Source organism: Rhinoderma darwinii, chromosome 7 (genome assembly GCF_050947455.1).
Source record: "Rhinoderma darwinii isolate aRhiDar2 chromosome 7, aRhiDar2.hap1, whole genome shotgun sequence".
Taxonomy (NCBI): Eukaryota; Metazoa; Chordata; class Amphibia; order Anura; family Rhinodermatidae; genus Rhinoderma; species Rhinoderma darwinii.
Window position 1 is genome coordinate 18,217,591 of NC_134693.1, and position 144,179 is coordinate 18,361,769.

The 144,179-nt window shown below is 42.7% G+C and overlaps 1 protein-coding gene across 1 annotated transcript; it reads right to left on the reverse strand.

The window, feature by feature from the left end:
- Positions 1-16,490: 16,490 nt before the first annotated feature.
- Positions 16,491-115,708, reverse strand: LOC142657049 (vitellogenin-1-like). The gene is made up of 34 exons (XM_075832099.1): positions 115,663-115,708; positions 115,489-115,509; positions 110,804-110,955; positions 106,500-106,751; positions 94,864-95,025; positions 94,617-94,765; positions 91,321-91,474; positions 89,020-89,177; positions 85,353-85,512; positions 83,813-83,938; positions 76,507-76,725; positions 73,606-73,823; positions 72,555-72,652; positions 70,604-70,728; positions 70,415-70,522; positions 67,370-67,489; positions 66,271-66,454; positions 65,545-65,635; positions 64,021-64,206; positions 63,321-63,468; positions 57,462-57,681; positions 53,604-53,800; positions 51,631-53,088; positions 49,738-49,797; positions 48,787-48,987; positions 46,488-46,630; positions 46,268-46,406; positions 38,397-38,529; positions 31,791-31,980; positions 27,346-27,443; positions 26,102-26,196; positions 25,583-25,742; positions 23,598-23,756; positions 16,491-16,896 (listed from the first exon to the last, which is right to left on the reverse strand). Exons 1-34 carry the CDS (start codon positions 115,706-115,708, stop codon positions 16,778-16,780), a joined length of 6,249 nt encoding a protein of 2,082 aa, XP_075688214.1. The 3' UTR covers positions 16,491-16,777.
- Between the last annotated feature and the right edge of the window lie 28,471 nt (positions 115,709-144,179).

A 144,179-nucleotide genomic window follows, 5' to 3' on the forward strand; every position in this document is an offset into this window, starting at 1 on the left:
TACGTGCGGAGTTCACTCATCCTAATTCTAGACCCTGTGGGTTTTTTTTATGAGCTGAATTAATTAGGTGAATAACGTCCCTCACATGCACTAACTGCCTTACCAATGTGCTGAAACTTTATGTAACCAAGTATTAAAAGGCACTCTAACCTCAAAAAGCTATTGGTTTAAAGGGAGACTCCGATCAATGCACAATTGTACATTGATGAAATGTGTTTTTATTTATCCTGCCATGGCCCCTTGTGTAAGAATTTTTTTTTTTGGGAACTGTAATATTGATGACTTATCCTTAAGATAGGCCATTAATATCCGATCTGTTGGGGGTCCAGATCCCGGCACCCGCACTGAACAGTTGTATAAAGGATCCAAACTGCTATAGACTACAGTATCAAGCACAAGCAAATGTGCGACAATGTGCCTGAGTAAACAATGAAGGGGAGCCCCGCAGCCCCTTTATTCAGCTGATCAGAAGGGGTGTCAGGAGACGGACCCTCACCGATCATTCATTGATGGTGTATCCCAATGATAGCTCATCAATATTACAGACTTGGAAGACCCCTTTAAAGGAACTCTCTGAGCAAAACATACATACTGTGTTATGTCTGGTGCCGGGACTGAGGGGGTGGGGCATGACAAAAGGATTTTTGTAAGGGCCTGTTGACATCAGCGTTGACTTTCCGTTGAGGGGTTCCGTCTGAGCTTTCCGTCGGGGGAACCCCTCAACGGAAAGCTAAACGGAAACCTTAGCTTACCTGATCTCAATGGTGATGGAAACGCTGCTAATGGTTTCCGTTTGTCACCGTTGTGACAGGGTTTCGTTGTTTTGACTGAATTAATAGCACAGTCGACTGCGCTATTGATTCCGTCAAAAACAACAGAAAAATATAGCAACGTTTCCGTTTCCAGAAATGACCACTTCAGGGCACATTTGCATAAACCCATTCCCTTTGAGGTTTTTGCAGAACAATCCCACCCAGCTTTCCCAAGACTCTGCAACATCACATAATTAGCCGAGATTTCCCGTTGCTCATTTGGTTGCATTTCTGGTCAGATTTCTAAGCATAAGGGCCAATTCGCACGAACGTGAATTGCGTCCGTGCAGACCGCGTGGTTTTCACGCGGCTCGCATGGACTAATAGAAGTATATGGGGCAGTACAGACAGTCCGTGCTTTTTGCGCAGCGTCTGTCCGCTGCGTAAAAAGCGCGTCATGTTCAATATTTCGGCGTTTTTCGCGCATCACGCACCCATTGAAGTCAATGGGTGCGTGAAAACCACGCATGCCGCACGGAAGCACTTCCGTGCGAACTGCCTGAATTGCGCAACAGCTGTCAAAATGATGAATGTAAACAGAAAAGCACCACGTGCTTTTCTGTTTACAAACATCCAAATGGCGTGTCATAATGATGGCGGCTGCGCGAAAAGCACGCAGCCGCGCATCATACAGGGCTGACACACGGAGCTGTCAAGTGGCTTTTGCGCAGGCAAAACGCAGCGTGTTTTGCATGCCCAAAAACGCCACATTCGTCTGAATCAGGCCTAACTATGCGGTGTAACAGGATCTTGGGAAAGCTGGGTGATGACCCCTATATTTACTATCATTCTGCTTTTACAGAAATGGATGGAAAATATAAAAAATAAGACAACTGGAGCCGCTACGTGTAGAAGTAATATTTTCTATTTTTTTGGGGTGCAATGCACTTTATATGTCATTAAATATGTTGTGAATTAACGGATTAATCTGAAAAGTTATGTAAAATCTGAAATGACTGTAAATCCCCCACACCTGTAATTCTGTATCTAGTGGAGGTAAAGTTATAGAAGTGACTGATGTTGTGTGGAGCAAATGCTTAGATTGAGCAATGGCGTCCTCTAGTGGTGTATTTCTTCTGTACATCACGACGTATAAATTGTAATAAGATTTTTTTGTTTTTCAAGTTATACAAACTCTATTATTATTATTATTATTATTATTATTATTATTATTATTATTATTATTATTATTATTATTATTATTCAACTATGAAGAATATTTATTGCATTTACAAAATCGATACAAAACTAATTGTTTCTAATTCCTGTCCATGTTTCCTCCACCTTCATGACCTGCCTATGTAGAGTCGTGCATTAACCTTAGATCATACTATCCCCCCACCCCCATTTAGTAAAGACACATGACACCGAGGTTGGATGTGAAATGGCCACAGCAGCCGTTTATTAATTTCACAGTTTTATAAAAACAATTTAAATCCGAAACATTCGGATAACTAGTTAGGAATCCGCCATAGAATTCCTCCTAATAATTCACATGACCCAACATGGGTCAGAATCGTAAATAACAATTTAACGTTAACATTAACCCGAGCAGAGGAAGTCCTTGAAGCCCCTTCAGATGTTCCTTTTTAAGAACACACCGAATTAGCCATCTGCAAACCACCAATTACCTCCAGCCGTAAACCAGCTCGGAAGCACCGTTCACCTCTGCAGATGGCTCCAACCACTAGAAGTCCACTTCAAGGGGATAACACCCGATGAAGCCCTCAAGTGATATACCGACCACTAGAAGTCCACTTCAAAGGGATAACACCCGATGAAGCCTTCAAGTGATATACCTTCCACCAGAAGACCACTTCAAAGGGATAACACCCGATGAAGTCTTCAACCATGTACCTTTTTTGGGGGACGCATACCCCCGATGCGACCCCCCCACCATTTTGTACTGACTGGCCTCAAGGACTCCCCCCGCACAGCGAAACAGGCCTTGACCACCTTAAGCCTGTGAGTTCCTCCACACCACCACCGCCCTTTCTATGCCTTCTGCTATCGCCAAGCTCCAAAGATCAATGCCAACCTCGGTCAGATGAACCCCGTCACTCCTCCAGAAATTCCCCACTCCTGACTCCAAATCCCTATGCCTCACGCAAATTCCCCCGTTTCTTGCCACAAAACGGGACACCGCCCGGTTAACTTTAATGCGAGCCTTATTGACTCTCTCCACAGATCTAGCTAACCGCCAATGCTTTCTTGGGACTATGTCCGACCACACTATCACCAACTTGGGATAAGATACCCACAAACACAACATATCATGTTTGATATCCCGCACCAACTCACGAAAGGGGCGGACTCCTAAGTCATTCCCACCCACGTGCAACACTAAGACCTCCGGAACCCTATCAAGCCGCGCATATGTCTGGAATTCCGCCAACACCCTGCTCCATGACATACCTCTAAAACCCAGCCAATGCACAACCGCGTCCTGTCGCGGAATGCGCAACTGGCGACCATCCGGGCGGACGTCCGCCCTCAAAGCCCCCCAGTGCACGTACGAATGACCCATCAACCACACCAAACACGGAGGCGAATCTGAAACGGAAAACACAGTTAGGCACCACCATACAACATTTGTAAAGCGTAAACAACAACATTATAACATATGGGGGCGGACATAGGACTTAAACCTTTTAGACTCCCAACGACCAATACGCCTCACCCCCTCATCATCCAACCCCCAGCGCCCAGCTTCCGTTGCTGCGCCAATCCTGAAGGAATGAGATGAATATGAGCCTGCCGCAACACCAACCGCCGTCAAACATTTTTTAAATACAGCTCCAAACTGAAACCTGGACAAAAACGACCCGTCCACATGACGTAACAAAGGCAAATCTGGAGACCCCCTGTTTTTCGTAAAACCCCGCATGCACTCTACTGGGCACATGACCGACCCCGGGAGGGCGAACAAAACTATCAGTTTACCCTTCCCTACTTGGTCAGTTTTAGATCGACGCAACCATACCTCCAGCCGGTCTGCGAATAGGCTCACCTCCCCAGATCTCAGCCCCCCTGCCTGTTTGGTACTTGGCGACACCAACTCACCTATTCTAAATGCTCCAAAGAACGCTAACGAAAAAGCCAACCGAAACAAATCCATTTCGTCTGAAGAACGACAGACCGATGCTAATGAACCGCCCAACGAGCTAAGCAAAGCAAGCGACACCGGCCTTCTACTATCCGCCTCCACCCTACCTCGGCGCAACCCCTTCAAAGCCTGCGATACCAGAAATTCCTTCGATACATCCTGAAAGCCCCACAACTTAAACCCAAACGCCACCGCAGATATGAACCGGTTCACCTTCGCTACTGAAAACCCCGCCTCCCAGGCGTCCCCTAACCAGTACAAAAGTGCCACCAACCTGTCTCTATCCGTATTGACGTCACCCAACTCTCTTACCCACTCCTCCCACTGCCTCCAACAAGCAGCATAAGCACTCCACGTCGTGCGCGCCAAAGACCTTTGTAACAGCTGTTCTATGGGACCGATACCAGATCCCAAAGATGCTCCGGACAAGCCAAACCGAGACGTTCCGCTCCCGGTGCCAATTGCCGAAACCGGTCCCACTGCGAGCGAGAAAGAGCATCAGCGATACAATTCCGTACACCCGGGACATGCACCGCCACCACCCACGCGTTCAACGACAAACACACCAACACTAAATGTCGCAACAATTGAACTACCGGAGGAGAGGACGCCGTGATGTTATTAATGGCAAGCACCACCCCCATGTTGTCGCAGTAAAAACGGACCTTCTTATCCCTGAGCCTGTCCCCCCAAATGGTAGCCGCCACCACGATGGGAAACAGCTCGAGCAGGGCCAGATTCCGCGTGAGTCCACTGGACACCCAGCTAGCCGGCCATTGACCTGCGCACCACGGACCTCCCCCGTAAGCTCCAAAACCACCCGCCCCAGCCGCATCCGTGAAAATATTCAAATCACTCGTATCCTGCGCTGGGGCCATCCATAGCGAGCGACCATTGTACTGGCCCAAGAAGTCATCCCAAACCTGAAGATCAGCTCGGTGCTCCTCCTTGAGCCGCACAAAATGATGCGGCGCACGCACTCCCGCCGTTGCCGCCGCCAACCTCCTACCAAACACCCTCCCCATCGGCATAATCCGGCAGGCGAAATTCAACTTCCCCAGCAGCGACTGAAGCTCCCTCAGCGTCATTTTCTTCATTCTACAAGCCCGTCGAACCTCCAGCCTCAAAGCACCCAACTTATCCGCCGGGAGACGACACTCCATTGCCACCGAGTCTATTTCGATTCCCAAAAAACAAATCGTCGCTACCGGGCCCTCCGTTTTTTCAGGCGCCAAAGGAATCCCAAAATCCCTCGCCACCTTCTGTAGAGCATGAAGCAAATTACCGCAAACCGGCGAACCCCCCCGGGCCAACGCACAAAAAATCATCTAAGTAATGGATCAACGAGTCGACCCCGGATACTCCCCTCGTTACCCACTCCACGAAGCTACTAAACGCCTCGAAGTATGCACAAGAAAGGGAACACCCCATCGGAAGGCACCGATCCACGTAAAAAGCCCCATTCCAAAAACAACCCAACAGCCGTTGGCTTTCTGGATGGACCGGCAACAACCTGAACGCCGCCTCGATGTCAGTTTTTGCCAGCAGCGCCCCAGGACCCGCAGCCCGCACTAACCCCACCGCCTTATCGAATGAGGTATAAACTACGGAGCACAACTCGTGATCAATCCCGTCATTTACCGACGAACCCTTGGGATACGATAAATGTTGAATCAAACAAAATTTTCCGGGCTCGCGTTTAGGGACAATACCCAAAGGGGACACAGCTAAATCTTTTACCGGCGACTCAACAAACGGCCCCGACATGCGGCCCAACGAAACTTCTTTTAACAACTTTTCCGACACGACTTTTGCATGCAAGTAAGCCGATTTTAAATTCCTCCGCGTAACCGGAACCTCATAAGGAGGCGGAGGAATAACAAAACCAACACGAAACCCTTCATAAAGCAACTTAGCCGCCGCCCTATCCGGATACTCATTTAGATAAGGGGCCATCTTTTCCACCCTCACCGGCGACACCCCCTTGACCAGCCGCGTGCTGGTTACCTGACCTCTTTTTTCGCAGACATTTTGCCGCCCCGTGTGATGCACCATTACACTCGGAACACACGTGCTTGAACTTGCACGTGGCCCCGAACTTGCACTGACCTTCATTAAATTGCCAGCAAAACCCCGCCTTTCCCCCGCCGCTTTGTCCAACCTGACTAGACTGGCCTCCCTGGCCGGCGCTCCCGGGAAAGGACTGCCTAACCGGAGCCGTAACCCGTAACCAGAGAGCAATATCCTTCTGGTCCCACCGAATCGCCGGCCGAACCGCCTTCCGCTGACGGAATTGCTCATCGTATCGCAGCCACGCTTGACCCCCATACGCCCTATGAGCCTCCCCAATGGCATCAAAATAACAAAACAACGCCGAACAATTTTCCGGCGCCTTTTCCCCTATCACACTAGCCAATATGGCGAACGCCTGCGACCAATTAACGAACGTCTGCGGGATAAGCCTATACCGCCGCCGTTCCTCCTCGTCCTTTTTACTCTCATCCCGCTTGCTCTTATCCAAATTAAATTTAGCGAGCGGCAAGAGAGAAAAAATTTCAACATACTCGTACTTCCAGATCCGCTCGCGCACCTCCTCCTTTAAATGCGCCCCCAACGGACCTTCAAAACAAACGTACACCTCCCCCCGAGCACGATCATCAATACGCACTCGATCGCCGTCCTTCTGCGCCTCGGTCTGTACCGACACCGCGACCGCCTCTCTAACCGCCGCCACCGGACGCGCCTGTAACGATCCCACGTCCCTGGGGCCTTCCCAAACTACCGCAGGGGACACTTCCGTTACTACCGGCGCCGCGGCCCTGTCCAGGCGCCCCACCAGCTCCCGTAAGCAACCCACTAAGTCTGCCAAACCCGCTCCGTCGCGTCCGCCCGCGCCACTACCGGCCCCCGATGCAATGCTAGCAGCCCCCCCGCCGACACCCGACATATAAATCGCTGGATAAGACAATGATGGAGTTATACACTCACCGGGCTGCACAGGCGCTGTGTTCCCGTCAGCCGGACCATCCTGACCTCGACGATACACGTCCAGTTCACCTTCCTCCAATTCTTCTCTCGCCGACGACTGTCCATCCCAACGACATCTTCGGAACGGGGATGAGGACGCGCTGACCGATGGGCCGGCAACCTGCCGCCCGACCGCCGGGACCCAGACTTCCGACCGGACCTGTTGCCTCGACGTCGCTGCAGATCTAGGCGTCCGTCTAGACGATCCTGACGAAGCCTGCCCCCTGGCCGGAACATCACCATGCGGGGCGGCCGTACCTTGTACTCCACATCTTCCATCTGATGGGGGAGGGGTGACAGGGAGCCCAGCCTGCGACTCCCTGCTTACCGCCGGACCCCGTCGCGGCCTGGGATTCCTGCCAGGACGCAGGGCCTGGGAAGGGGCGGTCCTCCCAGCTGCCTGGCCTGCAGCGTCCGAGATCGGGCTCCCTCTGCGACGCCGTGTCCGCGGGACTGCCTCCGGGCTGAGGCGCTCTGGAGGTCGGGAACGCCGAGAGGGACGGGTCGACCCGGCCTGCGTCGCCGTCACCCCTGGCAACGCTCTCTGCCCGCCCAGCGCAGGAGCGGTTGTTGCCGACTCCCCCCCCGCCGCCATAGCCATGCTCGTGAGGGGGCCGGGGGAGGGGAGCCTGTCCTTTGCAACAGACCCCGAACGCCGTGCCCGACGTGGCGAAACGGCGTCCGGGATCCTCGTTATGGCAGCCACGGTCTCCTCTAGCCATCCGGGACCGTGGTGCACAGCAGCGGCACGCAGCCGCTCTAACATTAAGGCTTCTGCCATCCCTAAAAGCACGGGCAACGGGGGAGCTTACTGTTCTTGTGTTACTCCTCCCGCTGCTTCCGGCTCAATGCCGAGAAACAGCGGGAAGCGCAGAACGGCCCCCCCGTCCCCCTTAACTCCTCCCCGTCCCTCCTCCAGCTCCTACCAACTCTCCCTCACCTAATTAACCCTTTCCCTACCAGGACGGTCATGTCGGCTTCCCTTAATCCCTGCGGGCTGCGTCCAGCCTCTTCTTTATTGAAAGTAAAGTATTGCGCTCGTCTCCATCAAGCAGCTGACCAGGGGCGTAACTAGGAAAGACTGGGCCCCATAGCAAACTTTTGACTGGGGCCCACCCTCCCCTGGGTGTCACACAACCCCCCCTTGTAGATAGAGCCTTTTTTACAGCCCCCCTGTAGATAACGCCATACAGCCCCCCTGTAGATAACGCCATACAGCCCCCTCTGTAGATAACGCCATACAGAGTCCCCCCCTGTAGGTAACGCCATACAGAATCCCCCCTGTAGGTAACGCCGTACAGAGTCCCCCCCCCCTGTATGTATCGGCATGCAGAGACCCCCTGTAGGTAACGCCATACAGTGTCGTCCCCCCTGTAGGTAACACCATACAGAGTCCCCCCCTGAGGGTAACGCCATGCAGAGTCCCCCCCTGTAGGTAACGCCATACAGAGTCCCCCCCCTGTAGGTAACGCCATGTAGAGTGCCCCCCCTGTAGGTAATGCCATACAGCGTCCCCCCCTGTAGGTAACGCCATGCAGATTCCCCCCTGTAGGTAACGCCATGCAGAGTTCCCCCCCTGTAGATAACGGCATGCAGAGTCCCCCCCCTGCAGGTAACGGCATGCAGAGTCCCCCCCTGTAGGTAACGCCATGCAGAGTTCCCCCCCTGTAGGTAACGCCATGCAGAGTCCCCCCCCCTGTAGGTAACGCCATGCAGAGTCCCCCCCTGTAGGTAACGCCATGCAGAGTCCCCCCCCTGTAGGTAACGGCATGCAGAGTCCCCCCCCTGTAGGTAACGCCATGCAGAGTCCCCCCCTGTAGGTAACGCCATGCAGAGTCCCCCCCTGTAGGTAACGCCATGCAGAGTCCCTCCCAGTAGGTAACGCCATGCAGAGTCCCCCCCTGTAGGTAACGCCATGCAGAGTCCCTCCCTGTAGGTAACGCTATGCAGAGTCCCCCCCTATAGGTAACGCCATGCAGAGTCCCCCCCTGTAGGTAACGCCATGCAGAGTCCCCACCTGTAGGTAACGCCATGCAGAGTCCCTCCCTGTAGGTAACGCCATGCAGAGTCCCCCCCTGTAGGTAACGCCATGCATCCCCTATCCACAAAGTCCCCCGAAGTTCTCCATGACTAACCTCTGACTTCCGGCGTCTGTGCAGCTCAATAAAAATGAAAGGCGCGCTGGTCACGCATGCGCACAAGCGCGACCGGCGCTCCATTCATTTATACAGAGCTGCCGACACAGACCCCGGAAGTCCGAGGTTTGTGATGGAGAACTTCAGGGGACTTTCAGTCCCCCGTTCTCTCCATCAATGCCAGCGATCACACATGTATCCCCTGTCCTGTGGAGATCCTGTGGATAGGGGATACATGTCTTTTGTTTAATGGCAGAGTGGGGAGATACCTCCCTGCTCTGCCGTAGTGTTCAGTGGTGTCACGCTGTATCAGCCATAGCGGCTGCTAGCGGAGCCTCCGGCCATGGTGGGGGCCCGTGCCGGCGGGCGACACAGGCCCCCTCATTCCGCGGGCCCCGTAGCAGCCGCTACTGCTGCTACGACGGTAGTTACGCCACTGAAGCTGACTATATACATGTTCCCATCACGTTGTTTGTCTCCGTCTAAAATATACGCCAGGAAAAGCTCCAGACATATACATTAAACATAGGCTGTGACGGATACATAGTGGCTTTCGTCACCCTTAGACTATAATGGTGTCCGTTTAACGAATACGTTGTGAGCGCTCATGACCCTTTCCATGACCTATCCATTAAACAGAAACCATTATAGCCGGTGGGTGACGGATGCCACTGTTAGGCATTGGTTTAGAGCATTTGTTACCCAAAGGCTATAATGGCATCCTTATAACAAGTACGTAATGAAGAGCCATTGAAAAGTTCATGACGTTTAACGGATTCCTGCGACGGATGCCGTACAGTGATTACATTACATTACCCGTAGGCTACCATGTTAAGAAAACAAATACATTTAACATATACATTATTTTACTGGACGCTGTGGGATGGTATATCACAGTCTACTATAGTATTCCATATTTTTATTTTGCGGTATATCAATGTATAACGGCCAGACGAAGGACAAAAGGACACTCTATATGACAATGGAGCCCCATTGACACGTTTAGCGTGTACGCCGGGAGCTAGACGTGTGTTATTACATAGCCCGTTCCTGTGTTTAGGGGTCCGTTTGACGTATATGCTTGGGAAGATCTCCCGACGTATACGTTAAGCGAAGGGCTGTGACAGATACCTAACAGTGGCAGCCGTCACCCATACACTATAAGGCTCAATTCACACGTTGCGTAAATACTGAGTTTTTTCCGCAACAGAAATTGATATGGAAAATCCGCAGCAAATACAGTAGCAGCAAAGTGGATGAGATAAAACAAATCTCATCCACACGCTGCGTAAATACCAAACGGAAAAAACGCTCAGAAATTTACCTGCGGTGCAGCATGTGAATTGTATTTGCGTGAACGCTGCTTATTTGTTGCGTCTTCTCCATTGAATTCAATGTGGAGGTAAATCACGCAACAAATAGCAGTTGTAATAGCGGGTTCGCTGCGATTAATACTTACCCAGAAGTCTGTGTTCCTACCTCCAGCGCGGCTTCCTGCGATGACGTTTCATCCCATGTGATTGCTGCAGCCAATCACAGGCTGCAGCGGCGGTCACATGGGATAAAACATCATTCCAGGAGACCGGCCTAGATGACGTCAGAGGGCCAGACTCCTGGAATGACGCTTTCATCCCATGTGACTGCTGCTGCAGCCAATCACAGGCCGCAGTGGTCTCCTGGGATGAAACGTCATGCTAGCAGGATACGCAGGATCGAGCAGTTACATCTAAGTTCGTAACTTACAGTAGATGTGATCGATAACAGGTGGATGCTGTGTGCCAGAGACACGCAGGACCCGCTGACACTGAACCCGTAAGTGCTGCTGAACTGACGGATTCAGGTCTCAGCGCAATATACAGCTGCTCTGTATACAGAATACAAAGCAGCTGTATCTCTCTCAAAAAGTAAAAATAATTTTTAATAAAAAGTAATTAGAAAGTTGCATCAATCACACTGATACACATTTTTATAAAAAACAACAAAAACAAAATCGATTTTAAAGGTTTACATAGGGGAATTTGGGCTGTGGAGTTAGGGTTCGGCTGTAGGAGAAAGTGACGTTAAACCCTGTTGCCTGTTACATGTAAGAAAACAATCGTGATGATCCATCCCAAAGCTAAAGCAATGTGGTGATGATATTCTGACTGGGACAACTGGAAACAATAGGCAAAATGCCCCGCTGCTACATTAAAACTGCCTGCAACTCAAAATCTTGGACAATCTTGGATTTCCCAGAGTATCTTGCTAATGGTTGCACATATATAAGATCATGCAGATAGCAGTGTAGGGGGGCAACATGATAGCATTGAGGAGTGAAGTGTATTATGTGTTACAGAGGGGTTTCCACGGGCCCATTGACTTCTATGATCAAGTCCGTACCAATTTTGCGGGCCGTAATAAGACATGTCCTGAGTTTCTGCGACTCATATTTGCGCTCCTGGAAGGAACCGTGAAAACCACGGTCGTGTGCTTGGTGCCATAGCAATGAATGGGTCCGCAATTCACCTGCAGATTTGCGGGTGAATTGTGGATGCAAAAACACGTTCGTGTGCATGAGGCCTAAAAGGGGTATTCCCATCCTATAAAGTGATGGCAAATTGCCTGGATATGCAATCACTCTATGATCAGTGGGGGTCCGACCTTTGCCGGCCCCTACGAATAAAGGCGTTGCGTCTCCTTCTCAGGCTGTACAGTTCCCTGCATGGGGCGCCGATGTGCAAGGAAAAACAGTGACAGAGACGCAGCGCTAAAGAAGAGGTTGGACCTCCACCGATCATAAAGTGATGGCATTTCCTAGTGATTCCCCATTACTTTATAAGATGGGAAAACCCATTTAAAAGTGAAGTATTAGGCACAAATGAACCAACGAAATCACCCTCATGGGCCAAAAAGGGGTCAAGAAGACGTAGGTTATTTCTGTTCTTAAGGAATCAGAGTGGCAGGGAAGGATGACACGTGATGTCTTTGGTTGGGAGAGCTCACAGGGCGACTTAGGAGTGGGGGAAGGGGATCGAGAGAAGGAGCAAGCTATTTCCACCCCCCTGACTGCCACGTTTGGATGCTGTTTACTTGCAATTTAGAGAAACCACATCATGGCCAAACAGTGCCAATATTTTTCTTTCCATTACCTACATTTTTTTACTTGTACATAACTCTTGAAACTAAAAGGACATTATTGTCAAAGTAACATATAGTATTCTTTATGAAAATCTGAATTTCTACCACCTGCAGCTATATATTGTGAGTTGTTGGTGATTTTTAAGCATAGTGAAGGGATGAAAGCAGCTCTGCTATATGACAGCCAAATGTATATAATGTTAATAAAATAGCAAAACTGTTTGAACTTTTCTTAATGTATTCTAAGCTGGATATAGATTGATTGGCATGAAATCCATTCACTTTCCTGTATTATACCAACTGTTCTGCTTTTCTGTTATTATGTGTGCGTGTTGCCAAAAAACATTGGTCCCAACTCCCAAGCTTAAAAAAAAAAAAAAAAAATATTAAAAAAATTGTGAATACCTCAAAAATTAGCCCGGTTAGAGTTTGGGCTTTGCAAAGGTTTTTATTTATAGAATATATTTATAAATGGCAGGAGATGAATATTTCCAATACGCAAGATTGAAGGATACGGTCAAAACTGATTATACGCCTCTTGTGGTAAAGGGCAAAGACACAAAAACGTATATACTCACATCAGCAAATTACCTGGTGGAACAGAGTAGAAAAGTGGATGAGAAATGTTCCCGTAATATTCTGGCAGAGATACAATGAGCCGATGGGGGTTGTAACATCTAATACCCAATATTATTATTTAACGTCTACATTCTGATAAAATGTGGATGCATAATCACTCTCCTCCAGAAACAAAGAGTATTGTCTCTCTAGTGACTACCCTGTAAGTCAATGTTCAAGCCTTTTTAGAGCCTTGAAAAAGGACTAGGATTAAGACACCCTTCTATAGACAGCACTGTTTCAGCATTGTTTCTCCTCATCAGCACAGAGTAGGGTTCTGGTTGGCTGAATGAGATTCCTTTGACGCTGCTCTCGGAAGCTACTGGTTCTCAGCACCTTCCAAGAGATAAAATATTGCAAGAGCATCCAGAGTAGGTGCAGATACTGTATAATGGAGGGTGGGCACAAAGGGCCTACGGTAGGAGAATCAGCGGTTAGTTATTGAGTCAGACAGAAAGGGGATGAGCAGAGCAAACAGTATAGCTGGATAAGGATCAGAGTCATAACTTGAAGCTCCCCAATGCAAAAAAACTAACGGGGTCCCCCAACTATCTTTCATCATTCATAGTATTGGTCTCCTTGTATTTGGACGAGGGACCTCCTAAAGCATAAGGATCCAGGTAGGATCATAACTTCTTCTTCACCTTTAGTTACGCCCCTGATCAGGAGTACGAGGTCATGTGGGACTGAATGTATGAAGGGGAAGATCGGTAAGAAGATCGCGTGGTAGGTAGGTTCTTTTAGGAAGATTTCTGTTGGCAAAGCAAAGATGAAGGGTTTATCTTACATATTTGGGCTCAGATTAAGATGGTACCCTTTAAATTAATAGTGGCCCCTAATTTGAGGTTGACGTGATATGTTTCTCTCTAAGCTAAGATGTTGGCAAAATAATAATTTTTTTTTGTACTGGGCAGGTATAGTGGTCTCCACGTTGATGGCATGTGTCATATCCTTCTTCCCTTTGTCGATCCCATATGATCAGGAAGTTCATGTTTATTTCTGTTTTGTTGCATTTTTTCTATTATTTGTATTCAGCACATGTCTGCGTCCTGTCGATCATGAGGAAGGGGTTATGCTGTGACCCCGCAAGTAGCTTTTACTTCTAAATATGATAGAAATTTGATGTAAATGCTCGGTAACACATTTTAACAACCAGATCGGTAGAACTTCTCTCCCGCCCCTCCCTGAGTCATGCATCACCCTCAGACCTGAATTAGACTAGTATCAATTTTGCCTGGAGTGTTCCTATAAATGGGTTTTCTAGTTTATAACATGAATATGCATATACAGTATATTGGGAAAGCGATCAGATAATATATAACTTTATCATATAGCGAATACACAGATAAACTACACTCATGTATAAATTGCAGCTATGCCGTAAAGTAATGTCCTATGGCCTAAATCAGGGGTAGGCAAACTTTTTTGTACGGTGTGCCGATAATAATAAAAAAAAAAAAAAAAAAAAGTACTAAGCTTGTCATGCAAACATGGACGTCATATAAAACAAACTGTTACCGCATATGTGACGTAAATTAATTAATCAGTTAGTTAAACTTACATTTCAGTGTGACTGTTGTCCCTGACTTTTTTTGCAAGGATGATCCATCTGTGGTACATACGAGGCTACTAATCACCAGTTTGGGGTGCACATAGGAGAGACCAAGGCTACTAAACATCAGCTTGGGGTGCATATAGGAGAGACCATGGCTACTGAACTTCAGCTTGGGGGGTGCACATAAGAGAGACTGCGGCTACTGAACTCCAGCTTGGGGGTTGCACATAAGAGAGACCGAGGCTTCTAAACATCAGCTTGGGGGGGTTGCACATAAGAGAGACCGCGGCTACTGAACACCAGATTGGGGTGCACATAAGAGAGACCGTGGTTACCGAACATCAGCTTGGGATGGTGCACATAAGAGAGACCGCGGCTACTGAACACCAGCTTGGGGGTGCACATAGAAGAGACCTTGGCTACCGAACATCAGATTGGGGGTGCTGCAGATGGAAGAGACTGTGGCTACTGAAAACAAGCTAGGGGGAACTGCACGCAGGAGAGACCATAGCTTCTGAATACCAGCTTGTGGGTGCTGCACACTAGAGAGACAGAGCGATTACTGAATACCAGCTTGGGGGGTGCACATAGGAGGGACCCCGGCTACTAAACACCAGATTTAAGGGGTGCACATCGGAGAGACCGCGGCTACTGAACACCAGCTTGGGGGTATGATGCACATAGGAGAAAACACTGCTAACTTTTTATTTTACAGAGAGGTTACTAAACTCCGTCCTTGCGATGTTGATCTCCAGGAGAGAGCAGCGCTTCATTATTTGTTTGCCAATTCTGAACACCAGGAGAGAGAGCAGCGCTGCATTGTGTGCTTGCCATGTTTTCAGCAGCGACAAACACAATGACCGCTCTCTCACTCCTGGTGATCAGTGCCGCCAAGCACACAACAGAGCTGGACACCAGAAGAGGGAAGTGTGCCAGCAAATCATGCCCCAAGTGCCGTCTGTGGCACCGGTGCCACAGGTTGCAGACCTCTGGCCTTAACTAAAACATAGAAGCAATGAGGCTTATGTATCAATCTGCAAACAATGTACAAATGTATCCACAATTCACAGACATGTTTGATACATGATCAATGTTTCCTTATAAATACTGATCCCAGCACTTATTCTAAGTCGGTTCACATTTGCACCATTTATAACGGAATCCACGTCGCAGATCCGGATCCACAGTACGACGGATACTACCAGCACCCGACAGACCCCAATTGACTTATCTGATCTGACAGAACCTACAAAGGAGACTCTGAATGCAGATGTGAACAGAGCCTAACCAATACATTATTTTAAAGAATTTTTATTTTATATTTCAAAATTAAATTTTTCTTCTCTTCTCTTTTGCATTTAGAGAAAACCCATTTAGATCCCACAAACCCCATCTAAAAGAGAATATCTTCGAAGACTGCTAAATAATTTATCTGCCCTCTGGTATAAGAAAAACAAATATGTATACAGACACTCCACACGACTCTTAACACATTCGTCTATCTGGGAAAATAAAAACATATTGCACTTTTTATCTCGGTAACAAGGGATAAAAATTGTCAAACCTATGATCCGAATGTAAAGACATGTAAGAAATATAACACATAATGCATATGGAGGCTACAGGCTCGGCTAAGCCTTAGGATCGCTACCCCCTCCCCTGCCCACCTCCCCTCCCCCCGTCCATGTAATGCATCTGTAATTCTGTATATTCTTGAGATATGACAGCGGTATAATCCGTACCCCCCGCTGCGTAGAACCAGCCGGGCTGCAATGTTCTGCCTCCGAGATATACAGACACATTACACTTGTCACTGCTACGAGAATCATTTGCAAACTGCCAGTTGTACGAATTGAACTGTAACCAAACTGTGAGCCTGCTGTGAGCTACAGATGTGTGAAAATAAAAGAAGTCTTGCATCGGAGGCATTCTCCCGGTAACGCTAATGTTCCGTAACAAACTTGATGTACCGGGTGACAGCAGGCGATGGATCGCGGCGCACAAACTTGTAACATATTACATCATTTGAATTTTGTTCCACTTGCAATGAGAGACCCGGTAGTAAATGTTAAGTAATCACGGAGGCGCTACATGTTTTCAATTACCAACCTTCTGTCAGGTTACCTGATGTTTATTGAACTCACAGCACAAACCAGGAAAAATACAAACCTAGCGGTAGAGATTGGCAAAGACCTGATTTTTCATGAATTAATTGTCTTGGAATTTTTGAATTTGGATACTTTTGAATTTTAATGTAGCAGAGATGTATTTGTCATTGGACGCAAGTCAATGTAACATCACAATGTTTTTTTTTTATTTCTGGTGATAAACCTGTTATATTATCTTTTGTTAGTTATTCCCAAAGGGTTAAATGATGAATTCAGCTCTGCTACATCCGTGAAGCGTGTTATATTTTGGCACATTCTTCTGTACACACACAGCTGGTATGAGCCTCCACTTCTTTAATCAGGTCTTCCGATGACACTTTGGGGTTAGCTTGCCAGTCCTCCAGTGCCACTGCTGATTCTAAGAAAGAAAAATGTAGGTCAAAATGTAATACAATAGTCGTTTTATCTCCAAATCAATTCATTTATGTGGAAAAAATAAAGGTTGCGTTTTTGTAGAACCTCAGATGCTATTTACCATCTATAGCTGGGAAGTTTTAGCTTATAATTAGTGTATTGGATGGATTTATGATAGTGCCAGTTTCTTGTTTATCCAATTAACTAGTGAAGGTGCCAAAGTAGCAGCTTTAGGGGTTTCTATAGGGTCCACGGTGGAGGGGCAACATCTTAGTTTTACCTCAACTTTTCTCCTCCTACATGTGACCCTGCTCCATCTCTCCACACTCCTCTAGATGTGACCTTGCTCCATCTCTCCACACTACTGTAGATAAGACCTTGCTCCATCTCTCCACACTACTGTAGATAAGACCTTGCTCCATCTCTCCACACTCCTCTAGATGCGACCTTGCTCCATCTCTCCTCACTCCTCTAGATGTGACCTTGCTCCATCTCTCCACACTCTTCCAGATGTGATCCTGCTCCATCTCTCCACACTCCTCTAGATGTGACCTTGCTCCATCTCTCCACACTACTGTAGATAAGACCTTGCTCCATCTCTCCACACTCCTCTAGATGTGACCTTGCTCCATCTCTCCACACTACTGTAGATAAGACCTTGCTCCATCTCTCCACACTCCTCTACATGTGACCTTGCTCCATCTCTCCACACTCCTCTAGATGTGACCTTGCTCCATCTCTCCACACTCCTCTAGATGTGTTCTTGCTCCATCTCTCTACACTACTGTAGACGCGACCTTGCTCCATCTCTCCACACTCCTCTGAATGTGACCTTGCTCCATCTCTCCACACTCCTCTAGATGTGACTCTACTCTATCTCTCCACACTCCTCTAGATGTGTTCTTGCTCCATCTCTCTACACTACTGTAGACGCGACCTTGCTCCATCTCTCCACACTCCTCTGAATGTGACCTTGCTCCATCTCTCCACACTCCTCTAGATGTGACTCTACTCTATCTCTCCACACTCCTCTAGATGTGTTCTTGCTCCATCTCTCTACACTACTGTAGACGCGACCTTGCTCCATCTCTCCACACTCCTCTGAATGTGACCTTGCTCCATCTCTCCACACTCCTCTAGATGCGACCTTGCTCCATCTCTCCACACTCCTCTAGATGTGACCTTGCTCCATCTCTCCACACTCCTCTAGATGTGACCTTGCTCCATCTCTCCACACTCCTCTAGATGCGACCTTGCTCCATCTCTCCACACTCATCTAGATGCGACCTTGCTCCATCTCTCCACAATCCTCTAGATGTGACCTTGCTCCATCTCTCCACACTCCTCTGAATGTGACCTTGCTCCATCTCTCCACACTCCTCTAGATGTGACTCTACTCTATCTCTCCACACTCCTCTAGATGTGTTCTTGCTCCATCTCTCTACACTACTGTAGACGCGACCTTGCTCCATCTCTCCACACTCCTCTGAATGTGACCTTGCTCCATCTCTCCACACTCCTCTAGATGCGACCTTGCTCCATCTCTCCACACTCCTCTAGATGTGACCTTGCTCCATCTCTCCACACTCCTCTAGATGTGACCTTGCTCCATCTCTCCACACTCCTCTAGATGCGACCTTGCTCCATCTCTCCACACTCATCTAGATGCGACCTTGCTCCATCTCTCCACAATCCTCTAGATGTGACCTTGCTCCATCTCTCCACACTCCTCTGAATGTGACCGTGCTCCATCTCTCAACACTCCTCTAGATGCGACCTTGCTCCATTTCTCCACACTCCTCTAGATGTGACCTTGCTCCATCTCTCCACACTCCTCTAGATGTGACCTTGCCCCATCTCTCCACACTCCTCTAGATACGACCTTGCTCCATCTCTCCACACTCCTCTAGATGTGACCTTGCTCCATCTCTCCACACGCCTATAGATGTGACCTTGCTCCATCTCTCTACACTACTGTAGACGCGACCTTGCTCCATCTCTCAACACTCCTCTGAATGTGACCTTGCTTCATCTTTCCACAGTCCTCCAGATGTGACCTTGCTCCATCTCTCCACACTCCTATAGATGTGACCTTGCTCCATCTCTCCACACTCCTCCAGATGTGACCTTGCTCCATCTCTCCACACTCCTATAGATGCGACCCTGCTCCATTGCTCCACAGACTATAAAAAGGGGAGTGCGGGTTTAAAGGGAACCTGTCACCAGCATTTTAGCTATAAAGCCAGCAATACCTGGTAAAAGTGGGTGAAAAATCATTGTCATCTAAGCTATAAATATGTTCTAAGTCAGTTCTGTAACTTTAGTATTCCGTTTTTCAGTGGTCCCACGCCGTATGCAAATGAGCAGAAAAGAGTCAAATCTTCATCTGAAAAGAGTCAGATTTTCATTCCTTCAGCGTCTCAGAGTGGACTCCACCTCCTTCTTTTCGATTGACAGCTCCTTAGCCAGTCAGGGCCGGACAGGTGCCGGTGGTGGGCGGGGTTAAGAAGCTGCGTCCCAGAGGGAAAACGAATTACCATAAAAGGCGGGAAGAGTTTAAACGACTACATTTACCGACAGAGGAGGACTTCAGGAAAGAAGAGCGACAGGAACGAACTCTGGACAGCTGCGGCCATTGAGGGGTCAGGCTAGTTTGACAGGTAAGATGTTGATGACAGGATCCCTTTAAACTGGGAATAGAGAAACAATTCTCTTCTCTTGGACAAGTGGCATTGGTTGTGAATTTGTATCACACTTTTATGTCCCAGTATAGTATGGTTGAATAAATAAGCACCAGGATTGGGCCCACATACACTTTCTCCCTACATGAACTCCTCAGGGGAGGGACAAAACTACATTAATGGATTTCTTTTCTAATTCCTTTCAGGCTCACTATGGGGCAGATACCTTTCTATCCCCCTGCATACTATTACTACACAACAATGATTCACTGCTTCACTACCTATAGAATTGTAGAATTGTGTTAACGCTTCTATTCGACAGCTGTTCATACATAGCAGGGGAGGACACAAACAATTGAGGGCCCCTGTATAAAAAACAGTATGTGGGCCCCCTGCCGCCAACATACCTGCAAGTTACATCTTCTCTTCTTTAAAATAATGACTGTAAACTTAGTTTTTGCTCTGATTTCTCTAGGAAATGGCCAGATAGTGCTAAAGGGGTTGTATAGGATTAGAAAAACATGGCTGCTTTCTTCCAGAAACAGCTCCACACCTGTCCACAGGTAATGTGTGGTATTGCAGCTTAAGCCATTTCCTTTCAAAGAAGCTAAGCTGCAATACCAGACGCAACTTACTTAATTTTGTTAATTTTTTGTGACAAAGATGTGCCAAGAAATAATATTTTATGCCATGTCATTTAGTTTAGTGAAAGTTTTGTTTCATTTTACAGCATTCATCTATTTTATGTTTGTTCTTTTACTATAAAATTGACTGTTTATTCCTCAGTGGAGATTACAGTCTGATATCCTTACAGAGGCATGTATGCACACTTCTCTATATCCATACACAAACTTTTCATAAGAAGCAAACTATACTGTAGGTGAGATATGTGAAGTGTTGGAGGAAACCGGAATACCCTGCAACCAACATAAACTTAGGATAATTGAAAAACTCTATGCAGATTTCGCCTTTGCTTAGACGCATAAACACGGCATCCAATGCTAGTCCTTTGCTTTTGCAAAATGTACAGGACCAAGTTATTCTCATATATTAATCATGGCCAAAATAGCACAATTATTACTAATCTATAGTTGTGGTCAATGTAGAGCGATCAGAGGGATCAATAATCCTCTGTGACGGCTGACCTTATTCAGTTCGCTCAGAAGAGGCTTAAAGGGAATACATTTATTATATGAGGGTTAGTGAGACAAATCGCTACTGGAACCGTCCACATTGTCGGCGCTATTTAATCAAAAGTTCTAGGAGACCAAGGGCTCAGCTGGTGACACCCATCATTGTAACTCTAATCATGTTGAAATGCACTTTATACTTTATTTATATCATGCATAAAAAAAAAGCATAAAGTCAAATTTCATGTGACTTTCCCTTTAAAATATGCAAATATGATATCACAAAAGCCAGCAGCGGGCTATGTAAATGTTAGTTACAGCAATGAATCATCCCGCGCGCTGCGGCTTCTTCGCTTGTGTCCCAGTTTTTACACTTGAATACCCTTGTACATCTATTCATGTCCTGTATCTCCATTCCCTTATGTAGGGGAATAACGAAAACACCTAGATATAGAGTTTAAGTCCTCAACCTATAGTATGTGTACCCCCAGGGGGTACGCACCATGTGTCTACGGGGTACTCGCATTGTCCTCATGCCGTGCTTTTAAATGTAGGGGCTATGTGTCTTAGAAAAACGAAGAAACTTTGATATAGAGGTGTACAAAGTGCTCTTACTTGGCAATAGTTCTGCTTTTTACAGGATTGTCCCATGAAGCAGACCACATTGGAGCGTGGTCTATGAAAATTTTGGACTAAAAGGGGCAATGGTGCAGTTTAGGGGCCTTATCTGTGCGTGGCTTTAAATGTCACTAGGTATCAAACTAGGTATCCTCCACAGTAAAAGATTGCTAGGTCACTATGGTTTGCACTGTGGAAGTACTGTGGTTAGCTGCGTTATGGGGGTACTGTGACCAGCGTTGACACAGGATGCTGTGAATGGCTGCGTTTTGGGGCTCTGAATGGCACTATTGGGGAGTATTGTGGCTGGATCTTTAATGGGCGCTGTGGCTAGATATATTATAGAAGCCATGCGGCTGCCTCTGTTGTGGGGCTCTCTGGCTGGCAGTATTGTGAGGGCACTGTGGCTTGGTCTGTTTTTTTGGCCTTTGTGGCTATTACTATTACACGGCATGGTGACTGGCTGTGTTACATGGTTACAACTTGTATTAAAGCACAGAGCTACAGACCGACTGGTTCTTATTGGAAACAGTCAACAAGCCTGTTAGCAGATATACCCATAACAGCTTAGTTGAGATTTGATTTAGCAGTGGGCCTCATTCACATATCACAGTTTTGACCCAGGCTTTAATGCATTTCCTTTATACTCCTCAGTTCAAGCGTTTAGCTACAGAACACAAATAAAATAAAATAAAAATCGCACCACTACTGCACTGTGTGAATGAGGCCTTTTTCCTACATTAGTGTGACTGGAGACAGGCAAAGCTAGGCAGAGGGAAACATGACAGGGGATAAGGGAAATACAGGCAGGTAGGGGTTAACAGGTTGCGAGGGAATGGTTATTTACAGCCCGGATGGGCAAGAAGTGGGAGGTTCCAGGAAGAGGCGGTAAATCCAATGGGCACTCCTCCCAATTTTTACATCCCCATTCGCAGGACACTTTAAGCTCCGCCCTAATCGGCCTGGGATTACCCACAAAACATCCCGAAAATTTACACTGCAAATGTCCATAAATCCCACCCATTTAGTGACCGTTAAACAATCCCACAAAAATGGGGACAGTTGGGCTTTTTCCATTGGGAAGTCTATGGAGATATGGCTCCCGGTCTTAGGGTTTAGGCCCAAATGTTGCAGAAGTGGAATGGCGACATGTTACTGCCGGTGTTGGCGGCTGAGGGTAAAATGGTGGCGTGCAGGTGTTAATGTAATGGTTGATTTATCACTGTGACCCCCTTTCTCTGTCTCTTTTATAGCAATTGTTGATCATAATAGTTTATATTTTGTGAAAACTTTTATTTGAAGGATTATTGTTATTTATGTTTTATAATAAAACAGCTCGTGGCCTTTTATTCAAAGTAACCCCCAGTAACCCCCCATAGTGAACCTTATTATACAGAGCCTGGTATAATTCCAAGAATACAGATCACAAAAGCAAGCTCTTTGTAGACATCGAGGCAGCAAGGAATGCTGGGAGATTTCAGCTCTGAAACCTGCAAAATTGTGAATGCAGTTCTGGACCATTACTTACCTCATAGATCCCTGTCATTCCAGCGCCGCCGCTCCGTTCCTCCCCGCCACAGTGTATTGACATGACGTGCCCGTACACCCATGTGGTCGCTGCAGCCAAGCACTGGCGTCAGCAATCCTGTACCGTATACCCACTGAGACCAGTGATTGGCTACAGTGATCGTGTGGATATACAAGCACATCATCACTGCAGCTATCTCAATATACAGCGGCGGAGAGAAACAGAAGCGGCGGCGCTGGAACAACGAGGATCTTTGTGTTCAGCAATAGCTCTTTTTTTTTTTTTGTATCCCTCCTACCGTGGCCAATTTTTTTAAATAACTCGGAAAACCCCTTTAAATGTTTGGCCAAGGTTCGTTTGGCAGATGTATGAAAAAAGTGTCGGGGCTTGTTGAATTTCAACATGGCCGATCCTTTGTTCTCAAGGAAGATAAGCCATTGGGAATGTATGCATGGTTGGCCGAACCGAGCCTGCATGTGTATGGGCAGGTTGGAAAGAGTAGCTGTCAGACAAATTCGTTATTCGGCCGACAGCTACTGGAGGAGTATGGCCACCTTTAGAATTTCCATCATATTTGAGTCCAGGAGGAAATTATGCCCAAGCCAGGAGATCACATCACTGTTCAAGGCAAATTAATTATGAGCTTATTCCCCTGTGGTCCGCACAGACTACGTTAGTAGTTGGTTATTATGGCCATTCTCCTGTAGGTTATACATTAAAGTTAATGGCCACATGCAGCAAACTGTACCTTTAGGAAGGCAGTGAAACGCGACAGTAATTGGGACCGCTGTTGCTGGATGACATCCTTTCACACATTTTAATACCGGCTCCGCTGAAAAACAGGTTGACTGACGTTCCCCAATAAACTCATTTTCTAACATGATGTATTGCCGGCCCAGTGCACAACCTACGAGACAATAAAAAATGAATGTGCTGAAGGGATAAATATAAAATGTTATCTAAGTTTTATGTATGGGCTCAAGGTTGACATTTTGGTTATTTCCACTCTTATGAATTATTATTTTTGGTGGACCCAGCTTACACATATCATTCATAAAGAGGCTTAGTGTATCCCGGCAGAACATTTACAAGGTGAATTTGCTCACACACAGAAGATAAATATTCCTATGCGTGCATTTGCCGTTTTTCCTCATTGTAGTGAATGGGACAAAAGGGTCACAAAAACGCTTGGCATAAAACATGATGGACCCCTTAGAGTCATAATATGAAAATTTAATGACAAATTCCATTGGACATGTCCATGATGCCAGTTGTGTACAGAAAAAGAGGGAGCCCCATAACAAAGATCAAAATGGGCTCCTCATTATGGTGCTAGTTTATGCCACCTAAAACAGATGGGTCTGGTGTTTGTTTGTCCCCCCACACCCATGCCAGGACCTTGGGCCTATTCCCCACCCCTTGTTAGCTAGCAATGCAGTTCCTCTTTAGATGGGAGTCCTGTGGTTTTCCCATCCTAGTAGTAAAGGGAAATGGGACCAACCAGGGTTGGGCCCTCTCTCTCCAATGACCTCATAGCAGTCACATTATCTGCCTCTATGGTAGGTGTGCCCTTGCAGAATGCTCATATGATCACCTATAGGCTTTTTTACATGCTGTTGAAAGTAACCAACTAACGCCAAACCTCTAACTGTCTAAAAGAAGTTGTCCCAAAACCGACATTTACCACCTATCCACCGGGTAGGTGATAATTGTCTGACTACTGGGGGACCCTTCGCTGGGACCCACACCGATTACTTGAATGGGGGTTCCGAGCACCTAGTTCGCATGGGGTGGTGGTTGACCATGCACGCTACCGCTACATTCAAAGTCTATGGGACTGGTGGAGCTAGCTCATCTACACTGTGTGAGTACACTCTAAAAGAAACCGGTGCGGTGCCAAAGGGGTTTGAGCTCTACAGAGACCTTTCATTCTAGTAATCAGTGGTGGTCCAAGATCACGGACCAATGTAAATTTTACTTGAATCTATGAAATGTTAGGATATTATTTGGTTTGGATTCCCCCTTTAAAGTGTAAAAAAAAATCTGAAAACTGGGGCTCTTCATCCCCACTGAAGTTTGACTTATATGAAAGCTCCCCTCTGTCCTCTCTGTTGGTGAAGCCAATGATGGTCCATGACATTGTTATGGACCACCCGAGAGTCTGCACAGGAACTACTTAATCTACTTCAAGGCAATGTGCAGGTGTCCGCTGTGGGGTAGAAGTGGATGATGAGGATCTTTGGAATGGCAGCTTCAAGAAAGTCAAATTTTATATTTTGTAGTATTTGGACTCCCCGTGCTCTGGAATATGCTGGAACCCGTTTTATTTGGAAAACTGGAGTCCCAGCAAAGGTTTACATAGGGGCAAATGTTAACTCTATCATGAATCTGTATTTCCAGTTAAACACATTAACATTTGGTTTTGTACGAGTTATTGTTCTATACCACGGGTCAGTAACCTTCGACACCCCAGCTGTTGTAAAACTACAATTTCCAGCATGCCCTAACATCATTTGGCTGGAATAATAAAGCCTTTGTCTGTCAGTGCATGCTGGGAGTTGTAGTTTTACAACAGCTGGAGTGCCGAAGGTTGCTGACCCCTGTTCTATGCTATCAGTCATATCAGACATTGGGGGGGCGAGACTGGTTGTTTGTGTGATATAATGGTGCAGTATAAAGAATGTCTGACAATAATCGTCTTATCTGATAATAATCATCAATAGTCAATCTTACTTGATCCACATGAATTATCTGGCACTGTCCATGAGTGAACCAGGGCGACACAACTCCTCGCAGTTTCATGGTTCGGCTTTAGGAAATCATTTTTTGGACAATGATCGGCATTCCCGCAAAGCCCACAAGTTTTCCCACGCATCAGTGGAGTAAGTTGTACCTGAAATATGATTATCATATAGACTTAATTGGGGAACTGGTTTGATTTGCATAAATTATATATGATATTTGCATATACTGTATTAAAAAGGAATGAATTACAACAGAATTCGTCAGCATTGTGCTGATGCAGATGCTTAAATTAAAGCTCCATCTAACACTGCAATTGGCATCAGCTAATATAACACCTAGCATCTTTGTAATAACTCTTTAGGATCTTTTCTATTATTATTCATTGATGTTCACTTTTTACTCGGAGCATTGTACACAAATATCTGCCATTGCTGCATAGAAACTGTCAACAAGCTGCTGTTGGCAGATCTTATACACTTAGATTTTGGTAATTTTAGCATTGCTTACCTCGGCTGATTGACCATTGAATGAAACCTGCTCAACACCGTTCTTTGGCGCCTTTACTGTCACTGTCGTTGCATTTCTATGAATTCTGATACAATCTACAGTAAAGTACAAAACATACACAGTGCGGGTTTATCATGGTATGAGACTATGAGTCCAGTTCACACGTGTATAATACGGCCACATTTTAGCATCCATATTATAGTTGCATTACCCTGACCCTCTCTCGTCCCATGTGGTCCTCCTGAACGGATCTTAGACCACCATAGAACCCTATGGCGGTCTAATTTCGGCTCAGTAGATTGGTCAGAGGAGTCCGGGTTTTACTGCTGTAATATAGACGCTAACATTTTTCCGTATTACAGCTGTGTGTAACTGGCCTAAGACTGATTTCATATCTACTAGCAGTCTGCACTGACTTTCTAGATAAAATTTTATAAACATAAAAGGCTACAAAAACAAAGTATTCAATTGGAAGGAAGCTGCATCCTCTTACCAAAGCCGACAAGTATTCTAAAAATATTCACAAAAAAAAAAATCAAAAAATAAGCCTCATGTGTTATAATAAACCAAGTACAATTCAGCCATATAACCTAATTGGTCTACCTTCTCACACATATTTTTGGGTTTGGGGGTGGTCCGCCATCAGGCAAAAAGTGTTTACCCTAAAGTACTCAGGAGGTTATAGACCTCTATATAGAGCAGATGTCTGGCACATTACAAATGACACATCCAGGGTTCCTGCTATGGTAGCGGGGATGTAACATTATATCATGTGCCATTTACAGGTACACAACATTTACTATATGCCAGACATCTGCAAACCATAAAGGTCAATAACCTGAAACCGCGTGTTTGAGGCCCATTGAGTTTGAACCCGTGTCCCAAATACAGGACGCAACCGGGGGTCGGCAACTTTTACTGCACGCTCAATGCCATTGTGCACATAGCCTTATACAGTATCGGCGGTCATGGAAGTTGGAAATTTTACAGCGGTATGTTCACTTCCTCGGTATTCAGCTACTATTTCTTTTCTTTTTCTAGAACTCACAAAGAAGGAAAGTTAACACTGTGAAATACAATGAATGTTTCATGAGATAAAATGGTCGTGTCAATTTGATGGTCTTCCATTCGTCACACTTTTATCGCAATATTACTTCTCAGTGATTCAATCTACTACCTTTTATCTGTGCCGCCGCCTGCGCTAAGCTTTGTGTTCTGTTATTGTGACCCTTGTATTACTGTACCTTTTTCATTTGTATATGTGTCATTCTTTAATAGCAGCCACATTCCATTCAACAGAACATGAAATTCCTCTGAAGCGTCGGTGTAGATAATAATATCACTAAGAAATAATACAGGAGTCAAAAAATTAGATGGAGAAATAAAATATTCATTATCTATACGGGAACAAAGAGACATTAAAGGAGAACAAGCCCTCGTCAATTATTACCTAATGAGGGACTCTTGGGAACTCTTTAATAGTTAAGTCCAGAGAAGCCATGACACAGTCCTGATCCCGTAGTCTACAGCTGGCCATAGACGGGACAATTGTCCCAATCTAACCAGGATTCTGATATCAATGGTCAAGACGATGGTCTTTAAAGGGCCAAACCCTACAAGATATCTCCAAAGATGGGAATGAGTTTCCATGTGAGAAATTGTTCCTGTTTTTCCTCAAGACCAATATCTTTTCCATCAGTGGATCACATCTCCATTGGCCTGGACGGCATCCCATTGATGTAATGATAATCATTCATGATCGTCTTTTCTGGTGATTAACTACTATTAATACGTCTATGTTCAGCTTAAGATTTGGTGCAACTTTTGGTTGAGGATGTGGCTTTTTTAAGAGATACAAATGGATTGCACAATTGATTATACAATTGAAGGTAATTCACTGAGTGTGACTAAAGAGTAAAATTTTTTCGATTCTTTATTAACATCTCGCTAAAATTAGGGGTACAGTCACCACCGTGACAAAAGCCCAACGTGCTCAAATTAAATTACAAAATAGTAGCTCATTCATTGATCCAATTGTGTACCCTATTGGATGAATGTACTCATATGATACATGGGGATAAAGCGTTTAACCATTGGTGTTACAGCGAATCGCTCCCAGCAGCACTGGAGCAATCAGGAAACCTTCCTGAGCATACCAGTGCCATGATAAAAGATATCGGTAACGCTGTCACCTGCGCTAAATTCCCCTTCTCACAATTGACCCTATGCGTTTCTATATAACTTTCATCAGGGGTCTGTTCACTATTAAGCTGGCTACTATACCAGCGGTATTGTAATGTGTAAATACGTTTGATTCTAAACACACACAGAAACGTGCTCGCATTGATATCAGCGGCACGCTTCCATAAGGACTTGGAGTATATATAACTTAAACTCCGCCCCCCTTGGCTGAGGCCAAGCCTTCTTACCGGCCAATCAAAGACGCGAGCGTCGTCGGTGACGTACGGTCGTGTGATGCCGAGCGCGTCATGTGACAAGTTCAGCAATCCACATACGCTGAGCAGACCAGAGGATCGCGTCCACTCCAGCCTCCAGCCCTTCCCATCTAGGGGAAGGAGTAACCCATCACTATGGGAATAGGAGACGCTGCCCAGCTCCAATACTACATGCATACTGATCCATCATTGTAAAGGGTGTAATAAGAAAAGCATTTTATTCAGCGATAGTACTGAGTAACCAAAGTAGTTAGACACTACTGGAAGCCTAGTGCTAATAGGGGAAAATAACAGATAGTCTAAATATTTAAAACAGGCGGCATATATGGACCTGTATAGGCATGGATTTAAATAAAACATGTATAATTCATTTGTTCATTTAGCCCATCCGGTTGCATACATGCCATCCTATAGATCCACTGGGCTTCCTTTCTCAGGATCAAATTGTCCCAATCCCCCCCTCTTTCAATCGCCTGGAAATGTAGACATTCTACTCTCCCTTGATGATTCTCATGTATGTGTTTAGATACACGGGGGGGGGGGGGGGTGTCCATTTCATTCATCATGTCCCTACATGCTCCCTAATACGGCGACGAAATTGCTGAATGGTCTCACCCACATAATTGAAGGGTAACTAAACTTTTAAAAAACTTCTGACATGTCATAAGTTTTGATCAAGGGGGGGTCAGAGCACTGAGATTCCCACGATTGCTAAAACGAAATGTCAGAAGCGCTCGTGTGAGCGCCCTGCTGCTTCGTTTCTGATTTATAGAATCCTATAGATTCTTAGCCTTTCTATTGAGTCCGTACACCGCTCACTCAGCTTTTCGAGGAAAGCCGATCAGAAATATAGTGGCACAGCACCCACCCGAGCATTTCTCAATCTGTTTATCCAATATGTAGTAAAACAATTTTCCCTGCATACAATTGAAACCTCAAGTGCCAGTGTGCACAGAGCCTATACAGCGGCACACTACGGGTCTGTACTGCAGAGTAGGGATGTCACGATACCTGAATTTGGACTTCGATACCGATACTTTGTGTAGTATTGCGATTTCGATACCGAAACGATACTTTGCCAACAGTAATACAAAAAAAAAAGTTCTTCCATTTTCTGATATGAGGCACGTGGTGTGATGAATTTTGAATGTGCCTCACATTTATAGTAATTAACCCCATCTTGTTTCCCAGTCATAATGGGTTAATGTGTGAGGTATATGATGGGGTTAATTACTATTAATGTGAGGCACATGGAGGTTAAATTCATCACACCTCTTAAATGAAAGAAAGGAGTTATTTTATTTTTTTACAGCGTACACATCATAAATGACGCAAAAAAATTGTTGCGCAGGTTATTACGGCCGCGCCAATACTGAACATGTGTATATTTTATGTATTGAGACTTATTTTAATGTTTATTGTAAAAAAGGTGTATGTGTATTTTTTTAAATTTAACATTACTTTGTTTTTAAAGTTTAATGTACTGGCGTATATCAGATATATGCCAATACATTAGCATGTGTACGTATAGCACACAGGCAGTTGTTAGGACATACCTAAGTGTGCCAAACAGGAGATATGGTACGACTGCCCTGGGGTCCGTCAATAGACCCTGGGCTGTCTGCCCATATATGGTATGTCCCTCAATCGCGTCACAGGAATTCCCTGTGACGCGATGCAGGGGCATCCCCCCTTCTCATTTTCCCCTTAATGCTGCGGTCAGCTTTGATCGCAGCATTCAGGGGAATAACGGCGGAGATGAGAGTTTTCTTTGATCTCCGCCGTTATAGAGCGTGGCTGCGGCTGTGTAATAGAGCCATTGCCCCGCCCCTGACAACAAGTGCGCGCGCGGTCAGCATGAGGAGATGCGGCCGGCACTGCACTAATGAGCGGTGGCGCAGGCACTGAATACAGAACATGGGGGTGTTTTATAGTGCGCCCGCCATGTTCGGTCTTCAGTGCCGCCGCTCATTAGTGTAGCGCCGGCCGCATCACATCATCCTGACGGCGCACTTGTCAGGACTCGGAAGCGGGGCAGTGGCTTTATCACGCAGCCGCAGCCCCGCTCTCATGCATTCATGTATTACTATACTGAGCTGTGCCGCCGCACAGCTTAGTTTTGAAATACATGAAATAACGGTATTGAACCCGTTTGGGGATGCACAGTATCGAAACAGTATAGAAGTTTCGATGCATTGTGCATCCCTACTGCAGAGAAGTAGGCACTATGTATGGCACCTTATAGCAATGCTTCTAGAGGAGGATACCTTCGTAATGCAGCATCCAATGCCATCATTTTGAAATTAGAGGCATACAGACGTACGATATGACTCCATAGACTTCTATGGTGCGGCATTACCTCTCCGTAACTCAAAGCTTGTAATAAACCATAATACCTGCCCCTAACCCGATATAGACCGTCATGCTATGTTGATCCATAGGGTTGCTTAAGGGAATATAAACGTAATAGCCACAGTCATCTGTTTTGGGGGAAAAGGGGGTTATTGGCAAAGGTGGGTCACTGTGATTAGCGGGGAGCACGGGGCACAATATACAATACGCTGTATCTGTATCTATAGATGTTTATAATCTATTGGAGAACCTGGTGTCTTCCAAGAAAAGCCAAATTGGAACGAAAGGTGCACGTGCTTGGAAAAGAGCACCACAACCCCCTCTTTTTAGCGAATAAGGAAGGTCTCATTAGTTAGACCCCCACCAAGAATACAATTCTGGCATATTCTATATTGAGTTGTTAGAATCCTATTCTGAAATTTTTTCATCTAATATGGTGGCCATTACGACGCCTTTACGTTTTTTCACTCTCCCTGGCTCTTGTACCACGGCACAAGACGACAGATTTGCTTTAACAATTATTTATATTGAATATAATTTTTAAGAAAAGCCTGAATGTAATTAAACCTATTTATAGTGAATTACCACTTTTAACCCTTTTTTGTGTATTACGGACCCTTTAATATTATTTTTACCAATACTACACAAAGCTGCTATTCAGTATATATCTGCCCGTTAAATTGCATGTAAGACTTTAAATTCCTCAGAGCTCGGTACTTTATATCACGGAACTGTGTGATACTATCTGCACAGTATCTCTATTACAATGACAGACCCCGTAATAATGAAGGGGCCAGCGTGTGTTACAAAGCTCTGTTCGACTGAATGGATTGTCAGAATAACTTTTCAAGCAGTTCTAGTTCATTAGTAGGTGCACTTACGAGGATCCCAGCTTGACATTCATTTCAAAGGTTGAAAATCCATGACCCATTTTTTTCATAGCGATCAAGAATCTTAATTGATTGGTACAGTCTTGAGCGATCACGGTGTTGCAATTTGTAGAGGAAAGAGAGCAGCCCAGTTCTCTTCCGTCAAATGTTACAATTTTCTCAAGGTCTACTTTACATACAGCTGCAAAACGAATACAACGACATAAATACACACAAATCTGGAAATACTGAATACAGGCAACGTGGTCATAAGTATGTGGACACCAGAATATGGCAATCAATCACTCCTTGTGATTCTAATACCATGAGCATTATTATAGAGTTGCTCCTCCTTGGTGGCCTCCATTCTTCTGGAAAGACTTTCCACCAGACTTTGGCACGTCTACTGGGATTTGTATCATTAAGCCAAACAGCCCTCCTCCAGAAGGAAGAAAATTGTCTCTCTAGTACCACCTATAGGAGAGAGGAGACTACCCCGTAGGGCAATGACCGACACTTTATAGAGCCTTAAAACATGATTCGACTTAATAGCCAAACCAAAGACACTCATCTGTAGACAGCACTGCTTCAGAGTGGCTGCTCCTCATCAGTACAGAGTAGTGTTCGTGTTGGCTAAATGAGGTGTCTTGTGTAGATGCAGATGGTTGGGGGTCTTAAAAGCAATGCTCCCTGAGAAAAATTATGCAAAGTAGTTGTCCTCCAAAAAGCAGGAAAACTATCTCACTAGTGCCAGCTAGATGTGAATACCCTGTGAGTCAATGTTCAACCCTTTACACCACTCTAGCCGACACTTGGCATTGTGCCTGGTTATCTCAGGCTTGTGTGGCTGCTCGTCCATCGAAACCCAATCCTTGAAGCACTCAACAAGCAATTCTTGTGCAGGGGCGGACATACCATATGTGTAAGCTGTGCAGCTACACAGAGGCCTTGCCGGTAAGGAGGCCCACTGTTATCGAATCCCATTCCCAAGCATGTCTTATAATTACCGGTGGATTGGCACACCAGTCTGAAGCACCATGAATAAGGTGGTCTATGACTGGCACCCCACTATCTGTTGGAAAACAAGGGATCCATATACTGTTCTTGCACCGGAGCCCTATGTTGTTGGTGTCTGCCCCTATTCTCGGGGCAGTTTGGTACTCTGCAATGGTTAATGGGTGTGAGGAAGAATAACAAGTACAAAAAATATCCAACCAATTCAATATCACGTAAGATGGAAAATAAGATAAAATACCATTCCTCTCACTAAGGGACGTCCCCAAATGACTTGTAGAGAGGTGCGGATGGGGCCTTACTGGCAAGGACAGTAAGTGCAGACAAGTCTGGGGAGTCATTTATTTTATAGAGCTGCTACTATCGTGGGGACTGGCATAATGGACATTGGGCCACAGTTATGAAAACCATCTTAAACATGTATGATCTGATATTTTTGAGACAATTCTCTGCACTTTTTATTGTTATATTTTATGCTTACACGATTTCATAACGATATCATATATTACAAAACGTAGAGTAAACCTAAAGAAACCTATAAACATATTCTAGCATGACATTAGGTGGCAGTAGAAGCAAGCGGAGAAAATCCCTCAGACTTTAGTATTATAAAATGCTTTTTTTGTCATCGCTCGCTCACTAAGTTTCTAATAAAACAATGCCCTCCAGTTCTCAGCTGGTGATACATGGACAGACTTATATTTAACCCAGTGCTTAAGTAATAGCGTTGGACTGTTTACTTGGACCTGGCCGTGCAGACCTTCAGGGTTGTTGCAAGCTCCACGGTAGAAACTGTGTATATTCGGGTGGTGACCGTATATACAGTCTGATATGGGCTATTAGTTCTCACCTATAATCCCCTGTTCCCATCGCGCACCGTCAGTTCACTGTTACACCAATATATTATGTGGAGTAAAAGTGAGAAATGCCAGAAATCGTAGAACGTCTATGAGCCCGGCCCAGCCTAACAAGGAGCGCAGATCACAGCCACAGGTCCAGAGCGCTCCTGTACCTTCATTTCAACAACAGTGGAGGTCTCAACACCCGAACCCCCACCGATAAAAACTTCTGATATGTCGCTATGACAACAAAAGTTTTCCTAAAGTACAGTTACTCTTTAAGTACCATATGAAAGTATTATGTGCTCCCTGTATAATGCCAATTAACCCTTTAAGGACACGGCCATTTTTTGGTTTTTGATTTTTGTTTTTCACTCCTCGCCTTCCAAGAGCCATAACGTTCTTATTTTTCTGTCAATGGAGCGGTGTGAGGGCTTATATTTTGCTTGGAGGAGTTGTAGTTTTTATTGATACCATTTAAAGCACCATATAATGTACTGGGAAACTGAAAAAATATTCTTTGCGGGCTGAAATTGGAAAAAACTGTGATTCCTGATTGTTTTTTGGGTTTAGTTTTAGCGGTTTTCACCGTGCGGTAAAAACGACAACTTTACTTTTTTCTGTAGCTCAATACGATTACGGTGATACCAAATTTATTTATATTTTACTACTTTTAAAAATCAACAATAAAAATGATGTTTCACCACATTCTGAGAGTTATAACTTTTTTTATTTTTCCGTGGATTGAGTGGTGTGGTGGCTTATTTTTTGCGGGACAACCTGCAGTTTTTATTGGTACCATTTTTTGGGCTCACACTATTTTTTGATCACTTTTTATTACATTTTATTTGAGAGCTAAGTTGACCAAAAAACAGCGATTTTGGCGTTTTAAATGTTTTCTTTTTTACGGCGTTCACCATGCACTTTAAATAATGCTATATTGTAAGGGTATGTACACGCAGAGTCAAAAACGTCTCAAAATACGGAGCTGTTTTCAAGAGAAAACAGCTCCTGATTTTCAGACTTTTTTATGCCACGCGCGATTTTCGTGGCGTGTTTCACAGCGTTTTTTTTACGGCTGTTTTTGGAGCTTTTTTTACTATAGTCTATGGAAAAAGGCTCCAAAAACGTCCCAAGAAGTGACCTGCACGCGTAAAAAAACGCAGCAAAAAACGCTCCATCGGAACAGAACGCCGTTTTCCCATTGAAATCAATGGGCAGATGTTTGGAGGCGTTTGCGTCCGATTTATTTTTTGCCCATTTTTCGGGCGTTTACGGCCCGAAAATAGGTCGTGTGAACATACCCTAATAGTTCAGACTCTTAGGCTGGATTCACACAAGCATGTTACGTCCGTAAAGGACGGAACGTATTTCGGCCGCAAGTCCCGGACTGAACACACTGCAGGGAGCCGGGCTCCTAGCATCATAGTTATGTACGAAACTAGGAGTCCCTGCCTCTCCGTGGAACTACTGTCCCGTACTGTAATCATGTTTTCAGTACGGGACAGTAGTTCCACGGAGAGGCAGGGACTCCTAGCATCGTACATAACTATGATGCTAGGAGCCCGGCTCCCTGCACTGTGTTCGGTCCGGGACCTGCGGCCGAAATACGTTCCGTCCTTTACAGACCGAACATGCTCGTGTGAATCCAGCCTCACGGACGCAGCGATACCAATTCCCTCTAGGAGCGGAATCCCCGGCCTATGCTCTGGCTGGGGATTCCGCTCCTAGAGGGAGTCCCAAAGGTGATATCTACAGGGATGGGTTGCACTATCTTCAAGGGGTGTGTGGCACAGGACACTGAGGCACTATATAGGGGCACTAGCTATAGGGGACACTGTGGCGCTATGTACATGGGCACTGTCACTATCTACAAGGGCACTGGCACTAGGAGCAGCTAACGAGGCATTATACTGTATGAGGGCAGCTATGGGGGCATTATGCTGTATGAAGGAATTTGTTTGGGCATTATACTGCATGGGGGCATCTGTATGGACATTATACTGCATGGGGGCATCTGTATGGACATTATACTGTATGGGGCATCTGTGTTGGCTTTATACTGTATGGGTGCATCTATGGGGAAACATACTGTATGATGTCAGCTATGGGGGCATTATACTGTATGGTGGCAGCTAGAGGGCGTTATACTGTGTGCGGGCAGCTATTTGGTATTATAATGTGTGGGAGGCACTATGAGAGCATGCTACTGTGTGGGCTGAATCGGGTGTGCATGGGCGAGGATTGGGTGGAATTAGAGGCGTGGCTTAAAAGAAAAAAAATTGTCGTGACGCGCTGCGCGTGCCGCATCGGGTGTCTATCTTTGTGATACTTGAAAGTTGGGAGGTATGCCTTAGTTACAGGGACAGTTAGAGCCAGGTGGGGGAGGGTCACGGAAGTAAGCGTGAATTGTATTTTATATGTGTATTTAGGTATGTGGTGGGTACTAGGATAGGACTGTAATAGGATTATACAAGTACTGTTAATGTGTTGTTATATTGTACCACATATAGTGTTAGGCCTCATGCACACAGCCGTAGCCATGTGCACGGTCCGTGACTACAGCACGGACGACCTGAGGAGTGTCAGCCACGGGCAGTTCACAATCACGGACCATGCACATAAAAGATGTGCATTTATTTAAATGGGGCCGGACTGAGTTTTCGCAGTCCACCATTGCGGCCCCCACACGGTTCGTGTAAAACACGGTCATGTGTATGGGCCCATAGAAATGAATTGGTACGCAATTCATCTGCATTTTTGAGGATGAATTGCGGACGCAAATACACTTTCGTGTGCATGAGGCCTTAGTATATTCATTACATATTGATAGTTATCACATATATTGAAGTATACTGATACTATACAGGGATATTTTGTGTATATTGTGTTTTATAATTGAGTGTGATTTTGTGTTAGTAATAAACGTCTATTTACTATACACTTTACTTGTGTCGTGAATTACCGCGCGCACACTTAGTAATAAGGCAAATGGAAAGCGTAATACAAGGAAGAATCCCTTATAAAAGGAGGTAGTAATAGCGGGGGATACTAGCCCAGTGAACCCCATTAAATACCAGCCCTTTAACAATGTGTCACAGTTACAGTGGCATTATTATAAATACTAGGATTACAAAATGTATGTCTACACATTACCAAAGTTGGCTTGTAATGTTATTTCTCTGCTTGCTGACATTTATTTTTCCTATATCTGTTCTGTATCAATTCCTCACGGTTTTCAAAACCCCTGCTTGCTGTCATTCAGTAGGAACCTTTAGGGTATGTTCACACGGCCTATTTACGGACGTAATTCGGGCGTTTTGGCCCCGAATTACGTCTGAAAATAGCGCCTCAATAGCGCTGACAAACATCTGCCCATTGAAAGCAATGGGCAGACGTTTGTCTGTTCACACGAGGCGTATATTTACGCGCCGCTGTCAAATGACGGCGCGTAACTAGACGCCCGCGTCAAAGAAGTGACCTGTCACTTCTTTGGCCGTAATTGGAGCCGCTATTCATTGACTCCAATGAATAGCAGCGCTAATTACGGCCGTAATTGACGCGGCGTTCAAGCGCCTGCACATGCCGGTACGGCTGAAATTACGGGGATGTTTTCAGGCTGAAACATCCCCGTAATTTCAGCCGTTACGGACCCCCGCCGTGTGAACATACCCTTAGGGTATGTTCACACGGCCTATTTACGGACGTAATTCGGGCGTTTTTGCCCCGAATTACGTCTGAAAATAGCGCCTCAATAGCGCTGACAAACATCTGCCCATTGAAAGCAATGGGCAGACGTTTGTCTGTTCACACGAGGCGTATATTTACGCGCCGCTGTCAAATGACGGCGCGTAAATAGACGCCCGCGTAGAAGAAGTGACCTGTCACTTCTTTGGCCGTAATTGGAGCCGCTATTCATTGACTCCAATGAATAGCAGCGCTAATTACGGCCGTAATTGACGCGGCGTTCATGCGCCTGCACATGCCGGTACGGCTGAAATTACGGGGATGTTTTCAGGCTGAAACATCCCCGTAATTTCAGCCGTTACGGACCCCCGCCGTGTGAACATACCCTTATTGTATACCTCCAGTGGATACAATTCTTTCTTGGTCATGTGATGGACACACAGGTGCTCAGCTTATTACAAGACACAACTCTGATAACTTTGCTAGAATTGTATCAAGCCGTGCACCTGTGTGTCCATCACATGACCAAGACAGAATTGTATTAACTGGAAGCAAAGAATGAAGATTCCTACAGAGTCACAGCAAACAGAGATTTTGAAAAAAGGGAGTTGATACAAAAAGTATATAGGAAAATTGTATAACTTTTTAATATACTAAGAATAACATTTGCTGGAACCATCATACCCTTGAAGTCGAGTGACTGGTGTCTGTGTTGTTTTAGTTACAGTTTTTAAAGGTTATTAGTTTTTATTTTTTCCCAAAAAAATTCAGATAGAAAAAGTCTGCAAATATTTCCCATGTTCCCCACAAAAGATGACAAAATGGGCTCCTCCGACGCGAGTATGAAAACTCTAACATTAAACGATATATTTTTCCTTTCTGGTTCATATCTGGAAATCTCACTCTTACGATTAAATGTCCTTTATTTTAGTCGTTGTCTTCATTTGGCAATAAATTCCTGAGAACACAACAGTTTTCTGACACCCCGACTGGTAATCGCAGTATATGAGTTTCCACGAGCCTTTTATGATTTAATATTGTTTTAGGAAAAAGCATAAAAATAAGATGTGTGCCCTACCTTCATGGGCACCTCTGACCATCCATGATACTTTTGGAAGATTTGTGAGTTCAATTAGTTGAAGGTGTCTGAGCCAGTGTGTGCCAACCGAAAGATCCCCAGGGATGGGCACAGCCTGTTTATAAAATGTCAGCTGAAAAAAAGGAAGAACATTTCTTGTTAGGTTATAAGTCTAAAACATATTTCGCTGTTTCAGAGCTTCCTGTCCCTGGTACTGTCAATGCTCTGTAAGTCTCAGGCTCCGTTCACATCTGCATCATGGCTCCGTTCATGGGTTCCATCGGAGCTTTCAATCAGGGGAACCCATGAACGGAATCCAAACTGAAACAAACGTAAACCGTTTCCATCACCATTGATTTAAATATCTATCTATCTATCTATCTATCTATCTATCTATCTATCTATCTATCTATCTATCTATCTATCTATCTATCTATCTATCTATCTATCTATCTATCTATCTATCCTTCTATCTATCTATCTATCTATCTATCTATCTATCTATCTATCTATCTATCTATCTATCTATCTATCTATCTATCTATCTATCTATCTATCTATCTACCTACCTACCTATCTATCTATCTATCTATCTATCTATCTATCTATCTATCTATCTATCTATCTATCTATCTATCTATCTATCTATCTATCTACGGATTATCATTAGGGCGGTTCAGGCGCACGGGCCCCCTCATGCCCGGTGGTGTCGCTAGCACCGAAGGGGGCCCCGGTGGTGTCGCTAGCGGCAGCCACATTCATTTGTATCTGAGTCCTCAGGACTTAGATACAAATGAATACTATAGGCTGCAGCCCGCCACGTTCGGCTTGCAGCCTATAAGGCGCTGGGAAGACTCCCTGCGCAGGCCGGTGTGATGAGGTACTGCATCACGCCGGTCTGCACATGCGTCTAGTCCGGAGGATTCACACGCGTCCAGCTGGAGCGGCCGCCACTGTGTAAGGTAATTAAACTTTATATCTTTTTTTTCAGGTGGGAACTATCGCTGTGTATATATATATATATTCAAGGAGGGGGGATTGCTCCATTACACTATATACAAGGGGGAGTGCTGGGTGGCCCTATATACAAGGGGGAGGGTAGCGCTGTGTGGACCTGTATATAAAGGGGGGAGTGCTCTGTGACACTATATACAAGGGTGTGAGTGCTGTGTGGCACTATATACAAAGGGAGAGCGCTGAGTACACTATATACAAGGGGGAGCGCTATGTGGCCCTATATGCAAGGGGAGAGCGCTGTGTGGCCCTATATACAAAGGGGGAGCGCTGTGTGACTGTTAGGGATCTGCCAGGTACTACGTCTAGGTATACTCCTGGGATTAATCAATCCACACCTGAGGCCAGACCTGTTCGACTGACACCCTCTCCCACCAACCAGGGTGGCAGGCTCAGGAGTGGGAGAGCCTATCGCGGCCTGGTCAGTCGGAGTTAGCTCCGCCCCCTGTCCTTTATTACCTGCTGTGTTCTCCTCCTCAGTGCTTGTAATTCTTTTGGATTCCTGGCCCCACTGCTGCTTGCTCCAGCCTGCTTCTGCCGTGCTTCTGCCTTGCTGCTGTTCTGCTTAACCTGCTTTGCTTTGCCTCCGGCTTGCTTCCTCATCCGTGCTCACTTGGGTATACTCCACCTTATCCTGGTCCTGACTACTCATTCTCCGCTCCGTTTCCTTGCGGCGTTCCGTGGGCTACTGCCCCTTCCCTTGCGTGTTCCCTGTTTGTTTTCCCGTGCACTTAGACAGCGTAGGGACCGCCGCCCAGTTGTACCCCGTCGCCTAGGGCGGGTCGTTGCAAGTAGGCAGGGACAGGGCGGTGGGTAGATTAGGGCTCACTTTCCCTTCACCTCCTTCCTGCCATTACATAATTACAAGCCTCTTACCTAGTCTATCATTTCCCCTACGCTGACGCTATCATGGACCCCCTTGAGACCCTGACCCAGCAGATGCAGGGCCTCTCCCTACAGGTCCAGGCCCTGGCCCAGAGGGTCAACCAGGGTGACGCTGCCGTAGTAGTTCCCCTCACCTCACCTCTAGAACCCGACCTCAAGTTACCTGACCGGTTCTCAGGGGACCGTAAGACGTTTCTCTCCTTCCGAAAGAGTTGCAGACTGTATTTCCGCCTTAAACCCCACTCCTCAGGTTCCGAGAACCAGCGGGTGGGTATCATCATATCCCGACTCCAGGAAGGGCCCCAAGAGTGGGCCTTCTCCTTGGCTCCTGACGCCCCTGAACTTTCCTCTGTTGATCGCTTTTTCTCTGCCCTCGGACTCATTTACGACGAGACTGACAGGACTGCTTTAGCCGAGAGTCAGCTGGTGACCTTACGTCAGGGTAGGAGACCGGTTGAGGAGTACTGTTCTGATTTTAGAAAGTGGTGCGTAGCTTCTCGGTGGAACGATCCGGCCCTAAGGTGCCAGTTTAGGTTAGGATTATCTGACGCCCTGAAGGATCTGCTGGTTAGCTACCCCTCTTCTGACTCCCTTGACCAGGTTATGGCCCTAGCAGTACGACTTGACCGACGTCTCAGGGAACGTCAGCTTGAACGCTTCAATGTGCTCCCCTCTGATTTTTCTGCGATCCCCCCCGAGGTCCCGTCTCCTCGCCCCTCCACGGAGGACTCGGAGGTACCTATGCAACTCGGGGCCTTCATGTCCCCTCGACAACGTAGGGAGTTTCGCAGAATGAAGGGTCTCTGCTTCTACTGTGGGGACGACAAGCATCTTCTGAACACCTGTCCCAGGCGCAAGAATAAAAAGCCGGAAAACTTCCGCGCCTAAGTGATCATCGGGGAGGTCACTTGGGCGCACAGGTATTTCCCGTTAATGTGAAACGCAATAAAATTTTGCTTCCTTTTCAGGTCTCGTTTGCTGGCCGGTCTGCCACTGGCAGTGCCTTCGTGGATTCTGGCTCATCTGCTAATATCATGTCTGTGGAATTTGCTATGTCTCTAAAAATGCCTTTTATTGATTTACCTTATCCTATCCCTGTAGTAGGTATCGACTCAACTCCCCTTGCTAATGGTTATTTTACTCAGCATACTCCTGTTTTTGAACTCCTGGTTGGCTCCATGCATTTGGAGCAGTGCTCTGTACTGGTGATGCAGGGATTATCGTCTGATCTGGTATTAGGTCTTCCCTGGTTGCAGTTGCATAATCCCACGTTTGATTGGAATACTGGGGATCTCACCAAATGGGGTAATGAATGTCTTATGTCATGTCTTTCTGTTAACTCTATTTCTCCCCGGGAGGAGGTAAACACGCTTCCTGAGTTTGTTCAGGACTTCGCCAATGTGTTTTCTAAGGAGGCCTCCGAGGTGTTGCCCCCCCCATAGAGATTACGATTGTGCCATCGATTTGGTGCCTGGTGCCAAGCTTCCTAAGGGTAGGATATTTAATCTTTCATGTCCTGAACGTGAAGCTATGAGGGTGTATATCCAAGAATGCCTGGCCAAGGGTTTCATTCGCCCCTCGACTTCTCCTGTAGGTGCTGGCTTCTTCTTTGTGGGGAAGAAGGATGGTGGTCTTAGGCCGTGCATTGATTATCGTAACCTGAATAAGGTCACCGCAAGGAACCAGTACCCACTTCCTTTGATTCCGGATCTTTTTAATCAGTTTCAGGGAGCCCAATGGTTTTCTAAGTTCGATCTACGGGGGGCATATAACCTTATCCGCATCAAAGAGGGGGATAGGTGGAAAACTGCGTTCAACACACCCGAGGGTCATTTCGAATACCTGGTCATGCCCTTTGGGTTGTGTAATGCCCCTGCTGTCTTCCAGAATTTTATTAATGAAATCCTGAGAGATTACCTGGGTAATTTTCTTGTTGTGTACCTTGATGACATACTGGTGTTTTCCAAGGACTGGTGCTCCCACGTGGAGCATGTCAGGAAGGTGCTCCAGGTCCTTCGGGAGAATAATCTGTTTGCTAAGACTGAAAAATGTGTCTTTGGGGTACAGGAGATACCATTTTTAGGGCAAATCCTCACTCCTCATGAATTCCGCATGGACCCTGCCAAGGTTCAGGCTGTGGCGGAATGGGTCCAACCTGCCTCCCTTAAGGCGTTACAGTGTTTTTTAGGGTTCGCCAACTATTACAGGATATTTATTGCCAACTTCTCGGTCGTCGCTAAGCCTCTTACGGACCTTACTCGCAAGGGTGCTGATGTCCTCCATTGGCCCCCCGAGGCCGTCCAGGCCTTTGAGACCCTCAAGAAGTGCTTTATCTCGGCCCCCGTGCTGATTCAGCCCAACCAAGAGGAGCCATTTATTGTGGAGGTTGACGCATCCGAGGTGGGAGTGGGGGCCGTCTTGTCCCAGGGTACCAGCTCCCTCACCCATCTCCGCCCCTGTGCTTACTTCTCTAGGAAGTTTTCGCCCACGGAGAGTAACTATGATATTGGCAACCGCGAACTTCTAGCCATTAAATGGGCTTTTGAAGAGTGGCGGCACTTCCTGGAGGGGGCCAGACACCAGGTAACGGTCCTTACGGATCACAAGAATCTGGTTTTCCTAGAATCGGCCCGGAGGCTTAATCCTAGACAAGCTCGGTGGGCACTATTCTTTACCAGATTTAATTTCTTGGTTACCTATAGGGCTGGGTCCAAGAATATTAAGGCTGATGCCCTGTCACGTAGTTTCATGGCCAATCCTCCTTCCGAGATAAATCCTGCTTGTATTTTACCCCCTGGTATAATCATTTCTGCCACGGATTCTGATTTAGCTTCTGATATCGCGGCTGATCAGGGTGCAGCTCCCGGGAACGTCCCTGGGGACAAACTGTTTGTTCCCCTGCAATACCGGCTAAGGGTACTCAGGGAAAACCATGACTCCGCTCTATCTGGTCATCCTGGCATCTTGGGCACCAAACACCTCATTACCAGAAACTATTGGTGGCCTGGGTTGCCTAAAGACGTTAGGGCTTACGTCGCCGCTTGTGAGGTTTGCGCTAGGTCCAAAACCCCTAGGTCCCGACCTGCAGGCCTACTACGTTCCTTGCCCATTCCCCAGAGACCTTGGACCCATATCTCCATGGATTTTATCACCGATTTGCCTCCATCTCAGGGCAAGTCGGTGGTGTGGGTGGTAGTAGACCGCTTCAGCAAGATGTGCCACTTTGTGCCCCTTAAGAAGCTACCTAACGCCAAGACGTTAGCTTCTTTGTTTGTGAAACACATCCTGCGTCTCCATGGGGCCCCAGTCAATATCGTTTCTGACAGAGGGGTACAATTTGTTTCCTTATTTTGGAGAGCCTTTTGTAAAAAGTTGGAGATTGATCTGTCCTTCTCCTCCGCCTTCCATCCCGAAACTAATGGCCAAACGGAGAGGACTAACCAGTCCCTGGAACAATATTTAAGGTGTTTCATCTCTGACTGTCAATTCGATTGGGTCTCATTCCTTCCCCTTGCTGAATTTTCCCTGAATAACCGGGTCAGTAACTCGTCAGGGGTCTCCCCGTTTTTCTGTAATTTCGGGTTTAACCCAAGGTTCTCCTCCATTTCCCCTGGTTGTTCCAATAATCCTGAGGTAGAGGATGTTCATCGGGAACTGTGCACTGTCTGGGCCCAGGTTCAGAAGAACCTAGAGGCGTCCCAGAGCGCACAAAAGATTCAGGCGGATAGTAGACGTTCTGCTAACCCCCGGTTTGTCGTCGGGGATTTGGTCTGGTTGTCGTCCAGGAACTTGCGCCTTAAGGTCCCGTCCAGGAAGTTTGCTCCCCGATTTATTGGGCCTTATAAGATCATTGAAGTCCTCAACCCTGTATCCTTCCGTCTGGAGCTGCCCCCATCCTTTCGCATACATGACGTCTTCCATGCCTCCCTCCTTAAACGCTGCTCCTCGTCCTGGTCCCCCTCGAGGAAACCTCCTGTTCCCGTTCTCACCCCTGAGGGGGTGGAATTCGAGGTGGCCAAGATTATGGACAGTAGGATGGTCCAGGGCTCCCTCCAGTACCTGGTCCATTGGAGAGGGTACGGGCCGGAGGAGAGGACTTGGGTACCTGCCCGTGATGTTCATGCTGGGGTATTGATCAGGAGGTTCCACCTTCTCTTCCCTACTAAACCGGGTCCTCTTAGTAAGGGTCCGGTGGCCCCTCATAAAAGGGGGAGTACTGTTAGGGATCTGCCAGGTACTACGTCTAGGTATACTCCTGGGATTAATCAATCCACACCTGAGGCCAGACCTGTTCGACTGACACCGTCTCCGACCAACCAGGGTGGCAGGCTCAGGAGTGGGAGAGCCTATCGCGGCCTGGTCAGTCGGAGTTAGCTCCGCCCCCTGTCCTTTATTACCTGCTGTGTTCTCCTCCTCAGAGCTTGTAATTCTTTTGGATTCCTGGCCCCACTGCTGCTTGCTCCAGCCTGCTTCTGCCGTGCTTCTGCCTTGCTGCTGTTCTGCTTAACCTGCTTTGCTTTGCCTCCGGCTTGCTTCCTCATCCGTGCTCACTTGGGTATACTCCACCTTATCCTGGTCCTGACTACTCATTCTCCGCTCCGTTTCCTCGCGGCGTTCCGTGGGCTACTGCCCCTTCCCTTGCGTGTTCCCTGTTTGTTTTCCCGTGCACTTAGACAGCGTAGGGACCGCCGCCCAGTTGTACCCCGTCGCCTAGGGCGGGTCGTTGCAAGTAGGCAGGGACAGGGCGGTGGGTAGATTAGGGCTCACTTTCCCTCCTCCTCCTTCCTGCCATTACAGTGACACTATATACAAAGGAGGAGCGCTGTGTGACACTATATACAAAGGGGGGAGCGCTGTGTGACACTATATACAAAGGGGGGAGCGCTGTCTGACACTATATTTAAAGGGGGAGGGCTGTGTAGCACTATATAGAAGGGGGGCTGTGTAGCGCTATCCACAGCGGTATGTGTGTGGCGCTCTTTATAGGGGGGCCTTTTGGCGCTATTTACAAGAGGGTGAGGACTGTGTGACGCTCTCTACTGGGGGGCTGTATGGCACTATCTATAGGGGCTGTGTGTAACGCTCTCTACGGGGGGATGTGGGATATCCACAGGGGGCTGTGTGTGGTGCTATCTATGGGGGTGTGTAATATCTACAGGGGCTGTGTGTGGCACTACGTACAGTGTATGCAGTATTTTACAGTGTGTCGTATTATATTCAGGCGCGCAGTGTTTGGTGCTATTATATTTAGGGGCACAGTATGTGGCACCATGATAACTTTATTTTTGTTTATAGGTTTGGAAATGTTGGAAGAGTGAGGATCCGAAGATATCTGAGTGGCAAATGCTGCAGAAATGAGTCATGGCCGGGAGAAGTCGTCATGAGCTCTGGACCGGATGAAGAAGAAAAGAGGAAAAAAAACTACTAGAATCTGAGACGTTGTCACCTGTGAGTCACTGGATTTATAGAGAATCTGTCACCTCTCCTGACATGTTTATTATAGGAAATCCTTGTATTTCACAAAAAGTCTTTCTGTAGTCCTGGATTTATAGACAATTCCCCTTGTCAGGAGGTTGTGTCCCTGCACAGTGTGATACTGTCAGTATATAGGGACACAGCCCTTGTAACAGCCATTTGTTAATGCTTGCCCAAAAAGGTAGTGTTAAAAATAGTTACGGCGCGGCAGGGCGGCGGTGCGGAAGGGGGGCCCAAGTTTGGGTAACAGCCCAGGGCCCATGGTCTACTTAATCCGCCACTCTATCTATCTATCTATCTATCTATCTATCTATCTATCTATCTATCTCTCTCATATCTATCTATCTATCTATCTATCTATCTATCTATCTATCTATCTATCTATCTATCTATCTATCTATCTATCTATCTATCTATCTATCTATCTATCTATCTATCTATCTATCTACCCTTATATTCTGCATAAGCAATAATTATTTCCCCGGTAAAACCCTCACCTGTGGTGTCTTCAGGATGGTATCATATACGTCTGGAGAGGTGGCTGCCACTCTTACAGTGACCTGGTGAGGTGAATTTGAATGGTGTATTTCTGAAAATCCCATTATGTATGCTACACCTGGTGCAAATGTCATGAGACTGTAAGAATACAAAAATATCTGCAATTAGTTTTATGACCATGTAGATACGTACTGCGGAGCAATAACAGAGACCCATTACCTGCCAGCGGCACTTTTCAGCCAGGTTGGTAGCCTCTTCCACTGCCATGAGAGTTGCACTGCTGGAGATCCCGCTAGATTCCCTGTGGAGAGTTTCCCTACGACTCTATAGTCTTCGCAATTTTCACCCCATCTCAACATTGCCTAGAAGATTCATCAGAAAAAAAATCACTTGGAGATTTACCTATTATATTAGTGCGGGACTATGAGTATACAATTATATAAATATATTTTCCTGTTATTTCTACTAAATAACGAAAAAAAACTCCACCACGTATGAACATACCTTCAGGGTATGTTCACACGCAAGATCAAAAACGGCTGAAAATTGCTCCGCCGTTTTTGAAGCTGAAAATTTTTTTTGAGGCATTTTTTCTAGACGTTTTTGGAGCTACTTTTCTCTTGACACAATGAAAAACAGCTCCAAAAACAGCTCAAGAAGTGACATGCTCCTACTTACGGGGCATTTTTTAAGCGCCGTTTTTTAAAACGGCTATGTAAAAAAATGCCCCGTCTGAACGAAACACCGTTTTTACCATTGAATTCAATGGGCAGATATTTGTAGGCGCTTTGCTACCGTTTTTCAGGCGTCTTTCGAGGTGTTTACGCCCCAAAATACACCTGAAAACACAGCATGTGAGCACACCCTTAGAAGGAGAGAGGCAGCTGTATGCCAAAAAGTTTGTCATTTTATTATTTTACTAACGGAACTGTAAACACTGTCATTGTTAAGAAAGCGAGAAGATTTATATTGTTTTTCGCCTTACCACATTCATAGCCATTCCAGCCATTAGTTTATTATTTTTACATCAACATAGTTGTATAAGGTCTTGTTTTTCGTCAGACGAGCTGTAGTTTAATTAGACGCCATTGTCCCATATACATATACAAGCATTTAATTTATATTAACTTTTAATATGGGTAATTGCAATTGCAAAAAATAAAAATAAAATAGTTTCTCGTTTCTTGTAATTGTTTTTGCGCTGATATTTTTTATTAACTTTGCTGAACACAAATGTAACTTTTACTCTTCACCTTTTTTTTTTAACTCTGATGTTCTGTATGCAGAGATATATCTGTTTATACCAGTACATTATACCTGTGAACAAGAATACTTTTGAGGTATTTAGGCAGAGAAAATCCTCTCATAGACAACAGTGCAGCCTGTGGCTCCCTTTTAGTGTTCTCCCTCCTATACGGCAAATACAGAGGCTTCCTCGATGCACTGCCAAAACCCAAGGAAGGCCCAACATCCAGTGTAGGAGGAGAATCTACATGGGAGGTGAGAGAGCACTGTCCAGGGTGAGAGAAACTATACAGGGTGCAGCGCAGAGAAGCGATAGGCCCCGGCATCCGTCCGACCTTGCTGGTTGCTGACCCCAGCCCTGCCTATATACCCATACTGTCCACGTGTCCATCCTCTGATTTTCTAATGGCGACACAGACACGGTGACGTGCAACAAATTATTGGTAATATTTGTGACTTTTCCCGTGGCTTGCCATATTTGAAAAGTGCCTAAAAAGGTGGCTGTGGTTTTCAAGGGGACATAGTTTGTGCCCCATTCATTTAAAAATAGGTGAAAATGACACAAATCTACACCTGCTCATAGGCATAGATTTTTATTTTCTGTCAGACTGTTCAAAAAGCGACAATTCTATAAGGAGCCGTGCGCCTTTTAATAAATTGGGCGCAAATAACTCCAACCTTCTCTTGTCTTAGATTGGCGTAAGATATTTTCTTCTCACAAATGCCATATGGGTCTGCACAAATAAAAAATAGTGGCATGCCACATCAAATACCATATTACGGAGGTATTCTCACTAAGAAACATTGCCTCTAGGGAAGAATATGGTGCCTCAAAGGGGCACCATATGATAGCAAAAGGAGTGGCTACAGATCTGTAATGCGGTCCCGTAGCCCTTCTATACAGGGTCTATTTACCTGGCGTTGCCTTGTGCAGGAGATCTAAGATTAGGTTCACATCACATTTGCGGTCAACTTTCTGTGTATACATCGGGAATTCTCCTGACATATATGTCTAGCGTGCCTATAGGCTATCATTGCCTAGATATTTGGCCGCAATATATATGTATAGCGGTATACCGTTGCCTAGTGGACATATGAAATTGAATAGGCAAACAGATGCATACATCTGGGACTACATTTGTCGGACTGTTTCCAATGCTCTCAGTGAATGTGATGTGAACCTAGACTTAGGCACAGCTGACCCTAAATTTCTTATCGATAGGATTTGTTGACTGAAGGTTCCCATTAGGGGTTGTCCATATAAGTTTCTTACTGAGGCTTTGTGGAATCCAGGAGCAGAGGCCTCAAAACATGTTTTCCAGGAACTTTTGTGAGCGAGAGAAACTGTGTCGACCCGTGCTCGGAACTTAATCGTATCAATGTAAGCCGTGGTTTGGAATCCTTGGTGCTGGCCATTACTCATAATAGATTTCACCAGAAGAAATACATTTGGGGGATTTCTACTGGATAAGTTCTGCAGGAAGATAAAAACAACATTAAATGGGTTTCCAAATATGAGTTATATTTAAAACAGCTAGCAAAAATGTAAATTGATCAATTTTGAGAAGTTCTGATGCGAGTTGTGGTCCATTAAAGAAAATGTATGAATTATGAAGGGATACCACCCTAAACACAGTGTACTATGGCATGACTTGGTCAATTAATATGATTACAGTTTCACAAAAATGTTTATTGCTGCTCTGTCCCTTCCCCATGCTTTGGACTGCAGCTCTGATTTTTCAGATTGGCTACTGTGAACAAGCATAAGCCCACCACAAGCTCAACATAACATTAGTGCTGATTTACACTGATTAGCAATTAATATATAAAACGCAGATTATCAATTAAGTGCCACTCTGCCACACATATAGTTTGGCAGTGTCAATATGGGAGATGGTGAAGTATAGTGATATACTATGTGTATGGTATGATTACAAGTGTAGGGGGAAGGTAAAGGGGGCCGGGAGCATTAATAACAGGTGTGGGCTGAATGTTTTAAAAGAACTCAGAATAAATGACTTGACCCTGTAGACAATTGTTCTAGTACTGGGGGGGGGGGGGGGGGTGACCCTTTTCCCCCCACCACCCCCAGTGGCATGGAAGCATGAGCAGTAATTTTAAAGAAACAAAAAATAAAAGACTTATAAAGTACACAGGAAGTTTCTGTACAGTATATACAATCTCCAGCAAATTATGGTTAGGGTTAGTCCAATGTATACCAAACCTCATATGGAAAGGCGTTCATCGCACTACTACTGCTGCTGCTTCCTTTTGTCTGTAACTTCTATAAAACAACAGAAACAAAAACGGAGTTAGAAACATCAGCTCATATACGCAGCTCTCTCTATTGAGGGCAACGGGATAGAAAAAGCCAAACACGCTTGAATACCAGGGTAAGCAGGGGACCTCCTATCTCCCGATAGGTGGGGTCTCTATGGATATGTCATTCATTTCTAAGATGGGTAAACCACTATCATTTTCATTTTGACAATACATCAATGCTCTGCCCTGCTGAAGACCTCGATCCCTCTATGAACGTTATTTCATCTGGCAATCTTCAACCCACCCCCCATACTGTCACCAGATACCTATAGCTCAACCTAAAACACACACTAAACCATTTAACCTGTCACGTGTCACATGGTGTCCGATCTATAGGCAATATGTTCAAGGGTTGAGCAGATTGATATATAACTTGGTGGGATAACTTTTTTTTTTTTATATACATCCCTGTTGACTTTTGGGTTAAGAGTGCAGTGGGCGGTCCTACTCAGTGGAAAAAGTTAGAGGTCTAGCACAAGATATGATGTGAAAAAATACAAAACTGTTTATTCAAGTCAAAATTAAAACAAGAAATTAAAAAATCCAGGGAGAGAACGCCTACGCGTTTCAAACTTTTAAGTTCTTAATCATAGGTTAAGGCTATGATTGTGTGCTGGACCTCTAACTTTTTTCCTTGGATTTCTACCTACTCCCGACGTAGCTCTCTTGCCCGTGCACCGAATAATCATGGAATGTAACGTCTTTACTTCGAATGAGTGGTGAGCGGACCAATTTTTCTTGTATATTTTTTACTTGCTGTTGCGGTCCTACTCAGTGATTGACAACTATGTCTGTTTGCACACTCATACAGAGAAGGCTGTCAATCAATGGTTGAGACCGCCCACTGGACTCTTAAGCCCAGAGTTAGCAGAGGCTTATATCAATAAATTCAAAGCTAGATATCAATCTGCTCAGCTCCTCCTGCTCTATAACATAAGGCCTACAGATTGGACAGCATGTACCACGTGACAGGTTCCCTTTAAGGTTGGATGGAGTGAACTGCTGCCAGACACCCATGAAACCACTTGAGTAAGTCGAGAAACCTATGGGTGGCTATGAAAAACAAACATGGTCAATTTAGTTTCCTCCGGAGAATCTATGCCTTAGGGTGTCCTGCAGCCTCTATACTCGCTAGATCTTCATAACCCACCACATATAAATATGATACCGACACTGGTCTCTATACAGATGTGCAAAATAGGCTTTTTGAGCTCCACATGACTCTCCATATTATTTCTGCATGTCTAGTGGTTGATTATGGATTATTCCTTGCCATAGGGAGTAGGGTTTTATCATGGGAAGGTGGAGCTGCCTTCATACACACTAACATAACTCCAAATAGAAGCTGATCTCCAAGGGGGCCGGTTTATGCAAATACACAACACAGTGGGCGTATCCGGAAGGTTTTGGGGTGAGGCTTAATAACGACGCGTGAATGGGGTTTCAAATGTTGGGCGGTTTGCAAAAGATTATTGTTAGATCCTATGGGCATCAACTAGATCTACCGAAAATGATGTCATGTTTATGAATATCATAGGTTACCCACACATTATATGAGACTGTTACTGGGGAGTTGCCCTCGCCACATTTTTTAACACTTTTAAATAACTGTATCCACCTGACCTATAATTTACCATTTGCGTTTATCAGGTCTTCCAAATTATTACAAATGACATTATGTACATGAAACGTAGATGTGGATGTAAACTTAGCAGTGTGACTGCCAAAACATAGAAATACGAAAATGTCCAAAAAATACTACCACTAATACGAATAAAAAAATCATTATAATTACCATGTAGTCTGACGAGTAGGTGTCATACTGGGATTCCTGAGACATGCGGCTGTTCTCCCCACATTCTGTACAGTTCTTAATATCTGTAAGTTTAGTCCTGTTACTTTTTCTTATACCATTCCACTGTCCTTTATGAGTGTTTTTTTGGCCATTTTTCTGTTTTTGACCTGCAGCCGGGCTCTTACCTTCTGAGTGTTTCTTAGGACTTTTCACATGCTTATTGTCATGCTTCTTTTTACTTAAGCTACTACTTTCACTACTGCTTTTCCACTGTCTTCTACGATCCTTCTTGGATCTGCCCTTTGGTATGCTTTGACTGCTCTCACTACTACTACTACTACTACTACTACTACTACTACTACTACTGCTGCTACTACTACTACTACTGCTGCTGCTACTACTACTGCTGCTACTACTACTGCTGCTATGTTTTTTTGCACGATCTCTTCTGCTGCTCTTCTTAGACTTTTGTACATTTTCACTGCTTTTAAATTTGCATGGCTCCTCATCACCGTTCTTGCCGGCTTCTTCAGGACATTCGGAGGCATGGTGGCCTTTATCAGCGGTTTGGTCTTCATGACTATGTTGCCTTTTGTTATGGTCTGCTTTAGGTCTACGCCAGCAAGTGCAATGCCGTTTTCCAACCTTTGGTTCTTGATGACCCTCGGCGTGAGGAGGATGTTTTTCAGTCTCATGATGGTCTTTGTGGTGATGGTCCTCCTGCGAATTGTCCTTTTCTCTTTCGTTTTGACCTTTATGTTGACGTTTTACATTGTCACTCTCAGGCTTATCTTTCTGATGATGGTCCTTAGGTTCTTCTTTTCCATGTTGGGGTTTATGTTGATGCTTATGGTCCTCTGCCTTGTCTTTTTTCTTCTCCCCTTCTTTCTGTTTTTTTTGGTGATGTTGATGTTGTTCTTCCTCCTGCCAGCTCTTCTGATCATGAATGTGTTCTTCATGGTGACCTGCATGATGTTTGTCTTCCTCCTTATGAGGATTCTTGTGTTCAGCCGTTTCATGCTTGCTTTTATGATGACCCTCGGGTGCTCTTGCTTTATGTTCTTCATGTTCATTGCGCTTGTGATGTTTGTCATGTTCCACTTGCCCACGTTGCTTCTTGTTATCACTTTGTTTTTTTTCTGGCCAACATTTGCAATGGATTTCCATTTCCTTTTCCTTATTAGAATGACCTTTGCGTTCATTTCTCTCTTCAGCTTCATGATGTCCTCTTGAATTTTGCTGAGATTTATCCTGGTCCTTGTGCTGGTCCTTGTGCTGGTGTTTGTTTTGATGCGTTTCAGGTTGTCGATCCTTTTTATGTGGCCTATGCTTCTTTTCTTGGTCAGATCCATTGCCAAATTTGTCGCCTGATGAAGAATCTATTGAAAACTCGGACGTATTTCCAAAATTAGATGAACTATCATTAGATGATGAAATTGTACTGTTCTTCAATTTCCTCTAGTAGAAAAACATAAAGACAATACAATATAAAAAATAAACATTGTCGTTATTTGCCTTGGTGTTTTATTTTCAGAATGTTTTTTGTTGATAAAATACTGTTGCAGTTTGGAATCAATGTGTTCCATAGACCAATCATGATCTATTTTGCTGACAAAAATCTATCTATCTATCTATCTATCTATCTATCTATCTATCTATCTATCTATCTATCTATCTATCTATCTATCTATCTATCTATCTATCTATCTATCTATCTATCTATCTATCATCTGTCTATCTATCTATCTATCTATCTATCTATCTATCTATCTATCTATCTATCTATCTATCTATCTATCTATCTATCTGTCTGTCTGTCTGTCTGTCTGTCTGTCTGTCTGTCTGTCTATCTATCTATCTATCTATCTATCTATCTATCTATCTATCTATCTATCTATCTATCTATCTATCTATCTATCATCTCTCTTCTGTTTGTTTATTTATTTATCTATCTACGCAATACTATTCCATACCTCTTTCAACATTTCAACATCGCTGCTACTGAGAATTTTCTTCAGCTTTGAAAGAGCCATGTGGTCCATTGGGTTTTCCATCTCGCGCGTTTCACCACCAGTTCTACGTACATTTACTGAACGCACCATTTTCATAGCTGCCCCGGGCCCTGCTTGAAATTCTATTTGTATTTTCTCAACTGAGGCATCCGTGTGCACTAAAAAAAAAAAAGAGCACTTACCAGTTTAATTATTGAAGAGTCTGAAATTCAATACACCTTTGTACGAGTCTGTTTGGCATAAAAGCAAATCTCTTGAAAATTAGGTATTTTGGTTCTAACTCGCTGCTCCACTTTCTTACTTTAAACTTTGCCATAATTACTTTGCAACTCATTCTCTTGCATTAAATTGCAGTGTATTCAGCAAATGGATTTATTACTAATTTTGTTAGGAAAACTCAGTTTCTTTCAGTGCTGCTTTAACGCCAATGCTTAAAAAAAATAACTTAGGTAACCTACAGTATATCCATAGTGGTTTATATATAAAAATGTCTGGTCTCCAAGCCTTGCTTTAGTTATAACTTGTATAAGAATCTGATATCTGTTATAACAGACAGATTATTTGTGGTTTTACATAGGACTGAACATAAATCTACTGAGTATTCAATCAAAAGCGTTTTCTTTATACCTCCACTTGGTTGGCTTAGTTTTCCTTTGGCGCACTTTTGAACATTTTGGCCACACCCATTTCCTGCTAAGCCACACCCTTTTTCTAGAGACTTTTAATTTTGTGTCTTGAGAGTTGCAAACGTGTTCCTAAATTAGTCTTAAATTAAATGACCAAAACGCGCAAGATTGTGCCAAAAACTGGCACATTTTTCGACACATACTAGAGGTAAATCTACATCACTGTGTTATGCCCGAGGGTAAAGGGGCGGAGCATGACACAATGATTCTCTCTTTGATGTTTTTTGAACTTCTGTGTCATGCCCCGCCCCTCAGAGCTAACACGGTGTATCAGTTTTGACGGGAGTGTTACTTTAAAGCAGCGGTAGACAACCTTGGTGAGGCAGAGATCTATACAGAAGGTTCTAAAGATTTACAGAAAAAAAGCAAGCCTGTCTAGGCTATACACTGTAGAAGAGACACACAATATTTTTATCGACATGCGTTCGCAGTGTACATCAGAGCTATAAGTCGGGAGAACTTCCTAATTAATACCAAAGACATAAGCGTTCAATGCGTACCACTGTATAGGCATACAGAGACAGATGACGCCCTTAGGCTTTCATTGGAAAAAAAACGTATACTGCGTTTGTATGCATTTTTTTCATTGAACGTTTTTGTATTGACTAACGTAGTCGACTGCACTATTTCATACAGTTGAAAAATAAGGTAGACCGACGTTTTCTGGCTCGACGGATTCCAGATTGACACTTTTTTGGCATCCGCTGGTAAATGGGGACCTAAGGATACGGAAACTGCAAACTCTGTTCACACTGCAGTGCTAATAAAACCTAATTCATTTGAGTAGTGGAAGGAAGAGCGTGACAGTCAGTATGGTATAACAAAGAAAGCCTGGGGTTACCTGTGGACTATGGTAAGGCCAGGATCACACAAACAGTTTGGATGCAGTTTTTGTGACCATTTTTGGCTCTGTCTTTTGTGCCAAACACAGTAGTGGACGCAAGAAAAGGAGACGCATCAGTGTTTTCTTTATACTTTTCCCTTCTTTTGGATCTACTTCTGGCATTGGCTCAAAAAAACGTAGCCAAAAATTGCGTGTGTGATCCTGGCCTTATAATTGTCACTGTTGCTTTAGTCCAAAACTTGTGGACTGAGGTATCAGTGATCCACTCAGAACCTGTCAAAGATCTATCGGTAGATATCAATCTGCCGGTTGCCCGCCTAGGCTTTAAAGACACTGCCCACACTTGTAATAATAATGAATGTGAGGTTCTTGGTTGATTGACCAGCTGTCACCGGTTACTAGTGGACAGGGAAGCAATTCACTTCACTGACTGCTTTGTGGCTAGGTAAACGTCTGGGGCTCAGAGGGGCCTGTGGGACTCCTTAGCAGCTTGTTCGACACCTCCTGAATAAATGAGTAAGGCCTCATTTACACGAGCGTGTGCGTTTTGCGCTCGCCCAAAAACGCAGCGTTTGGCGTGCGCAAAAGGCACTTGACAGCTCCGTGTGTCATCAGTGTATGATGCACGGCTGCGTGATTTTCGCGCAGCCGCCATCATAGAGATGAGGCTAGTCGACGTCAGTCACTGTCCAGGGTGCTGAAAGAGTTAACTGATCGGCAGTAACTCTTTCAGCACCCTCGACAGTGAATTCCGATCACCATATCGAGTAACCTGTTTAAAAAAAAAGAGGTTCGTACTTACCGAGAACTTCCCGGCCGTTGCCTTGGTGACGCGTCCTTGGTGACGCGCCTCTCTTGACATCTGGCCTCACCTCCCTGGATGACGCGGCAGTCCATGTGACCGCTGCAGCCTGTGCTTGGCTTGTGATTGGCTGCAGCTGTCACTTGGACTGAATTGTCATCCCGGGAGGTCAGACTGGAGGAAGAACCCGGGAGTCATCGGTAAGTCAGAACTTTTTTTTTTTACACGTTCACGTATATTGGGATCGGAAGTCACTGTCCAGGGTGCTGAACCAGTTTAACTCTTTCAGCACCCTGGACAGTGACTGTCTCCTGCCGGGTTCGTCCTAACCCGGTGAAGTTCGGTTCGCTCATCTCTAAGACACTCCGTTCGGATGTTTGTAAACAGAAAAGCACGTGGTGCTTTTCTGTTTACATTCAGTTTGACAGCTCTTGCGCGAATCACGCAGTTCGCACGGAAGTGCTTCCGTGCGACCTTCGTGGTTTTCACGCACCCATTGACTTCAATGGGTGCGTGATGCGCGAAAAACGCAGAATTTTAGAACATGTCGTGAGTTTTTTTCAGCGCACTCACGCTGAGCAAAACTCACAGACTGTCTGCATGCCCCCATAGACTTGTATAGGTCCGTGCGACCCGCGTGAAAAGCACGCGAGTCGCACGGACGTATATCATGTTCGTGTAAATGAGGCCTAAAACGAATTCATTTAGGGCCTGCACTGGGCATAGCCCAGCGGATACATTTTACCCAGAATATTCCTTTAGGTATGGACTGTCACCTCTCCTGACATTATTTTAGTAAATACTCGTATCCTCCTTAAAATAACAATTCTGGAACATATTTTCTAACGGCTCATGCACACGTTGAGTATTTACGGTCAGTAAATACTGCACAGATGGGCCGCGGACTGTCACCCGTGCAGGCCGTGCTCACATTAAAAAGTATAGGAGCACGGTCCGTAAATGCAAAAGATATGGCATGTCCTATTTTTTGTGCGTCATTTCTACTCCCCGGATGCACACCCATAAATATTCAGGAAGGTGTCCGTAGCCGATAGAAATGAATATATCAGTATTTTATCCGCAATTGCGTATCCGTAATTGTGGATAAAAATTACAGTCATGTACATGAGGCCTTTGAACTTTGCATTGTGCCATTCCTCTGTTATGCCTCCTAGAAATTTAGGAATAAATTAACAAGTGGGTGTTACCATTCCCCATTGTCATAGGGGTGTGTCCTTACACAGTCCCACTCTGTCAGCAATGATTGGACATTGTCAGTCTGTGTAGGGACACACCCTCAACTGGTAAAACCCAGTTATCAATTTATTCATACATTTCTAGGAGGAATAACAGAGGAACAGCACAACGTAAAGTTCTAAGAAAAGTTGCTCTAGATGTATTATTTCATGGGGAATATAATTGTTTACTACAACAGACATGTCAGGAGAGGTGACAAGTCCTGTTTAATATATTTTTTAATAAATTACCTGGTTTTAATAGGAGCTTCAAAGAATGTTCCCCAATCATATGATAAAGGGGGCAGTTTCGGGCAAAACCAGCGGTCATGCTTTTCTTCTCCACGCAAACCTGGAAGCCAAAATGACTTGTCCCAGCACACATGGCATAATCCCGGGAGTACGCGCGCCTGTGCGGCTGATCGGACCAATATGCGTTCTCTTTGCTCAGAACTTCTGCTGAAAACTTTCCCTGTGGAGAGATGGAATAAATGTCATTATTTGAAGGTATCAATATGGCATTAAATGTGTTTTGAATGTAACCTGGTACTTTTTAAATGAATTCCCTCTTAAAATACGCACAGGATCCCCCACCGATACTTTGTGTTTTTGAGTTGGTGAGATCTACGTTTTTTGTTAAATGCTTTTCAGTCTCTAGTTCCTCACAAGTCTATCATTATTCTCTGGAGAAAACTGAAGGTTTTATTCATGGAGATTGATTGAAAATATGTTCTAAAAAACTTTTCTTACAGCTACACACGGCCTAAACCCGTATTAAATCACCACCTGCTGCTTCCTAACTGAGTTCTCAAAGTCTGTAATACATTTCCCCAAACATTCTCCCAAACCACATATCATGTGTAATAAAATGAAATTCAGATATTGCCTTCAAAATAAATCAGCTAAGCAAGCTACTCGACCAAGCTTCTTAGGTTTGATGGTAGAGATTTGCAAATTTGGGCCATTTGTTTGATATAAAATAAGATTTACATTTTTGTTTTTCACATTTTTTTTTCAAATTTTTTCTTTCTTCACATTTTTTCTTTTTCCACATTTTATTCTTTTGTCACATTTTGAATTCTTTTATCTTATTTGTTTTCTTTTTTTATCATTATTATTTTATTATTTTTCTTGAATAAGGCATGTTTATTGGTGATGTAAGGGTATGTTCACACGAAGAGTCAAAAATGTCTCAAAATACGCACCTGATTTTCAGACGTTTTTTGTGTCACTCGCGATTTTCGTGGCGTTTTTCGCTGCGTTTTTTAAGGCCGTTTTTGGACCTTTTTTTACCAGAGTCTATGGGAAAACGGCTCCAAAAACCTCCCAAGAATTGTCCTGCACTTCTTTTTCGCTGCGTTTTTTTTTACGCATGAAAAAACGCAGCGAAAAACGCTCCATCGGATGGACATCAATGGGCAGATGTTTGGAGGCGATTTTTTTAGCCGTTTTTCGTGCATTTACATCCCGAAAAAGTCTGTAAATAGTCCGTGTGAACATACCCTAACAGAACCCAGCTGGAGAGTGCACATAGGAGAGACTGTGGCTACTGAACACCTGCTAGGGAAGGTGCACATTGAAGAGACCGCAGCTACTGAATAACAGCTTGGGGTCACTGCACACAAGAGAGAGCGACTACTGAATACAAGCTTGGGGGTGCACATTGGAGAGACTTGGCTACTAAAACACCAGATTTTAAAGGTGAACATAGGAGAGACCGTGGCTACTGAACACCAGCTGAGGGGGGGGGGGGTGCACATAGGAGAGAGAGCTGCCAACTTTTGCTAACTTTTTCTTTCACAGAGTGGTTACTGAACTCCATCCTTGTGGCGTTGATCTCCAGGAGAGAGCGGCGCTTCATTATGAGCTTGGCGACGCTGAACACCAGAAGAGAGCAGTGCTGCATTGTGTGCTTGCCAAGTGTTTGCAGCGTTAAACACAATGAAGCACTGCTCTCTTTCCTCGTGATCAACACTGCTAAGCATATCATAAAGCGCCGCTCTCTCTCCCTGTGCTCAGTGCCGCCAAGCACACAATGGCGCTGGACACCAGGACAGGGTAGTGTGCCGGCAAACCATGCCCCAACTGCCGGCTGTGGCACTGGTGCCACAGTTTACAGACCCTTGGCCTACGTCTTTCTTTACTTCTATGGAGTGCAACTATTGCCAAAGTCTCAGTTAACACAGATTATACAAGTTGAAATGTTATCTTCTAGCCCTGGGCCAATGCAGTAGAGACGCCATAAATATTGTAATAATTATACTACTACAGGCATCATTATGTCATTTGTACTTCCTTTTATATAACAATTATTAAACATATAATTAGTTTTGGAATTTTGCCCATTTGCCCATTACCAGTCCTCTGGAGAAACATAACTTTTTTAGGATTAATAAAAAGTTGAAGGTATTAGACCTTTGTCCTTTTTAATAACGAAATGTCTCTGGTGTCCCTGAGAACCTTCTTAATATTTTATTAGTACAGGTGTATAATTATAATAATGTTTTATAGAATGGAAGGCTTATTATATAATCACTGCTCAGTTTTCTCTGTGTTTTGGAGATTATTTTCAAGCTCCTAATGGCCTCATCCAAATGGCCGTACTTTAGCGCTGTAAAAACTCTGAGTTGTATGGTTGCTGTAATATGGCAGACTTTGTGTGCCACCGTGTGCCAGTGAGACGGTAAGGTTCCATGCGTGCTCCTCTACCACATGCAGGAGGCCTTGGAAACTGCAACAAAAAACGTAATACATACAAGGCCTCGTTATTTTAATAACTCTAGATACAGTATTTGTTCCCCATGTGCACTTGAAGCAGAACCCATCTTGCTTTTAGCAAAAATCTCAAGCCACATTTTTTTTCTTAAATTAAAAGTGTTGTCCATTTTGGGCAATCCTTTTTTGATAGAAGAGTCCCTTGACGATAAGCTGATTGCAGGATGTATCAGTGATCAGCTGTAATATATACAGAAATCTGGGAGCAAGTGTTCAATTTCCCTGCAGCACCACCACAGGTAAAATGAAGCATTACACAGTTTCTATTAAAATCAATGGGTTGTCCGTGTAATGCAGAGGGAAAGATGTTCTTTGTAGCTGTTCCCCACTCCGGTTGATATATAGAGGTCCTGATTCTTTATAGGCTGTTAGAAAATAGATTTTCTACACCAGACAACTCATTTAACCCCTTAGCGCCATCTGACATACATGTACGGTGGATGTGGGCTCTGTCAATATAGCGTGGGCTCAGGAGCTCAGCCATCACCATACAAAGCAGGTACCTGTATTATCCAGCTGATAACCGCCTACAAGAACCGCTTAACTGCTCAGATGCTGCGGTCAATGGCTACTGTGGCATCTCAGCGGTTAAAAGTGGTAGGGGTCTCCCTCTGTCCCCCGAACACTTCCTCCCCACAACGAAAGTGCTGATCTGTTGTCATGGCGGCCGGAAACCTAATAAAGCAGTATTGCAGTGTATTGCATGAGCAATGATCACATGGAAAAGTCCCATAGGTGGACTAAAAATAAAAAATGTTTAACCCCTTAACGACATGTCACGTACCAGTACGTGAAAGCCGTTGAGGGGAAGTATGAAGCGGGCTCACGGGCCGTAATACAGCTGACACCTCACTGCAATGGGCTGAATCAAAGATCACTTTGATTCTGCCCGTTTAACACCTTAAATGCCATGGTCAATCGCGACCGCAACATTTAAATTGTTAGATTCAAGGGGGCGTCCCCTCCAACAAAACATTGCGCCTCCCCGTGACGCGATCGGCTGGTGACAACGGTTGTCATGGCAGCCTGGGGACTAATGATGGCCCCGAGGTCTGCCATCTTTGTACTACTTTGAGGCTGGGTTCACACGACCATGTTACGTCCGTAATGTACGGAACGTATTTCGGCCGGAAGACCCGGACCGAACTCAGTGCATGGAGCCGGGCTCCTAGCATCATAGTGATGTACGACGCTAGGAGTCCCTGCCTCTGCGTGGAACTACTGTCCCGTACTGTAATCATGATTACAGTACGGGACAGTTGTCCTGCAGCGAGGCAGGGACTCCTAGCGTCGTACATCACTATGATGCTAGGAGCCCGGCTCCCTGCACTGTCTTCGGTCCGGGTCTTCCGGCTGAAATACGTTCCGTACATTACGGACGTAACATGGTCGTGTGAACCCAGCCTAAAGCCGTGCCCCCGGCAGAGCTTCAAAGGAAACTGTCAGAATCACAATATACTGCAATACACTAGTATTGAAGTATATCGTGCAAGCGATCCAACTGCTTGAAGTCCCCTTGGGGGACTAATAAAAAAAGTAAAAAACAGTTAACTAAAGTTTTTTTTATGTTCCAAAATAAAAAAAATATTAAAAGTTAAAAAAAAAAAAGCTTTTCCCAATTTTTCCCCTAAAGCAATGTTAAAAAAATTAAAAGTTAACATAACTGGTATTGCCGCATAGGTAAAAGTCCGAACTATCACAATATTGCGTTGTTTAACCCGCTCGGTAAAAAAAATTAAATATATAAAACATGCAAATTGCAGTCGACTGCGCTATTGATTCCGCCAAAAAAACGGAAACCTGGCGGAATGGTGACAAACGGAAACCATTAGCAATGTTTCTGTCACCATTGATATCAATTGTGATACAAACGTAGGCTAAGGTTTCCGTTTGCCTTTCCGTTGCGGGCTTCTCCTGATGGAACCTCTCAACGGAAAGCCAATGCTGATGTGAACAGGCCCTAAGAGGTACAGTAGTAGCTTTTCCTTTTCCATGGCGCGGTCAATTGCTACCCAAACTTATTTAGATACTGCAGAGCAATACAGGAAGGACTTTGAGGGTATGTACACACGGCCTATTTTCAGACGTAATTTGGTGTTTTACGCCTCGAATTACGCCTGAAAAAACGCCCCTAATACGCCTACAAACATCTGCCCATTGCCTGCAATGGGTTTTACGGTGTTCTGTTCCCACGAGCCTTAATTTTACGTGTCACTGTCAAAATACGGCGCGTAAAATGACGGCTCGTCAAAAGAAGTGCAGGACACTTTTTTGGGATGTTTTTGGAGGCGTTTTTCATTGACTCCATTGAAAAACAGCTCCAAAAACGGCCGTAAAAAATGCAGCGAAAAACGCGAGTTGCTACAAAAAACAGCTCCTGATTTTCAGACATTTTTGGTCACTATGTGTGAACATACTCTTATAGTTTAAGGGTATGTTCACCAAGTCTTTTTTCTCTTGAAAATAGCTCCGTATTTTGAGACGTTTTTTGAGTTTGCGTGTGAACATACCCTTAATGGGAAAAAAATTTCTATTGTCTTCACCAGAGTTCCTCTTTAGGGTATGTTCACACGGCAGCCTCCGTTACGGCTGAAATTACGGAGCTGTTTTCAGGAGAAAACAGCTCCGGAATTTCAGACGTAATGGCATGTGCAGGCGTCTTTCGCTGCGTCCATTACGGACGTAATTGGAGCTGTTTTTCTATGGAGTCAATGGAAAACGGCTCCATTTACATCTCAAGAAGTGACAGGCACTTCTTTGACGCGGGCGTCTTTTTTACGCGCCGTCTTTTGACAGCCGCGCGTAAAAAAAATGACCGTCGGCACAGAACATCGTAAAACCCATTCAAATGAATGGGCAGATGTTTGCCGACGCTTTGGAGCCGTGTTTTCGCACGTAATTCGAGGCTAAAACGCCCGAATTACGTCCGTAAATAGTGTGTGTGAACCCAGCCTTAAGATTGAAGTGATTTCCGATCAGTTCTATCGAACCAATTCTGGGTAAACCAAGTGCAAAATTGAATAAATTGAAGCCCCTGAGACAATGGCACCATTGCAAATCACGAACGATTGCTCACTGCTGTATTCCATCACCACTTGCAGGGCAGTTCATCTCGAGCGTTGGCATGTTCTATATCACCCTGATATGTTGAAACACAATGTAAAAATGTTTGCTTTGCTTCTCATAGTCCTGGCTGCCTCCATCCCAGGCTTAGCAATATACATATGATTAACTGCAGGCAAGCTCAAAAAAGCGGGAGTCTATATTTTTCGATGAGACAGAGCGAATCCCAACGGTGAAAAGTATATTTCTGGGATGATAGTGAATTGTCTTTACCTCGGTCCTTGGCGTGTCCCCCGCTGACAAGTCTCTTGGATTAAAGGTCTGTTTCAGTACATTTGGTTCTGTTCCAGCCGCTACAACCGGAGTCATTTTAGATGCAGCTAAATCCTCTACGTTTCTTGTTACAGCAAATGCCTTTGACCTGAACATAAAACATTGCATATCTTAAAGAACTATTTGTAAGAGTTTTGTTTCTCTCTCTTTTGATGGTATTTTTTCTTAACTTTTTGAAGGTGAATGTACTTTTGCGTTTGAGAAGCAAACATTGTATTACGATATTGGTCTTTGTATATCTAAAATAGCATAAAATTTACCAATATACAGGCTGCGTTATAGACTTGCTATATGAATGTGCATCCAGATACATTGATACAGAATGATCCCAAAGATACTGGATCCCAGTCCAAATTGCTAGCAAATTTCAGGACTTTCCATGCTGAACACTTTTGCAAGTGCCAACGCTTCTTTCATTACTTCAATGCATCTAAAAATGAAGCAACTTTGCAAATAATCTTAATTACAAATCCTCTACCATTTTGTGTATACAGCTCCTATGCAGACCTATGTGTCTGGCCATGTAGTCTGACCCGGCAGTCATGTGTTACTCCACTCTCTCCTCTTCTTGCTAAACTATAGACTTATTTTGATTCAGTTGCTTTGATAGCTTACGCATTCAATATAACTAGTTGCCTACCTTAGAGACACAATCTCGTTGTCTTGTTGAATTGGAATATAATCGATTTTGAAATGATTTTGATCCACATTAAAAGCAGCTTCCACATTTCCAGGTAGATTAAAGTTGATTTGTGTTCGGAGTTCTATTCCAGCCTGGATGAGATCGGTATTCACCCCAATCATAAATACAATATCCTTCGTCATGCTAAGAATGGGGACAAAAAATGGTTAATTATATTATCATTTCCTTTTTTCAGTTTTAGCAGAAGTGTTGGGTGCTCCTGCCACTTTTGTTATTCCTACCACTACCGGTTCCCCCCATTTCCGCAACTTTGGTTTGGGTCTTGGTACTCTGCTGGCCCCAGGATCTTGGTGCGTAGTGGTCATCTTGTAATTGATACTCTGGGTAACGCTGGTGGAACTCAGGCAGAAAAAATTTTGTACAAAAATATTGGTTGCCGATAACAATGGGAATGTAGTAATCATCTAGCCAGTTCAAGAGCATACAACAAAGAAAATGAAGTCACAAATTAGCTGGGGTTGGAAGGGTGCCGTACGAAAGACAAAAAACAATACAAGGGTCAAAAGTAGCCAATGTCAGGAAATGGACATGGTCAGCAAACCAGATGAGGGCGGTCAGAACCAAAAAGTGTAGTCAAACGGTAAGGGTCAAATATGTAATAAACGATGAGCAGGCACAAACAGGATATCAGAAAGCTATCGAGTATCAACCACTATAACTGGCACATATGTAGAGGTTCAGATAGCACCAGTTCAGGATGGTGCATGGATAGGGGCCCAACCCAAATCCGAATCAGTAAAAAGTATCCGACACACAAATTGGAGTTGAGATTTTTATTTAATCTTATTGCCAGTGGCTGAGTGCAAGTGCAACGTTTTGGTCTTGTTGACCTTCTTGAGGCACTGAGCCATGCTGGGGACTGTTGTGTGAGTGCTAGGCCTCGTAAAAGTGACTGGCCGCTGAATATGGCGCCATATTCAGCGGCCAGCCGCTTTTACTAGGCCTAGCGCTCACACAACAGTCCCCAGCACGGCTCAGTGCATGAAGAAGGTCAACAAGACCGAAACGTTGCACTTGCACTCAGCCACTGGAAATAAGATAAACAAAAGTCTCAACTCCAATTTGTGTGTCGGATACTTTTTACTGACTATAACTGGCACAGTCAGAGGCCACTTGGAATCTTAATTATAACCTGCTTTTCTCTGACGGGCCAGGAGGATGTGCACACTCTACATGCACTAACTGGCATCCCGGCCGGCCCCTCTACAAAGAAAAATTCTGCGTCCATGACCCTAAGTTAATTTCTCACATTTCCCCCCTCCCCAAATTTGAGAATTCCCTGCTCTATGTAAAAATAATATTAATATTAAGCTCAAATATATTATGAAATATGCTATTTTTGTTTGAGTGTCCATTTCCCAATTAAAAGTTACATATTTTTACCCATTACAGTGTTCTGCATTTAGCATTACACACGGTAATATAGTTAATACATTTAACAGAATGTTATGCGGTAGGTACCTTAGAGTAAATTTGGATTTCAGGTTTATGTTGGATTGAAGTAACTGGGCAAAACTTGGGTCTTTAGTATCAGGAGTGATGAGAGCTTGAGCTGTTGATTAGAACGAATCTTTAGAAATACATTTAACATATTAACTTTCATATTTTAGTTTAATATTTGCCTTCCAAAAAGCGCATACCGTACTTAGAAAAGTATTCCGATGATTGACACCTCAGAGCCCACCACTTATCAGGTGATGGGGGCCCCATTGTGCTGCATCTTTTTTTGATAGTTAGAGGTCCCAGAGGGGGGACCCCCACCTATCAGACATTTATGGCATATCCGATGGATTTGCCATACATGTCAATTGTTAGAATACCCCTTTAAAGGGGACCTTGAGAAAAAATGACATTGATACATATAAGAAGATCCCATTGGTGATGATCTTGGACCACCACAAATTTCCAGAAAGAATAGACTGTTAGGATAAATGGATGTAAACAGGGTATATTTCCCGTTTAGAACCATCCCTCTATTAGCCACAGTGGTAAGCTAGTCTGGGAGACCCGGTTCATCTGTGAATCCAGAGATGGCCCATTAATTTCAACGGGTACCATGTAATGCTTCATTTCTCCTGTAGTGTCATTGCATGAGACTTAAACAGATGCCGGCTTGTACCTCTGCCAATAACAGCTGATTATTAGGGGTCCCACCATCATTATCACTGGCATCGCCACTGTTTGTACCTTGCAGTTGCGCCCTTGTGACTGATGAGTAATGTAAGCTGGTTTCCAGGGGTAGACCCACACAGGTTGGTACAATAAGACGATTTTCACTTGATAATAACGGTTTTGACCAACTGATATCCACACCATTCTGAAGAGCGTTTACAGCTGATCGTAATGTACTGTACTTGCTGCTGGGAAGAAACTGTGCAACAGAAGCAAAAGTAATCTATATTAGTTACAAGTATAATATAGTATATATATATATATATATATATATATATATATATATATATATATACATACTGTATGAACTTAGGCACTTGGCAGACAATCAGAAGACAGTTGCAACCATTTTTTTGTGAACCTACACTGATGTATTATGAAATATGATGGCGTATGTACAATACAGGCCTAAGCTAATGTGCCTGCTATGGGGCACCTGGATAGATGGGGCCAAGCCCTGGTTGGGTGCTGCCCTTATTTTAATATGTGAGGGGTTCCCTTCTTTACGGACTCTAAAATGTTATCAAAAACGGGAGTAGGAATTAACACAAAGCTGGAGATGAGGGGGAGCATTCAAGCTCCAAGTCCTCCTGTCCTAGTTGGTAAAGGGTGTGGTGGTGGTGTTAACAAGCACCAGAAGGGGCCCCATTTTAATTTATGCTACGGGGTCCTTTCACCCCTATGTAAGCCCCAATGGAATGGTATAAACATATCACTTGGACACTGGTTTTTATGCATTGTGAAATCAAATGGATGAGCCAGGTTATTTCAGAAGCAGAGCTGTTCTATGCACCGGCTCTTCGATCTGGCTAACAGGAAAGCGTACCGTGCAGGGAACCCCATTTTATTACAGCCTTGAGCACTAATAGGGTATATGAATAGGGGTTGTTCAAAGGAGATAACCCATCTAGCAATCCAAGACAATTAATTCAAATGGAGTGTCCAGGATTAGAAAGAAGGGTATTTTTTTTTCCTACAAACAGCGCCACTCTTGTCCATAGGCTGAGTCTGGTATTGCAGCTCAAGCCCATTCACTTATGGACAGGGTTCTGCTAGGCCTCTCCCCATATTAGCTCAGCATGCCCCGACAAGGCTTTACAATTATTAAGCTCACCTTAAAAATACTCTCAAGCGAGTTCTTGTTTAACTCATGATAGAAAATCTCTTGTTGAAACAACTTCAGGTGAACAGATGCAAGGGGGTCGTTGGAAGAAAGTGGCTTCCAGTCGTGTAGCTGTAAAAAAGTAACATAAATCTATTAAAAACAATTTGTTTCTAGGGTTCCATATGCTCTGAGAGTAGATTTTTTTTCCCCCCAGAGGTTCCCTAGGGTAATATCACTGGGAACCACTGCTTTAAGGGCTTAGAGATGAGAGGGTTATCACCTATAGGTGGCACTGTAGAGACAGTTTTCTTTCTTCTGGAGGAGAGCTATTTTGCATAATTTTCCCAGAGAGCATTTTTTAAAGGGGTTGTCACATCACAGGCAACCCCTTTAATATAAGAGCAACTGTGACGATCAGCTGATTCTGATGATCAGAAAACGGCAGATTTTTTTCGGGGGAAGTTGTCGTGACATCTGCACTACAGAATTACATGACAGGGTAAAAAAAGGGCAAAATTCTCCTATTCCAGTTAGGAGCTCCATATTGGTAGGAGATCCCATACATTGACAGGGTCTACAATGCAAATTGTATTATTATTACTTTTATTATTTTATCCCGCATATAATTTAATTATTTAATTTTTGACAACTTGTCTTATTTTGAGACCTTAGCACTAAGAACAGTAATCTATTGACTATGTATTTTTTATTTTTGACAGCTCTTCTAATGCCGAGTAAATTATAGTAATATGGTAATATATTTTATGAAAATAGCTTTTATATTTTAAAGTGTATGCAACAGCTATTCAAGTGGCATTGGCATATAGTTGGACTGTTGTATAATTTGGGAAGTAGGAAATTATTTGTAATAAAAGAGTGAAATACTGAAATATATTTATATTATGTTTATATTTTTATAAGTTTAGGTTTCGTAAAGATTGTTATTTGACAGGTGGTCATTTCTGAGCGAACATTTGTTTCCAGGGAGGCGATTGCATTGCTGTATATGTTTTTTATAAGTGCAGATCCACAAGGACAATTTCTGTACAGAATAAAATATGGACTGAGCGTGATCTAGGCCCCTGGTCACTAAAGGTTATGCGCCCCTTATCAACCACTATGGTCTGTGTAAACTTGATTTGGGTTAATAAGGAGAAGGAGCACTTATTTTCTTTATGCCGAACTTGCGCTTAAACTTTAAAGAGTGCTCTAACTGCCCAAGAGTTGTGGGCCCACATTGGTCATCTGCCCTCTGGCACTGTCCTAATGGTCAGTCTGCCACTGTGGCATTGTCTACTAAACGTAATTTAAAAATAAATGCATGTAGCCCTTTTAACATTTTATGACAACTCAAATTTCCAAAATGTATACTTCCATCTATCAGAATTGTGGATTTCCCCAACTTTACTGAGCTACAGAAACACAAGGCTTTCCTTATTAGCTGTTTTCCAGGTTGTAAGGATTTGTACCAAAAACAACTATTATGACATGACCATCTTTTTTGACTATGACACTGATCCTAAAAGAGTTTGTGTAGGTTTTTTTTGGTGCAGACCATAAATGGGAAAGGACTAGACATGGTCACCCTTAATTGAAAGTTCTAGAAATTTTCATGTAGGAGTTCTACGAGGCCTCTGCAATGCTTATTATATTATTATTTAATTATTATTTTTTTACAGTTGTTTTTTACCAATTATACAGATACTGTACTGAACACTTGAGAGGACCTCTAGATCCGTTTATTCTAGGAGGACACCACACTGGAGCCTCTGGGAAATACTTATTGTCTTTTGTCTATGTTTTGGGATTTCTCTTCCGGTGTTTTACCTTAGCCCTCCCCTTATAGGTCATTATTTATGGATGCATACATCTGACTACGACTACTGGTTTGTTGACTATCATTAAATTTCTATGTCAGACCTTCATATAATTCATCAGCCGTCTTAAGTGTAGTCTGAAATATCTCTCATCTGGCAATTACTAAATTCCTATGATAGTCTTTAGTCGTACAACCACGGAAAACCTTATTTAGAGTCATACATTGCCACAATCGACTGGAGAACTTTGGGAAGAGACATAGACATTGAAATGACAGTAACATTTTCAGTAGGATCTGGGTTGACAGTCACCCATTCATGAAAGCGGCTGAGAGTATGTAGGTACAACTTAAGCCAGGAGAAGAAAATGGAATAAACCACTGGTGATTTATCTCCACCTCCCGAGTGCTGCATACCTTCTTTAATTTCTTGTGTACTTTGGGGGAAGATGGGACCGTACCCCTGGTTTGGTGCGCAACATAGGATTAAAAGGAACTATGAGGAGTGCTGTTCCCATATCTGCTTCCTTCTTACTTGTAGGAGAAGACAATTGACCAGGCAAAAATTCAACCTGGCTAATTATATTATTTTCTCCTAAGACAGGTGATGCTGGAGGTGTCTGAAGGACTACGGGTTACCCCTCCTGTATACATTGGAATTACAAGGGATGTACAACCAAGCAAAATCTCTATGTTTATATTGGATTACTGAATTGAAGATCTTTCAGACGATTATCACATTTCTTTGACAGTCTAATGAGTTTATAAACACACTGACACCATACCATAAGCAAAAGAGAAAGGGCTCACACCAGGTATATGTCGGCCACTTGCATGATAAAGTCACACTGGACCCACTGCCTACCCCATCTCTTATGGTCAATCAAAGACCATATTTACATAAAGATCTCCATGGGCCCTCTCAACCCAATGGGCTCTGGCATCCATCGAGGTTTTTCCTGGTGGTGAAGCTGGTCCTGAAAGAGCCGATAAAAATGCTGTGTACCTTTAACCAAGCAATAACTTTAGAACTCGGCCTTACTCTTAAATTCAACATCCCTTTAATGTTCCTTTAATATCCTTTATATATTATTAGAAGTTAATTTGCCTAAACTTGACACATTTTTGGACACTAATGTTCCTTCAGAGAGACTTTACAGGTTCCCAATTATTTTAACGCACATTGTGTCATTGTTATTCTGTCCACATTATTATAGTTATTAAAAATAAGTTCCTACCTTTTTAAGCATATCTACAATTTTCTTTATATTTTGAATTCCGCTTTGAGAGGAGAACAAATGTCTGTTCATTAATAATTCCTGAAGTCCTTCAGCGTGATAGCCAATCTATATGTCACAATGAAATGCAAACATTCAATAGCAAAATAATGTGTTTTCTCATGGTAGAGGTACAAAGAGGTTTCTTACCTCAAACAGATCAGTAAAAACCCCCATGAAGTAGGTTTTGAGCCTTCCGAGAGCAGCTACAGGGAGAACGTCAGCTGGGTTGTGTATTACATTGAATGTACTTTCAATCCCAGACATGAGGGAATCTGAGGTAAAAAAGAAAACTTTGTTACTGAAACAAAAATGTCAATAAACCTAAATAAATAAAAAGCCGTAAGTTGTACACTTAGGAGTTCACCTTATGGCAAATTATATAAAAAATGGCTAGCGCACATACCGTTCAACCACAACATTAAAACCACCTGTCTAATCTTGTGAATGCCAAGCAGAACATTACCTTTATGGCTTGTCCCCTTCCCATAATGCATCCTGGTGTCATTTATTCCGCAGGTAAGAAACGCGCAAGCCCCCGCCGTCCACATGATGAAAATTTTTTTTATTTGTCAGACCAGGCACCTTCTTCCACCGCTCCATGGTTCAGTTCTGATGCTCGTGTGCCCATTGTAGGCACTTTCGGTAGAGCACAGGGGTCAGCATGAGCACTCTGACTGGTCTGCCGCCTCACAGGCCCAAATGCAGGAAGCTGTGATGCTATGTGTGTTCTGAAAGCTTTCTATCATATCCAGCAGTCACTTTTTCAGAAATTTGTGCTACAGTAGTTCTTCTGTGGGATCGGACCAGACGAGCTAAACCTTCACTCCACACGCGCATCAATGAGCTTTGGGCGTCCATTATCCCGGCACCGGTTTATCAGTTGTTCTTCCTTTTGGTAGGTACTTTTGGTAGGTACTAACCACTCTATACTGGGAACACACCACAAGACGTGCCATTTTGGAGATGCTCTGACCCATCTAGACATTACAATTTGATCCTTACACTTGACCACTTTTCCTGCTTCTAACAAATCAACTTCAAGAACTGACTGTTCACTTGCTGACTAATATATCCCACCCCTTGATCAGTGCCTATGTAGCGAGATAATCAATGTTATTAACTTACAGGTTAAAATTCGAAGAAAAAGTCAAATTGGAATGGAATTGGTTTTGCTATATGAAGATGTGATGCATTATATTAACACAAATCCACAAGGGCAAGAGCATATGGCAGGCAATGTGTCTCTTGAAAGACCCTGTGGCACTTTAACCAACTTTAATGGCCGCCTGCTCTAAATATTAATTTGGTAGGTACTACAATAATAGTAACCATTGCATGAGATATAATATTGACTATTATTTACCCAAGGAGGGTCTTGAACGCATCAAGGCAATCTAGCCAACAAGCTGGATGAAGTATTAATTGTAATGGTCACATGATCAGTTCACGTCAGGCCCAGTATGCCGATCCCGACATTTAGTAGAAGCATTGGTTTAAGGCAGAAGTTTCCAACCAAATCTTTGTTTCATTCAACTATAGCTGAACAGTCACCCATTCAAATTAAAGTTCAAGTCTACCAAGGCATCAAAATTACCCCAGAGATCAAATTGAAAGCTAAAGGGCATGGTCCTGAGTTCATACAAGTTTAACATGTCAGGTACTTAGGCTTAAAATCTACCTCCAATGTCATAAAATTTTCCTGAACCATCTGGACTATGCATGCAATATCTTCAATGAAGCTACAACAAAACAGAGGTCCAACAGCACCAAGCATCGAGGGATCCAGTTTGGGTGCACGTCTCTATGGAATCCTGACTCCTGATTCCCGCTGATAACACTGGTAACAATTGGAAGTTGAGACAGCACTCCAGCTTAGAAAAATAAAAAAAGTTCACCCATGAAGCTGTGTGCTATGCTTCTTCATTTTAAAGTACTAATGATCTCGGCTGGTTCCAATGTAAAGTTCAAACTCTGGTAGCATCGACTTCAACTGGAGTTGCAACCTCTACTGACTCTACCGACACCACATTCAACCTAATAAGTCCATGGTGAACCTAAAAAGACATGACTCATTCTGCTTTTAGAGTTGTCCCCTTACCTGTAAATGTGTTGTAATGAAATCCACTGCGAAATATATTTCTTGTTTCTTCATATTTGTACTTCAGGATGGTAACTGCCATGTTGGAGACAGCAGCCCTGTTAACAAATGGGCGTTATCCTATAATCGACTTTATACAAATGCAGAGGAAGATCCTAGAGTTTGCTCAACTTTTTACATTTTTTAAGAGGTGCTCTACAATTCATCTGAGCCCCATTGGGTGATATTATTGTCAATTCACCTACCATGACAAAAGAAGCACTGAATGAACTTGATGCTAAAATCTATACCTGGTAACTCTAAATAAATGGTCTTGGAGAATAAAAAATTGAGTGTTACCATTGGGTCGGGCAGATTGTTGTAGAGGATTAGGGTCAGATGAAGAGGAATAGAATTGTATCCCCTTATTGGGATCTCCAAAAGACCTCTAGTCAGGAAAAGTACAAGACAGAACCCTATATCAATGTGAGAATTGGCTCATATCCCCATTTAAGCTGAGCACTTAGAATAAATATGATAGAATTTTATTTGTCCCTTGTATCCATTTCTACTGAAAGTTAATGAAGCCTTTTTTTTTACCATGTGTCCTTCAGCTCAGAATACATCACTTATTGAACCTCATTACGTGAACATTTGGACATAAGATATGGAACCATCCTACAGAGAGACCTTAAAAAGTCTCTAAACTCATTATGAGGCAGAACCAGAATATAAAAATACTTTGGGGACCCCTTTAAGATAAATATAATTTGACCGACTATCAATGGACAACCCAACCTTCTGCATAACTAACCAAAATGGGGTGAACCCTGCAGGACTACAACATCTCCTTTTACCACATCATCTCCTTCGTGTCCATTAATCGTCATCTATTCTTTGTGGTCTTTATTTTTCAAAAACATTTTAAGATAAAATACATCTTAAATGTGCTCTACTATAACTTATTTTGTGTCCTCACATTTCCATAGGCAGCTCCACAGTCATACGGACTTTGTATAAGTAACATAAAAGTCATGCTGAGTACCCCAGGACGGCGTAAAGACAAACTTACACATCTTGAAGATCAGGTGTGACACTTTTACTCTGTGTCTTCATTAGATAATATACAAAGCTGCCCACATGCATGTCACCTTCGTTCATCAGAGACTTAGCCATGGTCATCACAATAGCAGCCGGAGGCTTGTTGTCCATGACAAGCCCTGCAGCTATCATTCGGATTACTGGATGTTGCTTCGAGTCCATATATAACTGTAGGCAAATATCCAAAACCTGAATGGAAGAATTATAAAAATCAACAGGATTTCTTTCAATTGTGTTTGTTACATTTCAAGTATATGTATTGAAACAAGTTAATTTGTTTGTGAGATTTGCTGGGCTGGATTTATCACTAGGCACAGTAGGATGGTACCCACAGGTGGCATAGGTTCAGAGGCTGTTCGTTTCCAGCACCGCATGAATTTAATTTACTGGCATAGAAAAATGAGTTGAAGGAATGAGAAGACCAACTGAATCTAAGTTTAACACTGCTGGGATGAGTTGTATAGGACAGTTGCTCTATATTCTGTTCTCGAAAGGGATAAAAAAAAAAGTCTAAAAACAAAAACCTCCAAATGACCTAAGTACAAAGATCTGAATGGAGTAGGGCTCAAACTGTGTTCAAATAACTTTAGAGTACTATGTCGAAGGTATACGCCTCGAGGATCTTCCGTCACATACCTCGGACCGGATGAAGCAGTAAGAGTGGCAATACTTGTGGGGTATTTCTATCCACATGGTGTCATAGGCATACCTCCCAACTGTCCCGGATTCAGCGGGTCAGTCCTGCTGTCCCGGGGGTATGTCCCACTGTCAATTGTACCTGCATGCTCAGGGGCAGAATTTGTTTGGGCATTATACTGCATGGGGGCATCTGTGTAGGCATTATACTATGTGGGGGCAACTCTGTGGGCATTATACTGCATTGGAAAATCTGTGTGGGGGCATCTGTGTTGGCTTTAAACTGTATGGGGGCATTATACTGTATGGTGGCAGCTAGAGGGCTTTATTCTGTGTGGGAGGCACTATGGGAGCATGATACTGTTTGGGCTGTACTGGGTGTGTATGAGGGGATTAGGCGGGATTAGAAGCGTGGCTTAAAATATATATTTTTTTTCATCAGTTGCCCCTCTTTGTGATACTTGAAAGTTGGGAGGTATGGTCATAGGGTGCTGAACATGTCTGTTTAGTGTTTTTTTCAACCCTCTCTTTGTCTTATATGTGCCTTCAATACTACTTTTTCGTGTTTTGGGTGTCTGGATATTCTATTCATCTGGTAACATTTGGTATTTTGTTTGGTTCCCCAGATACTTGGTTATTTCACTATTATTGTTTCTTTTAATTATTTTTATATTTGTTTGCAGTATCTTAGCTAGTTTACTTTTTGCTACTTTTTATTATAATTGTAGGTTTGCAATATGAAGTCTGTATGGTGGGCTATTTGTTCCCTAACCCTATTGAGGGCAAGGTCATGGACGTGTTTGTGCATTTTAATTGTTTTTAAACAAATGTCTGTGTTTTTTCCTATTGTGTTGTAATAAAGATTTTGTCATTATTCAAGAGGTGTCGTCTATAATGCATGATTTTTTAGCCGATATGTATACTTTGGACGGAAGACTGCGGCATACAGTGAGATACGTTGCTAATAGGCCCCCATTGAGAAAAAAGTATACCGTGTGGTAAATGTTTTCTTTTTAATGTATCCGTCTTTAAAGTATAGCATAGTCCACAATACTAAACCAGCCCAATGCAGTGAATGGGTACCTATGTATGTGTATGTGCTGTGAGCTTTCCCAGGGTATATGGCCAACGTAAGGCTGTAATCCTTAGAGTCTCAAAGATTGTAGACCACTTGCTTTAGTCACTTAAATCTGGCCCTGTAGACATCTTTGTAGGATGAATGTAAAGTGCAGGAGTATGTATGTATATATATATATATATATATATATATATATATATATATATATATATATATATATATATATATAGTCAATACAAAGAATTGGCACAGGTGTTACTCAGCCCAAGAACTGTACAAATGACCAGGAGATCTTATTTACAGTACGTGTTAAGATAAGGCGCTTTAGACAACAATATAGGAAAGGGTTCTTTACAGTAAGAGTAGTCAAGCTATGGAATACCATATTTAGCAGTGAATCGTGTATAATTGATCTGAGAAAGGTGGAACTTGATGGATATATGTCTTTTTTAAACCTAAGTAACTATGTAAGAAAGCCAAGGGCGCACCAATGACAAAATGTCCCTATAAAGTCAACTCTGCTACAGAGGCCTTCCATTGTTTTTAGCTAGTGACTTACATCTAAATGTAATGTGAGCTATATTAGGTTTCATATATCAATGATGTTGTACAACACTTTATGAAATGACTTTAATCAAATAAACATCACATACGAGGTGCATAGTCACTCAGTGGTTAGCACTGTTACCCTGGGGTTCTGGGTTCTAATCTGACCAACGGCAAGATCTGCATTGAGTGAGTATGTTCTCCCCATAATTGGTAGGTTTCCTAACACACCCCAAAAACATAACTTATATAAAAATTTGACCTAGTGTATGTGTCTGACATATGATCCTCCTTTTGATATCAAAATACGTTCAGGAGAGCCGATCTAGAAATGAACATTATATGATTTTGGCTCAGGAACTATATGCCCATGATACAGTTCTTAGCCTGGTGTCAAATGGCAGTGATATGTATTTTAGAATGGTGTCTAAGGGTCAGTAATATGTTTTTATCCTGATGCCAACTTTTTGTAATACTATGACATCCCTGGTGTCATAGGTGTGCAATGGAATTGGGCACAAGGCCCAAGAGCCATCTGTGGCCATTGGTTGAGAAACACTCCAAAATAATCTGTAGGTTTCCATGTTTAATCTACAGATGGTGTGTAGGTACCTTTGCTGGATGTTTAAGTGCTATATTTCTCAAGGACACTACAGCGGCAGCCTGGACTGGTAGTGGTAGATTGGAAGCCATAGATGAGAATCCTGGAATGAACTTCATGATACGCTTTATACATAATACTTGTCCTGCATTCCCAAGAGTCTTCAGGGCCAGGATGATGTCTTCGTTCTGCACTGCCTCGGTTGCTTCAGACAGAAGATCATGAAGAGGCTACAAAATAAGTATAAAGAAAAGTACTTGATACCAGTTATAGATTTCATTTTAGGAGGTCCTAATCTTGGGCACATCTCAAATAAAAATATCATGTAGTTACATTTAATTTACCCAGAATAACTCACATCCGGTAAGGTTTTTAACCCCTTCTCTCCAGGACAAGTAAGGAGCAGCAGCCGAGGAGCAACACAACCCGTTGACACGTTTCTACCAGGGTTGCACCTGTGTTTAGCACAATCCCAAAAGGTGAGCACAATAGCCCTCGCTGATATTCTGACATCCTTTGTTTTGTTACATGCACAATGAAGGGCCGTTCTTTTTCTTTCTCAGAGTCAAACTATTATTTTGACTGTAAGAATGATGTGAAAAACACCTTTTTCTAAGGTGTTGCCTATTCATAAATTATTTATGGGTAATTCCATAGCTAAGACCCCCAGCGATCAGCTGTTATTGGTGGAGGAAATGGGCAGATAGTGTTACTTTTCCCCTATCGTGAAGCATTATGCTGGGCCCATTAAAATTAATAGGATGTCTATATAATGCATAGACCTTCTTTTTGTAATGGCTCTTGGCTTTAGCTAATAGAGGAGAATCTTGAATGGAGGACTTCCTCTCCATAAAATTAACATGGTCTCTAAACAAAACAACTCTTTTAAAACATATGAAATATAGAATATAATATTCTGCTCTTGATTTGATTGATTTCTCAGTTTTTTGGTAATAATACGGTCGCTGTAGATTTGCTAGCCACTATTCTAACCCAAAAATGTGCTTTGGTTAGTTGTCACCTCCATTCCTCCGCTCCCCTTAGCAGCTCATACAGAGTAAATAACACAGCTATCCTCTGGATAGCTCATCAGTGTATGATCGGTATGGGTCCGACACCTGGACCCCACGCCAATCAGCTGATCCGGCTGCCTCAGTGCATCGGCTGTCCATGGCGGAAGCAGTTGGCTCCGGTCACAGAATAGCGGCCATGCTGCAGTACTACAGCTCTGCTCCTATTCAAATTAATTGGAGCAGAGTTCTGCAACATGGCCGCTATGCAGTGTACGGAGCCAACTGCTTCCGGCTCCTACACTGCATGCTGTGAAATAACATTCGGTGCCTGCAGGCAGCCGGAGCAGCTGATCGGTGCGGGGTCCGGATGTTGGACAACCCCTTTAACAGAAGGGAAAAGCCTTTTTTCCAGGGCCTTATTCAATTACCTGGAGCGGACTTTTGTTACAAAGAGCGTCTCTTGCTCTGGAGGACCCGGCACATCTATGTATTATACAGACAGCCCAATGATTTAAGTGGGAACTGTGTAATGCTTCATTTCCCCTGTGGAGGCACTGCAGGGAAATTGAAAACTTGCTGCCAGATTTTTTTGAAGTTTAGAATTAATGTTTGGGGATCCCAGCACCAGGACAACCTATGATCAGCTTATTTTTATAAACTCTACTACAATAAAGGGATTGTCCAAGCCGGACGACCTCTCTTTTATGCAGAAAATGCCGAAATGTTTCAAATGACCCCCACAGTTTATATATGCGAAATACTAAAGGAAAATAACTACTGCAATAGAGGAGCCCTGCCATTCAATATTCCTTTATCTTTCCTGGGAGAAGTAATTTGAATATAGAATATAGCAGCTTTGAAGTCACCAGAAGTCTATGACATAGCATAAATGAAATAATACATTTTTTTGCTGATAGTGAATTAAACCTGACATTCTCATTTATAAAAGCATTATGCTGTCTAATCGTATATCATTTTCCTTTGTAAACGTATTAGCTTCAATAAGACATGATATGATTATATTGTGGGTGGGAAGTAAAGCTCACTTTGGCTTAGTTGTACAGCGGACTCTATGAATTCAGAGATATACCACATTTACTTCCAGATAAAGATAATGTTTTCTTTCCAGCCTTGGCAATTGAAAAGACAGCGTTCTTTTATATTCACATATTCAGACATAATTTGATTTTCAATGTAAAAGTTTTAAGGCAACTGAAACGGACAAATATTTTCCATAAGGCAAAGAGAAAATACAATGGGAATGGATATTTTGCTTCATTTTTTCACAGGACTGCATAGGCCGATCTAATTTAACCCATTGAGGACAAGGGCAATTGTGACCTTAAGACTAGAAGATTTTTTTTTCTTTACTTTGTATTCTGGCAGTCATAACTTTTTTATTTTTGGATTAACGTAACTGTATGAGTCCTTGTTTTTGACATATGAATTCCAGTGTGGTATCGTATTGATAACCATATATTCCCATGTAATGTTCTGTATAGGTACCATATGAGTTCCATGTTCTTCCGCATGACTTCCTTATGGTGTTTCATGCCGGTACCACCTGAGTTCTTTCCATTTTCCAAACAGTCATCCTTGCTAACAGTTAGGTGAGAATATTGGTAATCATACAGAGCTTTTTCCATGGGTCTGTATGCACAGATGGGATTTTTTAGTATCCATTGACTTCTATGGGGAAAATCAGTACCCATATATCCACTGATGAAGCAAAGAAACGATTTTTCATAATACGGTGGCACGTGAAGGGCATACACAAAAATCTCTGTTAAATCATACGGCATCACGTGGAGGCATGGAATTCTCCATAGGATAAATTATGGCTCCATAAAACTTGTAGAGAGCTGTAATATGGTCGTGTGAATGAGGACTATGAGCTGACATTTGACTAGACCTGTGGTCTCCAAACTATGGCTCTCCAGCTGTTGCAAAACTACAACTCTCAGCATGCCCTGACAGTTGCATGCTGCACTATTCTCTCCAGTAAAATGGACTGAAAACTGATGAAAACTTTGAGAACCATGGGTCTATAGGATCAAAGAAATGGATTCATCATATCCATCATGGCTCATGCAGAAAAACGCGCAAATTGGGATGAAGGCTTCATTCACATCTGCATCGGGGGCTTAGTTAGGTAAAAAATGACAGACAAAATAGCATGACATGCTGCGCTATTTTGTCAGGTAAAACAATGGACACCATGACGGAAAACCGACGGAACCCATTAAAGTCAATTGGATACATTGTGCAGCTTTGGTGTCATGCAACGGATTTGGCGCGTCCGGTATTTTTGCTGTTCTGCTCTATGACGGGGCAGAGCAACGGAAACACCTAATTCAGTTATGCAAGTGAATAATATTTGCAACATCAGAAATTATTTTCAACAGGGAAATCATTCCTGTAATTGCAAAAATGTTCTAATGTAGGCCCCAGCGTCCCGATATGGTTGGACCTGGGAGCCAATCTTTACATGTATGGCAAGCTTAAAGGAAAGGTGTCACGAAAAAAAATAATTTGATATCAATTTGCATTTTGTGTTTTATTATAAAATCTTTTATTTATGTGTGTGTTTGTTTTTTACTTTTTTCTTTTTTCTAACTGTTACTTCACTATGGGGGCTGCCATTTTGTTTTTCATCTCTGTATGTGTCGATTAACGACACATACAGACATGGAATACGGCAGCTACAGTCCATAGGAGTCAATGAACGGGACCCGTCCCATTGACTTTGCACTATGGCTCTGTCCTGCGCAGACGCAGGTCAGAGTCACACAGAGCAGAGCAGCTGTTTGCAGGGAGAGAGCAGGCGCCATCTTGAAGACCAGCTGCACTGCAGGTAAGATGTGTGTCTCTGCATGTCCCACTCTCTATCTCACAGACCCCCGCTCTCGTGACCCCCGACGGGCCCCCCCACCCGACGCCCCCCCCCGAAACGGCCCCCCCTCCCCCGACGGCCCCCCCCTAAACGCCCCCCCCCCGACGGCCCCCCTCCCTCCCTTGTGTGAAGGAGACACGATGAAACTGTACTGGGAAAGCCCTGAACGGTAAATCTCTCTAGTTGTGCTGAGACTGTTTGGGGATGTGACTAATGAACCTCTCAGTCTCAGCACAATTAGAGAGATTTATCGTTCAGGGGTCTGGGAAAGCTGGGTGACCACCATTACCCCTCCTACTGGAGTGTGAGAGGTTCATTAGTCACATTCCCAAACAGTCTCAGCACAACTGGAGAGATTTATCGTTCAGGGGTCTGGAAAAGCTGGGTGACCACCATTACCCCTCCTACTGGAGTGTGAGAGGTTCATTAGTCACATCCCCAAACACACTCCACTAGGAGGGGTAATGGTGGTCACCCAGCTTTCCCAGACCCCTGAATGATAAATCTCTCTAGTTGTGCTGAGACTGAGAGGTTCATTAGTCACATCCCCAAACAGTCTCAGGACAACTAGAGAAATTTACCGTTCAGGGGTCTGGGAAAGCTGGGTGACCACCATTACTCCTACTGGAGTGTGAGAGGTTCACTAGTCACATCCCTAAACACTCCAGTATGAGGGGTAATGGTGGTCACCCAGCTTTCCCAGACGCAGATATAACCAGGAAAGGGCTGAATGGACGGGCTGAGGGTGCACAGGGTTTTTGATGACCCCCTCTGTCATGTGATCGGACCTAGGTTACCGGTGGTTCATCAGACGGGGTTCATGTGACTATAACTCTGTCCATAACAAGAGACAGTGCACTCAGGACAAGCCCTGCCCTCATGCCATAGTTGTGTGGTTCTGTCTGCGGTGATGGCGGTGGGTGGCTCTGACACCCGCCTCCCCTGTCGGGTCATCTCAGGACAGAAGGGGTGTCTGGATTGGAGACACAGCGCCGCACCTGTCCTCAGGTTTTGTCTGGTATTGCAGTTCACCTCCATTTAAGTGAATAGGACAGAGCTGTAATACCACACACGACCTGAGGACAGGTGCGGCGCCATGTTTTCCTGGACGACCCCTTCAAGACTTTTCCCGTGTGTGTGTGTGTGGCAGAGCGGAGTGTGCACGGGCGCCGCTGATACTTCATAGCCGCTTATCAGCTGTTTTGAAGAATCAGCGGCGAGAACACACACACACACACACACACACACACACACACACATCCCCCAAACACGCAAAATCAAGTGTAATCAAGCGTTTTTTATGTGTTTTTTTTGCACGTAAAATGTGCACAAAAAAAAAACATGTCAAATACACGGCGTGTGAACCGGTCAACTGAAAAGTCATTCACTTCACTTTCATCATTCTGAGGCTGGGTTCACACGACCTAATTTCAGGCGTAAACGAGGCGTTTTACGCCTCGTTTCACGCCTGAAAAGACGGGTCCAATACGTCGGCAAACATCTGCCCATTCATTTGAATGGGTTTGCCGACGTACTGTGCCGACGACCTGTAATTTTACGCGTCGCTGTCAAAAGACGGCACGTAAAATAACAGCCTCGGCAAAGAAGTGCAGGACACTTATATACATTATATGCAGGACACTTCTTGGGACGTAATTTGAGCCGTTTTTCATTGAATTCAATGAAGAACAGCTCCAAATTACGGCCGTAATTGACGCCTCGCAAAACGCGAGTACGAGCAATTACGTCTGAAATGACGGAGCTGTATTCTCCTGAAAACAGCTCCGTCATTTCAGACGTAAATGCAGTTAGCGTGTGCACATACCCTAGGGGTATGTTCACACACAATGTTTTCAGCTGAAAAATCGGAAGCAGAACGCCTACAAGCATCTGCCCATTGGTTTCAATGGGAAATACGGCATTCTGTACCGACTGGGCGTTTTTTATGTGGTCGTTTTCCAAAAACGGCACGTAAAAAGACGCCCGACCAAAATGAAGTGCACATCACTTCTTGGGACGTTTTTGGAGCCGTTTTTCATTGACTTTATAGAAAACCAGCTCCAAAAACGGCCGTTAAAAAACGCGAGTTTGATTAAAAAATGGCTGAAAATCAGGATCGGTTTTCCCTTTGTTTAGTAAGCGTGTGAACATACACTTAGCCTTTTGGTGTGTCCTAGAACTTCTTCCAGCTGCAGAATCACACCCAATATGGCTGCCAGTCACTGCTTAGCAATTTGAAGACAGCTTTACCTGGCTTGTGAGAGGGGGGGGGGGTGAGAGGGGGGGGGGTGAGGTTCCCTCCCACATTTACAGCAGCTGTGAGTCAGGTTGCTTTGCCTTATTCACCTTGCTGTAATTCTGGGAAGTGCTCCCCCGTGGTGACCAACATTGGAAAACATGTCAAATTATTATTTAATTTTTAATACTTTCCACCATACGGAAAAAAATAAAAAATACAGCAAAAAACGTAAAAAATATAATAGAAATAAGTAACGACACTTAAAAAAAAAGGTTTAATTTGCGACACATTCCCTTTAAGGCAGATTTATCATGCTTCATGGCATGAGTTGTGCAATATTTCACCCCATACATTGGGCTCAAGCACAGCGTGGATGATATGTGTCGAACTTGGAATCTACACCATTATATAACAAAGTCTCATGATGGACATAGAGCACTGTGAGACTCAAGAAAAAGAAAATCTTATGATGGACTTGCTGCATTAGTTGCCCTGTAGTAATTTATGAAGGAAAAAAATGTAGAGGTCCAGCACACTATATGATGTGAAAAAATACAAAACTGTTTATTTAAGTCAAAATTTAAAACAAGAAACGAAAAAATCCCTGGAGACAACGCCTACGCGTTCCAAACTTTTCAGTTCTTAATCATAGATTTTTTAATTTCTTGTTTTATTGTTGACTTAAAGAAACAGTTTTGTATTTTTTCACATCATATCGTGTGCTGGACCTCTAAATTTTTTTCCTTGGATTTCTACCTACTCCCGACGTAGCTCTCTTGCCCGTGCACCGAATAATCATGGAATGTGGCGTCTTACTTCGAATGAGTGGTGAGCGGACCAATTTTTCTTGAGTAATTTATGAAGGCTGGACAACAGGTGCTAAAAAGCATATCGGTTGAGCATTGTGGCAGTGGCAAGGCAAAGATAAGTTTGAGAATCCTTGTGTAAAAGGCAGTTCAAAAAAATCCAAGCTACTTTTTGGCCCTTCATACAGTACATCATTCCACACTCCAATGTCCATCACAATAGTAACGTAGATGGTCAAGAGCCAAGTAAAGTTATCTCCTTAAGGGTCATCACAACAACATGCATGAGTACAATTACTGTGGCCATTGTTGGTCAAGCATGGTCACTTATTTTAGAAATGTATCATTATAAGTAGTGGTAATTACCTGCAGAGCTTCTTCTGGGCAGATATCCACCTTGCTACAGAACTTATATACAAACGACCCATAGGCAAGATAGGTTACTTTCCGTAGTAGAGAACCACGTTGAGACTTTACAGTTTCTAGCAACGACTATAAAAGAATAATAAAAACTGTTTAATACACATTGGAAAGAGAAAGAGAAAGAAAACAAAGCTCTATAATATAATCCTAAAGTGGAACATAACTCATATGATATTTAACTGAAGGTGGAATATGCAGCTCAGGATGACCCATAGACAGTCAAGAAAGTTTGCCAAAATTGTGGCAACTTAATTTGGAAACAAGACGGCTTGTGACTCAGCCGGTTGCCACAACAAAGGAACATCCAACGTCTAGAGGAAATTAGTTTCACCATTATTGTAAACAGGGATTCTTTACTGTAAGAGCAGTAACACTATGGAACTTTCTGTCCCAAGATCTTGTGGAGGTTGAATCTTTGAATTAAAGGGGTCTAGATGCCTTTCTTGAAAGATATAATAATATAAATAGCACAATATAATATTATTAATAGTATAATAGTATAATGTTATAGATTATGGGTACTAGACCAGGGATGGGTCATTGATCCTGGGATTTATTATGATCGTCATATTCCGATGGCCAATCAGATTGCAAATTTTATTCTTTCAAAGCATGTCAGAAAATTAAAGCAGTCATCAGCTTGGTTGCTATGGGCAGCACCAGTTTTCATACATGAAGTCCATTAAGTTCAACTACATGGACTTTTTTAATTTTTTTTACCTTACTATGTAGATGTCGTTAATATCTATTTTTGCCTCTTCATAATTATGCAATATGAGATCCTCTAATAAGGTGCATTCTGCCTAAGAAAATCTTCTGAACATTTTTCTGACTTGATAAATTATATAATTCTGACTACCTTCACCCACCACTAGCGGGAGCTCACTAGAAGCTGTTTAAATTAGTACTGTATGCAATGAACTCCCCCTAGTGGCAGTTGCATATAGTTGCTATGACAGCTCCATAGCAAGCTAAGGAAGCAGTTCAATGCAGGGCTACCACCCATCAGAGGCCGCACAACAGTGGTGTGCCCCGACTCTATTGTAGATACGGCACTGTATTTGACTAAAAGAACCATGATACTCTGCAATGAGGTCTGGTGTTAAAAGTTTCTGCTAGGTTAGAGAAGTAAATTCTCCCTCTTTGGTGTGTGGAAAAAGACTTGACACCTTTTTTTACCTCATTTTTGGCTCAGGGCAATAGTTGTCAGCTCCCCAAATACTTCTGTGGAACCTCCATTACAGTTTAAGGACCTCAGTTTTTATTCAAGTTGTGAAGAACTTTACCATTAAAATTATTCAGTTCTACATGTTATCTCTCATCATTTTATGTTCTGCCAGTGACGCTAGAAGTCCCCGTACACAGGGCCGCAATTACGGACGATTTATACGGTCATGTGCATGGGGCCTAATTCAGCAGTAGAAAGAAGAAAGAACTATCGAATGTGTCTTTCAAGTAGGAACTATGACATGATGTTCATTACCTTCGCTTCCGCTAATGCTTCCTTATCCGCTATAGTCACATGTAATGCCAGTGGTACGGCCTGTGATGCTTCAAACTCACTGAGTTCTCTGAGCTTCAATTTTAAAAACCTTAGTGACAAATGATTACCGATGGATGGAACTGCATCTAAAAACCAGCGCCTGCAAACAAAAGACAAAAGTAATAAACATTAAAACACCATACTAAAGAGAAACAGTAAAATTCCTTTAATCTGACACCAATGGGAGGAGAAAGGTGCCAGATTAACAGATGCTCTGCATTATCAATTTATAACACCCTCTTGTAAGAATAGTGACCCTTCAAGCAGTGAGTCCAAAATAAAATGACAGATACAATCTGCTACTATCACTAATGTCTTCTGCTCCTGGGGAATTCTACATAATATTGTTCTGTGCTAGAAAACAGCGTCGATTAGCAGAATTACCGGATAAGCAGATACCGGATGAATGGAATTTAGCTATAATAATTATTTTTTAATGAAGTCATATTAGGCTCTTGACAGTCTCTAACGTGATTGTCTGGTTTAGAAAACGTATCTTTAAATACAATAGGGAATTCTTAATTAATAAAGGGACCCCCCTGTAATGGCAGGAAGGAGGTGAAGGGAAAGTGAGCCCTAATCTACCCACCGCCCTGTCCCTGCCTACTTGCAACGACCCGCCCTAGGCGACGGGGTACAACTGGGCGGCGGTCCCTACGCTGTCTAAGTGCACGGGAGAACAAACAGGGAACACGCAAGGGAAGGGGCAGTAGCCACGGAACGCCGCGAGGAAACGGAGCGGTGAATGAGCAGTCAGGACCAGGATGAAGTGGAGTATACCAAAGTGAGCACGGAGAAGGAAGCAAGCCAGGGGCAAAGCAAGCAGGTTAAGCGGAACTGCAGCAAGGCAGAAGCACGGCAGGAGCAGGCTGGAGCAAGCAGCAGTGAGGCCAGGAATCCAGAAGAATTACAAGCACTGAGGAAGAGAACACAGCAGGTAATAAAGGACAGGGGGCGGAGCTAACTCCGACTGACCAGGCTGCGATAGGCTCTCCCACTCCTGAGCCTGCCACCCTGGTTGGTGGGAGATGGTGTCAGTCGAACAGGTCTGGCCTCAGGTGTGGATTGATTAATCCCAGGAGTATACCTAGACGTAGTACCTGGCAGATCCCTAACACCCCCCATATAGGACACATCAATTAACTAGAGAAGTGCAAATAACTACTCTACCTTTGGAGGGCCCAGTATGACTCATTGATTTAAATTACAAGTGTAATACCTCATTTTGCCTACGGGAGTGATGTTGGGATTTTAAACACTTATTGACCAGTACCTTCATAGGTTAGAAATTATTTCTAAGCCAACTAATTATGAAATGCAATTACCCTGATATTGTCAAACTCCAAATAAAAAACTTGAAATCTTTCAAATAACCCTTTTTCTGGGTTCTACGTTATGAGAGTTGGTATGACTCTGTATTAGTTACCCACCAAAGCTTAACAAAATTCTGTTTTTTTTTGGTATTTTTGTTTTTTCCCAGGAGACTAATTTATAATAATATCACTATAAAATGTGCAATCATTCATTCATATACGTACCCGAATAATTTTATGTAACTTTTTGGAAGAAAAAAATATTGGGCTTGTACTGAATATAACTTTTTATCCAAAACCAGACATTGCTATCTAAAGAAAATTTGCATTGTTTCAGAAGACTTTGATAAGTTACTTTATGTCTTAAAATATAGTGTAGCCCTGATCTGACCAAGTTATGCCTCAAATTTCTCAGATACTTTACAGAAGTCTTAAGGGCAATGCTCCCTGGGAAAAAGTATGCAAATAAGATCTCCTCGAAAAGGTAGTACAGTGGTCTTCCTTCTGGAGGAAAGCTATTCACATGTCCCATGTATAAAATATGTGAATGCAAGATAATAACAGTACAACTGAGGATGGACATAAAAGCCGGGTCCAAAAAGATCTTGATCTAGTTGAAAGTCCTTACGCATCTAGTTGGTAGACTCCCATCATACATATATCTACAGTTTCTCCTCTAAGTTGCTTGCCCATGGGTCAGAGAATCTTCCATAACAATGTATATTATTTTTCCATTTTATGGCTATGTTCACACAGAGTTTTTTGCTGGCGGAAATTCTGCCTCAAATTTCCATTTGAAAGTTTGAGGCAGATTTTCCTTTCCCTGCATGCCGATTTTCGCTGCGTCCCATTGATGTCAATGGGAGGTCAGAGGCGTAAACGCCTGAAGATAGGGCATGTCCCTTCTTTCTCCCGAGAGGCGCTTTTACCGCTCGCGGTAAAAAGACGCCTCCCATTGAAATCAATGGGAGGCATTTTCGGGCCGTTTTTGACGAGTTTTGCGGCGCGGTTTCCACATAAAAAGACTCATAAAAAACTCAGTGTGAACATAGCCTAAATTGGACGATAACAAAGTGAAAAAGCAGGCTGGGAAAAAGTACAATAGGAGGCAATCAAATGATATGAGCAGCTTTAATGCACTGAGGACATGGCAGAAGAAGTTATCAATTAAAATAGACACTATGATTCATAAATGAAGGGAATACATGTAAGGGTAAAAAATATTCACAAAAATATGGGCAAAACTGGAAAGATCAAAGGTCAAGGTCATTTGACATTTTCTAACTCTCAAACTGAATCTTTCACCGAAAGAATAAGAAATAATAATTTCTGCTTATACATGGCCCAACAACCTCTAACAATGTTACTTAGCTTGGGTCCATGGGAAATCTGATCTTTCCATTGCCGTCTTAAGTCGTTTATGACACCAACAGAATGGTGTCATGAATCACTCTATGATCTATCGAAAGAAGTGCCCCCTCTGCTAGATATTAGCTTTTCGGTGGGACAAGTAATATTCTATTTTTTCTTTTTGAAAAGTTTACCTTAGTTACAGCTCCTTTAGTGACAACAGATGGTCAAAATTATACATAAAACAATTTTATGGAGACGTATTATATATATATATTCCTAGCCAAGTCTTAGTTTAGCCGGGAACCAAAATTCAAAAAGTTTATTTAGAATGAACTCAGGGTGATATTTGGGGCATTGTATTAAATGATCAAAGTCAGATTGTAACAACACAACTCGACACATGCCCAGAACGTTTCTTCTTATGATATTTATGGGAACAGAATGTCACGACCCTTGGGCCAGCTCTAGTCTATAGTGCTTGCTAGTGTGAGGGTATGTGCACATGTAGTGACCAAAAACGTCTGAAAATACGGAGCTGTTTGAAAATACGCAGACGTTTTTTGAGCAACTCGCATAATACGCCTCGTTTACGTCTGAAAATAGGTCGTGTGAACCCAGCCTTATATTGCCTTTGGAGAGATAGGACCATGTGTTTTCCTGCTATGGAACAGTTGGAGCCATGCTAAGTTGGGTCTTCACCTTTCACATGCTCCAAAGTAGCTATACAGGGCATCTTTATGGTATGAATGTCCTTCTTTTCGAAATAATATTACAACATTGAAAATCATTTCACATCTCCAAGTCATAATGGAATATCCGGGTCAAAAATAGAGACACAGGGACAATCACACTCTCGAATGATTGCTGATTTGTTATCCTTGTTACCCCCATTGATATAAATATTCAGAATATGATATTTGCGAGTAGCTTCTACATTTTACCTGTAATGAGTCCTTCCTGAAAATTGTTTCCATAAGCTTTCAATATGTTCATAGTTTGACATGCGCAAAAGTTGCACCAAATCCATAAACTTCTCTGGCGATGTCTTTGATAATGGTCCCACATTGTGTTGTACTAAATGACTCAGAAGTTCATTAATCTGAAAGTGAATCCAAAAACCTGTTTAATATGCTAAACAATTATCATCATATCCTTTATAGCCAATGTACAAATCCAATTCTACAGGTGACCATAGATAAAAGTGCCAATAGGACCTTATACACCACTTACAGATGTGCACAATGGATGTTTTGTATGAATCGTCTATATGTATTTATTTTATCTTATAAATTGTCATCTATATGGTCATATTGGCATAAAATATTTAATTCTGACCTGCATTGTCTACAAATTCTAATTCCATTGGTCAATAGAAAAATAACGGTCTAAAATCTTTCATGTCACAAAAGAAAATTTATGTAGATCCTTAATAATCCTTGACCACATACCAAAAGTCTACATGACCATGATGAGGCTCCCATTACAAGCTCCTCTACATGCATCGGGAAACATAGTCATGGTTCAATCCGGAGAGCCATAGAAACTTGAACCTATAGTTTGGCCATCCATGTAAAATAATTGTTGTTGGATTTAACCAATTTAAATGGAATCTGCCTTAAATCCCATGTGTATGGGGACAGTCAAACTTCTCAACTTGGCTTGGATTTTAACCTAGCCTATATTTTGTTTCCCCAGAAGATAAGTGGCACCAGAGTTATTTGGCAGCCACTTATCTCATTACCCCTACACATACGTTTAATGGGTATCAGCTGCACTGCCAAAATAATTCCTAAATATCCGTGTTATCCATTGTTCAAATAATACCACTATGCAGTGCAAAATGATGATATGACATAGTACACAAGTAACAGTGCCCAAACAATTCATAACCTGAACCATGATCTAAATGTAAGGTGGCCTACCAGAGAAGGCTAACTAAGGTGGGAATGAGAAGGGAAGTACAGACCCTTAAATTGTGGAGTCCCCAGGGCATTTGCCCCTTTTTCTTACAACGCAATTTTCTTAAACTGATATACACCTATCAGCCATAACATTATAACCACTGAAAGGTGAAGTGAATAACATTGATTATATATTAGGCAGCAAGTGAACAGTCAGTTCTTGAAGTTGATGTGTTGGAAGCAGGAAAAATGGGCAAGTGTAAGGGTTTGAGCGACTGTGACAAGCGCCAAATAGTGGTGTCTGGACGACTGGGTCAGAGCATCTACAAAACGTCTGGTCTTGTGGGCTGTTCCTGGTATGCAGTAGTTAGTACCTACCAAAAGGGGTTCAAGGAAGGACAACCGGTGAACAGGGTCATGGGCACCCAAGGCTCATTGATGCGCATTGGAAGCGAAGGCTAGGCCGTTTGGTCTGATCCCACAGAAGAGCTACTGTAACACAAATTGCTGAAAAAGTTACTTCAAGCTATAATAGAAAGGTGTGAGAACATGCAGAGCATCAGAGTGACTCTTTGCACAATGTTCTGCTGGGAAACCTCGGGTCCTGGCATTCATGTGGATGTGATATGTTACGACTACCTAAACATTGCCGCGGACAAGTACTCCCTTCATGGCAGCGGTATTCCCTAACTGCAGTGCCCTCTATCAGCAGGATAACGCCCCCGCCACACTGCAGACCGTTCAGGAATGGTTTGAGGAACATGACAAGAGTTCAAGGTGTTGACTTGTCTCCAAATTCCCCAGATCTCAAACCTACTGATCATCTCTGGGAGGTACTGGAAAAACAAGTCCGATCCATGGAGGTCGCGGCTCACAACTTACAGGACTTAAAGGATCTACTGCGAACGTTTTGCACCAGATACCACAGGAACCTTCAGAGGTCTTGTCAAGTTCATGCCTCGACAGGTCAGAGCGGTTTTGGTGGCACGAGGAGGAGCGACACAATATTAGGCCGGTGGTTTTAATGTTATGGCTGAACGACGTATAATCTTTTTATGCAGAGTTACTTGTTACTTTTTCCCGTTGAGATAACGAGAACGTTCTCCGCATCTAGTCTATGGATAAGCGCGTATAGCACGGTACATTTAATACTTTAAGGCTTTTTATTCACAATTATGTGTCACTTATAACAGCAACATCTTAGAACCCGGCCTTCCTGGGCAAGCCGCAAAGACACTCTATACAGACGCCAATTATATTTTTATGGAAGAAAATGCTTTAAAAAATGCATAGTACATTCAAATACAAAGGATTGTCAGAATATTCTTGGCAGTCACGTACCTGGCTCTCTGTGTTTTTTGTTCTTAACAAGTGAATAGGAGTTTGAATCAGTTTCCTCTCAAAGTTATAGCGTAGTGACTCTTTGGTAATATAGTCATTATTCTCCGGGGTCGAATGAATCTGCTCTTGAACTGCTTGTAACACAAGTCTCTGCCTGCGAACAGTAACAATGATATGAATCATCTACAGTATTATATAGGAATTTGTACACCTTGAATAAAACAAGCTACTCTGATGCACAGTGGTGGGTTTGCTTCTTTATTAGAGACTCGGTATTCACCATTTAAATATGGGCCGCTGCTAGACTAGGTGTTCGCTTTATTCTACATTTCTATTTGGGGCAGGATATATCCAAAGCGCTGTGTACGACATTAACCTTAGACTTTGTTAAACTGGGTTAAAGTAGATAATGTGAACTTGGATATATTTGCTTGAATCCATGATACTTTGTGGTTGTTCTTGAAATATTTGTATTCATTTAATATTCAATTATCTCCATTATGTTCCATAATATTTACCACTTTTACCGGTACGTCCTGGTGTAGGGGGAGAAGTATGGAGCGCGCTCCATATGCTGCGGGTGTTGGCTGTGTTTTACAGCTGGCACCCAGGACTAACGGCCAGGAACAGCGATCTCGCTGTTCCTAGCCGTTTCACTCCTCAAATGCTGCGGTCAATCGCGACCGCAGCATCTGAGGCATTAGGAAGAGGGGGACGCTCATGTCCCACCTACAACAAGATAGGGGGGTGACGATGGTTGTCATGGCAGCCCAGGGGCCTAATGAAGGCCCCCAGGACTGCCTTCACTCTGCCTCTGTTAAGCCCTGCCTGTTGCAGGGCTTAACAGATGCCTGTAAAAATAACAATATACTGCAATACATTAGTCTAAACTATTACAATATAGCGTTATTTAACGAGTACCGTGAACGCTGTAAAAAATAAAAAATGTAAACCACCAAAATCGCTGTTTTTTGATCAACTTAGCTCCCAAAAAAGTGTAAGGCCTTATTCACACGAACGTGTCCGTTTTGCGCGCGTAAAAAATGCAGCATTTATCCTGCGTTGCAGTTCCCTGTGACATCCGTGTATGGTGCTTGTCAGTGTTTTTTACGTGCGTATGTCATCCGTATGTCATGCGTTTTTTACGTCAGCAAAATAAAATGAAGGAGGTGGTTTTCTTTCTCTCATCATTTCTTTAGCAACTGTTGCGTTAATCTCGCACAGCAAACGGATGTGTGTCCGTGTGCTGTCCGTGATTTTCACGCACCCATTGATTTCAATGGGTGCGTGATGCGCAAAAAACGCACACAAGTATAGGACACGCAGTGAGTTTCACGCAGCGGACACACGCTGCGTGAAAAACACTGAATGTCTGATCGGCCCCATTGACTTGCATAGGTCCGTGCGACGTGTGTTATTTTCACGCGTGTAACACGGACGTGAAATACGCTCGTGTGAATAAAGCCTAATAGAAAGTGATCAAAAAGTCGTTTGTCCAGCCTCAGATATGGCCTTATTGAATATCAGGGTAGCAGAGATGTCTCCAGACCACCGCTGGCCTGCGGTTTATATTTTAACCTCAGTGCGAAAGTGTGTGGCTTTACATTGGAAATCTTCTACTACCCCAACAATTACGGATTTATGTGCTAAGGTTAACTCCCATATTCATCACGAATTTGCATTAGCCTCTAATCCATCACAATTGGTTGCACTTAAACGTCATTGGCGCGCTTGGCTAAAAAGCTCGCTGGCTCTTCTCCCCAGAGAATATAATAGCATATGATAAAGACATGGGGGCTTCCTATTGGAAAACAGGACGGCTCAAGTAGGATTTTTACTTGACCGATTATCACTATCTGCTGTTTAATATGTTATTACAGATGTATGTGATGGCTGACATGTTACGTTTACTATGTTTATTATGTTTGTATGTCAGTAGGTTACTGTCACTTTGTGTGTAAATGTCCTGTGCTTGTTACTTGAAAAGAATAAAAAATCTAAATAAAAAAAAAAAAAGTCGTATGTACCAACAAATTATAACAATAAAAAAGAATCCCTCACACCGCTCAATGCACGGAAAAATAAAAAGTTATGGCTCTCAGAATGTGGTGAGAAAACTATTTTTTTTAACAACTTTTTTTTTTTTAAGTAGTAAAACCGTAATCGTATTGAGCCACAGAATAAAGTTAAGTTGTTATTTTGACCACACGGTGAAAGCCGTAAAAAGTAAACCCAAAAAGAATGGAGGAATCACAATTTTTTCCTAATTTCAACCTGCAAATATTTTTTTTTCAGCTTCCCAGTACATTATATAGTACTTTGAATGCTAGCAATAGAAATTACAACTCCTCCTGCAAAATATAAGCCCTCACACCACTATATTGACAGAAAAATAAAAAAGTTATGGCTCTTGGAAAGAGGGAAGTGAAAAACGAAAAAAAATAAAAAAAATGGCCGTGTCCTTAAGAGGTTAAGCTTCTATACAGCACTCATGTTTAAGGGCGTACGTACCATAGAGTCAGACCATGAGGGCACTTGCAGGGAGGAGGCTCACCACCGGTTGGTCACATCCACTTTGCTATTGTACCTGTGTGGGACTCCCCACTATATAGTAACTGCACTGTTAGCAAACAAGGGGCTGGAGAATTTGCCCAGAGGGGAAACAAAGATCATGCCCTCCTGTCCAGTATGGAAAAACTCAGCAGCATAATGAGCAGCAGCATAATGAAGGCCCCGTTTGATCTTTGCTATGTAGCACCATCTCTTCTATGTAAGTCAATTGTTGGGTTAATTTTATTTAGGGTCTGTTCAGTATGGCTCTAACAAGGCCAATTTTTGTATGGCTACTTCATAAGTTACAGTGTTCTATTATCAAATAACTGTTCATTTCAGAATTGTAACTTAAATCTCCTGGGCCCTAATGCAAAACCCGTAATGGGGCCCCCAACCATGATATATCAGTGGCATTGCTGGTGCCTTTAATGGGGCACCAAGTACAACCGCAAGGGCAGCAGCCCTATAGTTTTCCCCCTGGTTAATAATTTGTTTTTATAAATTTGATCCCTGTCCAAAGGCCCTATTAGAACATATGGACGTCATAGAGGGTTAGAGAAATTTTTGTGGGACAGAAAGAAAGTATTCCATAGAGTATTATTACAAGATGATAACATCCCTATATGCCATGCTAGGCTCAATTTTCTGAACATTAGGGTGATGATGACCTTTAATGCCCTTCAAAAACACAAGATGTAGACATCATTGATGTTGGATTAGGTGTAACATGCGACATACAGTACCTTGATTCAACCACCATGGAGCCCTCAATTTCATTAAATGGAGTGAACTGGTGGACTTCTCGAACCTCTGCCTCCAGTAAATGGCCTCCAATCTCCATACCCTTGACCTTATAATTATAGGTAGCTGTTGCCCGGGAATTTTTGTTTCTCTCAAGAAAAAAAAATATATACACAATTGTCATTAAAAAACAAAAAACATAGAAAAAAAGTACATGAAAAATGTTTAGCAGAATTATATGGATTCTACCTGCTTACAGTTGACACATGTGTGGAAATAAGCATTGCCGGTGACCATTCGTGCTCTGTGCTCACAGTCATTTAGGTCTATTGATTTGGTAATAAGCATTTGGTTTGTTTTTTGGTTTTCTTGAATCAGGTAGTTGGCATGACAAAAGCCTCCAATGCCATTCTGTCATAAAAAAAGAACAAAATAACATCAGTCTCACAATGATGACCTGCATAGATATGTACGCTACTGTAAAGATGTCGTCTATATAGCGATCCACTCATCAAAGCAAAACCTACAGAGAAAGATGTTTGCATATAAAGGATGATAGAGTTGTAATGTGTAACTCAACATTAAACACAGGGCTGCTTTCTTCTAGAAACCTTTTCATTGGCTGTGTCTGGTATTGCTGGTCAGCTCCATTGAAGTAAATTAGTCTGAGCTGCAATACCACACACAACCCGTGGACAGGCGTGGAGCTGTTTTTGGAAGAAACGTTTCTCTAATCCTGTATGTCCTGTGCATAAATAGGTCTGCTTAATACAATGTAAAATGAGTGCGTCCAGATATTGACATAAACCTGGACAAGGAGATTAATTGGGTAGATTTTATTTCAATAAATATGATGCAACTTGATTGTATCAGCTTTGTTCTATGGTAACTCATTTATTTATTTTTTAATTTTTAAGTCTAGGGCTCTTTGGCGTCACACAGTCGTGGTAAAATCGTGGCATGGCCATCACAAACAATCTGACATGGTCCCATAGGGAAACATTGAAGTTGCAGCGCAAGTTCTGGTAAAGCTGCAATTTTTTTGTGACTTGCATGCTACACCATTGAGCATCAGGGGTTGGAGCACTTTGATTAAACTAATAGAAGGCTCTGTTCAGATCTGCAGAGTCAGTACTATTCTTTCTGTAGAAATGGTGGAATTTGACGGATCCCATTAGAGGTCAATAGGGACTGTCGTGCACCGGTGGTATCCATCATACAACGGATCCGGCACTGCATCCTATTTTTTTTTACTATAAATCTAAACCATGATGCAGCTGGGAACAGAGACTTATAAGGGTCAACTTCAAGTTCCCAAGCTTGAAATATGTAGCATGTAAATAATAATAATAAAAAAAAAGAATATACAATAATATTAAAAAAGTACCCAAGATATAAAAAACATGGTTAGAGCAACAATCGGCGCATATAACTTTTAAATATAAATATAATCTGCCTTAAAAGTTGAGTAACTTTATAAATATATAAATGACTTATCGTGCTAATCCTGAGTTACATCTATCACAATTCTACTGGTGATCAATGGAAACGGTCAACAAGTATGTGCTTGTAAGAGCTTTGATAATTCAGTTAGTTATCGATACATTATATTACTGTACAGTGCCTGGTGTAAGGTTGACACTCCCCAGAACTCAAATCACCCAAGAAAACTAACTGCAAACATTGAGCCGGCAGGGAATGCTGGAAGATGTGAGCTCAGAAGCCGTCAGGATTGTTAATGCAGATCTCAACTATAACACAGACTGTAACTCAGAATCAGTAAAAGATAAGTTATAAAATGTGTAATGACCGGTTGATTATCCAATTGTACGAAAAAAACCTCAACCTCCTTTAGTAATCTGATTGGATGCTAAATACCATAATGTAGCATTACACAGCGGTCCGACCCACCAGAGAAAGAGTCAATCTTATGCTATGGCCTTGCATTTTGGGTCATAGAGGGGCCTGGGGGACCCTAATAGGAATATGGACAGGGGTTGTCTTCATGAGATGGACGACAATGGTAAAAATAACTGAAATCGTCAGACGACAAATACCTCATCTCTCAACTCTTAAAGGGGTTGTCTCACGAAGAGAACCCCTTTTTAAGTAGACGCCCGCCCAGCCAATAGTTGATCACTGCGCTGACTTCTCTAACCTCCAACAATCAGAACCTTCATCTGGCTATTCATATATATCTGGCAGATGTAGCTTTACATGCCGGGCCATTCAAATAAAAGGACAACCGTGTAATGCATGGACGAGCCGCGTCTGCTAGAACAAGAGCTCGTCTTGTTCTTAAAAAGGGGGTATTTTCTTGTGTATTAGAATAGATAACATGCCACCTATTCTCATTTATGGTGTGTCCGACATATTAAGGTCATAGGAATTACTTTTTATTAATAATTTGTATCACAAAATGAAGTAATTTGACCTTATGATATAAGTAAAGGTCATTGTTTATAATTACAAAAAAAAAAAAATAGAAGCAAAATCCCTAATAATGTATAATAATACCTACCTATGAATTAGGGTGATGCACATTGGAAAGTTAGGAGCTAAAACATCTTCACAGTCAAGGTTATTGGTCCAGACTGACCGACTGCGTCCTCGCAGAATATCGTATTGTTTATTTTTCATGAAAAACCAGATACAAGGGATCATCAGATTGGAGTGTTTAGCCTAAGGGCTAGAAGTCAGAGCCCCCGGCAAGTGCAATTTCAATGGGAGAGTCATAACTCGACCTTCCCCTAGGAATAAAGCATAGCGTAGCTCCGGACATCATTGAACACTGTATAGAATATTGAGTCTTTTTTGTCCTTCAGTGTTAATATCGAGACGACGTGGAGTTGTGGGCTGTTTGCTAATGAACTGTTAGTAATAGAAAAAAGTTCCGGTGGTATAATCATATATAGATGGTATATGCCCAGCATTATTGTGCCAAATTTTCCTACATTCAAATAGGGTCCTGGCATATTGAGTGCAAGGGCTGCTAAGTTTTTTGGGGACCATCATCTTAGAAATATGTCTCGGCCTCGTGCAGACAAGGTGCGAAGAAAAAGAGAATTTCGTTTACTTAGGTCTATTTTGCAAGGAGTATACACAAAAATCATAGCATGCTATAGTTACTAAAACGGAATATGCTGCACTAGATGTATATCATTTTATTATCATTTTCTTGTGATGAATAATTTCCTAATATAACTACCTGTTTCTGACACTGGGCTCCAAATCCCCTGCTGCACATTATATCATGATGGAGATAAACAATACAATTTTTGCTGTCTGTAGCCACCACTAGATGGCGCTAACTACATCTGGATTTATACAGCTTTCATTGGACTCTGTATACATCTGCAGTGAGCTCCCCCTAGTGGTGGCTGAAGGTGAACAGAATTTAGCGATAGCCCCATCCCCTACCCCTCACCCTCACCACAGGCCCCATAGCAGTGGCATGGTCTACCTCTATAGGAGGTATGCACCTGCCCTTATTGAAGTCTGTGCACCGTTTTGTGACCCATAGAGTGCGGTCCATGGGGCAGTATACACGATCATTTACTGATTTTTTTTCTCAGGGGCCTGTAGATTATCGGCTGTGTATTTAAGATACACACGAACCTAGTCAGAAAAATACAGGGTGTGAAAGTCAACATGTTTATATATTTATTCTTAACCCCTTAGTGACCAGCCTATTTTAGGCCTTAATGACCAAGCAATTTTTTAAGTTTTTCCATTGTCGCATTCAAAGAGCCATAACTTTTTTATTTTTCCGTCAACATAGCTGTATAAGGTCTTGTTTTTTTGCGGGACAAGTTGTATTTTTTAATAGCATAATTTTGGGGTACAAATATTTATTGATTAACTTTTATTAACTTTTCTGTGGGGGTAATGGAAAAAAACTGAAATTCTACCATTCCTTTCTGCGTCTTAAATTTTACGCTGTTTGCTGTGTGATATAAATAACATAATAACTTTATTTAGCGGCTCTTTATTGCAGATACAAAATGAATAAAAAATAGTTTTTGTTTCACCGTGTTTTACGTTTTTCCATCGTCACATTCAAAAAGCCATAACGTTTTTCTTTTTCTGCTGACACAGCTGTATAAGGGCTTATTTTTTGCAGGACGACTTAGAGTACATGCGACTTTTTGGTCACTTTTTATCAACATTTTTTGAACGTAGGATGAATATAAAACAGCAATTTTGGATTTTTTTTTAATTTATTTTTTTACGGCGTTAACTGAGTGGGTTAAATAATGTAATCGTTTTAATGTTGGGGTTGTTACAAATGCAACAATACCAAATATGTGTAACTTTTTTTTATCATAATACAATATTTTGTAAGGGGAAAAAGTTGGGTTTTTATTTTTTTTTACTTGGGATTGTTATTTATTTATTATAAACTGTATTCAACTTTTTTTAACTTTTGTTTTTAGTCCCTCTAGGGGACATTACTATGCGATCATTTGATCGCTTTTATAATACACTTCAATATTTCTGTATTGCAGTGTATTGTGCCTATCAGTCTAAAACGGACAAGCATCTATTAGGCCATGCCTTTGGCAGAACCTAACAGGCATTCACTAAAGGCAGACATCAGGGCCTTTGTTAGGCCCCCGGCTACCATAAAAACCATCGGCACCCCGCGGTCGCATCGCGGGTGTGCTGATGGGGTGAGTGAGGGAGCACCCTAGATGCGACATTGGCTATTGAGCACCGCATCTAAGGGGTAAAATGGGTGGGATCGTTGCTGATTTCGATCCCGCCCGCTAGAACAGGTGCCCAACTATCTTTAGACCGCCTGACACCCGCTCTAGTGAAAAGGTGGTGCTGTGGCATAAGTACCCTCAATGGCCACCATGAAAAGGCGTATTGGCAGTCATTAAGGGTTTAAATTAAAATAGTTTTATACTGAGGAGAAACTCTTATTTTTGTGGATCTTCACTAATCGGGCCCTATTCACATCACGCTTTTACTTTACGCCTAACGTATACGCTGGGAAGTGCTCTCAACATATACATAAAACGTAGACAGTGACAGAAGCATAACAGTGGCATCCGTCACACATAGACTATTATGGGGTCCATTAAACGTATACCTTATACCTTTCATGACCCTGTTCACGATGTATTCGTTATGGGTGACGGATGCTACTGTTATGACGTTTAGCGGATGCCTGTGATGTATTATAAACGCTCGCATCCGTCACCCATTGGCTCTCATGTGGTATAAGTTTTTTTGTTGCATCTCGCATGGAAAAGCATCTCCTATATATTAAAAAAATAAGATAAACCGACATATACCAGCCATGGTTTCCATATCTGTTTAGGATGATGGAGATTAAAGCTAGGCAGCGGCCTAGGGTGCCATTAAGGCGGTGAAGGGGCACAATTTATGGATTAAAAGAAAAAACTAGAACACAACATTCCTTCAAATTTTTTTGTACTATTAATTGGATGTTGTGTTCGGCTGTTGATAGTACTATATGCAGGGGCGTAACTATAGCGGGTGCAGAGTGTACAGTCATACACAGGCCCTGGTGCTTGAGGGGACCCAATTGCCTCTCTGCCACATATGAGGACACCAGTGCTTACATGTCATAGTTGGGGGGGCCCCATTACAGATTTTGCATTGGGGCCCTGGAGCTTCAAGTTACACATCTGACTGTACGTACAATGAGTGCTTGCCTTTAGTGGAGTAGTTGCTGACTTGAGGGAGCTGCTACTTGAAAAGAGATGAGAGATAAATCCGGAAGAGGAGCGTCAAGAACTGGTGGACTTGTAGGGTGGACAATTGGTCCTGCATTGGGAACTCCACATACGTAGGGGAGGGTATGTATTATAAGTGGAGGGTTAGGAAGGGGCGAGGTGATGGACGATTAAATTAATTATTGCCTATCCAACACATCTATCATGCTGAACATCTGGAACCCAGGGTGGTGGGGCCCATTCTGAAAACTCTGCCCTGGGCCCCGAGAGCTTTTCCAATTGCTGTCTATGGATAATACTCAACATTGAGGGCAAGACACAAGTTCTCCTTCCTCTAAGAACTTAATTGCCCCTGCCTACGAACTTTGTAACTTGGGTAAATAAATAAGTGGTCTTACGTCAGCCATTCATCATGGTCTCCACTCTGAGGTCTCTAATCTGTCTTTGTGATTTTATGTCTTTCTTATATTACTACGTCCTTATGGCATTTTGAATGCTTTTGCTCGGGAAGCCACATGTATTGTACTTCTTTTACAATATCCCAACTGAATTCCGTTACGTTTAAGGTCTGTCCATTGTTACAATATTGATTGTATTGTCGAATGTTCATATATTAGAGAAAATATCTGATCTTCAGAACATTCAGCCTTCTATTACATATCTCATCGAGTTGTCCTTGTGAACTTTCAATGCATTTCTCCATCTTTTGTTAGTAAGGGAATACAGTGTTATCGAGGTCTGTACTGTTGACCTAGATACAAAGTCGACCATGAAATTATTGAGTGGAAAAATATTCAACTATCAGTATATAGCTCTATATAAGGGTAAGAATATATTGCTTGGTTATTCATTATTTCTATTGCAACTGATTAAATATTTAATCTGAATCATCCATTTATGTTGGATTCTCATCCAGAGGCTCCATTGCAGACAAACATGGAGCTACAAAACAAGGGTGCAAGGCTATGGTAATAAATTGACTATATGCCCCCATGACTTACTCTTAGTTGGTCCCATTGGAAAGGTATAACCTGTAGCTGTTGACTCTCATGTTTTATAATTTGGCTTTTGGTTAACTATACACCCTTGACATGTGGTGTCAAACTAGCTCATTTAGGGTGCTTCCATCATGCCTTCCGTTCTTTAAACTTTCCCTAAAACTGACCATACATGGCCAAATTCTTGGACATTATTAGATTATTTGATATGGTCATGTTTGGTGAAAATAACAAGCCCATTTAATGGCTTGTGGTGGCATCTCAGCTCGGTTTGGCCATAAGCATGGACAACATGTGACTATAGGGATTACGGAGGTTTCAATTACTCCCTGATCCTAGTTTCTAAAGGGACCACATAGGAGGACAATTGTATTATAAATGGTAATTAATACTGAAAGGGTCTGTTACAGATTTGTTATATGGGTTCATGTTATGCCTCTCATAATGCGGGAGCAGTTCTGGAGATGTTCAGATCTAGGTTACTGATGTAGGTGTAGTTAAAATTTCCTTCATCTAGGTCAAAGATTCATGTTGCTATCCTAGACCTTCATACCTTGGCTACTGCATGTAGGCTTTTTGGAACCAACACACTGGGCACATGCTCCACCAGCCACTCCTAGCTACATCCATGAGCTATGTTCTACACAACTTCAATAGGTGAGGATTCTCACCTATTACAATTCTTCCAACCCCTCGTTCACCAACTACTTCTGTGTGTCCTTCCCCTACTTGTCTACAACGACTATAGAAGTTCATGGGTAGTCTGAGGACCAGCTGGGGGTTTACCAACAATTTTGAGGCGATATATGTGCCCTCTCATAGGCTACAAATATTTTAAGTAGGGCAGCGATGAGTATATCAAGTATATTAAGTAGAGTATGTATGGTTAAAGAGGACCTATCACCTTTCCTGACATGTCTATTTTAGCAAATCATTGTATTACCCATAAAATAAAAATTCGGGATCATCTATTCTTAGAAATCCACGTTGTGCCATTCCTCTATTATTCCTCCTAGAAATGTATGAATAAATTGACACCTGGGTTACCAGTTGGTGGGGGGGGGGGGTGTCCCTACACAAACTGACAATGTGCAATCACTGCTGACAGAGTAAGACTGTATAGGGACACACCCCTATGACAGGGAGAATGTTATTACCCAATTGTCAATGTATTCATACATTTCTAGGAGGAATAACAGAGGAACAGCACAATGCAGAGTTAGAAGAAAATGAGTTTACAGATCTGTTTTTTTCATTGGTTATGCAAACATTTACTAAAACAAACGGCATATCAGGAGGGGTGGCAGGTCCTCTTTAAGGTGTTCAGCTACTGTTTTCTTAGTATTTAACTCCACTATGTAGATGCCTCCTTATTTCACAGGGATTTGGCTTTACGTCATTTGTCATCAAATTCAAGGAATTGCATTTAGTCTAATAGAAACATGTTCTCTCTGCAAAGAAATAAAACTTCTGTCTTGTATTTATTTTATTACATTGCTCTCCCTTTAGTCTTAAAAGGAGACGCGTTCTTGACTTGCACTGGCAATCAAATCTCCTTGGAATAACAATACTCCCTTCATGTGCATCGTAACATATACATATTACACTCCGGTACAATGAATGAACCGGTCCATTTTTATTTCTTACAAAGACCTCATGTTCCATTCATCATCTCTCCAGGTACCTCTGCCCTATGATGACCTTTTTCTTGCAAATAACCCTTTCTTGTTCTGCAGATGAAAGCTCCTTGCCCAGAATCTCAAGGATGGACCTCTGCACTTGCCATAGAAGGATCAATCTCAAAGGTATTTCTCTCCCTCTCTTATGCTGATGTTAAGATCATACCCCGATTTAAAATACAGATTCTCATTAACATATTCCCATCTCTCAAGACAAAGCTTTTTTTCCCGCTATCATTCACATTCTGCCGATAACATCTGTCTCTGAGCAGTAACAAATCCTTCTTCATGGAGAAATGTCTTGCTTATATGTCAATGTTTTCTTGCGGCAGAGGTTCATATATTCACAACTGCATATTCTCACCCTCATTAACCAGCATGTGTTCCCCCGCTTCTCATAATGACCCCATATGGTTCTCCACAACTGTTTCCCATGGGATTCAGTCAGCTCTGCTGTTCGACAAACAGGAAAAGTTCCAAATATGACCACTATCTTCTCTGAGGACTTATGACTTTATATTTAATGGGGGTGTCCACTTAGGACAATCCCTTTTTTGTTAGAAAGATCCCTCAATAATAAACTGATCACAGGGTATCCCATTGCAGGGACTCCTAGCGATCATCTGTAATCTGTGGGGAAACCTGGCAGCAAGAATTACATTTCCCTGCAGCGCCGCCACAGGGGAGATGAAGCATTACACAATACTCATTTAAATCAATAGGATTTTCACCTAAAATGTAAACTTGGGCATTTCCTAGTAGATCAGAAAGTACAACAGTAGTCATAGCTTGGTAATCATATTTTATTAACTTACAGAGATAGTGGCATTTTTCCTTTTTTACCACCAACTATTTTGGGACAAAAGATACAGAAAGGAAGCAAAGCCATGTTGCTTGTCACTTTTGAATTCGCTTCACAAAAATTTATGTCATTTTGTAAGTGATAGTATATAACTAGTATAGAAAACCTGTTACACTGGTTTGCTAGCCAAAGGAATGATGATAAGTATTTTAAAAAAATATTAGAAAAAAATATGTGTAGCCTCTTTGGGCTTTTATTAGCCTCTTTGGGTGTTTATTAGCCCCTATGGACTTTCCCCCCTCTTCACCACCTATGGTTTTCCCCCTCCCGCTCTTATCCACCACTCAACCACTCCCACCACTTCTACTCGAATATCCACCACTCGACCACTCCCACTCGAAAAGCATACACTCCAACTCGATTATCCACCACTCCCACCCGAAAATCCTACACTCCAACTCGATTGTCCACCACTCCCACCCGAAAATCCTACGCTGCAACTCGATTGTCCACCTTGTCCAGTAACACTTACCTGTTGTTGCTTCCATCGTCAAAATGAAATAATAATAATAAGGAATTGGAAAGAAGGAGAGAAATTAGGTTTGGCGCGTATCATAGAGTTTGGTTGTATTTGGTAAAAGAGAGAAAAGCAGCTGAGTAAAAAAAACCTCAACTGTGCTCGGACACCACGTCCTCGCCCAATATATATGATATGATAGTGAATATTATAGTGATAGTTTGTCAGTTTTGCAAAAATCTCCACTGCAACAAAAAACAAAAATGCCAATGTCTCTATAAGTCTCTAGAACTAAAATATACTATTGATTTACTGTACTGATATATGGCAGTGATGGACACATAGATGTACTGATAGCTGAGCTGTGGCTGTAACTGTAAGGCCTCATGCCCACTTCAGTGTTATTCTTCAGGGTGCTAGCCGTTTTTATGACGGCTAGCACCCTAACTCCTTCATTTCAATGGGGCCATGCACACTTCAGTTTTTTTGACGGTCCCGTTGCTCCGTTCCGATCCAAAGTAGAGCATGTCCTACTTTGGTCCGAGATTCCGTGACCGTGAGGCCCATGCAAGTCAATGGAGCCGTCAAAAAAATTGAAGGCACACGGAAGGCATCGGTGTGCCGTCCGTGTGTGACGGAGCCGTTGCCTAGCAACGGCCGGGAGGGGCAGAAATACATTACAGAAATATTACACTAATTGAAAGCCACTTGTCTCTATCAATCACTGATAGAGAGAAGAGGCTGCTGATTAAAAATAAAATAAAAAGCAGTTCATACGTACCCGGTCGTTGTCTTGGTGACGAGTCCCTCTTCTTCCTCCAGTCCGACCTTCCTTTCTGACGCGGCAGCCTGTGATTGGCTGCAGAGGCGGTCACGTGGGATGAAGCGTCATCCCTGGAGGCCGGCCTTCTGACGTCATCCAGACTTGCGTGACCGCCACTACAGCCTGTGATTGGCTGCAGCGGCGACATGGGATGAAACTTCATCGCTGGAGGCCGGACAGGAGGAATGTAAGTATGAACTTATTTTTTTATTTTTTTATTTCATTATAATTGTATTTTCCGAGCGCCGAGCATGTACTGTCCAGGGTGCTGAAAGAGTTACCGCCGATCAGTGCAGCCCATTAACTCTTTCAGCACCCTGGACAGTACCATGCTCGGCGCTCAGAAACGGAAACACAGAGTGCACACGGCCGCTAAAACGGGCACACGGATCCGTCAAAAGCGGCCGTGAAAACGGTGTCTGAAGTGTGCACGAGGCCTAACAAGCCGTGCCCCTGTGTGTCCATCACATGATCAGGACAGATTTTTATCCACTGTAAGTAAACCATGGACATTTCTACTGAGTGTCTGCAAGCAGAGATCTTAAAAACAGTGAGATTGATGAAGAAATATATCTGAAAACTGTATAACTTTTCATTATACATAGAATAACCTTTATTTGCTTTAACTGGAAAACCCTTTTAAATATCACAATTTAAGGCCAGATTCACACTCAGCGAGCTACGCAGTTTTCTTCTTCATAGTTGGAAATCACACGAGTCAGCCGGAGTACAGAGAGGTAGAACGGGGTTTAAGGGGCCCCGTTCTAGAGAAAGGTGCGGGTGGGTCCAAAAGGTGGGACCTGCATCTATCTGACATTTATGATATATTCTGTGGATATGTCATAAATGTCTCTGATGGGAAAACCCCTTTAATTTATTTTCCCTTTCGCCTTCCTTCCACGCATGAGTATTTACTAACCTTACTTAATTTTCTGACCTGGGTGAACGCTTAGATGATCTATTACATGATATAATGTTATGGCAATTTATATTTTACTTTATTCCTGTCACTGCTTTTTGATTTGATTATAAATACACAATTTTCTTGTGTAGTTAAAGAAAAAAATACTTAAAAAATGTTTTACTGATTATTAAAAAAAAAAAAAAACATGAAGCCCAACAATAAAACAAATAAATAAATCAATATACATCATTATTTTAAAATAAATAATTTTGATTTTACCCCAAACAAACAACATAAACCCAAAATAAATAAAATAAAAACATTTAAAAAAAAACATAAAAACATGAAGATTTTAGCAAAGAGGAACGTTACAGCTCTTCACTCAAAAAATGCACATGCTGGGAGTTGTAGTTTCACAACTGCTGGGAGACCACTCATGTAAGCTATAACTCACCTCTTGCAAGATGTAAGTATTCTGGGTTTTCTTTATGGTGAGCTGCAAAATGTTCACAATACCTCTCAAGATATTAACGGTAGTCTCCGATAATCCATTTGGAATGTGTAAATCACCAACTTGACCACGGTTGTACTCAAACTTAATTGGTTTAGCCAGCTGTTTTTCCAAGAATTTAGTGAGTTTACTAGAACTTGTAAACTTATCTGTGGGCCAAATGCCGTTATACTCCTGTAGTTCCACATTATGAATCTAAAAATATAAAAAATATACAAAAATAAAAATAAAAAAATTATTTTCTTTAGAACACAAGATATTTTGCAAAACTTGGTTTAAATCCGACCTTGGGTTAAAATGAATTCCCAATGTAGGAATTATTTTGTAGAAATCTGGAAGTATTTTCCACCTAGTAAATGTTGATAGACATCACCATACATCAAGCCGTACCCCTGGGCACAAGTAAAACCTGCTTTGCTCAATAATTAGAATGCGTATGTTCCATAGACAGAGAACAGCGGTACGCTGAGATTTTTACCATTAAAACTGTCTGCCAGGTAACATGAAGTCATTCAACCTTAATACTTTACACATTTCTGTTCCGTGAGGTTTCTGGCAATACAGAACACTGGGAAATGTGTATCAAGCTTCTTCTTATTCAATTGATTCACATTCGTCTCGGTAGTGACAAATAAATAACGAAGCTGTTGTACGTCTATGAGAGTTTTTCTGTTGTGCTGAGATTTGCTCCCCATTCTTATCAGTGATATGCACAATTATATTAAAGAAGCACTCCGGCAATTTTTTATTTTGCATATATTACGCTAACTCACCAGCAATGTTCTAGCACTGTCATTTGTTTCCTCCCAACTCAGTTGCATATATACATATTGAACCATTTCATTATGGGCAGCTGTGTCATGTGATCTCAATTACAATTACAGGATTACAGGATCGCCTATCAAGACACTCCTGGCAGGTCTGCGATACCTCTACTCCCCACCGAGCTCCACCGTCTTTGTTCCTCTGTATGTCCCCCATGCATATAGTGCTGTTGAAAAGATAATTTCTGCCCAATCTATGGTAGCAGGAGTGCAGTCATATAATAGACTATACAATGGTTAGCTGCAGAGTTATAAAACTCCCCTGACTCACACTGCCTGTCTATACTATCTGTGAATGCTGTGTACAGAGAGTCCAGTGTATTTCTATGAGATGAAGCCTCTCACTGCTCTCCCCTGCATCCTGCTTGCTAGAGTGCAGTCATATAATAGACTATACAATGGTTTGCTGCAGAGTTATAAAACTCCCCTGACTCACACTGCCTGTCTATACTATCGGTGAATGCTGTGTACAGAGAGTCCAGTGTATTTCTATGACATTAATCTTCTCACTGCTCTTCCCTGCATCCTGCTTGCTAGAGCTGACAGAGAGAAATCTATCACTAGCAGGAGACAGAGGAGACAGGCTGAAGCTGCATCACGTAGGATACACTGAGACTCTGCATTGTGAGTATAAAAGGTTAATGTAATGATGGGGGTAGGGAAACAGACAAGTGAGCCCTAATCTACCCGCCACTCAGTCCCTGCCTACTTGCAACGACCCGCCCTAGGCGACGGGGTACAACTGGGCGACGGTCCCTACGCTCAGTAAGTGCACGATAGACAAACAGACAAGGGTACACAAAGCTAAGGGAAATGGGGCAGTTGCCCACGGCAACACCGTGAGCAACAAGAGTGGTGAACGAGCCGAGTCAAACCAGGAGTGTACGAGGTACCAAACGCTGAGCAGGAGAGTAGTGAACAAGCCGAGTCAAACCAGGAGTGTACGAGGTACCAAACGCAGAGCAGGAGAGTAGTCAGCAAGCCAGGGTCAGAATGAAGCAGGGTCAAATAGTTCAGAAGCTGCAGCAGGGCCAGGAAACCACACGAGAAGAATCACAAGCAAGGAGGAACAGGAAAGGCAGGTATAAATAGACAGAGGGCGGGAGCTAGCTCCGTCTGGCCAGGCTGTGATAGGCTCTCCCACTCCTAAGCCTGCCATCCTGAGTGGTGGAAGATGGAGTCAGTCTCACAGACATAGAAGCAGGTGCAGACTGATTACCTATGGGCGTATACACAGAAGCTGTGCCTGGCAGATCCTTTACAGTTAATGTCACTGATCTATCACTTGCTGCACTGAGAGCAAAAGCAGTGTGGGGAGTCCCTCCCCCTTTGCAGAGACAGAGGTATCATGGGGAATGTAGGCCGCGTCCAGGGAACCACATCTGAGGGGAAGAAGGAACCAAGATGGCAGACAACCCATTAATGGCACATCAACTAAAACAGGTATTATTCTTTAATAATAGACTATGCTCCACTGTATAGGCATAAGAAAAATAGCCGGAGTGCTTGTTTAAAAAAGTTGTACAGCATTAGAAAAACATGGCTGCTTTCTTCAAAAACAGCGCCACACCTGTCCATAGGTTTATGTGGTATTGCAGCTCAGCTCCATTTACTTTAATGGAGCTGAGCTGCAACACCAGATACAACTCATGGACAGGTGGACAAGAGTGGCGATGTTTTTGGAAAAAAAAGCAGGTGTCTGTAATCCTGTTCAACCCCTTTAAGCAATGAGTAGATATTGCAGGCATCTAATAAAGTGTTATGTAAATGATGTAATAATTGTTGTTTTGGAATTTCCAAATATAGGCATATGTGCGTTTTTCAGACTGATTAATAATGAATTATTTTCTAATATATCTTAATAAACAGCTCCGATTTTCTGAAACAAAGCTCCAAATCCTCTGCATAGCCATAGAGTTAAATGGTAAAAATGTAGCAGCCTTCAGCCACCACTAGAGGGAGCTTAGGAGCTGACTGCATATTGTTTATACATTAAACTCAATAATAAAACAGTTTATAGTTAGCTTCTTAGCTCCCCCTAGTGGTGGTTGCATGCAGCCAGAATATGTAATTGTATGTCTTTGTAGAAGATTTGCAGCTTTATCTCAGAGGAAAGAAGCTGATGGCTATAAGGCGCCAGATGTGGTGAAAACATCTGCAGCGAGTATGCTGCAAAATTGTTACATGTGGATCTTACTGCGGACTTGCATGTCAAAATGGGAAATCCGCAAGGAACATCTGCAGCATTTCTGTGATACAATGGGAATGCTGCAGATTTTATAATCCACTGCATGCCCAAATTGTTACACTGATTTTTTTCCCTCACTCGTTAAGGTTTGGATTGCTCTATAGAAAAAAACTCTCACTATAAAAAGTCTGTGTATAAAGCGAGCCTAAAGGACCACAACATTTAGGAGTCCTCTCTTATAAGATTCTCCCTGCTTCTTAGGAAATCAAACTCAAGTAAAATATTTCATCTAATCCGCTTGGATCTTCGGAGTGGTTGGGTGGACTCACAGAGGGGAAGAACAGTTTTTAGCCTCTAGATTCACAATTAAACACCTAAAAAGCCTCTTATGTATAAGGATCTTTGAAAATGTCCCTTTTTAACATTTCAACACTGATGAATTAAAGTCTATGTGCACTTTTGTAAGTGCATCTGATATGCATATGATGTCAAAAGATTAATGAAGGTACGACTCCCCTTTAAAAACCAATTATATAGTATTGTAGCAAGGAATACAGTATAAACTCAAAGGATTGCCACACACATGCATACACATATACTGTACACATATACACGCACTCACATATTTATACACAAACACACACACATACATACAGTACATGTACGCATGCATACATACATACGAGCATGCACACACACAAACATACATGTATGCACACATACAGTAAATATATGCATGCACACACACACACACACACACACACACACACACACACACACACACACACGGGCACACACACACGGGCACTCACACTCTCACACAATTGGGCGCACACACACACACACACACACACACACACACTTTTCCTCTATGTGCATAAGTTTGTATTTCAGCATTGCAATTATGGTTTAGGGCATGACAGCAGATGATTGAATAATAGATGATAAAATTATAGTCGGCTGCTCAGTTTCTCAGCCATTGCATTGATCCAATAAAGGTTTGTTGTGCAGTTCAAATTATTTTCTTTTGTGTTGCTGAGCAGAAAGCAGAACAAATCCTTTAAGTCCATGACTGGTTGATAACTATCTGGCATATGTTTGAAATTGCATCAAGAGCATTTCCTAAAATAATAGATGTAATTGCATCCTGCTCAGGCAAGCAAAGCACAAAATTAAAGTTTTCTCTTCCCGCACAGTTGAGTGAAATGAGAAACTTGTGTTTTCCTCTTCTTTACCTGAAGTAATCGGAGTCTGGGGGCCGCGCCGCTGATCTCTGCTCTGCATTTAAGCTTCAGTCCCGACTTTGCAAAGCCTTCATCTTGGAGACCGCTCAACACCAGACCCTCATAGTCATAGACATAAGTCTTACTGGCAGCAAACTCCAACTCTGAAAAAGAGACAAGTCCATTTTTTTCCATTGCCTGCGATGTTAATTATTATCTTCTCTATTTGAGGCTGGGATTCCGCAGGGCGTTTTTCCTCACGTTTTTACCGCTTTTTTAATGCAGTTTTGTTGCACTTTTTATGTACTAAATTGTGAAAAACTATTTGCAAAAATCACATCAAAGTTTCTCACAAAAATGAAGCAGATGAAAATCGCAACAAAACTGCAATAAAAATTCGGTGACAACACAATAAAAATGCCATGTGGAATGGGTTTGTCCAGTTTTATGTAACTAAAGCATAATCATTGTATAATGAAAATTTTTGCAACTCTCTAATATAATTAATAGTCACTCGTCCATTTTTAAGATCTCTGCTTGCTGTAAGTAAATGGGAACATTCCTTCTTACATCCGGATGCTGAACACTTGTAGAGACCTAATACTTCTCACATCTGAGTTTGCCACAATTGTATCCATCTAGACAATCCTGGACTCTAGACTGCTACATTTTACCTGCACTGATACATTGTAGCAAATTGTTAGTACAAGAGAGAGATTTGTGCTGCTGATGTATTTAAAGAACTGAGGATTAGATAGGCTGGATACAGTGTAGCAAATACTAAATTTTAGGTCTGTATGGGTTTTCTGCCTTCTGACATTAAACAAGTATAATACCATACACTGACAGCAAGTAGAGATCTTTAAAATGGTGCTCATAGAGGATTCCCTAGATACAATTGGAGCAAATCCTCAATACTGTATAAGAACTGTGCAGGTTTTGAGACAAGAATGATCCTATTCAATGACAACAAAAACGATCCTATTCAATGAGAACAAGCAGAGATAGTGAAAATAGGTAGGGATTTAAACACAATGTAAATCAGAAATGTGTCAATTTTTTCTTAACATGCAGAGATTTTTCTGGGAGTATAATATTGATGGCCTATACTTAGGATTCCCGGCACCCCTGCCTATCAGCTGTCTGGGGGGGCTGCGACACTCCTGCGTGCACCGCGACTTCTTCATTTTTTTACCAGACACAGCGCCGTACATTTGGTAGTGGCTGTGCCCAGTATTGCTGCTCAATTGAAAGCTTTAGTTATATAACACCAAAAAAAAAAAACCCATAACCAGGGGCGTAACTAGGAAAGACTGGGCCCCATAGCAAACATTTGACTGGGGCCCCCCCTCCGCTGGGTATCACACAACCCCCCCTTGTATATAGTGCCTCCCTATAGATTCCACCACACAGTGCCCCCTATAGATAGCACCATACACAGCCCCCTGTAGATAACGTCCGGCTACAGCCCCAAATCCCCCCTGTAGATCACGCCATACAGCCCCCTGTAGATAACGCCATGCAGACCCCCCTGTAGATAACGCCATACAGACCCCCCCTGTAGATAACGCCATACAGCCCTCCCCTGTAGATAACGCCATACAGCCCTCCCCTGTAGATAACGCCATACAGCCCCCTCTGTAGATAACGCCATACAGCCCTCCCCTGTAGATAACGCCATACAGCCCTCCCCTGTAGATAACACCATACAGCCCCCTCTGTAGATAACGCCATACAGCCCTCCCCTGTAGATAACACCATACAGCCCTCCCCTGTAGATAACGCCATACAGCCCCCTCTGTAGATAACGCCATACAGCCCTCCCCTGTAGATAACGCCATACAGCCCTCCCCTGTAGATAACGCCATACAGCCCCCTCTGTAGATAACGTCATACAGCCCCCCTGTAGATAACGCCATACAGCCCTCCCCTGTAGATAACGCCATACAGCCCTCCCCTGTAGATAACGCCATACAGTCCCCCTCTGTAGATAACGCCATACAGCCCTCCCCTGTAGATAACGCCATACAGCCCTCCCCTGTAGATAACGCCATACAGCCCCCTCTGTAGATAACGCCATACAGCCCCCTCTGTAGATAACGCCATACAGCCCTCCCCTGTAGATAACGCCATACAGCCCCCTCTGTAGATAACGCCATACAGCCCCCTCTGTAGATAACGCCATACAGACCCCCCTGTAGATAACGCCATACAGCCCTCCCCTGTAGATAACGCCATACAGCCCTCCCCTGTAGATAACGCCATACAGCCCTCCCCTGTAGATAACGCCATACAGCCCTCCCCTGTAGATAACGCCATACAGCCCTCCCCTGTAGATAACGCCATACAGCCCTCCCCTGTAGATAACGCCATACAGCCCTCCCCTGTAGATAACGCCATACAGCCGCCTCTGTAGATAACGCCATACATATATGAATATAGCCTTCTTTATGAGCATGTTATGGGACAGTCCAAATATATAAAAGTCGGTACAACAGCATAAGGTCTCAAACACACGTGTGTACAAAAGCTGTCGTATATTGGTACGCACCGCAATCATAGGCACTCCATGTCTTGCCGTATGCTGCTATGTGAAGCGCTATATTATGGGGTCCCCTAACATCCCCCCAAACCTGTCTCTCTCTCTGAGTACTTAGATTACACATGGCTTGAAACCTTTCTTGTTCTTGCAGTCTTTCCCCTTGCCCTGCATGTTTTTGTGCATAATGCTTGTGTACAGGGCTATAACATATTATTATATCTGTTGCCATTTTTGTAACCACTTCTGAAGAAGCTGCATGTACGGAAATGGTGGTCACCCAGACAGGAAGTCCAGAGGTTGCTAGGCAGCCTGAGATATCGCACCCTCCAAAGAGGAGCTACGATACGAGAACGAACCATAGATTCACCAAAGGTAAAGAATATTTGCTACTTTGGCTTTAATGACATAAAGTAAGGTAGACATTTTAAATAAAAGGTAACATAAAAATATCAGTTATGTCAATCACTACAAGGCATCTAACAAAATTCCACTTATTTCAATATCTGCCCACACACTGCGGAGGTTACAGCGAGGTTGCATATTCTTGTGCTTTCATCGGGTTTGATTTTATGCTGTATTGTATTTACAGATTGTCAGATTGATTAGGGGGAAGGGGAGGCTATGCGGAGGAGGTCACCGAGTGACCCCGGGTTAACCCTTGTGGCCTCCTATGGAATCCTAAGAGAAGTTATCTCGTCTCTTCGTTCAAGTCAGCACGATGTAGTATTGAGTTAATTATCTGTGCTTTATTTTAATTCAATAATATATCTTTAGTTAGTACTGCTGTGCTGGAAGCATAGATACACAAATCAAAAAATAAATCAATTTAACCAAAACGCAGAATAACTTTTGTGAAATAAAATAGATATTTGCGTTTCATAACTTATTTTTTTCTATGGAAGGGATGGTCTCACAAAAACAATCCCGGTGCTGTGATCAGCTGATCGCCGGGGGACTGGCTTCTCTAACCCACGGCGATCAGTTGCAGACCACTGCAGCGGAAATGTAGTATTACAAGTGAAAGACTGACCATGTGATGCATAAAGGCGATGGGTCTGCCAAACCGTGGCTCTTAGTTTTGACACATGGAGGGGGTCCCCTAACCGGGCATATGGACAAGGGTTCTTGTCAAGAGACAATCCCTTTAATTACATAAGGACTTCAAGTGTTTCTAAATTGGCGCTATTGGAGTTTGGTGGAATTTTGATGTTTGCATTCCACTAACACTTTTAAAGAGTGTTCTGAAAAGGGTGTGTGGCTTAGTTGGAAAGGGGCGTGGTATGCCCAAAAGGGCCCTGGCTTATGATGCGCCCAAAAAACTGGCACAAAATTCTGGCGCAAAATAAGCCAAATCAAAAGAGTAAGGGCAGCATATTATAGGGACAAATCTGTTCTCCTACTAGCTAAAAGTATTTATTTTCAGCCGTTTGGTTGCTAGGAGCGATCAATGAGAAGAGTAGAGCGCACCCCGCCTCTTCTCACCTCCTACCACCCTCCTCACAGTGATTAACAGCTGAATTTGCGTTTTAATCATCACCGAGAGGGGCCGGAGTAGGTGGGGGGGAGGGGGTAGGGAGCACCCTCCTCATGAAAACACCAGACTTATAACTATGAAACTGGAGCAGTTGCCCATAGAAACCAATCAGGTCACTGCTTTAATTATGCAAAGGGACTCTGAAAAATGAGAGCTGAAATCTGATTGGTTGCTATGGGCAACAGCTGTACATTTCACCATGCATCAGATTTGATAAATCTCCCCTATCGTTCTCGCCTGGAAGAACCATAATGGTCTAAATACAAAGAAAATACTGACAGGTCGCCAGGGAAGGTTCTTGCAAATTTATACCTTAGCACTTATACCGCAGTAAAATCCCTTAATCCAGACCTGATAGGTGCCAGATTATTAAATATTCTGGATTAATGCAAAAATATTTGAAACTCACTTGCAAGACTAAAAAATTTTCCCAAGATCTTAAACCAAATTATGGAAGAATATTCAGTTTTTTGTTTTTTTGGTCAGATGAAGTTCCGTAAACGCCACATTATACATTATATTTCAGTACTGGTCCAGATTATAAAATTTTTGGGATTATTAGATTAGTTGGATTAACGGTTGACATTCGTTTTGAAACAAAGTATAAAATGGTTTGCTTACCATACTGTAGATGGTGACTACCTAAAAATGAAACATAAAACATGAATTATTACTCGTCCCCTTTTCTATTTAGTAGTGATATATTCTAGAATTATACTGTACACATTATTAAAAAAATTCTAGATTTATCATTAAGGAGATATTAAAAAAAATTACAAAAAATTCCCAACCTACCAGCCACAGTCAAGGCAACACTCAGGGCCAGTATGATGCCCAGCATGGTGACCAGTGACTGAGGTCAATCCAAAGCGTCCTCTTTTATATGACAGGTCAAATGGCTCATGTGATTTTGTTTTTTTTGGACTGTTATCTGATGAGCAAAGCAAAAGGTTGTACCTGCCAGGATTTAAGCAAATAGCTTCGAAAAGTCAATTGCACCATTTGGAAGATTAACTTTTCCCATGTACCACGCACAAATAGATGTATTTATTTTATAGTATTACAAGCAATGGTCGTCATTACAAAAAACAAACGGGGAAATGGGTAAAACTTTTTGAATACAAAAATGAACAGCATCTGGCAACAACTTTCCTATGACATTGGATATAGGGGATACAGTGCTTGGAAGGTAACATGTATTTTTGGCCGACCCCAATATAAGGGAGGGACCTTAAAGTCCCAAATTTCCCCCTCAACTTTTTGTATCAGTAAGTTTTTTTTATAGTGTTTATTAGACTATATTTGTTATATTTAGGAAAATCAGACCAATTAAAACCCTTTCAATTCAGGAGTGACTGTAGTTAACTCAAATTCTCTCTTTTCCCCTATCTCAGGTGTTCAGGCAACTGAGATATGAGGGGCTGTTTGCTGTGGTCCTCGCACTGTAGAGCTATTTTATCTGCCTGCTTATGACTCGGAGGGAACGCTATGGTCGCTGGTTATTTATTTTCCAGATCATTATGTTAATTACTTGCAGATCCAGATGTTTTTATATCACCGTGAGGAGTGTGCTCTAAATTCTGTAAAAAGATGACTTTATAAATAAAATAAAAATACAGTATAAAATGGTCTTCTATGGTGGTGGTCCTCTCCAAAAAAAAAAAAAGAGGCCAATAAACAAGATATGACAGTCGAATTGAAAAACCGGCACAGAAAAATCTGGTCTAGATGGGGGGTGGGCTTCTCAAAGAAAAATCTTCTGGAGAGGTTTAATTGTAAATATATATTTGTAACCCCCCTGTTTCACACAGCCATAATATGGCATAATTTTGGCATCTTGACTGAAACCCCTGGACCTTTCTATTATTCTAATGGACTGCATTTAGATCAACATAAGACCCTAAAGTGATCAATATTGGGTTTGAAGAACTTGACCAAAATTTGGCCATATGACATATCCATATAGATTGTATATGTCCAGGGAGATCTATGTACATATCACCTGCGGAAGTCCATCCTACAACTTAAAATACTTATGTTATAGCCAAAAGAAACTTCACTCCTACCTCTGTCATCAGATCTCCAGTACTATGGTTGCCACATAATGCACAGTCTCTACCTTACTGACCCTCCTATGGAGGGCTGTGGGTGTCCTTCGGCCTGAAAGGATGTTTATGGGAGGGTGAAATTTGAGTTAGACATACTGTATGGATGACTGGAGGTGTCCTCAGGGGTGGGAGAAGGGGCGGAGCGATTGTTGCAGCCAGAAGCCAATCAAAAACCTGTACCTAAAGAAAGGCGCCAATTTTGAATCTTTTATACTGTAAGTCCTCTACTTGGTGTACATTCCCGGAGACAATGCATACACAGTAGAGAGGGACTCCCATCATAGTGAATGATTTTGTCAACCCAAACAGAAGGGCTTGTTTGTTTCCCCCTCATTACCTTTCCATGGCCCTTGGGTTATTCCCACCCTTGCTTGGTAATAATACCATTACTCTGGAAAGAAGAATTTACCACCTTGAGGCCCTTTTACATGGGCCAATGATCAGGCAAACAAACTTTCATATGAACGCGCGTGCTCATTCATCGTCTGATCTGATTGTTCATGCGGTCAATAAAATGGTAGCTAGTCGGCAGCACATCTCCCAGTGTAAACAGGGAGATGTGCTACCGCCAAAATAGTAATAGTAACGATCGCTCCTTCCCATACATAACCGATCAAAGGAGTGCCAATCAACGCACTGTCAAGTTGATCAGTGCTCATTTTAACTCCCGATATCGGGCTGTTTAAAAGGACCTTAACAACTGGGGATAGGACCAACCAAGAATGGGTAGCCTCTCTCCATAGGGCTATATAACAGTAAGATGGGCAGGGTCTATGGTACCTATGCCCTTGTTTGGAGAAGACGAATACTTCGTACACCTTCAGTCCCTAAGATCACTACACAGGAACCTAAGAAGATATATAAGGAAGAGTAACATTCTCAATACACTACATTTGCACTAGACAAACACTCAGATTGTCCAATCCAATTTGCAGACAGACTGTTTTTATCCTTTAAGAGCTCATCGGGGCATGATTGCCTTCAGCGTCTTACCCTACCCAACATTACACCTATTAGAATTATTATAAGGTGGTTACAAGCGGCTTAAGGACCCTTTACTATAAATAACAGAGGAAGAGATTCTTGTAGCAGAAAGTATACACGAGCTCACATCCAGTTTTTTACAATCAGCATGGCTGATGACAAATAATGTGGCTGCCGTCAGTCGTACTGCAGCCGCCAGCACTTATAATGGACTGTTGTACCTTAGGCAGAGCAATGAAACGGGCAAGGAAAAAAAAATAAGTGTCTAATAAATAGCATTGACTACGTACGGTAAACTATGAAGTTATGGTAAAGAGCTTTTCAAAGGAAGATAATAATGCATTATTTCCAAGATATCTCAGGGAGAGCAAAAGGAGCAGTCACTGTAATACAATTGAAAGAATGACGGCGGGCCAGATTAAGCCTGACTGCAATGAGGAGGATGTTTTGATTGCATCGGCTGCTTTTAGCATAAATGGAGCATAGAAACAGCCTGATTAACATGATTAGGACAACTGCGTCTCTTGCTTGATTTTATAGTTCAAGTACAAGGCTGCAATGATGATTTGAAATGCTATATAGCTACAAGACTTTACTTTCTGCTCTCGAGTTATTTAATTCTGCTGATGCGACTCTTTATCTGGTAAAATCTCTCTGCTTTGATACACAATGTTCTATCTACTTCTAAGGAATTCTGCGCCAAGTGTATAGGATAAGAGTAAGAAATCACAGTTCGGAAAAACATGGAATTTTTGGTGGCATTAGTTTTTATCCCCTTTCTTTATTAATCTTTAAAGTGGTTTTCCGAGTTGTTTAAAAAAAATTGGCCAATGTAGGAAAGATGCAAAAAAAGAGCCATTACTTAACTTACGGATCCCCGTCGTTCCAGCGCCACCGCTCCGGTCTTCCCCGCCGCAGTGTATTGACATAGCTGCAGCAATGATGTGCTTGTATACACACATGATCGCTGCAGCCAATCACTGGTCTCTTGGGGTATACGGTACAGGATCGCTTAGGTTCGTGCTGCAGAGATCACGTGGGTTTATGGGCTCGTCATTGCAGCAGCCATGTCAATAAACAGCGGCGGGAGGAATGGATTAGCGACGCTGGAATGACGGGGATGTGTGAGGTAAGTAATGGCTCTTTTTTCTTTTTTTGCATCCCTCTTACATTGGCCAATTTTTTAAATACCTTGGAAAACCCCTTTAATTATTATTATTTTAACAGTGACATGTGCATTTCCCCTGTAAGGCGGCACACTAGAAGTGTAACTAAGGGGTATATAAGTTGCTATCACACCCAGGTCATGGATCGTGAGGAGGCCTAAATGTCCATCTGCCTCTGATGAGGAGATCAGTGATATAAATAACGTGTCATAGTAGGGGGCCCTGTAACACTTTTTTTTACCCCCCCTATCCCTGCCATGTGCTGCCATTATGGTGCCTTCCCTGTCATGTGCTGCCATATGGTGCCTTCCCTGTCATGTGCTGCCATATGGTATCTTCCCTGCCATGTGCTGCCATATGGTGCCTTCCCTGTCATGTGCTGCCATATGGTGCCTTCCCTGCCATGTGCTGCCATATGGTGCCTTCCCTGTCATGTGCTGCCATATGGTGCCTTCCCTGTCATGTGCTGCCATATGGTGCCTTCCCTGCCATGTGCTGCCATATGGTGCCTTCCCTGCCATGTGCTGCCATATGGTGCCTTCCCTGCCATGTGCTGCCATATGGTGCCTTCCCTGTCATGTGCTGCCATATGGTGCCTTCCCTGCCATGTGCTGCCATATGGTGCCTTCCCTGCCATGTGCTGCCATATGGTGCCTTCCCTGCCATGTGCTGCCATATGGTGCCTTCCCTGCCATGTGCTGCCATATGGTGCCTTCCCTGCCATGTGCTGCCATATGGTGCCTTCCCTGCCATGTGCTGCCATATGGTGCCTTCCCTGTCATGTGCTGCCATATGGTGCCTTCCCTGTCATGTGCTGCCATATGGTGCCTTCCCTGCCATGTGCTGCCATATGGTGCCTTCCCTGTCATGTGCTGCCAGATGGTGCCTTCCCTGCCATGTGCTGCCATATGGTGCCTTTGTGAAAGACACCGTGTTTTCCCATACTAGGAATGAATACCTCTGTAATATGGCATGCGGAACATGCCATATTTTATTTATTTTCTTTATAATAAAAAAAACTCAATGTAAAATCAGAAGTGCGCAGCGCAGTATGGGCCTGTAGAATTCTATGGGCAACTTATTACGGATCTGTATCACACGGATCCAAAATTAATCTGGTAAATTTTGTTGATCTAAAATATATTAAAATGAAAAGCTGAATGTAAATTTTAAGGGGCATTTTCAGTTAGGACAACCCTTTTATCCACAATCCAAAACCGCCAGAGTCAAGTTGACCACAAAATGTCTAGTTGCTGGGAGCCCCACGATCAGATCAGTAGGGGAACAGCAGTGTAAATGCAAGGAAATAACAATTAACCATGGGTCCCCATAGCAAAATGTGAAATTGGCCCCCACTCTGCCATACCCACCATTCCAAAAGTTGTGAGAATCGTGGTCTTTACTCCATCCATATTGTCTTTTCCATATTTGAGAGTAAAGGTCGGCCCCCTGCTATGCCCTGCAGCTGCTATGCCCCCTGCCAATTGCCATGCTATGCTGTTCTGGTAGTAATGCCCTTGGTTGCCAAACCCCCCAAAAAAATAAATTGCAGTACATTGTTTTCACTGGACGCCTTTGTCCTTGAGAGTAGCACTTGATATGGCTCTTGTCTTTAGTTGATAGAGGATGAGATCTAATTGGGGGAAAGCTCAACATGACCAAACAGGGCATATAACAAAGGCCATCTGAATAAAACAATCCCTTAAATATGGGAATGAAAAAAGAGAAAGTATTAGAGAAAGTGTCAGGAAGCTGCAGTAAAGGGCTCTTTAGATGAGTTTTTACTAGTAGACATGCTTTTTGATGATACAGTTGGTTAATATCATCCTAATAATCTGGATCACCTGGCTCCCGTCTTGCCATACCCAATTTTTTTAAACTTTTATGTGTTCTCAGATGTGTGCAACAAAAATATACAAGAATAAATTATTTCCTAAACAAACATCTCCCCCATACTCGACACCTGGATGAGCATTCCACTAATAACTGGGGTTGACCTATGCTGCAAGCAGGAATCCTTGAAATTCTGTTCAAAGTTAAATGTGACTATATATATAATATAGATGAAGGAATGGACTCAAAGATTATATGTAAGTTACACAAAACCCTGAGGTGGGGCTTAATGATAGAACTGCAGTGATAGTAGCATTAGTTTTGGTGCTGTAAGACAATAGGTTGGTCATGCGTTGGTACAAAATCTTTCAGGTTACCTAATTGGCTTTGCATAGCATATCTGTCCCAGTCACGGAAACTGACTCGGTTCCTAGGCTGGGACTAGTGACGTCACTTAATGTGAGATGCTCAGCCAAGTCTTTGACAGCATGACCTATATACTTTTGACTTCTTTATAACCTGCTTGGTTGCCCAATTACTGCAGGCAAAGTCCCGGTCATGGGCAGACTGAAAATTACCTGGGTTCCAAGACTGGGATTAATGACATAATTTATTTTGAGATTCTCCGCCAAGCCTTTGACAGCATGACATATAGGCCTATGTATTATTCACAACCTACTTGGGTACCCAGCTATTGTAGGCAAAGTCTCAGTCAGGGGCAGACTGGCAATTACCTTGGTGACATTACTTATATATGATATGCTAATAGATGGATGGAGGGCAATACAGCATCAAGTGAGGACCCAATGTTGACTCCATATTCTTCAGGAAGATAGGCCGCCCCAGGTACTGCCCATTTGGATGCTCACACTTTGACCAGTTTATATGAAAAACTACAAAGCCTATAAATTCCCTATAAGGAGCCCTCTGCCTGTATTTACTAGTACTATACTTAATGATCAGTATCTATGGCGTAACCTGCTCATTTCTCTATGATTGGCAGCGGCAGGTTCATTCTATCAGGCTAGAAGTTCATTTATTTTCACTTAATGCCGTTTATTAGGTCCAGATGCGCAGTAAGACTCACATACTGAAATTCATCTAAAACAGATCCCACAAAAGCCGACAGGATCTTTAAACAAGCAGTGGAAAAATCTGCACAGCCACGAATGTGGGTCTGAAATCAGCGAGCAATGCAGACAATTCCAATTTTGTTCAAGCATTTCCATGGATCTGTGACATTATGTAAAACCAATTTTATTAGAGATCAGAACACTAAGCGAACGCGTGTGAATGTTTAAGGAAGATATAATAGGATTATTGTATAAGAGTTTGGGGTTTTCTCAATCTTATTACATGGAAATCCATATTAGGATTTATATTTATATTGCACCAAAAAATGCACATGGCATCGAAAAAAATAAAGTACATGGCGTGTCCAAATTTAGGATGTGTTTTAGACACTTTTTATATCTCGCCTATACAATTATGAAAATGATTTTAAAACATGGTGTGGCTAATGAGAGTCAAAAAATGTGGCAAATTTACAACCGATGTGCAACAATTTTTGGCACGAAATATTGGTTTATATGTCTTTTTCTAAAAAAAATTATACGTTTTAGCGAAATATGACACATTTATACTGACCCCCCCAATGTGCCAATATACAGTATCATAATTTAGTATTTGAGATTTTACATAGGACTGCAGGTAAACCATCCATGTTTTCTTAATGATAAACTCTGATAAAAAAGTTTCACATTAGATGAAAGCCGATCCCGATGACATAAAGATGCTCGCTTGTCCGAGTATGTTTATATTGATGTATCGGCACCTGAAGTCCCCCAGCCAAGGTTTATCTTTGAAATAGCATAATTCGCTTGCCAGTTCCCCATCCAGCCCCCATTCCCCACAAACTCAAAATATGACCACCATCTTTCTATCTTTCCCCCTTTATTTTCTTTTTAATTCGCCATGCCATAAATATAGGCAATCATTTTCTATTTATGGCCATGGATTATAATGGCACCAATGTGGGCTTCATTTATAAAGACTTGGCGTCCACTGCAGCGCGGTTTATCTGAGGCTTCATGGAGACTTTTTGTAGAGCGTCTTTCCACGTTACACTATTGATTGTCAAGAGTCTAGTAGGTTGCATGCTACTTTAAGCCTTCCTCTGGACTGCAGACGTAGCTCAATAGTTAAAAGTGGAAATTTATGCCACGAGAAGTCTCTGTGAAGCCCCAAGCTAAAAAGTAACTGAACTTTCAGAAAAATGTTGATTTGTTATAGAGACATCACAGTAGTTTTGATTGGTGGGGTCTTGATTGGTGCTGAAACCCTACCGATTTCTGAAATAATGGTGCAAAAATGCTCAGTTGATCGCTCAGCACCTTCGGCTGTGATCGGCGCTCCTCTTCAGCCCAGCGAGGAGCGCCGATCACAGTCGAAGATGCAGAGCGCTCAGCTGAGCACTTCTGCACCTTAATTTCAGCAACGTTGGGGGTCTCAGCACCGGGACCACCACCGATCAAAACTTCTGATATGTCTCTATGATATAGCAAAAGTTATAGTTACTCTTCAAAGGTGAAATGTAGCAGGTTGACATATTCATATCCATCATTTCCTTTGACCGGTTCTGGCCCAGGGTATTTTGGTGTCTTCAGGACCAGACACAGTTTAGCCGTTTTTACTATCCGTTTGTTTAATGGCTTTAACTTTTTTATTGGTTGGTATATCGATGTGATTTTTGTGATGTTTTGTTATAACCAATGAAGGTTTCTTTTACTATTATTTTTATACACATCATTTTCACTTTTTATAATTTTTTCGTTCTATTTAATTTTTGGGATATTCATGTAGTGATGGTGTTAAACTTTTCTTTTCTTTTGTGCCATCGTATGCTAAGAATTTTGATATATTACATGTCACAACATTGATTGGTCTCTTTTCGGTGGTATTTTATGTGTAATTTTATTATATTTATTTTTTTATTTTAATTATTTTTTTTTTTTATTATGGTTAGTCCCTATAAGGTCAGAACAGATTTGGTGGTCTTTATTATTCTATTTATTTATTTTTTTACACTTCACTGCTCACTATTTTAACTGTTAGAGCTGTGCTTGGTCTAGTTAGAACCCGCAACATCCTCCTACTACCGGCATCCCTACTACCGGAACCAATAGAGGCAACAGCACTCAATCAATACACAGCACTCATTAAGGAACTGAAGGAAATCGTAGAGGACAGGGACCCCATAGCAGGATTAAAATGGAACCCCTATCTGTTACATCATTGACTCCACCAGTTCCTTCCATGATCCTTGGGATAATTCCCCACCTCCCATTTATTAACATTGTAGAGCCCGAGAAGAGGGGATTTCTGCACAGGATATCACAACAGATGAAAATAGTGCAATTGATGCAGCCAACCATAGCTGGGCTCCATCTTTCCTGGGGTCCTTGAGCAACCGCACAGTTGGCCTCCATGATACTTGCATTCCTGCCTACTGAAACATGTATTTGATAGTTTACTTCTGCCCCTTATTGCAATGTTCTTTGTCTTGAACCTCAGTCAATGATTTTAAGGGTCTATTGACATGGTTAGTTCAAATCGCGGTCTTCGCCAATTTGACCGCGCCTTATGACTAGACCTTGAGCAGATATTTCCGAATATATAGTACTTGTCCCATAGTCATATACAAATTTCATTAAATGCGGTGAACATCTGATAAAATTTGCACCATTTTCACAGCAAACCGACAGCTTTCATAAACGTGACCTTATATTTTTGCTCCCAATGTGCCCACAGTATTCCAGAATATATTACCACTGCACCTTTCATTAATCCGACCCTATCACAACTCGCATTAATGAAACAGAAGAACTTTGGGCTCATACAAATCAACACGAAGCAAAATGACTGATAAAAGGGATTGTTTTCAGCTGAGTAAATTATGGCAGCTCTGATTTTATCATATTCATTTAGGACACCATGACATAAGGTCACTGGACAAATAAGATAAGGGACTGGTAAGTCCCATAAGTTGTAAATAGAGGAATAGCTGCTATTGTTACTGCCAACATAAGCAATACACCAATAATAATTAACTTCACCTTTCACGCTGCCAATTTATCCTGAATTAGCGCTGTTCACGTGTACATTATTCCTCACACCCCTACTCCCGGTACTTTTCTTGTATTCCTGCAGTCATTACATTGTGTTTAGTCTTGGATATCCCCAGTTTGGTGTTGCAAGATTTATCCAATCAGATCAGTAGAATATTCACATAATTAATAACCAATCAGATCATGGCAATGATAACAGCAGGAGAGGAGTGTGCTGATTTTGTGAGACGCAGTGACCTGTATATTCATTATGATAGTGACTGATGTGGCTGGGCCATTAGGGCAGTGCTCAAGGGCACATGGTCAGAAGTGATTACACAGTCCTTTAGTCAGTTAAAATACTATCGCTATAATTCCATTCTCCCACCCAATCAATCGTGTGACCCGGGCACAAGACTCTTCAAGTTTTGTTCAGCAGCCTCAGAAACTGTACTGCCAAGTGTACTCCCTGCATCTCAATGTCCAATGTCAGATCGGGCGGAAGAAAGACTTTTTGTATCATTACTATAGCGGTTGGTAAGGTGCCCATGACATTTATTTCCTGGGGGCCAGATCAGTGTTATGAAGTTCACAGGGATAGATTACTATCCAGCCATTCAGATAATGGTAATGAAGCCAACAGCAGGAGAGGGGTGTGTTGACCTTGCAAAAGGCAGTGACCTGTCCACTCATGTAATCACGAGTCTGCAAAAAAGTATAAAACGGAATACATCAAGGTTTTTATTTTTTAACCTTGGCTTCTTTCTAAAACCCATTTTCAAATATTTTCAAAGTAATTCTGAGTCAATAGAGGATCCATAATCAGGGCCCTTTTGTAATAGCCAGAGCGCTTTTCTCTGCAGGACCTGGCACGTCCATGCCCTAAATTGATTTGAATGGGAACCATGTAATGCTTAATTTCTCCTGTGGTGGCACTGCAGCTAAATTGAACAGTTGCTACTAGGTTTCCCTGCAGATCACAGCTGATCGCTGAGGGTCTCGGCAGTGGTATACTCTATGATCAATTTATCAGGGGAACCCTCTGACAAAAAGGGATTGTTGAAAGTGAAGAACCCCTTTAATTAATTACACATAGGAAGCAGCTATGATCATTGGAAATCTCAGTACCCCGATGTCCCCTGTTCATATAAGAAGAAATACATTGTTTTTTAAAGGGATGGTCCAACTTATTAATTAACCACAATTTATAAAAATGTTTGCAAAGGTGAATCTTACCTTTAATGTTTTAACCATTAAATATCAGCCAGGGCTCTTGTAGAATCAGTGAAGTAGAAGGCAAAAAATATATATTTTTAAGCCTTTAAGATTTTTCTATTTATCCCACTGAAATTGTGATTGACAACTGCAGCGGCGTCTGCTGTCCCATAAATCATTCCGTTAATGTACAGCCCAATGTGGCTTTTGTTTGGAAGAAATTGCCTGTACCAGGATTTTATTCTTCATCAATGTCAGGAGCTCAGTGATTAATAACTTCTTGTGAAATGCAAAGTGGTTTTCACGCCCAATTATAATAATTCATTTTTGGAAGGATCGCGTGTCACCATCAAAATAATTGATATCCCTTGTTTACTTGAGATTCCCTGTTAGTGAAAGTTGTAATACCTTCCTCAGCTATTTTTTCTGTGCCAACGAGGTCTTGGCCTATCGCTACAGACGCCCCACAGGAGCTGCTCTTCGTGGATCTGCGTAAAAAGCATTTTTTTTATTAAAATGTTAAAATTGTCACCCAGCATTCCCTGGCTCCTGAATCGAAATCTTCCTATTCCTGCAGGGACGTAAGTATAAGGCCCTGTTCACACAGAGATTTTTTTGCAGGCAGATACGATTTTGACCTCCCTGTACTTTGTTTTTTGCAACATATTTCGCACGCAACCAGTGAAGCTATTGCAAGTACCGCGGGGAAAAACATTTGGAAACGAGCGCTGCAGGTATTTTCCGCCTCCCATTGATTTCAATGGGAGGTCAGAGGCGGACCCACGGCAAGTAAGGACATGCCGCTTTTTTTCCCGCGAGTGCCTAAAAGTCGCCAAGGAAAAAAAAACGCCTCTGCCTCCAATTGAAATCCATGGGGGGCAATTTCGGCCGTGTTTTTGTGCTGATTTCGACACGGTTTCCGCGTCAAAATCAGCACAAAAAACCTCAGTGTGAACAGGGCCTAAGAGGTTGCGGTGGCACCTGGAGCGGTACCTGCAGAAGGAAAACAGGGAATGTGAACTTAAAGGGATTTTCCAGCCAATAAAAATTTATGGCCTATCCTCAAGATAGGCCATCAATAGCTGATGGGTCGGGGTTTGACTCCCGGGACCCCCGCCAATCAGTTGTTTTGAAGGGGGTCACAAGCTAGTATGAGCGCTGCTTTCCCTTAATTTCCCTTACTCGCTCACACTGTGAATCGCTAACAGGGCCGTAGCGTCGGTTCACACTATTACAGCCTTCCCCCATTCACTTTAATAGGAGAAGGCTGTAATACTAGGCTGCAGCCCCTTCAAAACAGCTGATCGGCGGACTTCCCAAGAGTCAGTCCCCAAACTGTCAGCTATTGATGATAAGCCATCAGTTTTTATTGGCTGGAAAACCCCTTTAATCCCTTTGCTACCCTAGACCACCAGATTTTGATTATTTATCTATTTAGTTATTTTTTTTACATAACTCAAGGACCTAAAATGTTTATTTTATGATTTTTTTTTGTATATATCCTAATCCACCTCTCCAAATTAGCTTAATTTGGTCTCATCTCCAACCTAATATTCTTAAAAGAAGACCAGCTAATATGTAGAGCGCAGGCGTTCCTTCCATAGTTGTATAATGTTAGAGCAGACTTCACACATATATCTCCTCCATATTGAAGAAAAAGACGCAGGACGAGCGAGTAATGACTGGAACGTATTGTAATAGACCCATTTCACCAAGGCTGAGATCAAAATTACGGAGACAGCAAAAATTGGTTATGCTGAAAAACACAGATTCTTTTTTTTTTTTTTTTCCCGACATACCTACTGTCAAGTACAAGTATTTCTTGTATCTGTTCGCTATGTTGCAGGTAGGTGGCGCTGTTGTCCTGCGAAATCTCCTGTATAGCCATATTATTATTATTCTTAGTCCGACGGCCCTTCAAATGTTTCAAGCTATAAAAAGGCATCTGACATTACAGCATAGATATTATTTTCAACCGAATAAAAGTCTATCTATCTCCTATCTATCTATCTATCTATCTATCTATCTATCTATCTATCTATCTATCTATCTATCTATCTATCTATCTATCTATCTATCTATCTATCTATCTATCTATCATCTATCTATCTACAAGAAAATGGCGACAGCACTCTGCAAACACGAATGGCACCTAAAACACTATACATAAATAAATATGCATTGTTGCTGAATCTACTTACAATAGTGAGGTTCTTAGAGCACATTTTGAACAAATTGTGTGAGCCCACCTGCCACGACGAGGCGACCTCACTTATAAGGTGGGTCCCTACGCTGCACATACACCTCTGTTCTGGGTCTAAGCCTGCAGAATATACTCGGGGATGGTAGGAACTAGCATTTAACAAATTAAAATCACCCAACTTATAGAGGTCGCCTTGTTGTGGCAGGTGGGCTCACACAATTTGATCAGAATGTGCGCTAAGAACCTCACTATTGTAAGTAGATTGAGCAGCAATGCATATTTATTTATATATAGTGTTTTAGGTGGCATTGGTGTTAGCAGAGTGCTGTCGCCATTCTCTTGTGTGTTGTTTTTCAGTCATGGGCGTACTTTCAGCTGTACACATTTTTTTCATTTTGCTGGAATGTGCTGATCAAACTTTCTTGTGTATCATCTATCTATCATCTATCTATCTATCTATCTATCTATCTATCTATCTATCTATCTATCTATCTATCTATCTATCTATCTATCTATCTATCTATCTATCTATCTATCTATCTATCTATCATCTATCTATCTCATATCTATCTATCTATCTATCTATCTCATATCTATCTATCTATCTATCTATCTATCTATCTATCTATCTATCTATCTATCTATCTATCTATCTATCTATCTATCTATCTATCTATCTATCTATCTATCTATCTTTGTAAAATTGTTTCCGCCATTGCAAATATTATTCTTGTGCATTGCTATACATGTATGTTTTCAGCCAATTGTTAATAAAATGGTAATTTCATAGTGTCAATCACTAACAACCAAGAAAAATGTTTGAGTAGTAATGACACAATAATTGTCAGTAGAGTGAATCTTTCATTCTATTTTATATTAAATAAATAAATGCAAAATAGGAAGACAAACTCATTCATACCATTGGCGACTAGTAGACTAGGAGTAGGAGCTCTGAATCCTTGACATCGTCTGCACATGCGGCATATTTACATGTAAAAATTTGAGCAGTCGACCACTAGAGGGAGTGAAATAATGACAGGTTTAGCACAATTCACTTTAATGGGGACAAGCTGCAATACCAGACACAGCTGATGGACAAGAGTGGCGCTGTGTCTGGAAAAAAATACACTCTTTTATCTAATCTCAGACAACACCTTTAATTTTATTCTTTGTATAATGAATATATATTTATATTATACGTAATTTCTCAACATGTTCAAGACCCCTGCTTGCTGTTAGTTCAACTAAAAGGTTCAGGCCTCATTAAAAAGGGAGAGATTTGCAACACTGTAACGAGCCATGCAACTGTGTGAATAGGACAGGGTTTAAGCCTTTGGATATAATCACTGACAGCAAGCCTCTAGTGGTGATTGAAGGCAGACTGGATTTTATCATTGAACTTTATCTCTATGTGGAGGATTTGTAGCTCTGTATCAGAAAAACTGAGCTATGAGTGCTATAACAATATGAGGTGGACATTCATCTTAAAAGGGATGACCTCTTCGGCCAAGCCCTACTTGTTAGAAGGGTTCCTTGACAATAAGCAGATCACAAAGTGTCCCCCTACTGAGATCCCCAGCGATCAACTGTAATCTGTGGGAAAACCTGGCTGTGTTCATTTTCCCTTCAGCGCCACCACAGGGGAAATGAAGTATTACACACTGCCCATTCATATCAATGGGTTGTCTGTGTAATGCAGGACAGGACAGGTTCTCCGGAGAGAAAGATCCTCTTAGTAACCGCTCTACACTCTGGCCAAGAGATGAGGATCCTGAACAGACCCCCCCTCTATTAACTCCGAATCCCCTAATAGGGTGTATGACAATGAGTTTTCTAAACTGGACAAATACTTTAAAGCAACTGTTCGGTCTCAGGACAAAATTATAAATGTGATGGGGTATTTGGAGTAATATTACCTGGTGCCCTCCGGTTGTGCCCCTTTGCCGTGGATTGGCTGTTTTAGGGTATGTGCACACGTAGTGTTTTCAGACGTAAACGGCCCGAAAAACGGCCTCCAAACATCTGCCCATTGATTTCTGTTTCAATATGTTTTTATTAAACGGTTGAGACATCAGAAAATATATGTGAACAGTTCTACTCACAGGTAGAAATAAATAGTTAGTCTCAAATAATAATTAAATCGTTAATTCCTATAAGTTTTAACATTTTGAGAAAATGGGATTCAAAATAATATGGACAATAAAAGAAAGGTAAATAAAATAAATGTTGTGAAGAACGTATACAGGTCATCATAAAGAAAAAATAAAATGTATACAACAGGCAACGTTAACCTCACGCCGGAACTTGGGTTACTACGCCTTGGAATTGAGGTTATTCCCAAACAATTCCAAATTGTAACATGTCATATATTAATATCTGCCACATCAGCTGTAGCGTTCAGATGGAAAACATGTAACATCCCGACCATCACAGACATCATTAAAAAAGTCAATACAAACTATCAATATGAATATATTTTTGCCTGTAGCATACAAAGACATGACCGGTTCTGTAAAGATTGGATGTGCTGGAATAATTCTGTATATGCCGTACCGCTCCCTTTCTAGTGGGAGCTCATACGCTGCCCATTGATTTCAATGGTAAAACAGCGTTCTGTTCCGACGGGGCATTTGTTACGCGCCCATTTTTCAAAACGGCCGCATAAAAAAACCTCCGTGAAAAAGTAGTGGATGTCACTTCTTGAACCGTTTTTGGAGCCGTTTTTCATAGTCTCTATAGAATAACAGCTCCAAAAACGGCTGTTAAAAACGCGACTTTGATTAAAAAACTTCTGAAAATCAGGAGCTGTTTTCCCTTGAAAACAGCTCCATATTTTCAGACGTTTTTGAGTTTGCGTGTGCACATACCCTTAGGGTCCCCTCTGAGCTGTCCAAAAATGGTTACAGCGCTTCTCAGCCTGAGTCTAAGACACTCCCTCTGTTCACTGATTGGGCAGAACTGCTCATGTGAGCAGCTCTGGCCAATCCGAGAAGAGTGGGAGTGTTTCAGATCTGTAGTCTAAGAATCACTGCAGCCATTTTGGGACAGCACAGAAGGGACCCTACGGCGGATCCTTGGCAGAGGGGTGCAACTGGAGGGCATCAGCTTATATTACTCTATATACACCATCACATTTATAATTTTGGCTATAATTTTACAATTTTCTCTATATCTTCATAGAGGAACCCCATATCAGATGATTCCGCCTGGAGGTGCGGGTTCAGTTGCCCTTGTTTGTACTCTCTTCCTCGAAGCTTTTTCCTTTCTCACAAAGAGGACGCTCAGTTCACAGCCTTCACCTAACTGGGCTCATAGACCACACTCATCGTCAACTAAGTTCTGATTATTTTGTGCTCACAATGAAGGAGTTATGTGATGTGCTCTAACTCTACCCAGACCTTTATACTCTTTGTGCCGTCAACTGAGCTCAAAGAAAACCGGCTTCATTCCGAAGGCTGAAATGTGAGGACAATGCACTGTATAGAAATCTCACATACGCCGTGCATTGCTAAAAGGACATATCTGAATAATAGTTTGTGGATCTGTCAAAGGCTTCGTGGCTCGCAGTACAATCAATTATATACAGCTTCATGCATCATTCAGACTGTCAGATTGTCCCCCTCAAATTATAAAAATGACCCCAGATTTTCCTATTGTGTGAACTTTTAGATATTCTTCAGCTGGCCTCCGGGATTGTCACCCAGTTCCCTGCCAACCCTGAATATAAATCAGCACTCCCATTCCAATGCTTCTATTTCTTTGCCTGTGTTGTGTCATTCTATTCATGAACCAGGAAACTCAGGATGACCAGTGCCACAGGGCCCACCCAATATTGTGCATGCAGGGTCGGACTAGCCCACCCGAGTACCAGCGGATCCTCTAGTGGGCTCAGGTTCTGACATAGTAATGGCCTCAATACTAGATTAGTCTGCCTTATTTAGGAAGAGAGCCATGCCCCGGACTTCCCTGCTTCTTTCCTCCCTCTTTTCCTCTGAGAAATGGCCATTAAAGGGTTTATTCAGGACAAGAAAAACATGGCTGCTTTCTTTCAAAACAGCGCCACACCTGTCCATGGTTTGCATCTGGTATTACAGCTTTACGTGAATTTTACTAAGCTGCAATACCACACCTAACCTGCGGGCAGGTGTGGCGCTGCTTTGAGAAAAAAGCAGCCACGATGTTCTAATCTTGAACAATACCTTTAATGTATACAAGTGGACATCTTGAAGATATGTGACTGTATATTCAGAAATTAATTAGTGCATGGACGAAAGGTCTATTTCCCCATTCCCAATCAATATAGTGACTCCACTGCAACAGGCCCTTGAAGCCGAGCAATGGAGACCAATAAGGATGGGTAGGGGGATACATGGACTTTTGAAGAGCGACTCTTCTACAACTATTACAGGACAGAAATTTTACCCCTGTCACTGACACATAACTTTGGTCGTGTAACGTGTTTCACCCCAACTTTCATGTTGATCCTAGTACCTCGAAACCACTTGGAGATATTCTTGAGAAATAATAGAATTATTTCTGCCACCACTAGAGGGAGCTCATTGCATTTGTATTTACTAATAAATCGCAGCTTTATAAATTTCTATGCAGTGAGCTCCCCCTAGTGGTGGCTGTAGGCAAATAGACTTTAATCATGCAACTTAGTGGGGGGAATTTATAAAAGCCTTTACACCATTACTATTGCATAGAAAAATCGCTATTTATGGTGCAGGTCATATTTCCCCTATAATTTGTGACTTTCACAGCTCTTGCCCCTATTGAAAAGAGGCGAGAGAAATGGCGGGATTTGGCAGGAGGGGCATGGGCTTCCCACGGACCACCAGATTTACCATATCTGTAGTCACCTCCTTTAAAAATTCTGCATTTGCCCTTGACAGATATAACCCCCACTACGATATGTTGTATAACCAGGCAGAGTTTGCATGCAGGATTCTAGGAAAGCTGGGTGACGACCCAGCACTGACTGCTTTATTACTTGCCGCCTCATAAATAGATATAAATAAGAAAGAGATACGGTAAATAGGATTTTTTACACCTGTACAGACAAGGACAACTCAAGGACTTGTTGGTGATTTCTGGAGAATGGGGGTAGAGCTCTTTAAATACACATTCCATCCATTCATTGGTTATCAATATTAGGTAAATGTCAGGAATTTACCGGCCCGGATGCGGCACTAATATAAGTAATAGCGCAGTAACAGCGTATGTGACTCGCGCCGACGAGATTCTCCCGTAAATATAAATGTGCACCACGTCATTAGTGCTTCTCTCCCGTTTTCATCCTATTCAGTTATTAAGCTAAGGATTTCTATAATTAGACTTATAAAAGCCCTGATGGACATGATGTGAAGTTTTATGTCGGGAGACAGCTGATGTATGAGTAAGTACATTATATTTAGAGTCAGTGGCCAGCAGAGAATGCATTATGTTTTCCAGGCTAATGAACTGCTTCATTAAGAACGTGTCCCTAATTCTCTTGGCTAGACCGCGCAGTCGTTCTTAATAGCAACATGGCTCGGTGCCCTGCTTTGAGTTAAAGACGCCGCTGCATATACATATTAAGTTTATTAAAAAAAATAATATATATATTTTCTTAAACCTGTATAACGGCCTTGATGACAGGATTGTATGTAATAAGAAAAAGAAAAAATGCCACTCTTGTCCACAGGCTGTGTCTGGTATTGCCGCTTAGCCCCATCCAAGTAAATTGACCTGAGCTGCTATACTAGACTATCCCCTTACGTTTTGTTTTTTCAGATAGATTTCAGAACTACATTTTATGATGCTTTTAACTCCACCATTTTTAACTGTATCTGCGTCCTACAGTTGAAAACTATGACTGAGCAAGGAGCCCCGCTATTTTCAGTAGTAGGCTATGGGCCCAGGGCAGGCTGCACAATACAGTGACGTCATCACGTCAACCTTCTCCAGGCCACTGAAAGCACAGGACGTAAGAGGCCCCAGCCGTGCCATTTATTGTAGAAGTATCATTTTTTAGGGTGTGTGGGAGAACAAAAGGGGGCATTAATTATGTGTGTGGGTGCAGAAGGGGACATTATTGCTGTGTGGGGTCACAAAGGGGGCACTATTACTATGTGGGGCCTTAAAAAGGGCACTATTACTGTGTGGGGCCTAAAAGAGGACACTATTACTGCGTGGGGCCTAAAAGGGGGAACTATTACTGTGTGGAACCCAAAAGAGGGCACTATTATTATGTGTGGCCCAAAAGGGGGCATTATTTAATGCGTGGGTCCATAAATGGGGCACTATTACTGTGTGTGGCCTTCTAAAGAGCACTGTTACTGCATGTGGCCTTTAAGGGGGAACTATTACTGTGTGGGCCATAATAGGAAGCACTATAACTGTGTAGGGCCTAAATGGGGGTAGTATTACTATGGGAGGCAGTAAGAGTAGCATTATTACTGTGTGATGTCTAAAGGAAGGCACTAATATTTTGTGGGGATAAAAGTGGGCACTATTACTGTGTGAGGTACAAACAGGATGTACAGTGTGGGGCACTATTACCGTCTGTCGCATTTTTACTCTGGGGCACTATTATTTTCTGGGACATTATTACAGTCTGGGGCACTGTTACTGTGTGGGCAATTATTACTATCTAGGGCACTATTACTGTCTTGGGCACTATTACTGTCTGGGGCACTTTTACTGTGTGGGGCATTATAACTGTCTGATGCACTATTACTGTCTGGGGAATTATCTCTGTCTGATGCACTATTACTGTCTGGGGCATTATTACTGTGTGAAACATTATTACTGTCTGGGGCACTAGTACTGTCTGGGGCACTACTGCTATCTGGGGCATTGTTACTGTCTGGGAGCATTTTTACTGTTCGGGGCACTATTACTGTTTGAATAACTTTTTTATCTGACACTATTGGTTTCAGTTTTCATAGCTGAAAGTCTTCGTGGCAGCCTGGGCCAGATAGACAAAAAAAAATTAGACTCAATTACAATCAGAGAAGACGTCACCTGTGAGTCAAAACTTTTCCGATTTACTTGTCTAAAAAATTGCCCCTCTAAATATATATAATTGTTTTTATAATGTATAATTGATTGTGTAGACATCGTAAGGAAATTAACTTGTGCAGGTGAGGGTGGGGGCATTCATGAAACCTTTGCATTGGGCCCACCAATGTGCTGAAAAGGCTCTGCACCTGCACAGTAAAATCCTCATTTCTGCATCTCAGTCGATTGCTATTAACACATACATTTTCAGTTGCTACAGGATGTTAATCTTGGCAAATTAGTTTTTTTTTAAAAACCAAAAATTTTATCTTTGCAAACCCCTTGTTTTATACACGTATCGGCATGGGGGAATCATCAAGATCAGTTTCATTGCGGTCAGATTAGTGTAAACTATTTTGGAGTCTATGTTCAACCTGAAGGAGCTATGTATAAAGTACAAAACTGTAATTGGAAAGAAAAAAATCTCAACGTTTTTCATAAATATTAATAAATAACAGTGATAATAAAATGTGATGGTTGGCAATTGGCTAGTCCTGAGTTTTAAGGGGTTGTCTGGTTTAGAAATTCCATTTTCAAATACCCTATTAGGGCACTTTGAATTAAAGGTCCCTCATACAGAGCCAACATTAGCCAGAGCGGAAAGTGGCTACAAAGAGTGTCTTGGCACGTCTAGAGTATGTATAGCAGGGACAGCCCATTGATTCCAACTGGCACCATGTAATGCTTAATTTCCCCTATGGAGGTGCTGCAGGAAAAGTAAACACTTGATGTCAGGTTTCTCCATAGATTACAGCTGATCACTGAGGGTCTTAGCAGGGTACCACCTTGTCATCAGTTTATTTCTGTAGGATCCTTCTAACAAAAAGTTTGTGTCAAAAGTAGACAACCCCATTAAAGATAAAAAAAAAAAACCTGAAACACTTCTCCTTAAAGATTCTATCTGATTTGGACAACCCCTTCTCGAATGGTGGTCCCACTTACATGTGGCAATTGTTAAAGGTCTTGGTACTTGGGGCTTCCACAACCAGCAGTTAGCGGCAGGTGAATATGTATGTTGAATATGTATGTTGTCAATGTTGCTGTCCTTGAAGTCAATGGTGTCTATCATGCCTATTGTTTTTAATGGGAGCCCTGAGGTCCCCTTTTTGCAGCTAAAACACCTTCCACTCGTCTGGTTATACTTTCTACAAGATTTTGGAGTATGTCTGTGGGAATTTTGGTCCATTCATCCAGAAAAGCATTTGTGAGGTCAGACACTGGTGTTGGAGGAGAAGACCTGGCTCGCAATCTCTGTTCTAGATCATCCCAAAGGTGTTGGATGGTATTGAGGTCAGGGCTCTGTGTGGCCAGTCAAGGTCTTCTACACCAAACTCACCCAACCATGTCTTTATGGACCTTTCTTTGTGCACTTTGGCACAGTCATGCTGGAACAGAAAAGGGCTGAACCCCAAAGTATTCCCACAAAGTTGGAAGTTACAATTGTCCAAAATGTCTCAGTATGATGAAGCATTAAGATTTCTCTTCACTGGAACGAAGGGGCCAAGGCCGACCCCTGAAAAACAACCCTATAGCATTATCCCTCCTCCACCAAACTTTACAGTTGGCACAATGCAGTCAGGCAGGTAATGTTCTCCTGGCATTCACCACACCCAGACTCATCCATCAGACCGCCAGATAGAGAAGCGTCACTCCACAGAACACGTTTCCACTGCTCCAGAGTCCAGTGGCAGCTGCTTTACACCACTCCATCCGACGCTTGGCATTGAGCTTGGTGATGTAAGGCTGCCATGCAGTTACTCGGCCCCCATGCCATGAAGCTCCTGGGCACAGATTTTGTGCGGATGTTAATACCAGAGTGGTTTGGACTTTGCAGTTATTCAGTCAGCGGAACGTTGGCGACTTTTCTGCACTATGCGGGTCAGTACTTGGCGCCCCCTTCCTGTAACTTTACATGGTCTCCACTTTGTGGCTGAGTTGCTCTGGTTCCTAAACGTTTCCACTCTACTCTCACAGTTGATCGTGGAATATCTCGGAGGGAAGCAATTTCATGAACTGACTTGTTGCACTGTTGGCGTCCTATTACTCGACCGCGCTGGAAGTCAGTGATCTCTTTACAACGACCCATTCTATCACTAATGTTTGTAAAGGTGATTGCAAGGTGAGGTACTGGATTGTATACACCTGTGGGAATGGGACTAAATGAAACTGCAGAATTCAATGATTAAGAGGCGTGTCCCAATACTTTTTTCTATAGAGTGTATCTCCAAAAAATGTGTAAATGGATTGAGAAGGAGCTGCTAGTGGAGCTTAGCGTTAGTTCCAGCATGGGTGCCCGAGTCAGTCTCAGTCTATTTTTCTTACTATGGTATATTAGACAGGTTAAACAAGAACAAGGATATAAGTACTGTACCCTTAAAGAGGCTCTGTCACCAGATTTTCAAACCCCTATCTCGTATTGCAGCAGATCGGCGCTGCAATGTAGATAACAGTAAAGATGTTTTTTTTTCAAAAACGAGCATTTTTGGCCAAGTTATGAGCATTTTTATATTTATGCAAATGAGCCTTTCTTAAGTACAACTGGGCGTGTTTAAAGTTATGTCCAAGTGGGTGTGTATTGTGTGTGTACATCTGGGCGTTCTCGAGAGATCACGCTGTGACGTCACTTCCTGCCCCAGGTCCTGCATCGTGTCGGACGAGCGAGGACACATCGGCACCAGGCGACAGAGGCTACAGTTGATTCTGGAGCAGCATCGGCGTTTGCAGGTAAGTCGATGTAGCCTCTGTCGCATGGTGCCGATGTGTCCTCGCTCGTCCGACACGATGCAGGACCTGGGGCAGGAAGTGACGTCACAGCGTGATCTCTCGAGAACACGCTGTGTGTCTGCACTGCCAGAAGCTGGGTGTTAACAAAGAGAAGTGGATGATGCTGATTCGTCAGCATCATACACTTCTATTCACAACGCCCAGCTAGTAAAACAAGTAAACACGCCCAGATGTTACACACACAATACACGCCCACTTGTACATAACTTTAAACACGCCCAGTTGTACTTAAGAAAGGCTCATTTGCATAAACATAAAAATTGCTCATAACTTGGCCAAAAATGCTCGTTTTTGAAAAAAACCAAAACGTTACTGTAATCTACATTGCAGCGCCGATCTGCTGCAATACGAGATAGGGGTTTGAAAATCTGGTAACAGAGCCTCTTTAAAGGCCCCCCGAGTGATGCTATGGGGCTTAACTGTAAATAATTTTCTATACAGGTTCCTGGGTGGGTCATGACATCTACTGTCTGGGACCTGAGCTTGCAGTCTGACTGCAGGTATGCCTTGCAAGAAAACATCTGTGGATCTGGAGAGAGAGAGAGAAGACGAGAGAGAGGACTATGTATTTCTATAAAGCCTTGGTGACTTTATGACAAAATTATAGCGCCATAGCTATAAATGTCTACTATAACTTAATCAGAACAGCCTAGTTGTTCATTTAACCAAGACCAGGATTGGATGAGGTTTAAAGGAAACTTTGCACCTGATCCCTGCTGAATATGTGGAGCAAGAAAACGACAGCTAAACATCATTGGACAATATATTACATATATCATTAACAAATATATAAGATTTGCTCTTAATTCTACTACTTAAAACATCTACAACAGGTGAGCTAATTGTAATCTAGTTCCTGCGTATTCAGAGTTTTTTCTGGTTTAGAAAACCTATTCTATTATGGAATTCTACATTAATAGATGAGGGTTCCCAATTCAGGACCCTCATATACTAGCCAGAGTGGAGAGCAGCTATAAAGAGAGTCTCTTACCCTGAAGGACTTGGCCTGTCCATGCATTACATGGACGGGCCATTGATTTCAATGGGAACTGTGTAATGCTTCATTTCACCTGCGGTGGCAGTGCAGGGAGATTAAACACTTGCTGACATTTTCAACCACAGATTACAGTTGACCAAGAGGGACCCAGCAGCGAGACAACCTGTGATCAGCTTATTGTCAGAGGACCCTTCTAACAAAAATGTACTGTCATAAGTGAAATAGCCTCAGCAAAAACGAAGGCAACATACGGCACCAGCTACTTCCTGCCCATAGGTGGATTCATAAAAATACAGAATAAGTTACTTCTTGAGATTATCTATGGGCCGTTCTCTGTATCCAGCTCCACTATTTATCCTTATGTTAGTAGTTCATATACGTTAAAACCTTTTAGTAAACCAAACACAGAGGCTCACAGATATTGATCATAAATACTGTACATTTTTTTCTCTACTTAATATTGACTACTTAAGTGCATTGCCGCCAGAGAGCCTGCGCCATAACATCATAGGAACGTTATCATTTTTAATTAAGTATTCAATGCAGCTGAGCATTCCAGAGTCGCCAGGTAGGTACTATGTCTAAATTAAATCGGTTATGTTTGATGCAAGGAGAATCTATTACATCCCGATAAAATATTCATACTGATAACGTTCTATCTTGTGCTGATCATTTTTAGATTCACATAGATTGTTGTTGTCAGAAGACAGATTTGCTTCGTAAGGGAAGTTTCGCTCAAACTTTTCTATATTCTATAACTTTTATATAAACATACACACACAGGCTTTAGTCCTCCATAGTGTACAATATAATGTTTCCTACTCCAGTACATCTAGAGTACAAATTAATATACTAGCTATTGTAGACTATATGGCCAAAAGTATGTACTGAACTACAATCAGAGAAGACGTCACCTGTGAGTCACCTCCTAATTATTGCGTTCAGGTGTTTCAGCCATACCCATTGCAAACAGGTGCATAAAATCAAGCACACAGCCATGCAATCTACAAAATGCAAACATTGCTAGTGATATGGGTTGTACTGAAGAGCCCAATGACTTTACAAATCTGTATGCAGCGGTGACAGTATCATTACCATCAGTTCAATACAGTAAGCAAACACAAGCAGAGCTCCCATGGTGCAGGAATGGCTATGCCTCCACACCAAGGAGCACTGGAAACTAATATCATGAGAGAGGAAGGTCCTTGCAGGGTAGTGTTGTGCCGGCAAACACAACTACATGTCGCTGACCACCGGCACGTTATACTCACGGGCACTGAGAGCTTGTCGGCGTCTCCCTGCTCTGAGACGCCAGGACACACGGTTGCACTGTTCCTCTGTCTCCACTAGGGTGCGCACGCTCGTCCCCGGCCTTAAAGGGCCAGCGCGCAAACATGTGAAATGTTCCCTACCCAATCCCTCTTCCCCCTGGACTTTAAAAAGGGTTCTGCCCTTCCTCTCCTTGCCTGAGCATTATTGTGTCTACCCATGTTTGTTAGAAAATGGTCCCTTAGTTGTATCCTGTTCCCAGTGTTCCCGTATCCTGTTTCCTGTATCCAGTAATTGTGTTTGTTCCTGAGCGAAGTCTAGTATTGGAGTCGAGTTCATCCCCTGTTCCATGTGTCATCTGCCACTCCAAGCGTCTTCTGTCATGCCAAACATCATCTGTCATGCTAAGCATCTTTGTCATGCCAAGTGTCATCTGTCACGCCAAGTGTCATCTGTGCCGAAGTGTCTACTATGCCACGTGTCTGTCAGGACTGCTATACAGGTACTCTACTTCTAAAGACTTACATTGACTACAGCGGAGCGGCCTAGTGGTTCCACATACCCTCAGAGTCGCGACAGGTAGCACCTAAATATTTGCTATTGCAATGTCTGTAAAAATCAGTGTAGCTTACAGCCTAGAATAAGAAGCACTTTAACACACATCTCAGACATGGGATTGAACTCTCTGTGTACTGATAAAGCAGTCGAAGGCTATGTTCACACAGGGCGGATACGCTGCGCAAAAGTACATAGTGTATCCACCCTGGTCCCTGCAATTATACTTACCCGTAGCCATTGCGACGCTTCCCTCTGACGTCCTGCAACCCGGCTTCCTGGGATGAAGTTTTATCCCATGTGACCACTGCAGCCTGTGATTGGCTGCAGCAGTTACATGGGATGAAACGTCATCCCTAGTGGCCTGGGATGGACGCAGGAGCAGAGAAATCTGGGTATGTTTTTTTTCGTAATTGTGATTTTTGTGGCGGAATCGCAGCTTTTCCGCTGCAAAAATTGTAACATCTGTCGTGGGTTTGAATTCAATGGGGAAAACTCACAACAGAAAAGCAGCAATAACACAAAGTAAATTGACATGCTGAGGATTAAAAAAAACAAAAAAACACAACGCAGGTCAATTTATGACCGGATTTTTCGGCGTATTTTTACGCAGCGCTTGGATGAGATTTGTTCAGATCCCATCCACTCTGCTGCGATTGTAATACGCTGCGGATTTTTCGTAATTAAATTCATTGTGGAAAATCTGCAGTGGTGTGGACATACCCTCAGGGCATGCCCCCACGTGGCGGATTTCCTCCGCAACTGTCCGCATCAATGCCGCACAGAATCTGCGTTGCAGATTCTGCGGCGGATCTTCCCAAAATGTGCAGTAAATTGATGCGGACTAGCTGCTGCGGACTGCGGTAAAAGTGCTTCCCTTCTCTCTATCAGTGCAGGATAGAGAGAAGGGACAGCACTTTCCCTAGTGAAAGTAAACGAATTTCATACTTACCGGCCGTTGTCTTGGTGACACGTCCCTCTTTCGGCATCCAGGCCGACCTCCCTGGATGACGCGGCAGTCCATGTGACCGCTGCAGCCTGTGATTGGCTGCAGCCGTCACTTAGACTGAAACGTCATCCTGGGAAGCCGGACTGGAGACAGAAGCAGGGAGTTCTCGGTAAGTATGAACTTCTATTTTTTTTACAGGTTGGTGTATATTGGGATCGGTAGTCACTGTCCAGGGTGCAGAAACAGTTACTGCCGATCGCTTAACTCTTTCAGCACCCTGGACAGTGACTATTTACTGACGGCTCCTAGCAACGCTCCCATAATTACGGGAGCCCCATTGACTACGGGAGCCCCGTCTGGCTGTAGACCTAGAAATACATAGGTCCAGCCAGAATGAAGAAATGTCATGTCAAAAAAGCAAGACTCATCCGCAGCACACATAACATGTACATGACAGCTGCGGACTTCATTGCGGAATTTAGAATCTCCATTGAAGTCAATGGAGAAATTCCGCCATGAGTCCGCAACCAGTCCGCCACAACTCCGCAACAGCCCTAGCATGCTGCGGACACCAAATTCCGCTCCGCAGCCTATGCTCCGCAGCGGAATTTTCCGCATCGTCTAAACGAACACTGCTAAATAAAAGTGGAAGTCAATGGAGAAACGGCTCCGCTGCGGATTAACGCTGCGGAGTGTCCGCAGCGGAATTCAAGTGCAATTCCGCTACGTGTGAACATGGCCTCATAGTATAACCTGGTGCATACACACTGTGTTTTTTTCCCTCTCATCTCTGGACCTTCCATTGAGAACTATGCCATATACTCTTTAATATTTTAATCCCCTGTTTTATATTAATTGCAATTAAATTCCTGAAATGTTGTTTTAAAACTGACCTTTTTTCGAGTTTGCACGGGCTACCTAAAGACAAAATTTTGATAGTCAGAAAATTATTTTCACCGCAAGCCCTGGAATCAAAGTCAATGACTACTTACATTTTATGTTTCATTTTTGTATTTTTTTTTTCTTTGATATAATTGACTTTATGAAAGGACAAATGGTCTCAATTATATAGCATTGTGTCTGAAATAGTTTTGACATTTCAGTGGTGGAGAGATACAACAAAATAGAGACTTGTCATTTTCAAATACATTTCAATATCAACCTTCTAGATCCAATGTACTTATCTTCTAAAAAATGAATATGCCACTTCTCCAGTCTTCTTTGTGAATTATTCATAGACGACTCAAAAAAAGAGGAAAAAAAAAAAAAGTCAGAAATCAGAGCAGGCGGTATTTATCTTTCTATGGTTTTTTTTCCTGGCGAGAATCTTCAGATGAACAGACTGTATGTATGTGTTTTAATAATTAAATAAAGACCTCAATAGGGACGACTCTTTTTGGTTTTCTTATGTTTAAATCTACATGTGTACACATATTCCCTGAAGACATTATCTGTGCAAATGTTCCACACTCTCCAGTGACTCCCATTGTTCATTCATTTAATTTACTATTTACTTAACCAGAGGTTTCGCTTCACACATAGTCCGGGTCTGTTATATTTTACGAACAGGCTAAACTCTGCCATTCACTTATTCATTAGGGAGCTAAAATCCTCTGGGGTACTCCACGCTTAATAGTGGTGCAATAGTATATATTATGATAGTAATGAGTGTAATTATTATACCTGCCAACCCAAAAACCAATCTGCTCGCTTCTCCCTGTACCTAAACACCCAGGCTAAAGCTAAGTGACTCGTCGGTGCCCCTAGGCACTCAGCACCAAAAGCCAACATGCCTCTCCCCACAAGCAACGCCCATGTACCATTTCTTATCCTAGCCAATATTATAATAATCTTCTTCTATTTTCCCCATGTCGTTTCTAGCTTGCTTATAAGAGAATATTCCAGATTCTGTGCTGCCATCTTGAATGTTGAATTCACTGTCTGCAGGCATCACCTCTAGTAATTATATGTCTCATGATACTTTGACCAAAATTACTTAGGAATGTGTGGTCAGAACACATCTTTATTTAAAGGAACAGTGTCACCACAATTTTTTTTTTAATATGTTAAAGATGTTAGTGCTTTATTAAAAACGTTTG

What these genes read in the sequence shown, in the direction of transcription:
- LOC142657049 (XM_075832099.1), bottom strand. Translation starts at nt 115,708, where the DNA reads ATGCTGGGCATCATACTGGCCCTGAGTGTTGCCTTGACTGTGGCTG. An exon ending in TCCATGGTGGTTGAATCAAG is followed by an intron (nt 91,475 to 94,616) that starts GTACTGTATGTC and finishes TACTGTTCGCAG; the next exon opens with GCAGAGACTTGTGTTACAAG. An exon ending in TTTTTACTGATCTGTTTGAG is followed by an intron (nt 70,523 to 70,603) that starts GTAAGAAACCTC and finishes TGTGACATATAG; the next exon opens with ATTGGCTATCACGCTGAAGG.